The sequence below is a fragment of the Lycium barbarum genome, chromosome 2 (assembly GCF_019175385.1).
Source record: "Lycium barbarum isolate Lr01 chromosome 2, ASM1917538v2, whole genome shotgun sequence".
Taxonomy (NCBI): domain Eukaryota; kingdom Viridiplantae; phylum Streptophyta; class Magnoliopsida; order Solanales; family Solanaceae; genus Lycium; species Lycium barbarum.
The window spans coordinates 152,337,209-152,479,369 of record NC_083338.1 but is presented as its reverse complement, the minus strand read 5'-3'; the positions used below and the strand labels follow the sequence as shown (position 1 = coordinate 152,479,369).

Here is a 142,161-nt window from a genome sequence, read left to right as displayed (position 1 = left end):
TGTCTATAAAGTAAATAAACCAATGTAAAAGACTATTAAGTTTATTGTGAGTTTAGATTAGCTTTGAAGAGAAACTGTTGCAGTAAAGAACTTTATTGCTCCTACAACAACTATGAGGGCTAATTGAATCTTCAATATTAATTTTGCTTCATTAAGATCCATTTTGTTTCAGTACCCAATAGTGTCGCCTCAAGTGCTTCTAAGGGGATTTCAAAAAAGTGTCCATTTCTCCTATTTTATTCGTGTTCACAATTTGCTTACAAACAGTCTCTAATTCATTGTTTCATGTCGGACTTATGATAATAAATAAAAGTCAATCTTTTAGGAATCATGTATAATCTGTTTAGTGTATATTCTTTAGCAGTCGGACCAATTGTTTCGTTTTAGTGGTTGCGTACACTGGAAGGTGGTCAAAGATGATATTACCCAACGTTCATAACCAATCTTGATGTGAATGAGCTAAAAATGATGTTATGGGGCTTTTCATAACCAGTTTTGAAGTGATTGAACTAAATTTGATGTTATGGGGCTTTTCATAATGAGCCTGTTTGGATTGGCTTATAAGTTGCTTATAAGCTGTTTTCAGTTTTTTTGAGTGTTTGGCTGGCCAGCTTAAAATCATTTTGTGCTTAAAATAAGTTCAAAAAAATAATTGGGTCTATTTGACTTAGCTTATCTAAAGCAGCTTATAAGCTGTTTCAGCTTATAAGCCAAAAAAAATAAGTTAGACTACCCCAACTTTTTTTTTTTGACTTATAAGCTGTTTTCAGCTTATAGGCATAAGCCCATCCAAACAGGCTCAATGAGTTTTGAAGCGAATTACTTAGAAAGAATGAAGGATTACACGACTCTTTTTTGAATGATATCTTAAACAGATTTTATCACGATTGAAGTTTTGATAAGAGTACCATTTACAGATTTACTACCACTTATTAGACCCAGTGCAAATGTGCATTCTAATAAGTACTTGAATAAATATTCAGAGAACAAAAGGAATAAGAACATTGAACTAACCGACTTTGATCAGTGAACTGTGAATTGCCCACGAACTACATGAGATTTGGTCCAACAAAATTTTAAGATAGATGCAAGGTTAGTAAAGTTAGTAATCGTGAAAAAAAAAATCTAGTTGATAGGAGATTATAGATTTAAAGAAAGTATCTAGTCGCATATCTCAAATCTGGTGAAAATGGAGAATTTAGTTGATAGAGACTTCAGATATAGAAAATTGCAATATTATAATATTACATAATATACTGACAGTGGAATCATCATATTGACAAATTTTATGTTGGCTGTTAATCTACTGTAATTCTGATCTTTTTTCTGAGTTTTAGATTAGTACTGTAAAAACTCACGCACGTTAAATAATGGCATGGAAGTTAAATGCAACTAGTATTATAGAATCATGTGGAGTACATTGGAAACCAATGTTTAATTTTAATGACAATCGCATGATGACATGAAAAAACAATAAACCATAAGTGAAGGTAGAACATTAAAAAACTAGATCATGGTTCAAAATATAAAGGTTAATTAAGTCTTGATGTTATGAGTAGTTTACTACAGCTCATATCCAACACTTCATATATATAAACAGAAGACTAGACAGCTATAGTACAATAATTATATTTAATTCAACAAATGGAAATTGAACTGCTCAAACAGATACATATTAGAGAAAATAAAGATAATAAAGTTGACAAAGATTGAAAATTGTGGCGTATATGATCTATAAATTTAAAAGCCAGCAGCTAGACTGTAATATTGCAATTTATCCCCCAAAAAAGGAAAAAATATTACTGCAGTAATTTGCTTCTTAACGTTGACGATTTCTTCTTCAACATGTCTCTCTCGAACTAGTAGTCCAAAATGTAAAAAGGTCTTCTTAGAATATGAAAATAAATTGTATTTCATTATTGTTATTTGTCATCCGGTGTCCAGTAATCTCATTGGGACCTAAAAAGTTTCACATTGGGAGGGGTAAAGGTAGGGGTGTACAAAGAAAACCGACAAGCCGCACCAAACCAAAAATCCGAATCAAACCGAGAAAAAAACCGAGAAAAAAACCCGACTAGTGGTTTGGTTTGACTTGGTTTGGTTTTAGAAAGAAAACCTCGACCGCCATTGGTTTGGTTTGAATTTAATTAAAAAAAAGTCAAACCAACCTGACATTACATATATAAAATTTTAAAAATATTTTATATAGAAAAAAGTTTATTTATAAATATTTCTTAAACTTTTCATTGTTTTTTATCTTTTAGTATATTATTTTAAGTTTGGATTTAGAATTCTGAATAGTCCAATAAGATTTATAGCCCATAGATGTTAGTAACTCAAAAAAAAAAAAAAAATCAAATTCATACTAATGCTAAAATAAAAATGCTAGGAATGAAACTAATGCTAACAAAACAAATCAATTCTAAAATAGTAAAAATCCATAACTTTATGTTATTTTTTTCTTTAATATCTAGTCATGTAATTAATATGTATTAGCCTTACTTATTTTAGCATGACTTAATACTTTTAAATTATAATCATTTTCTATATGCCTTATAAATTAGCCGTATTTATTATAGCATGACTTAGTACTTTTAGATTATATATATGATCATTTTATTTTATGCGATTTTCTCGTTACCTTTTTGTTGTTGAATATAGTACAATGTCATCTCTCATCTCACATTGTGTTATTTCTTAAATAATATTTTAATTAGATAGTCGTATCTTAATGGGACTAAAGAAATATTTGAAATACAAGCTATATGTTTTGATGAAGACTTTGCCGAAAAAAACCCCGAAAAACTCGAGCAACCCGAAAAAACCGAGAAAACCCGACTTTTGTTGGTTTGGTTTATAGATTTAAAAACCCGATGCAATTGGTTTGATTTGGTATTTAAAAACCCAAACCAACCCGGTTCATGTACACCCCTAGGTAAAGGTGACTCCATAATCAAGGTTCGAACTCGAGACTTCTGATTTAGGATGAAAGAGTAAAATAAATTGTATATTAGCTATTCTTTGTATGTTGTTGCTTTTAAAAAAAAAAAAAATCAAAAAACTTGTAATACTAATCAATTCTTTTTCCAGCAGAAGAGGCAAACAACAACAACAACAACAACAACCCAGTGAAATCCCACATCGTGGGGTCTGGGGAAGGTACAGTGTACGCAGACCTTACTCCTACCAAGGTAGGACGGCTGTTTCCGAAAGACCCTCGACTCAAGAAAAGCATAAAAGCATAAAAAAAGTCAGATAAGGCTAAAAAATTCAAAGCGACATGGAAAAGCAATAATATAAAATAAAATAATGCAATCGACACAGATGCCACAGGATAATCAAAGCACAAGAAATAGCAGATAATAGCACAAATCGGAGCACAAGAAATTATATTGCAATACTGCGACTACTAATAAGAACGGATAACGATACTATCTACTAGCCTTCTACCCTAATTTGGGTCCTCCAAACCCTCCTATCTAAGGTCATGTCCTCGGTAAGCTGTAATTGTGCCATGTCGTGTCTAATTACCTTTCCCCAATACTTCTTCGGCCTACCCCTACCTCGTCTGAAACCATCCATAGCCAACCTCTCACACCTCCGCACTGGGGCATCTTTGTCTCTCCTCTTCACATGCCCAAACCATCTCAATCTCGCTTCTCGCATCTTGTCTTCCACCGAGGCCACCCCCACCTTATCCCGAATATCCTCATTCCTAATCCTGTCGCTCCTGGTGTGGCCACACATCCATCTCAACATTCTCATCTCGGCTACTTTCATCTTTTGAACGTGAGAGATCTTAACTGGCCAGCACTCCGCCCCATACAACATAGTCGGTCTAACCACCGCTTTATAGAACTTGCCCTAAATAGATCAAATTTTTCTATAGGTCAACGTGTTGTTTTTAGTTGTTAAACTTTCCAATTTAGCAACGAGCGTTTAAGGGTTAGTCAAGTTTGAATTTGCTATAAGTTCAAATTTGCTATGATTTTTATATCCGAATCGCATTTTAATCTTGATAAACTAAACCTCAAGTTAGGTAAAATTAATATCGATTCTGTTTATTAACCAAAAGGGATAATGGCACTTGTAACATATTAACTACTCCATCAGTAAATCATAACTTTGGTCCTTGTAATGTTTCACTAGATGAGTTTAATCGTTGATCAATCAAGGTATTTGCTTTTATTTCTTTTACGTAGGAAATACACAAAAATTAGCAGAACATATGCGTTATTAATTGGTGTACAGTTAATAGTTCATTAAATTTACAAAGATTAATAAGCAAAAGAATAAAAACCAAAATGCGCTAATTACAACTCCAATGATTAAAATCAGAATTTTGTCAATATTTTAAGAACTAAAAGTGCAAATTTCCCTAACCAAAACTACAGGAACTTTTCTGGAAGTCTTCAGCAAACCCTTTAAGTTAATTAATTATTAGCGTGCATACATACAGATATTCAGGAATTCAAAAGGATGGGTTTACTATTGCTTTTAAGATAAGATATAGAATTTTATAGCGATATTAACTTGGCGAGCAAAAGATAAGTAAGTAGTTTTATATGCATAATTAAATGTTGTTTTAGAATTTTTATATTTTTTAAATGCAACCGTGCAACAAATAGGTTTCCATCCCTCAACCTTGAGGAATTAAACCTTAATTGTCCATGGGTTCCTTAAGTTAATATTAGATATATTTCAAGAATTATACACATAATATATCGAATTTAATCGAAGGACTATATGTTTACGTGACCTATTTTTTCAACAAAAATTTGCCCCTGCATACATACATAACGTACATGCATGCAGAAGCAGAGCCAAAAGTCGTACTTTATGAGTTTCAAAATCTAGGATAGCGCCGACACGGGATGTTAGTACGTAATTGAGTTCTGCATTTAGTTTTGCGTATATATATGTGTTACACATATGGAGATTGGAAAAGGGCCAAAATTACCCCTGAACTTTGGAAAATAGTTTATCCATACCCTTCGTTATACTTTAGGGCCAATTATACCTTTACCATTATACTATGGGGTCAATTATACCCTTATGTCTAACAGCTGCCACGTGGCATCATCCCAGCCCTTCAAAATTATTTTCACCTCAAATAATTTTTTACCCACTAAAATAACCCAACCCGACTAGATTTTTTTTCCCAGCCAAACTGATACGGACCCAACACAATACCCCTTGGCTGGAAAGAAAAACAAATCGGGTCGGGTTGGGTTATTTTAGTAGGTAAAAAATTATTTGAGGGGAAAATAATTTTGAAGGGCTGGGATGATGCCACGTGACAGCTATTAGACATAAGGATATAATTGACCCCATAGTATAACGATAAGGGTATAATTGATCCTAAAGTATAACGAAGGGTATGAATGAACTATTTTCCAAAGATCAGGGGTAATTTTAGCCCTTTTGGTATGGAGATTGAGTGTGTGTTTGTTGTATCCTTCGGTATTTCATTATTACTTTCAAAATATGTTGTGCCCCATAGTTTGGGTAAGCGACAACATAAGCCATAAATAAATGGAAGATTGGACTTTGTGCTTCATGTGTAGGTCCATGATAGTACCCATTGGAATGGAGAGTAAGTCCCAAATAGACTTAAAATAAAGATCCAATAGACTCAGTCTGATAAACCAATTCTCATCTTTATACTATCTCTTTCATTAGCCATATATTGCTTGGTTTACACAATATAAATTAGAGTATTCAATTGTGGTGTTGACCCTATTTTTTTTTTCCAATCAAGAACAAGTTCTCATTGTGGAAAATAAAATAAACATAAGTTATTTCTTGAAAGAGAAAATAAAATTTAATACTATAAAAGAGTCAAACGGTACAGTAATTTACCAAGAATTCAAATTGAGGTGGTTCGTGGGGAAAAAACTTAATCAACCATTGATTTATTCAAGGACATGAAAATATTTCCAAATTGAGCAATTTCGGCTGGAAATTTTTACAGTTGTATTTTTTTTTTTTTTTTGGAGAATTTCAAAAATATGTAAAATGCATACTCGAAGTGCAATTTAAATTTATTTTATATTAACAAAGGTAATTGATTGCCTGGGAAATGACTTATTAGAAATTAAATTTATAAATCCCATTACAGAAAATTTATAAATCATGTTTCAGAAGTGCGATTTGTAACTCGGATAATTGTTTTAAACAGTATAATCAATGAAAATTACAAATAACCGCCATAAAAAGTGAATTAATAATCCGAAATAAAGATAGATTAATTGCCCAATAGAACTAGTTAAATTTTTACAACATGAATTCTTTACCATTAGTTTATAAGTTAAATCTGTTAAATCTTAAATGTAACGGGATATATTGAGAATTTGAGATGAAAATTTATGAAGTTTAACATTGCGAGATTAAGTCGGTTTAAAGAATATATATACACACACAAGTGAATTTCTAATATAATCATTGATAATTAACTAGCTATGCTATTATAGGTTAAAATTCATTGATGGTGTAAAAAAAAATTACGCTCAAAATTTATATTCGCCTCTTCAATGTTAGAAGTAAATATATGGTAAATGGTAAATGGCCGTCACTTGTCAGAATGTGGAATAAGGGCAATTCGCCGGATTGCCCTTCTTTGGGATGGTCTTTAGTTTTTGCCCCTCAAAATGTTGGCCTTTATTTTTTTGCCTTTTGCGTTGTAATTCTAAGCTTCGTGTAGAAATTATGGGGTTCTGGGTTTGAACCCCACCTCAGGCGTAAATTTTTTTTAAAAAAATCACAAAACAAAGCTTGGGTCGCGTGTATGCCGGACCCGGCATACACTTCTTAAGGAATAACTAAAGTTATGCCGGACCCGTCATAGCTATAAGTTCCGCCTTATAAGGCAAAGTTTGTGCCTTAAGGAAAAGTTCCGTCTTAGGGGCATACTTTTAGAGTTTTAGTTATGCGTTAACTAAAAGTCTGCCCGTTAAGACATAACTAAACGTATGCCCCATAAGGCGGAACTTTTCCTTAAGACATAACTAAAAGTTTGCCTTATAAGACAAAGTCTATGTCTTAAGGAAAAGTTATGTCTTATGGGGCATACTTTTAGTCATGCCTTAACTAAAATCTGCCCCATAAGGCATAACTAAACTATGTCTTAAGGAAAAGTTTTGCCTGATGGGCAGACTTTTAGTTAAGGCTTAACTAAAAGTTTGCCCATAAGACATAAGTATGTCGGGTCTGGCATAACTTTGGTTATTTCTTAACAAGTGTATGCCGGATCCGGCATACACGTGACCCAAGCCTTGCCTTGCGTTTTTCTTTTTTAATTTATGCCTGAGCTGGGGTTTGAACCTAAAACCTTAAGTATAAGACCATTTTTCAAGCGACGGGCAAAATTTAAAGATCACAAATATGAGGGGCAATATTTAAAGACCATCCCAAAAGCAGGGCAATCTGTGCAATATTTTGGTGGAATAAATGAATGTGCTTTCCGGATTTAATGGGAGTTTAAAGTTCAAGAATATCTTTTAAATTTCAAAGGATCATTGTTATATTTATAACTTCTGACGAATTCAATCAATTTTAGAAGGCACACGAAGATTTGCTTATAGTACATATATTTTTGACGTGTGTGACGCGGTGTAGTTGACTCCTTTTTTTAATTACACGCACCTTTTTTAAGAAAAGAAAAAAAACTCCTAAATTCAGGTACCTTGTCTTTTTTAAGATACCGTCTGTAATATAAAAACCAACATTTTCATGTTTGAGAGCATATATTATATTCCATACAATTAATAATTTGTTCCCATTGCAGTTTGCATGTGTGTTTTCAGAGCAACTTTGGTTTTTTATATATGTTGAAGTGTGTGATCATATCATCAAAAAGTTTAAGCTGTTAGAGAGAGCTCACTTTTATTATTTCATTATATTCTCAACACGTTCCTTCACGCGGGCCTGATTCTTTTTCATTGGTCAAGCACGTGGAATTTTCTTTTTATAATGAGTGGACGTGAGATTCGATCTTAGGACTTCTGCCTCCTCTGATATCATGTTGAAGTGTGACCATTTTATTTAAAACTTAAGCTGTTAGAGAGACCACACAAAATTAATTGTAAAATACATAATACAAGATGACTATAGTATAAGGTTCTTAGGAATCGACAATTTCATCTGAATTGTCGTGAAAAGGCTAATAAATTAACAAACTGAAATTAAAATGAAAGCAAATAGCTAAAGGAGATAATATTAACTAGAACAAAAAGAAAATTAAATGCTAAACAACTAGAGTTAATGAACCTCAATAAAATTCATAAGAGTATACATCAAGCCAGCGTACTACCACTTCACACGACTGCTATGCATTTTCAACTTTAATTTGTACTGACTTATAAACTAATTACTATTTTAAATTTCCACAAATCCCCTTTTGAGAATTAAAAACACAGCAGAGGATAGATATCAGGAAAAATAAATTAATGTTCCTAAGAATATGTTTGGTATGGCGAAGAATATAGTTTCAATATGTCCAAACAACATTCTCTACTATTATTTAATATATTATATAAAATTAACATTGGGATATGATCTAGAAGAAAGTTTTTTCAAAGTAAAGCAACTAAATGAATCAGTAACCAACTTTCGCATGTCAAAATTAAACGTAAATGAATCGTCTCTTAGATTAAATATGATAAATTTAGATTATAATATTAATATTGTAGTCCTACTAATTCATATGGCTGAAAAAATGTCAAACTTTTATCTTTATCAGATCCGAAGAAGACATCCTAGTCTTGTCAGCTAGAACCGGTCAAAACTATAATGGGATGGATGGAACTCGTCCACGCTTACATAAAAGTATCGGTTCAATTTTTTGGAATGAAGAAAATCCTAATAAAGAGGGTTTTCTTCTTAATGAGGTAGAAACAGTGCACATGTAGGTACTTTTTTGATCCTGTCTTTGAAAAATCCACTTTTATAGAGTTTCAAATTCTGCAAGTTTTACAAATTGTGGAGTTTCATCTTTAAAATTTAAAACTACTGTATATGATATTAGCTGTTTTCTATTATAGAAGCTAAAAATCGGTTATTTATAAATTTTACACTGTAAGAATTAACTTATGCAATTTGATCTGAATTAGTCGAGATCCCAAAAAAATATCAAACATATGGTGGAAAACTTTTTTTTTTTTTTTAAGGAAAAAGTAGTTAGAGAAACTTATTGGGCAACGGAAGAGGAGTTGGTTGCAAAGGAAACAATTGAATAAGCCCATAAAACTACAAAAGTAGTAATAATTTTTAAAAAATACAATAAAGTACGTACACTTTTGAGCCGAGGGTCTTTCGGAAATAACCTCTCTACTTTCCCAAGGTAGGGATAAGGTCTGAGTACACTCTACACTTCCTAGACCCCACTTGTGAGACTACAATGCGTGTGTTGTTGTTGTAATAATGTGCGTGAAATAGAACAATAGAACAAAGGTAAAGTTGTCTTCTTGAGATGTCTAGATCACAAGTTTGAGTCGTGAAAACAACCAGATAGACTGTTTACATCACACCCCTTAGGGTGTGACCCTTACTCGGACCCTTTTAACGAGGAATACTTTGTGCATCGGACTATCTTTTTTTTCATAATATAGTGTCTCTATAATAAATTTTGGGCGGCTTAATTCAAATTAATCGAAATCTCAAATTAAATATCAAAACACCGAATGAAAATCAAAGAAAATATCGTCAGGAAAACATATTTTATTGGCCAACATAAGAGGGCAGCGTAGGGAGGATACAATTGAATAACTCCATAAAACCAAAAAGTAGTACTCTCAATAATTTAAAAAATACAACAAAGTGTGTATGTATAGTCTTTTGTTTTTTGTATGCAGTGCGAATATAAAAGACGTCTCTCAGTTTTCATTTGGCCAACTATCTTTCCTCCTTCCTTCCTTCTCTCCTTCAAAGAAATTAATCCACACCACAACCTCAAGAAAACTACAAGCTATTCACCATAAAGATTATTACTATTAATTAGTAGCAGCACCGCAACTTGTTCTCCCGAAAATATTACAGAAAGAGCAAAGGAAAACCTGAAGAAAAAATGGGAAATTGTTGGCCAAAACCTGTAGATGTTCTTCCTCCCACTTCCAAGTTTTCTAGCCCTCCTTCAGGTATTTACTACATACTCCCTCTATACATCAGTTCATTATTGTTAGTATGTCGCAGAAAGAAAGCCTTTAGTTTCTATATTTGAGAACTCTCATATTGTTGTTATAGCTACAAAAATGGAATAAATAATATATACATATGTATAGCAAAAGTTTTCATCCATTCTTAAACTTCGTACCTGATCAAAGTACTATCTAAAAGTAAATGGAGGTCAGAAGCAGTCTGAAGCAAGGGGCCGGTCTGGTGCAATCCGAACGCCCTTTGCTGTAAAATTACACTTCATATATATAGTCAAAAAAAATAAATTATTATGTATATAGTATGTATGTTGATATTTCTTCAATTTTTCATGCGTTTACTTCTCTATATTTTGAATTTACTTAGTGAAAATTCTGAGGTTCGCTAATTTGATTGTACCAAAGAAAAAGTTTCATACTCTAATTCATATGTTTATGCTTTTTGATCCTTTGCTAGTGATCAAGAAACATGTCAGTACTCCTTCGGCAAGTAACACAAGGACGGTGGAGGCGCAGCCTAGCAGTGATGGCGGTGATGCGGCGAAAGTGGAAGTTCCGGCGAGTGGGAAAATAATTACTCCAAATTTAAAAATGTTTACTTTAGCAGAATTGAAGAGTGCAACGAAGAATTTTCGACCCGATACAGTGTTAGGCGAAGGAGGATTTGGTACCGTATTTAAAGGATGGGTTGATGATAAAACATTTGCTCCTTCAAAAGTTGGAGTTGGTATGCCAGTTGCTGTTAAAAAATCAAATCCTGAGAGTGAACAAGGTCTCAAGGAATGGCAGGTTTGTTATTCGTATATATCTTCGTTGGCTTCCCATGCATTATTATTTTTTTGGTATAATATCTGAAATTTATTGGCCCACTAATTCATATATAGTCGACAGCCTCTTTATCTCTTAATTGAGGTAGGGATAAGGTCTGTGTACGCTCTACCTCCCTATTCACCTGTGAAATTACACTGAATATGTTATTATTTTTATTGTTATTGTTGTTGTTGCTTGATGAATTCAAAGTCAGCTGAGTAAGCTGACTAAATGAGAAAAACATTGTTTAAAGGTGATAATGGTAGTGGAGGAGAAGGAACAGATAGTGGCGGGAAAAACAAGTGGCGGGGAGGGAGTAAAATGAGCTAGGACTAAGGTGACATGTCATGTGAGCTCCACCTTGGACAATTCTAAAGGAAGAGGATACATCTGAACTATTTAAGTAAAAGCGAAAGTATTTTGTACGAATAGTATAACGGAGAGTAAAATTGATCCTTTTTCGCATAGCAAAATAGTAAATTTGACCCTTTTTCCTTGATTATACGCACCAGATGATATTTTTTAGAGCACCTTTTTTAATCTCTTCCAGTGGGCTAAATATCACATTTAAAATAGTTGAATGAATGTTTTTTTCTGTTGACAAATTTAGCCTACTAAGCTAACGGGAGACATGATTTTAAAGATGGTCTCGAAAAAGGTCATTTGTGCTAATACACCTTCATTAGTTGCATTCAAAACTCAAGACCTCTAGTTATTAAATACATTTTTAAAGGCTAAATTCTATCTTTAAAAGTGCCCTTTACGAATTTAGTCTACTATGTTGACAGAATATATAATTCAAAATTTGATCTTAGAAAAGGTCATTTATGCTAATGCACCTTCATATTTTGCGCTCAAACTCGAGACATCTAGTGGAAGCTAAAGATATTTAGACCATCGCACTACATCCTTAGAGGTCCACGCAATTCTTCATCTTATTCATAAAGCAGTATTGATCAGAATAATTCCTTCTATTTTATTTTCGTCCATAGTTTACGTTCATGAAAGCTAAGGATATAATCCATCACGTTCGACCAATGGGAAATTTACACCTGTATAAAAAAACCTAACACTAGAGATATTAAATTCTAAACCAATAAAATAGAGCATTCAAAGTCAAAGTTGTGATTGGTTTGAGAATTCAGTTACTTTTATTATAGTATATGAAATAGAGTTTTCTTGACATTATGATCTCGGATAGTCTTGTCACTTCTGTATACATCTCTTGATTATTTATTATATTATAACTTTTTTCACATTATTAAAATGTGGTTTTTTTCTTTACATCCCTATGTCCCAATTTGGAATTTTTCATTTTTCGAGATTCAAATTACATAGACTTTAATTAATATTTTAAGATGTATTTTTTCACCAAATTGATATGAGAAAAGTTAGAAATTATAGTATTTTTCATGTAGTTTTCAAATATAAAAAATTTAATTTTAAAATATTAAGTTAATCCAATCCAATTTAGCTTTAAAACTTAGTCAAATTGATTCTAAAAAAACGAAGAGTGGTACATAAATTGGGACGAATGAAATAGCTAATATTTGACCGGTCACTTCTATGAGAAAAGGAAAGGAAATAAATAAAGGGGACCAGTCCAAAATTAAAAGACTAAAATGCTGAAGAGTTTTTTTTTTCCACCTGAAGAAAATATAGCTTGACTAGTTCAAAGTATCCACATGGTTCTCGATACTATCAATTAACTTGTAGAAAATATGCTCATCAAATTTAAGTCACGAAGAAGAAATATCACCACTCGCGCTCAAATATCAAAATTATAAGGAATGAAATGAGTACTTGGTGGGAGTGGCACCTTATCCAAGATAAGGTGGGAGTGGCATCTGTGGAGGACAAGATGCGGGAAGCGAGATTGAGATGGTTTGGGCATGTGAGGAGGAGAGACACAGATGCCCCAGTGCGAGAGATTAGCTATGGATGGTTTTAGAACAGGTAGAGCTAGGCCGAAGAAGTATTGGAGAGAGGTGCTTGGACAGGACATGACGTAGTTCCAGTTTACCTAGGACATGACCTTAGATAGGAGGTTATCGAGGACTCAGATTAAGGTAGAAGGCTAGTAGGTAGTCGCAGTTTTGTTGTATAGTCTATTGTCCTTTGATTCTTGCTACTATATGTTATTTCTTGTATTTCGATTATCTTATTTATCTGTGGTAGCTACTACTTCCTTTTCCAGACTGCTCTATCATGACTTTTTTGTTTTCTTTAGTTTCATTTTCATTTTGCTTTGAACTGCTTGTGCTTATCTGACCTTTTCTTGTTGTGTTTTCTCTTGAGCCGAGGGTCTTCCGGAAACAGCCTCTCTATCTTTCGATATAGGGATAAGGTCTGCATACATTTTACCCTCCCCAGACTCACATTGTGGGATTTCACTGGGTATGTTGTTGTTGCTGAAATGAGTACTCAGAATTAAATTGATACGTTTACCTGCCTCTCTACCTCACAATGGTAGGAATAAGGTCTGTACTGTCAATATGGAAAATATGCTCATCAAATTTAAGTCACGAAGAAGAAATATCACCACTTCAACATAAGTATCAAAATTATACGGAATGAAATTGATACTTTTTCTTGCCTCTCCGGCTCGCAATGGTAGGGTAAGGTTTACATATATTCTACCTCTCTAGACATTCGTCGCAATTAAATATGAAAATCAGGAAAAAAAAATATTTTATATCCAAACTTATATACAATGTACAATTCAACATGTTATGACCATTGTTTTAAAAGGCAGTGTTAGGACTCGCCCCGAGGCTCGTCTCGGGGCAGGGCAATGGCAAAATGCCCTGGGGCTAACGTGCGGGGCTTAGTTCCTTTGAAGCTTACGCCCTAAGCGCCCAACCGTACGCCCTAAACACGCCTAACGCCCAACGCCCAGGGCTCGCCTAACAGTTCTTACACAAATTATATTTTAAATTCCTTAATTAAAATCATTCACCCTCATAATTGTTTAACAAAATAATGATACTTAATAGTTTTTCATCTATACAAATAGAATATTGGGTGTAACTCATATAACAAGTCGTAGTATTGGATATTTACTATTTGAGAACGTCGTGAGGGTGAATATCACTTAATTTAAAAAAAAAAAACACATAGCAGAATTGTACATTTTCACTTGTCATTGGTCATAAGTCCTATATATCAGAATTATCATATAATTTTATTTTTTGTTCATGAAGAAGTTATGTTTTAATTGTAATATTGATAAATTTTATTGATTATTTGTTTATAGGGAGATAAAATGAATAGTATGATAATAATAGTGTTTTAAGAAACTATGTTTTTTTCCGTGTTTGAAAGTTAAAATGTTAGAATTGATTTGCATTTCATAATAGCTTTTATTTCATTGTATTGTTTATACTTGTAAAATTATGTTATATAGAATTACAAGTTATAAGCGGTGTATAATGGATTGCTTTGATCATTTTTTTGTGAGGATCAACGCGCGCGCGCGCACACACAAATATATATATATATATAGTTTTCTTTTATTTTTTATGTAATTTTACCTATTTTAAAATATTTATTGTAATTATATTATTTTAAGAAATACTAAAAATTAAATACTCATGGGGCTTACGCCCCGTGCCTCGAGGCGTATGTAAAACGCCCCACCTTTTAAAACACTAGTTATGACAACTTGTCTGTCTTATTTTTGAAAACCAGAAAAAAATTATCTTATGTACAAACTTAAATACACGGTACAATTCAACATATTGTGACAACTTGTCTGTCTTACTTTTAAGATAGCTAATCTCATGACTTATTTTGAATAGTTACCTATAGTTATTTTTAAGTTAAAAAAAAGTTAAACTATTGACTCGAAAGGAGATTTGAAAAAGGGTAAACTTATTAAGTCAAACACAAGAAAAAAGCCCTGATTTGAAATCCAGAAGCCAACGTTATGAGTCAACTTTCTAATTTGAAACGGTAAAATTGTCATTTTTTTCTTCGTCTTTTTGTTTCCTATTTATTACGTCACTTTTAATCGATTACTCAACGATTCAACAGTTTGATTACTAAATTATTAGATTAAGCATAAATCATTACATCATTAAAATAGCGATGGCTATAAGAAAATATCTATTGTAATCTATGGATAATTGATTATTTAATATTTGTTTTTGCAGGCTGAAGTAAAGTTTCTGGGAAAATTTAGTCATGCGAATCTAGTTAAACTAATTGGATATTGCTGGGAAGAAAAAACGTTCCTTCTTGTGTATGAACACATGCAGAAAGGAAGCTTAGAAAGTCATCTTTTCAGAAGTAAGCCCTTATTATTTTACTAATCCTTATAACTTTGTCAACCTGGTTGATTTAATTTATACACATCAACAATTTATATAAAATATGTTCACATATAATTAAAGGTTACTTGCCTTATTTCCTCATATTACAAGTTCTCTTATTATAAAGAATTACTTGTAGTTATCTTTTAAGTGATCTGATAGGTATATGGAGGTTGAACTCTTAGTTTATAATTCAAAATGTAATAACACTATTTTTGGATATTCTATATATTAGAAGAAGGTGCAGAAACATTGTCGTGGGATACAAGGTTGAATATAGCGATAGGAGCAGCAAGAGGACTTGCTTTTTTACACACCACAGAGAAGCAAGTTATTTACCGTGATTTCAAAGCTGACAACATTTTACTGGACGCGGTAATTTTCTTTTCTTCTCTATCATTCTAGTTTTTTTTTTCTTTTTTAAATAGTTTTTTACAATTACTTATGAATGATTGGTTTGAAATATTATTCTCGTGACAGGACTATAATGCAAAGCTTTCTGATTTTGGACTAGCTAAGATGGGTCCAGTAAATGGTGACTCACATGTGACCACTAGAATTGTTGGCACTTATGGCTAAGGGTGGTAACCGGTTTGGTCTTACCGGTTTTAACCGGTAACCGGACCGGTTAAACCGGAACCGGAACCGGAACCGGTAGCACCGGTTAACCGGTTCCGGTTAACCGTTTAATGGTTTACCGGTCCGGTTCCAATATTTTGGAAGAATGTAAGGGTATCAAGATGAGAACGCGAGAAAAGAAAACCGCTCGGGAACATCGAAATCACAACAATTCTGGGCATCGGTCGCCTCTACACGTTAAGAAAACGGGTAGTGGTAATTACATTGGCAATCAAGCACATCATGCTCCTATCAACCGCAGCTACTGAAACTCGAAAGGGAGATCCAAATGAGTTTATCGGTTAAATGGCCCGTTACAAATGTTCTTGTAGTTATATGATCGATTTCACAAAAGAACTTTATGTGACCGCCACAAATGTCCTTTTTTGATTTGTGGGCTCGTGTGCACTATAGGCCCAGTCCAACTTTTATCTAAACAAGGCCCATTTAAGGGGCCCACTATGAACTGTTGGTACTTTGAAATGGTCTTAGGTAATCAATTTTTTGCGCGGAGTGCCCTTCTTTGGGCTGGTCTTTATATTTTGCCCCTCATTTATGTTTTCTTTAAATTTTGCCCTTGCCGCCTGTTTAATGAAAGTTTTTTGACAAAATTACCCTTACCCCATTAAAATCCTTTTTATTTCGTCATTTGCCCTTTTCTTTTCTTTTTTTGCTTCTTCTTTCCTCCTCTGTTTTGTGTTTGTCTCATCTGTTCTAAAACTTAGGTACGAATTTGGATCTTTTGCTCGTTTCAATATTTGTTTTTATGTTAAATTGTTATTTGTTGAATTGATATCCTTGTCTTCATCGTTTTTTATATTTAATTGATCCTTTTTTATTTGAAATTATAGTATTTTGTTATAGTGTCTGTATGATTTTTTGAACTTTAGTTTCATTCCCCATGTATATATTTTGGTTTTTTGAATGTCGTATTATGAATGTCGTAATATGTTTTAGTTGATTTTGATGTGCGTTTTGGTTTTCTCTTTGTTGAATCGTTGAAGTTTTGCCTGTGAACGGTTGTTTTATGTTGTTGCTGCTGTTTTTATTTAATAATCTGGTTTTTGTGAAGAATGTGTTTGTCTGAGGCAACATATGTCGGGTCCGGCAGAGTTCATGGTTTTTGAAACTGAAGTTATGCCGGTTCCGGCATAAAGTTATGCTTGTTCCGGCATAACTTCATGAATTAAGTTAATTTATGTGTGCTTGGTTTTTTGGTGTTGTCTTGTTAATAATTTTGGTTTTTATGCAATCTTATGTGTTTTTGGTGTTTTGTTAATAATGTTTTGTTTTGGTTATGAAAAATGAAAGTTTGCCTCTCATGGCATACTTTGTAATTTTGTAAACTGAAGTTATGCCGGTTCCGGCATAAAGTTATGCTTGTTCCGGCATAACTTCATGAATTAAGTTAATTTATGTGTGCTTGATTTTTTGGTGTTGTCTTGTTAATAATTTCGATTTTTATGCAATCTTATGTGTTTTTGGTGTTGTTTTGTTAATAATGTTTTTGTTTTGCTTATGAAAATGAAAGTTGTCTCTAACAGCATACTTTATTCTTTGTAAAGTGAACTTCTGCCTCCTCCGGCATACTTTTCTAGTTCTTAACACTTGCGTAAATTTTTGTTTTGCTCATGAAAATAAAAGTTTGCCACTAACAGCATACTCTGTTCTTTTGTAACGTGAACTTCTGCCCCCTCCGGCAGACTTGTCTAATTCTTAACACTTGTGTACTTTTTTATTTTGCTTATGAAAATGAAAGTTGCCTCTAATAGCATACTTTGTTCTTTTGTAAAGTAAACTTCTGCCTCATCCGGCATACTTTTCTAGTTCTTAACACTTGTATACTTGATGTTTTGCTTATGAAAATGAAAGTTTGCCTCTAACAGCATAATTTGTTCTTTTGTAAAGTGAACTTCTGCCTCCTCCGGCAGACTTGTCTAATTCTTAACACGTGTGTACTTTTTTATTTTGCTTATGAAAATGAAAGTTGTCTCTAACAGCATACTTTGTTCTTTTGTAAAGTAAACTTCTGCCTCCTCCGGCATACTTTTCTAGTTCTTAACACTTGCGTAAATTTTTGTTTTGCTCATGAAAATAAAAGTTGCCTCTAATAGCATACTTTGTTCTTTTATAAAGTAAACTTCTGCCTCCTCCGGCATACTTTTCTAGTTCTTAACACTTGTATACTTGATGTTTGCTTATGAAAATGAAAGTTTGACTCTAGCGGCATACTTTGTTCTTTTGCAAGGTGAACTTCTGCCTCCTCCGGCATACTTGTTCAGAACTTTGCCTGATTATTTTTTGTCAACTGAAGTTACTATAATTTCAAGTCTAAGTCATTGAGCATTGTATACTAATCAAATGGAACGTATAAACTAATCAAAATCAGAACAAAGCAATAAATTTGATCAATTCTATGTTGTTGAGTAAAATTATGATTCGCAATGTTGAATCTCAACTGAATATCAGTTGTTTAGTTCATAGAAGATGATTTGTTGTTATTTTCAAATATTAACAAATCTAAACTTAATAAAGCATCAAATTGAGTTGAATTACGTTCAATTGAAACGCTATATATTATGTATTTATCTTTTCTGATGTTGTAGCAGCAAAATCAATGGAGATTTTTCCAGTGAAATGTTGGAACGATGGAACGATTGAAATGTTTGCTGTTGAAATGATGGATAGGTTTAATTGGATGTTTGGGGTTCGTTACAAACTTTCAGGTTTTTATATGTGATGGGTAGGGGTAGTAACGTCTTTTCTTATTATTTTTTAGCTTAGAAGGGCAAATATTAAAGACCACGCATTACGGGGGCAAAAATTAAAGACCAACGCATTTGAAGGGCCTTCGCGCGAATTGCCCTTAGGTAATCATGAGAAAGCTGGTATATGTCTGTATTCAGACTGAAGATAGTCAACGTCAACAAAAAGGGACAATTCCACTCATCACTGTAATGTTTACCTTTTCTTTAGGCCCATTTAACTTCCTTTTCTTCTGAATAGATCCTTAGAAATGTTATAATTCCTGCTTTGTTTATCTGAGTTTTGTTCTTCTTCCATTTGAACTTCGAAGATGTTGAATCACAAATCTTGATCCTCATGTCTAAATGACATTTAAAAGATTGGTCATATTTTCAACCGAATTCCAGTACTATTAGGGTCTGTTTGGTTCGAAGACAAGTTATGATGGGTTAGTAATGTTGAGATTAGTTATGCTGGAATCAGTTCTTATTGACTGTCTGGTTTGTTGTATGAAAAATAACATGTATTGCATAACTTCTAAATAATAATGAATAGGGTGTATATAATAATAGTACTGCTATTTTTAATGCCATGGTTTACTCTATATAAGAATAATATTGACTAGGGTATACAAAAATAGTATGCATAAGAATAGTATGGACAGGGCGAAAGGCTTATGATAGCTCTAAAATGCATTCTTGTTTGGGCGAGTTTATATTATCGAATGTCCCTACACATTAATTTTTGTCTACTTACTCGTCCAGCTTAAAAATTCTGCACCATGTTTTTCAGATTTTGTAATCTCTATACATAGATAATATTAACTGTTTTTTCGGAAAAGGTTGGTATGCCTTTAAAGTATTCGAAATTGAGCAGATATGCCCTTTGTCAGTAGTTTGGCTCAAATATGCTGTTACCGTTCAGTAGTTGGTCCAAATATGCTCTTACCGTTCAGTAGTTAGTCCAAATATGCTCTTAATTTAACGGAAGCTGATTCAAATATGCCCTTAATTTAATAGAAGCCCCAATTAACCTAATTAGCTGATTGATAAACAAAAGTGTCAAATATGCCCTTAAAGTATGCAAAATTGAGCAGATAGCCTTATTAATAGTTTAACATTTGCGGACCAAAAAGTAAAAGATGTTATTATCTTTATGTGTTCCATCTAGGATTCTTGATCTGAGAAATTGTTTGCCAGATTGCAGTCTCTTCCTTTCCTGACCGAAATAAGTTTGCTCAAATGGTTGATCCTTTGTCGAATGGTCAGCTCTCTGTTCGGTCTTTGCGGCAGGCAATTGCAATCACTGCAATGTGTATTCAGGAACATGCCAAAGTTCGCCCGAACATCAGTGATATTGTTGTCGCACTTGACTACCTTGTCTCACAAGTTGAAATGTCTGATTCGCAAGGAAATCAAACAAATCAACACAGGGGAGAATTAAACGTCACTTCAAGAAAATGAACTTTTGGAATTAAATCTGCTCCGTGTTAAAGTTAAGAAAATACTGTTGGCTTTTGAGGAGTATGAGGCAAGAAGAAATTTCACATCCAATGCGCTTCCGCTGATATGATGAGTTAGTAAAGAATATGCACAGAATGTGAACTAAATATTGTAGTTGGGATTTTGTTCCAAGTGAAAGTTAGTTAAATATATTTCTGACCATTTCAGCGTGTTGGATTCGATAAAGGTAGGTTGATGCAGATATATTTTTAGAAACATTCTTTTACGCTTCTCTGGTCTACATTTTTTCTTTTTCTCCTGTTTGGTTGGTGTGTAGCTTGAGGAAGTTTTCATTTCTTCTAATCTTTGTTTATTACTATAAGACTATGATGTTTGAACAGGTATATATATACGCGAAACTGCCTTTTAGGATGATCAGATCAATATGTAATTTATATGCCTTGAAATACAAATTTGATTGTGGACCGGCAATCTGTAATATAAAGACTACTATTATCCTCCTGCAGACATCATTTTTTTTTTAATTTTATAACCGTGATGTTCGGGCCAGCTTGGTCACACCTTAACTAATTCGACGAGGTACCTGCTACATATTGCTCTAGTGCCTCTTACCGTTTAAATATTTGCAATCCCCTTGTTGCAAATCTGTTGACGTCAGATTTATAAAGTTGAAGATGAGACAAATTTGCTAATTTTTTGACTTGTATGAACAGATGCAAGCTGTGGTCGGTGGAGATATAGTGGCTATTTCATTTCTCACTTGACCTCCCTCCAGACGTGTTCCAATTTTGTTCTTCTATTAGCATATAGGATTTGTTAAAGTAGTACAAACCTTTTTGGTGTTTCAGATGATGTTTCCTTCGAGTTAGCAATAAAAATGTACAGTGCTTTGTCTCATGTATTTATTTTTACCGTAACACAGGTAAAGCATGAGTCTTGTTTCACATTATTTGGATATTCTAAAACACAAGTTTATGGTCAGGGCTGCTTATTTATTTGTCTATAAAGTAAATAAACCAATGTAAAAGACTATTAAGTTTATTGTGAGTTTAGATTAGCTTTGAAGAGAAACTGTTGCAGTAAAGAACTTTATTGCTCCTACAACAACTATGAGGTCTAATTGAATCTTCAATATTAATTTTGCTTCATTAAGATACATTTTGTTTCAGTACCCAATAGTGTCACCTCAAGTGCTTCTAAGGGGATTTCAAAAAAGTGTCCATTTCTCCTATTTTATTAGTGTTCACAATTTGCTTACAAACAGTCTCTAATTCATTGTTTCATGTCGGACTTATGATAATAAATAAAAGTCAATCTTTTAGGAATCATATATAATCAGTTGTTTAGTGTATATTCTTTAGCAGTCGGACCAATTGTTTCGTTTTAGTGGTTGCGTACACTGGAAGGTGGTCAAAGATGATGTTACCCAAGGTTCATAACCAATCTTGATGTGAATGAGCTAAAAATGATGTTATGGGACTTTTCATAATCAGTTTTGAAGTGAATGAGCTAAATTTGATGTTACGGGGCTTTTCATAATGAGTTTTGAAGTGAATTACTTAGAAAGAATGAAGGATTTACACGACTCTTTTTTGAACGATACTTTAAACAAATTTTATCACGATTGAAGTTTTGATTAGAGTACCATTTATAGATTTACTACCACTTAATAGACCCAGTGCAAATGTGCATTCTAATAAGTACTTGAATAAATATTCAGAGAACAAAAGGAATAAGAACATTGAACAAACAGACTTTGATCAGTGAACAGTGAATTGACCATGAACTACATGACATTTGGTCCAACAAAATTTTAAGATAGATGCAAGGCTAGTAAAGTTAGTAATCGTGAAAAAAAAAAAAAATCTAGTTGATAGGAGATTATAGATCTAAAGGAAGTATCTAGTCGCATATCTCAAATTTTTCATTAGATATAATTCAATAATAGATTTCGAGCTAGTATTCGATGAAAAAGGAGAATCTAGTTGATAGAGACTTTAGATATGGTGGAAGTATCTGGTCACATATCTCAAAATCTCTCCTATCCAAAAGTTAAGCAAAGACTACGACCCTGTTTGGATGGGCTTATGCCTATAAGCTGTTTGCAGCTTATAAGCTAAAAAAAATAAGTTGGGGTAGTCTAACTTTTTTTTTTTTTTTTTTGCTTATAAGCTGTTTTCAGCTTATAAGCTGTTTTAGATAAGTTAAGTCAAATGGGCCCAATTATTTTTTGGAGCTTATTTTAAACACAAAATGACTTTAAGCTGGTCAGCCAAACACTCAAAAAAGCCGAAAACAGCTTATAAGCAACTTTTAAGCAACTTATGAGTCAATCCAAACGGGCTCTACATTATGTTTCTTCGGTAGCTCTTTTAGTTTTCCAATGATATATCTAAAACTTGTTAGAATTGCACTAGTGGTATGGAAAATTACAATATTATAATATTACATGATATACTGACAATCCAATCATCATATTGACAAATTTTATATTGGCTGTTAACCTATCCTAATTTTGATCTTTTATCCGAGTTTTAAATTGGTAATGTAAAAACTCACACAAGTTAAATAATGGTATGGAAGTTAAATGCAACTAGTATTATAGAATCATGTGGAGTACATTGGAAACCAATGATTAATTTTAATGACAAACGTATGATGACCTGAAATAACAATAAACCATAAGTGAAGGTAGAACATTAAAAAACTAGATCATGGTTCACAATAGAGAAAAGACATGTTTTAACTCCTGAACTTGGCACGAAAACTCATTTTAGCAATTAAATTTAATTTCTATTTATTTACCCCCCTTAACAACTTACGTTTCAATTGTTTTCCACCCCAAATGCTGACGTGGCAAAAAAAAACCAAAAAAATAATAATTAAGAGAGTGAAAAACAAAAAAAATGGACCCGCTCATATATATATATATTATAAATTAAAAAATAAAATAAAGGTTATACAATTAAAAAATAAAATAAACATTATACAATTAAAAAATAAAATAAAAATAAAAACCATCACCATCTTCTTCACAATCCCCCTCTCACTCCACAGCCCCCCCCCCCCCCCCCTCCAACTGCTTCTTCTTTTCATTTTCACCATTTTTGGTTTCTTGATTTTGATTTTGATTTTCTTTCAAAAATAAAGTTATGGAAAAAATGGGTTTGCTAATAATGGTGGTGGAAGAAATGAGTTTGCTAGAAATGGTGGTGGTTGTGGATGTGGGTATTTTGATTTTCTTTCAAAAATAAAGTTATGGAAGAAATGAGTTTGCTAATAATGGTGGTGGAAGAAATGGGTTTGCTAGAAATGGTGGTGGTTGTGGATGTGGGTTAAAGATGGTGGTTGCGATTTTTTTTTCTTTTAAGGAATTTGATGAAATTTGGTGGGGAGATGATGGTGGTGGTGGTGGGTGTGGGTTAAAGATGATGGTGATGATTTTTTTTTAAGGGCAGTTCGTCTAATTTTTTACGGCGAAGGCGGCGGCAGCGGCGGCGGCATGGTGGTTGATAAAAGTAGGGTGAGGATGAGGAGAAAGAAGAAGAAAGAGAAAGAAAAAAAATAATAAAAGAAAAACAAAAAAATGATGTTTTGGTAATTTTGACATGACAATGATGTGGCAACGATGTGGCAATGATGTGGCATTGATGTGACAATGACGTGACGCGAGTGTAATACACCTCCCATTGTGAAAGTGGTATTATTTTTTTAGGGTGGAAAATAATTGAAACGTAAGTTGTTAAGGGGGGTAAATAAATAGAAATTAAGTTTAGTTGCTAAAGTGAATTTTCGTGCCAAGTTCAGGGGTTAAAACATATCTTTTCTCTTCAAAATATAAAGGTCAATTTAGTCTTGATGTTATGAGTAGTCATATCCAAGATTAAAAAGTGATACATCTCATTTAGTCCATAGTTTTACAAATCAACCTATTCACATTTCTCTTTTTCTAAGAAAGTTCCTCTAGCTGCCGGCTTTTAAATTTATAGATCATATATGCCACAATTTTCAATCTTTCTCAATTTTATTGTCTTTATTTTCTCTAATATTTATCTGTTTGAGCGGTTCAATTTCCATTTGTTGAATTAAATATAATTATTGTACTATAGCTGTCTAATCTTCTATTTATATATATGAAGTGTTTCACGTTTTCTTTTGGCATATATAAAAAATGTTTTAGTGTGAAGTACGTATCAGATCAAGTTGTCTGATTTATTTTGCATTCCTTTAACCATAAAGTCAAAATGTTGGAAAAATAATCCTTTCGTGAGACATGTCTGTCTGAGAAGATGTATATATATAAAAAAAAAAAAAAAAAAAAAAAAACAGAAAAAAGGCAAACTTTGTTAAACTAATGATTTAGGAGTAACCTTCTTGTTTCCATTCATTTTCTTGTCTTTTTTGTTTAATAATATGAAAACTATCAAATGATTGCGTCATGGATCACACATGAAATTTGAGAGACTGTGAAATTGCAATTTATCCCCCAAAAAGGAAAAAATATTAGTTATTTCTTTCTTAACGTTGACAACTTCTTCTTCAACATGTCTCTCTCTAACTAGTAGTCCAATATGTGAAAAGGTCTTCAAAGAATATGAAAATAAATTGTATTTCATTATTGTTATTTGTCATCCGGTGTCTAGTAATTTCATTGGGACCCGGCTAAATTCAGATTCATGCAGAAAAGTTTCACATTGGGAGGGATAAAGGTGAACCCATACCCAAGGTTCGAACTCGAGACTTCAGATTTAGGATGAAAGAGTAAAATAAATTGTATATTAGCTATTCTTCGTATATTGTTGCTTTTAAAAAAAAAATCAAAAACTTGTAATAGTAATCAATTCTTTTTCCAGCAGAAGAGGCAAACAATGGTTGACTAAATAGATTAAATTTTTCTATAAGTCAACGTGTTGTTTTTAGTTGTTACACTTTCCAATTTAGCAAAGAGAGTTTAAGGGTTAGTCAAGTTCGAATTTGCTATGATTTTTATATCCACATCGCATTTTAATCTTGACAAAGTAAGCCTAAAGTCGGGTAAAATTAATATCGATTCTGTTTATTAACCAAAGGGGATAATGGCACTTGTGACATCTTAACTGCTCCATCAGTAAATCATAACTTTGGTCCTTGTAATGTTTCACTAGATAAGTTTAATCGTTGATCAATCAAGATGTTTGCTTTTGTTTCTTTTACGTAGGAAATACACAAAAATTAGCATAACATATGCGTTATTAATTGGTGTAATAGTTAATAGTTCATTAAATTTATAAAGATTAATAAGCAAAAGAATAAAAACCAAAATGCGCTTAATTAGAACTCCAATGATTAAAATCAGAATTTTGTCAATATTTTAAGAACTAAAAGTGCAAATTTCCCTAACCAAAACAAAAGGAACTTTTTTCAAAGTCTTCAGCAAACCTTTTAAGTTAATTAATTATTAGCATGCATAAAGGTGAATTCACGATTTTAATAGGATGAGTTTACTATTGCTTTTAAGATACGATATAGAATTTTATAGCGATATCAACTTGGCGAGCAAAAGATAAGTAAATATTTTTATATGCATAATTAAAGGTCGTTTTATAATTTATTTATTTTTAAATGCAATCGTGCAGCAAATAGGTTTCCATCCCTCAACCACCTAGCATAGCACTTACCAGTGCTCCACTAGGTCTCAATTATCCATGGGTTCCTTCAGTTAATATTAGATATATTTCAAGAATTATATACATAATATACCGAATTTAATCGAAGGACCATGTGTTCACGTGACCCATTTTTTCAATATAAATTCGACCCTGCATACATACATAATGTACATGCATGCAGAAGCAGAGCTAGGAGTCTTACTTTATAAATTTCAAATTCTAGGATAGTGCTGACATCGGATGTTAGTAATTGAATTCTCCATTTAGTTTTGCTTACATATATGTGTTACACGTATGGAGATTGTGTGTTTGTTGTATCCTTCGAGATTTCATTATTATTTTCAAAATATCTTGTGCCCCATATTTTGGGTAAGGGACAACATAAACCATACATAAATGGAAGAGTAGACTTTGTGCTTCATGTGTTGGTCCAAGATACAGTACCCATTGGAAATGGAAAGTAAGTCCCAAATAGACTTAAAATAAAGATCCAATAGATTCAGTCTGATAAAGAGGTAGTAACCTCTTTCATTAGCCATATATTGCTTGGTTTACACAACATTAGAGTATTTAATTATGGTGTTGACCCTATTTTTTTTCCAATCAAAAACAAGTTCGCATTGTGGAAAATAAAATAAACATAAATTAATTCTTGAAAGAGAAAATAAAATTTAATACTATAAAAGAGTCAAACAGTACAGTAATTTACCAAGAATTCAAATTGAGGTGGTTCGTGGGGGAAAAACTTAATCAACCATTGATTTATTCAAGGATATGAAAATATTTCCAAATTGAGCAATTTCGGCTGGAAATTTTTACAGTTGTGTGTGTGTGTGTTTTTTTTTTTTTTTTTTTTTTTTGTGAATTTCAAAAATATGTAAAATGCATACTCAAGTGCGATTTACATTTGTTTTATATTAACAGATGTAATTGATTGCCTGGGAAATGACTTATTAGAAATTAAATTTATAAATCGCATTACAGAAAATTTATAAATCACATTTCAGAAGTGCGATTTGTAACTCGGATAATTGTTTTAAACAGTATAATCAAATGAAAATTACAAATAACCGCCATAAAAAGTGAATTAATAATCCTAAATAAAGATAGATTAATTACCCAATAGGATTAGTGTTACATCCCGTATTTTCGTGCGTTGGGAAGCGTGCGAGTTAAATGACATTAGTAACGGAAGCACGGTTATCCCTCAAGCTCATAGGTGGTTAGAGTGATGGTACAGATGTATAGAAAGGATTAGAAGTCAAGTGAATTGGATAAAATAATTTTCATTAAGGTTCAACGTTTATTTGAGTGAAATACGGTCCAAGCTATAATACCCCGTATTTTTAGACTAAGAAATTGAACCGCCAAAAATGAGCAAATTTATTCGAGCCCGGAGGATTTGGTCATTTCAAGCATGAAAATCAAAGAACTTGGTGTATACATGGGGTGAATTCTCAAAATTATTTAAGACAAAAATGTGACGACAATGATTGAAAATAATATTTTATGTATGGCAAATGAGGTTATGGACTAGTGTTATATTACACGGTTATGGTAATGAGTATATAAAGTATGTTAAAAATAATCACCATTTAAGTGAATTGAGATCAAAAAATTAATTATGTGGGTAATTGATTAAATAATAGAATAAAGTGGAAGAGTACGGATTAATTGTTGCATTAATTAAGGCTGTTGGATGTATATTGCATGGACAGCAATTGTTTTCCACTTAAATGAGTTTGCCACGTATTGAACTAAAGGACAACAACTAGAATGAGTCATGGCATATGAAGTGCTAACATGACACATGTAAAGTAAATATCATGACAAATTGTATACTTACAAATCTGTTAGCACATTTAAAGTAAAGACTATGGCAAATTGTATACGTACAAATAGAATAGCTTTTAAGAATTCAAATAGCGTTGAATTGGATGAAATTGATACCAAGACTAAGATGTGAATAATCAATGCACTACATGTATACGTACATGATCAGCTCTTTCTTACAAGGAGGAATATCAACAGGCAGTAACGTGAAGTTCTAACTTACGGGTTTTGTTCTCCGCTTTCATCTCGTTGTTTCGTTTATCGTGTTATTGGATCCGGACTTTCTTCGAAGTGAAGTAAGGTGGAAGGAGATTATTTCTTGGCATATGAGGTAAGAATTCTCCTCTACTAGATATATTTAAATTCGTCCAGGTCATAGTTAAATTGTGAGACGAGAACTACGAAATTAATTGCGGGAAATCGGATAAATGGTTATTGTTATCATATGGACTGTTTGTTGGTTATTATAAATTATTTAGTGAGCTGGAATATCGTGAAATTTGCTGTAGCTATTGTTATCCTGCTTGTTGTTATACTATGTATATACGAAAATAAAGAAGTGTATACAAGTATCGATATAGGAATTGATGAAATAAACGGGAACTTACGAATAGAATTGTCAATTGATATAGTTGGAGTTGTGGGCTGTTTTTCTTGTTGTAAATATATGATATAAAGCCGAGATTTGTGGTAAATGATGCCCTTATCATATTGAGAATATTTTTAAGGTTAAGAAGAAAACATACGAAAAGGTGCCATGGAGTATATGGATTGTAATTCGAGCTTGTCGCTCGTTATAGAGTATTATGAAGTTGTTATGGACATGCATGCTGTGTTTTTGGGATTTATTTGTTGTTGGGATGATATACCAAGTTGGGAGATGCTAATGATATAGAGGAGATGCTACCCGTTTCGTTTTAGAATTAAGTCATCAATTAATATATATGATATACGAAAGCCTTCTTAAGTCACGTGCGTATTCTTACGATTATAGGTTTATCATATTAATTATGGAAGTTCTTGGATGGGAGCTCTTGAACGACGTGAGGTATGTAAAGCTGTCCCTTCTTTCTTTTGGCATGTCCTAGACGTAAGTGATGAATGACATGAGCTTTGGGGTAATTCCATTCATAAGTTCCGAATATGATTCATGATTCTTATTCACTTCTTGATATTAGAGCTTTTAAAGTAGTTAAGCCACTGCCCTCGAGCTTTCTATATGTTGTATAGTATAATCGTATGTATAAGTCTCTATTCCTAAAGGCTCTATAATGACTAATGTCCTTAACTTTCATAAGCTCTCTCGTATTGATTTGATACCTGTCTATGATCCCTGAGACGTTATTTAATATAGTTCATAATGATATTCAAAGAGCCACTAGGATGGCTAATGTTCTTGATTTCCAGAAACTATTTTATTATGTCTTGATACGTGTATATAATTCTTGAGGTTCTATTTTTATATAATCCACAGCGACATTCGAAAAGTATTTGATATGACTATTGTCTTGGTTTTCAAATGATGATTCGTTTTGATTATTCTATTGAGTCTCAGATATGATTTAATTTGCATATGGTTTCTCACTACTCTGCTCGTGCATGCCTCAATACATCTTTCACTGAGTCCCGAGCCAGGACATGTTTTCGTGCACAGATCCACTGCATTATTCACCGAGTCCCTCTCTAGAGGGCCGGGACACGTTATATATATGTATATGATGATATGATGACATGATGATATGATGATATGGAGATGGCAGCCAGGATGGCACATGATGATCTTATTCACCGAGTCCCTCACTAGAGGGCCGGGACACGTTATATATATATATATATATATATATATATATATATATATATATATATATATATATATATATATATATATATATATATATATACATGATGATGATATGATTTTATTTACCGAGTCCCTCACTAGAGGGCCGGGACACGTTATACATATGCATATGAACAGGATGATTCTCTAATGGTGACATTAAGTTTCATAACGAGTTAAGTCTGATATTGACACCATGATTTATGATTCAAAGGTAAGTCTTGTGGTTTTCTGGTTATTGTACTGGTTTTCTGTACTCCTCACTTCAGTATGATCCTGTTTATTGTATTTATGCTTTACATGCTCAGTACATATTCCGTACTGACCCCCTTTCTTCGGGGGGGCTGCGTTCATGCCCGCAGGTACAGATGCTCACGTTGGTAACCCGCCAGGTTAGGAGTCCTATTCAGCTATCTTGGAGAGCTCTCTTGTGGTGTATATGTATTTTATCCAGGGGTACGGCGGGGCCCTGTCCCGTCATATGATACTGTTGTTACTCTTAGAGGTCTGTAGACATATGTGTGGGTTGTGTATCGATGTTGTTCAGTTGTGTCTATATAGCTTATGTTTTGGGACGTTCCCATTCGTAGTGGCAGCCTTGTCGGCTTGCGTAGATATATATATATATATATATATATATATATATATATATGTGTGTGTTTTGAGAAGTAATGTGTTATGATAGCCTTGTCGGCTCGTTTATAGCGGGGATGTTCCCTTATATATTATGAAAGCCTTGTCGGCTTATGTACTATAATGTCTGTTGAAAGTTGTACCTCCCAAGGAGACGGGTTGTTGTGATACGTCTAAATAATGCGACAGTTTTGAGACGACGTCTTGCCTTGGTATTGATAAGTTTGTATTATGCTAGTTGTGGATGATTATAGTTAACAGGTACATATGAGTGTCCAGCTCGAGCACTAGTCACGGCCTACGGGGTTGGGTCGTGACAACTAGTTAATTTTTCACAACATAAGTTCTTTACCATTAGTTTATATAAGTTAAATCGTAAATGTAACGGGATCTATTGAGAATTTGAGATGAAAATTTATGAAGTTTAACATCACAAGTTTAAGTCGGTTTAAAGAATATATACACACACAATCATGTCACGTATGAAGTCACGCAAGTGAATTTCTAATATAAACATTGATAATTAACTAGCTATGCTATTATAGGTTAAAACTCATTGATAGTGTAAAAAAAAAAATTACACTCAAAATTTATATTTGCTTCTTCAATGTTAGAAGTAAATATATGGTAAATGGCCCTTGCAATTTATCACTTGTCAGAATGTGGAATAAATGAATTTACTTTCCGGATTTAATGGGAGTTTAAAGTTCAAGAATTTCTTTTAAATTTCGAAGGATCAGTGTTATATTTATAACTCCTGACGCATTTAATCAATTTTAGAAGGTACACGAAGATTTGTTTATGGTACATATGTTCGACGTGTGTGACACGGTATAGTTGACTTCCTTTTTTAATTATACGCACCATTTTTAAGAAAAGAAAAAGAAAACTCCTAATTTCAGGTATCTTGTCTTATTAAGGCACCGTTCTTACTATAAGAATCAATATTTTCTTGTTTGAGTGCATATATTATATTATATATATATACAATTAATAATTTGTTTCCATTGCAGTTTGCATGTGTGTTTTTAGAGAAACTTTGGTTGTTTATTTTATTCAAAGAAGAATTAACAGTACTCGAAATAACTTGTAAAATACATAATACAAGATGACTGTAGTATAAGGTTCTTAGGAATCGACAATTTCATCTGAATTGTCGTGAAAAGGCTAATAAATTAACAAAATTAAATTAAAATAAAAGCAAATAGCTAAAGGAGATAATATTTTAATTAGAACAAAAAGAAAATTAAATGCTAAACCACTATAGTTAATGAACCTCAATAAAATTCACAGAGTATATATCAAGTCTGCGTACTACCACTTCAGACGACTACTATGCATTTTCAACTTTAATTTGTACTGACTTATAAACTAATTACTACTTTAAATTTCCACAAATCCCCTTTTTAGAATTAAAAACAGAGCAGAGGATAGATATCAGGAAAAATAAATTAATGTTCCTAAGAATATGTTAATATGTTTGGTATGGCGAAGAATATATTTGCAATATGTCCAAACAACATTTTCTACTATTATTTAACAGTCTATAAAATTAACATTGGGATATGATCTAGAAGAAATTTTTTCCAAAGTAAAGCAAGTAAATGAATCAGTTACTAACTTTCACATGTCAAAATTAAACGTAAATGCATCATCTCTTAGATTAAATATGATAAATTTAGATTACAATATTAATACTGTAGTCCTACTAATTTATATAGCTGAAAAGTTGACACTCATGTCTACTGTTATCTTTATTAGATCCGAAGAAGACGCCCAAGTCTTGTTAGCTAGAACGGGTCCACGCTTAAATAAAAATTTCGGTTCAATTTTTTGGAATGAAGAAAATCCTAATAAAGAACGTTTTCTTTTTAATGAGGTAGAAACAGTGCACATGTAGTCGCTTTTTTGATCCTGTCTTTGAAAAATAGCCATTTTTATAGAGTTTTAAATTCTGCAAGTAAAACTTCATGATCATATTGTGGAATTTCATCTCTGAAATTTGAAACTACATGATACTGGCTGTTTTCTATTATAGGAGCTAAAAATCGGCTATCTGTAAATTTTACTTTGTAAGAATTATCTTAATTATGCAGTGTGTTCTGAATTAGTCGAAATTCCAAAAAAATATCAAACATAAACATAAGGTGGGAATTTTTTTTTTTTTTTAAAAAAAAAAAAGTAGTTAGAGGAACTTATTGGGCAACAGAAGAGGAGTTGGTTGCAAAGGAAACAATTGAATAAGCCCATAAAACTACAAAAGTAGTATAATTTTAAAAAATAAAATAAAGTGCGTACACTCTTGCGCCGAGAGTCTTTCGGAAACAACCTCTCTACCTCCCAAGGTAAGGGTAAGGTCTGCATTCATTCTACCCTTCCCAAACTCCACTTGTGGGACTACAATGGGTGTGTTGTTGTTGTAATAATGTGCGTGAAAGGGAGCAACACAACAACGGTAAAGTTGTCTTTTTGAGATGTATCGATCACAAGTTTGAGCTGTGGAAGCAGCCAGTGAGGCTGTTTACATCACACCCCTCAGGGTGTGACCTTTCCTCGGACCCTTCTAACGCGGAATGCTTTGTGCAACAGACTATCCTTTTTTTCACAATAAAGTGTCTCTATAATAAATTTTATGCGGCGTAAATTTAAATTAATCGATATAAATATCAAAAATCGAACAAAATATTGTTAGGAAAATTTATTGGCCAAGATATAAGAGGGATGGGTATGGAGGATACAATTGAATAACTCCATAAAACCAAAAAGTAGTACTCTCAATAATTTAAAAAATACATCGAAGTGTGTATGAATAGTCTTTGTTTTTTGTATGCAGTGCGAATATAAAAGACGTCTCTCAGTTTTCATTTGGCCAACTATCTTTCCTCCTTCCTTCCTTCTCTCCTTCTAAGAAATTAATCCACACCACAACCTCAAGAAAACTACAAGCTATTCACCATAAAGATTGTTACTATTAATTAGTAGCAGAACCGCAACTTGTTCTCCCAAAAATATTAGAGAAAGAACAAAGGAAAACCTGAAGAAAAAATGGGAAATTGTTGGCCAAAACCTGTAGATGTTCTTCCTCCCACTTCCAAGTTTTCTAGCCCTCCTTCAGGTATTTACTCTATACTCTCTTTATATATCAGTTCGTCATTGTTAGTATGTCGCAGAAAGAACGCCTTCAGTTTCTATAATTGAAAACTCATATTGTTGTTATTAGCTACAAAAATGGGATAGTATATATATGTATACCAAATGTTTTCGTTCATTCTTAAACTTCGTACCTGGTCAAAGTATTGTCTAAAAGTAAATGGAGGTCTGAAGCAAGGGGCCGGTCTGGCGCAATCCGAACCCCTTTGCCGTAAAATTACACTTTATATATATAAGGTAAAAAATAAATAAAAAATATATATATGTTGATATTTCTTGAATTTTTCGTGCGTTTATTTCTTTATATTTTAAATTTTCTTACTGAAAATTTTGACGTCACCACCACTGTTCGAGAGTACCCTTTTTGTTTCCTAATTTGATTGTACCAAAGAAAAAGTTTCATACTCTAATTATATGTTTATGCTTTTTGATCCTTTGTTAGTGATCAAGAAACATGTTAGTACTCCTTCGGCAAGTAAGACAAGGACGGTGGAGGCGCAGCCTAGCGGTGATGGCGGTGATACGGCGAAAGTGGAAGTTCCGGCAAGTGGGAAAATAATTACTCCAAATTTAAAAATGTTTACTTTAGCAGAATTGAAGAGTGCAACGAGGAATTTTCGACCCGATACAGTGTTAGGAGAAGGAGGATTTGGTACAGTATATAAAGGATGGGTTGATGATAAAACATTTGTTCCTTCAAAAGTTGGAGTTGGTATGCCAGTTGCTGTTAAAAAATCAAATCCTGAGAGTGTACAAGGTCTCAAGGAATGGCAGGTTTGTTACTCGTATATATCTTCGTTGGTTTCCCATGCAATTTTTTTTTTTTGGTATAATATCTGAAATTTATTGGCTCCACTAATTCACAGTCGACAGCCTCTCTATCTCTTAATTGAGGTAGGAATAAGGTCTACGTACATTCTTCCCTCCCATTCACATGTGAAATTACGCTGAATATATTATTGTTGTTGTGCTGCTGCTGCTGCTTGACTAATTCAAAGTCAGTTGAGTAAGCTGACTAAATGAGTAGAACAATGTTTAAAGATGATAATGGCAGTGGAAGAGAAGGAACAGATAGTGGTGGGAAGAACAAGTGGTGGGGAGAGATTAAAATCAGCTTAGATTGAGGTGACATGCCACCTAAGCTCCACCTTGGACAACCCTAAAGGAGGAGGGTATATGTGAATCATTTAAGTAAGGGCAAAAGTATTTTCTATTAATAGTAATGGAGGGTAAAATCGATTATTTTCACATAGCAAAATAGTAAATTTGACCCTTTTTCCTATATTATATGCACCACATGATATTTTTTTGGAGCACCTTTTTTAATTCTATCTTCCAGTGGGCTAAATATCACATTTAAAATAGTTGAATGAATTTTTTTTCTGTAGACAAATTTAGGCTACTAAGCTAACGGGAGACATGATTTTACAGATGGTCTCGAAAAAAGTCATTTATGCTAATACACCCTCATTCGTTGCATTCAAAACTCAAGACCTCGATTTTTTTGCAAAATACACTTTTAAAGGCTAAATTCTGTCTTTGAAAGTTCTCTTTACGAATTTAGTCCACTATGTTGACGGAATACATAATTTAAAATTTAATCTTAGAAAAGGTCATTTATGCTAATGCACCTTCATATTTTGCGCTCAAAATCGAGATCTCTAGTGGAAGCTAAAGTTATTTTGAACATCGCACTACACCCTTGGTGGTCTATGCATTTCTTATTCATAAAGCAATATTGATCAGCATAATTCCTTCTATTTTATTTTCTCCCATATTTTACGTTCATGAAAACTAAGGATATACATGCCATGACGTTCGACCAATGGGAAATTTACAACTGTGTAAAAAATAACCTAACACTAGAGATATTAAATTCTAAACCAATAAAATAGAGCAGTCAAAGTCAAACTTGTGATTGGTTTGAGAATTCAATTACTTTTATTATATTATAGAATTATTATAGTATATTGTATGTGCTCTATAGCTTGACTTGTTTAAAGTATCCACGTGGTTCTCCGTACTATCAATGTGGAAAATATGGCCATCAAATTTAAGTCACGAAGAAGAAATATCACCGCTTCAACACAAATATCAAAATTATACGAGAATGAAATTGATACTTTTTCTTGCCTCTCCGGCTCACAATGGTAGGGTAAGTTCTACATATATTCTACCTTTCTAGACAGTCATTGCCGTTACATATGAAAATCAGAATTTTTTTATCTTATATCCAAACTTATATACACTGTACAATTCAACATGTTATGATAACTTGTCTGTCTTATTTTTGAATACCAGAAAAAAAATTTATCTTATGTCCAAAATTATATACACGGTACAATTCAACATATTATGACAACTTGTCTGTTTTATTTTTAAGATAGCTAATCTCATGACTTATTTTGAATAGTTACCTATAGTTATTTTTAGGTTAAAAAAAAAGTTAAATTATTGACTCGAAAGGAGATTTGAAAAAGGGTAAACTTATTAAGTCAAACACAAGAAACAAGCCCTGATTTGAAATCCAGAAGTCAACGTTATGAGTCAACTTTCTAATTTGAAACGGTAAAATTGTCATTTTTTTCTTCGTCTTTCTGTTTCCTATTTATTATGTCACTTTTAATCGATTACTCAACGATTCAACAGTTTGATTACTAAATTATTAGATTAAGCATAAATCATTACATCATTAAAATAGCGATGGCTATAAGAAAATATCTATTGTAATCTATGGATAATTGATTATTTAATATTTGTTTTTGCAGGCTGAAGTAAAGTTTCTGGGAAAATTTAGTCATGCGAATCTAGTTAAACTAATTGGATATTGCTGGGAAGAAAAAACGTTCCTTCTTGTGTATGAACACATGCAGAAAGGAAGCTTAGAAAGTCATCTTTTCAGAAGTAAGCCCTTATTATTTTACTAATCCTTATAACTTTGTCAACCTGGTTGATTTAATTTATACACATCAACAATTTATATAAAATATGTTGTAAAGGTTACTTGCCTTATTTTCTCATATTACAAGTTCCTCTTAAGAGCCGTTTGGATATGATTTCATCTCATGAGACGAAATCATGAAATGAAATATAAGCTTGTTTGAATATGCAATTTGGATTTCTTAAGTTGCAGTTTTTTTTATAAACATAAAAACCCCACAAATTGCGAAAACCATAAAAAAAAAAATCTTATACAATCTAACTAAATGAGTAAATCATAGTTCATAATAAAATGAATACGCTACTAGAAGTCCTTTCTAAAAAATACAACATCAATTGATCAAACTTTAGTTCAATAAAAAGAAAAATTTAACATAAATGTAATGTAACTAGTCTTTAATATAATCCTCCCACATGGTACGAACAATATATCTACCAACTTAAGGGTTTTTTTTTTACAAAATATAAACGTCTGGATCAAATTTTACATTTATATTTTTTTAAATCAAAATTTCAAATCCCAAATCATGCCTTTTTGGATAATTTGGAATTTCATCTAATGAGATGAAATTGCATGTCCAAATGCTGATTTCATATCATGATATGACATCGCATGTCCAAACCTACTTATTATAGACAATTATCTGTAGTTATCTTTTAAGTGATCTGATAGGTGTATAGTGGTTGAACTCTTATTTTTTTAATTCAGGATGTAATAACACTATTTTTGGATATTGTATATATTAGAAGAAGGTGCAGAAGCATTGTCGTGGGATACAAGGTTGAACATAGCAATAGGAGCAGCAAGAGGACTTGCTTTTTTACACACCACAGAGAAGCAAGTTATTTACCGTGATTTCAAAGCTGCCAACATTTTACTGGACGCGGTAATTTTCTTTACTTCTCTACCATTCTAGCTTTCTTTTTTTCTTTTTTTTTAAATTAAAAAAAAATACAGTTCGTACAATTACTAATGAATGTTTGGTTTGAAATATGATTCTTGTGACAGGACTATAATGCAAAGCTTTCTGATTTTGGACTAGCTAAGATGGGTCCAGAAAATGGTGACTCACATGTGACCACTGGAATTGTTGGCACTTATGGCTATGCTGCCCCTGAGTACATGGCTACCGGTAATTTGAGCAAATTTATGCACACCTCGATTATAAATTAGACCATCTGCTTATTGGGAGAATCACAGCTTACGTTTGACTTCTTAAAATTATATTATTTCCCCAGACTTTTCTATGTTCACACATTTGCAGATTTGACCTAGTCATTAGTGAAAAAATCAACCTGTATGAAATAAATGTGAACTCCTTAGTATCCAAACACTAAATTCCAAGAACACATATACCTAACTAATTTATTAATATTGGCCGGAAAATCTGGCATATTATTTTCAACAACTATTTTGGTCTTTAATCCTGATTTAATTTTTTTTAAATCTTGATTATTATACCTTTTTATTCATTATTGAAAAAGTCTTATGGAACCTCATATTTTGTCAGGCCATTTGTACGTGAGGAGTGACGTATATGGGTTTGGAGTAGTCTTACTAGAATTACTTACGGGCCGGAGAGTACTGGATCTTAACAGGCCCACTGGGGAGCATGATTTAGTGGCTTGGGCCAGGCCCATGTTATCTGAGAAAAAGAAGCTAAGGAAAATAATGGACCCAAGGCTAGAAGGACAGTACCCATCAAAGGCTGCATATCAAATAGCAGAAATCACACTACAATGCCTTGAGCCTGATCCTAAAACTAGACCTTCCATGGAAGAAATTTTGGAGTGTTTGGAAGAATGTAAGGGTATCAAGATGAGAACGCGAGAAAAGAAAACCGCTCGGGAACATCGAAATCACAACAATTCTGGGCATCGGTCGCCTCTACACGTTAAGAAAACGGGTAGTGGTAATTACATTGGCAATCAAGCACATCATGCTCCTATCAACCGCAGCTACTGAAACTCGAAAGGGAGATACAAATGAGTTTATCGGTTAAATGGCCTGTTACAAATGTTCGTTTAGTTATATGGTCCATTTCACAAAAGATCTTTATGTGTCCGTCACAAATGTTCTTTGTTTTTTAATTTGTGGGCTTGTGTACACTATAGGCCCAGTCCAACTTTTATCCAAACAAGGCCCATTTAAGGGGCCCACTGAGACCTGTTGGTACTTTGGAATGGTCTTAGGTAATCATGAGATAGCTGGCATGTGTCTGTTTTCAGACTGAAGATAGTCAACGTCAACAAAAAAGGGCAATTCCACTTATCACTGTAATGTTTACCTTTTTATTTTAGGCCCATTTAACTTGCCTTTTCTTCTGAATAGATATGATTGTATTGCTTTTGTCTGTATATTTTAAATTTTTGGATCCATTTCTAGGGTGATCATGTATCATATTTTTCAACATTGATTTGCCTTTATTACTTTCTTGTCTTTATCCCTTGGGTCACTCTCTCCTAAGAAAGGGCAAGTAGATTTTTTTTTTTTCAGTAAGGGCCAAGTAGATTGATTGTAGGGGTATGTACAAAAAAAAAAAAAAAAATTAAGGGCCTGTTTGGAAAGCCACCTTTTAATTGGAATTGGTGTAATTACTAGGGTAGTAATTATACAGTAGTGTTATTACAAAAAAGAAACAAACTAAAAAGTAACTCTGTAATTACACCCAATTCTCAACCCCCCCCCCCCCCCCCGCGAGAATTGGAGAGTGTAATTACACCCAATTCACATCTAACTGTGTAATTACTTGATTAAACAAACAGGCCAAACTGTGTAATTACACTCAATTACATCTAATTCCAATTACCTGGGTGGCTTTCCGAACAGAACAGGCCCTAAATATTCTTGTAGTTCAAAGTATGTATGAAGCATATCGGGGAGATTGCTACTTGATCGTAATAGATACTATTAATAAGTCGAATTTTGTGTCTCCCAAAAAAATGGAGATAATTTTCTACGATGACGAGAAGCATGTTTTGATAGCTCTTACATAATATTTAAGCATAAATGTGATCTCCAACCTCATCTCGACCGACTTTTTGAAATGTCAAAAGCAGAATCTATGAGGTTATATTAAAGTTAGAGTTTTGATCTTCATATAGTTTTTGAAGATATTTCATTGAGAGTTCGTTAGATTCCGGCTTTTGTAGTAGTACTGCGGCAAATCAAAACCCTTGGCAGTTTTAATTCTCTAGCGGTTAAAAAAAGAAAAAAGTTTCCTTTGTGCATATGATTTGCAGCAAGCCGTTTTTACTTTCCATCTTTTATTTTTAAAGTTTAGTTAATTGTTTTTGTTTAAAATATAGGTTATGACAGCGTGGATTTTTTAATTAAAAAATTCACATGACATCTACACCGTGGCAAAATGATGGGCGGCAATGATATGTCATTTTCTAATGCCAGAAATTTGAATTTTCGTTAATTTGTATTATTTGGACAACTAACAGATAGTTAATGACACTAATTAAATCATAAACTCAAACTAGTGATTAGACTAAGCTATATAAATTTTCGTTATCTATTTCTCCGAAAAGTATCATCAGCCCAGAATAGGTAGACGAATGGGCTCTAGAGATAGGAGTAAGAGTAATGGGGTCATATACAGTTGCTTGAAAATTACTCAAAAGTGTTATTAATGATTTACATAGCAGTAAGAAATGATTAGAGAGTGCCAATTCTATCATTTTGGGAGGGTAGTTCAACGGTCTTTTCAGCAGTCAATTAATTGCAGGCCTCTAATTATTCCCATGAAACACACTTGCTTTCCTATATAGCACGTCAAAGGGAACCCTACCCAAAAATAATAAGTTCTCAGTTTCATCTGAAAATTTAAAATTTATTTGTTCTTAAATTGGCTTAAATGCATTTTAAGCTACTTTAAAAGATTAAGTTAAAAAGGATCTAAACAAAGAGATTGAGGGATGATGGAAACAGAATTCGGGGAGGAGTTAAAGAGTTCTGTTTTGAGAAGAGCATTTCGGGAATCACAAGAACTATTATTATAACTAAAAAAAATTGGTTAAAATAAATTGAATATCAGCTGAAAAATCATAAGTTAAAAGTAATTAACATACGGCTTATGTCTAATTTTAACTTATTAAAAGAACCTTTAGCGTTTATTAATCGAGTACATAGATAATAAGATACTACCTTTTCGATGACACTGTTTTAGGACACAATACATATGTACATGTTTAATAATTTTATAGTATACGGTGAGGTTAAAAAAAAAAAAAAAAAAAAAAAAAGGAGTTGTGCTCGATTGCACATGCATATGTTGCATTCAAATATACATCCGTTTATTTTTGTCAACTTTAATCCATGTCCGCCGGAAGTATAATGAAGATTATAGCATGATGAATTTAATAATAAACATTCCCTTAACAAAAAGGGAAAGCATATAATATAATAATCATTTTTCAAATCCCAAAGCTAAAGTCTACTAATTGCAGAAACATGCGTCTAAGTGTGTGCAGTCCTTTAAGAATAGAGTTGAATTTGTACTAGTACTGTTCTTGAACTTAAAGTTGAGATTCGACCCAAAAAATTTAAAAAAAAAAAAAAAAAAAAAAAGGAACTGCATGCTTAATCATTTAACTATTGAGCCCATAGATGTAAAGTTGTCTTCTTATAGTACAATGTAAATCTCTGGGGATTAATAACATTAAAACCCATCATGCCTCAGCAATTCAGCATGATCAAAAAGTCCCTATTTAACATGCAATTCTATCTTGTCATTATTATCATTATTGATCAAATTTGTCCCTGTACTAGCTATTTGAAATTGTGCAATTTTTGCTCTTAATTATATGTCGGCTCTAGTATTATCCCGCGTTAATGAAAAAGTCTCATTTTTGTCCTTGAGTTGTAATTAAGCTTTAATTTGACGCCAATTTTAAATCGTAGTCAAAAGTAGGGGGACAAATTTAGATATTTTTTCTCAATGTATTTTTGACATATGGAGTTGGCTTTTGACGTTGGAGCTCTATTTATAAGCTCGTTACGAATACAAAATGATTTATTAATAGCAAACAACGTGATCAGTAGACTCAAGATATAACGGGGATAAAATTAAACAATTTCAAATAGTATACAAGCAAAATCAGGTTAATTTACTGGCCTATTAAAAGAGTAGAGAATTGATCTCTCTGTTTCTATTTTTGTCTCTCCTTTTCTGGTTTGCTTTTCTTGTTTCTCATTGAGATGGCTACTGCGTTTGATTATATGTTATAGATAGATGTGTTGCTATTAGTGTGGACCCTTTATTGATTGATTTAATACGCCAAAAAAGTTATAGTTTTTCTTTGTTCAGATTGAATATTGGTATCACTTGTAGTTAAAGATTTTCTCTTTGTTCATATTGAATATTGGCGTTAGCTTGTCCATTCTACAGTATGATTTTGGGGCTTTTTCACGGGCCTTGTTCTTTTCTCACTTTTACTTAAGAGGAGTATGATTTGCCTAGTGTGTTACATCTTTTGAAGCAAATTTAAGTGATGTACTACTATTATTCTTCACTATTTATTTTGCAACGAAATGTTGAAACTAAATTTGACAGCTTGTGAAATATGAATCCTTACAAAATCATTACGGCTGTGGAATTTTTTGGTTTGTCTCGCCAAAAGCATCAATTCTTAGGATGAAATGTTTGACATATTGCGCAAATTTGCAGTTACACATGATTGGTTTTCCTCAAGGGTCCTATGAAAGTTTTACAAAAAGTTCTTTTTAAAAAAAAAAAAAAAATTGTCCTTGGTTTTGAAACGAGCACAAATATTCAAAAGGAAAGAAAAGGAAAATTTGATTGTCAGGGCTCAAGTCCATGCAGAACATGTGTTGTCTGTTTGGGCGTTTGGCTCAACAGATCTTACGGATTTGTTTTTTAGGCTATACTAACATCAAGTCTAAAAGAGCGGACTATGTGAATTTGTGTTATACCTGACTTATGTAAAGTTTTTCACTTTTCTCTCCATTTTCATAATTGCTTGCCTAAATTGTCATGTAAATCTTTTCTTCAAAAACTTGCCAGCCTAGAAGCCTGTAAGTTCTTTCTTTGGCTTGCCCTTGTCAGTCTGCCCTTCCTCATGGGTGCTACATTGAAGCTTACAACTTTATTCAAGTTACATACATTGATGGTGCGAAGAATCGTAAAACTATTTGTGACTTTTAATCTATGATCGTAAATGATTACATTTTTTAGCAAGTTATCGATTAATGTTTATTATTGATTTTTACATTTAATTACTTTATAAGTAACCTAATTATATAAATATCTGTTATAGAATTTGAAGTCTTTCCCCACAAATACTTCTTCAAGAAACATCTTCAAACAATTGTCATAAATACCTTGCATTATTTCGTTTGCAACTTTGGTCCTAAGTTATAAATTCCATTTGGACATTTATTCGCGACATCATTTCTGAATGAGTAGATGACTGGAAAGGGCTTCGAAGCATGTGATAACTGATATAAACTTCTTCAATGACAATTTGATACATTAGTAATGGTCATCACGGAAAAAAGAAATTAAATGCTCCAACTTTAAAGAGAAAAAAAGAAAGCAGGATGCCACTTTAATTCTCAAGGACCACAAAAACATGACATGCTTAATCTAGCTAGGCAGATTGTGATATGTATTATGTAGTATCTCAATTATGTAGAATCTTCGAAAGCTTTATTAAATGTATGACAATTAACAACAACAACAAAAAAAAAAAAAAAAAAAAAAAAAACGAGATATGTTGGAACCAATTAACCCTACCAAATACATTGCATCGTCAATTATAGCACATATTATTTGGTGCATGTAGCTTTCAAGTTTAATTTCATTAATATCATAAACTACATGATTTACATTCTTTTTTTAAAAAAAAATACTTCATGACAGCAAAGTTCAGATGTGTTGGAAGTTGCTTTGAAAATTGAAAATATTTATTGCACTGATTTCATTTTCAGGGAAGCATTAATTGGAGTTAGGAGGTCCAGTATTTTGCAGAGTTTCTCGGTATAAGCTTCTTCCTGCCCAAATTATACATGGAATCCAGTTTCATTAATAGAGGCATTTAATGCTGGGTTCAAAGCAGTTGTATTAAGCTTGTCTATGGTCATTGGATGTTGATGGGCGGTTGCTCTAGAAAATAAGCTACTATATGCACTCAGCGCTTTATTTTCTAAAGTGAACTTTTCAATGCAAATACCCCATAGAAAATATTGCTATTTTAGGACCTTTTATAGTTATGATCACCGTTCACCATGACTTCAATAGTCGGCTTTTCTGTCCTTAGGTCACTAATTTTCTTGACCTTCTAGCACTAGGCAGGCGTTAGCCTCATATGTGGTCATACGACTTTGTGAAAGCTTGTGATTTTGATAAACAATCGCATTCAAATTAATAGGGAGCAAACGCAAATCAAGGACACTAGATGAGAAATCAAAACAGCAAAAGGCAATAGGAATTTTCCAATTATTAAACCATGAGCCTGCAATTTTAAAGATGAAAATTTTAATATTAAATTTATTAAATTTAAATTCTAAATCTGCCTTTGCTTTCGGATGTGAATGCGAAATAAGTGAGCTCAAAAGCATATACTGAACACCGGATAAGAAATCAAAAGGATCATAAAATCAACTCCTATGTTACCTTTCCTTTATCCAGCATCTCCTATACTATCCATAGGTATATACATACTAAAGGGTTTTTGGTTGAGAAAAAGAATGAAGAGTAGAGAGAAAATCGACCTGGATTTTCACTTTTGACTTTAATACTACTAAACAAAAAAGAAAAGCAACAAAAAAAAATACTAGTACTATCCTTAGGACTTTTCAGGCAAAAAAGTGACAAGTGAATAAGGTAATTTGAGGGTTCAAAACAGTTGACAATTGGCTTTACAAGCAAAGAAACAAAAGAAGAAGAAGAGAGAATCTAATCTAAAGTTAGCAGCGTATGGGTAGCTGCATGATCCGAGGCGTGGGCTATGTATGAGCCAGCAAAAAACAAAAAACATAAACATTATGATTAACCCTCATATGAGTGTCAATCATTACTCTCTTTAGCCTTTCCATCTCTCTTCTTCCTGCTCACACACAAATAATTGAAAATTTGTTTTTGCGGTAAAAGAATTAGGAGTATTACAAAACTCTAGAAAATAGTCATTCTGTATTTATTTTATTTTTTAAATTTATGTAACTATGGAATTTTTGTATTTAAATATTATTCTTGCTGTCCTTACTAAGATCGAGTCCTTCAACAATTAATCAAATCATAAACATTGTATAAGATTTTCATAACCCTAGCGACTAATAGTTTTTCTTAGAGGCGGAGCCAAAAATTTAACTTTATGTGTTCTGAATTTTAGGATGAGATAATAATTGGGTTTCAACTTTAATATTTGTACATATTTAATGAACTTTTAACAAAATACATTATTTAAACAAAAGGTATATGGGGTTCTGTCGAACCCTTATCGGAGCTTCTACCTCTGCTCCTAATGTTTCTGTGGTGATTTTCACGAGCTGAAGTTCGTAAAAAATCTATATATCTATATAATTGCAGGACATAGATCCGGTGGCATGGCGCTCTCACATATCAGAATTATTATTTATCTTTTTTCCTTTTTTTTTTTTGCCTTTTCCCACATATTTCTATTAATTATTACTCCCTCCATTCCATAATAAGTGACTTTTAGGCTTATACGCACCCCTTAAGAAAGTGTTCACTCTTAGAAAATTAGGAGTGTTTTTATTAAATTACCCCTAATTAAATGCCTAGAAAACGAAAAGCTTAATGATTCTTGGTTATGTAAATAAGAGTCATTTTGGAAGTAGAAGATCAATTTCTTCTTGAAATCCTAAAGCATCACTTATTTTGAAACAAAATGAAAAGTCTAAAAAGTCACTTATTATGAAATGGAGGAGTATCAATTGTTTCCTTTAAAAATGTGAAGGCTGAACGGTTGCATCTCTTCAATAAACGCTACAAATGCCTACGAGCAGCAATAGGTTGCGGTTAAAAGCAAAAGTTGTTTTCATTAAAAATTTCCATTACAGTTCACGCTAATCCACTTCTCTTATTAAGATCAACTTTACGTTAGGAAACAACATATCGCCAACAAATCAAAATGTACATCGACAATGGTTTTTAAAAATATTTTTTAGTTTTTATTTTTTATTTTGGAGAAAAACATTTCATCAGTGTTACTTTATTCACTGCGATTTTGCCTGTCATTATCGAATTTATTTACATTCATTATTTCATCCTCATTTACCAAAATACCAAGCAACTTTTAAAAAACACCTTCACTGATTTAGGTACTAAGATTTGTGCTTTTTTGTTGATTTGTTATCTTTTGAATGATTAGATATATCAACAAACTTTTGTTTAGTTTTTGTTTGTATTTAATTATTGTTAAGAAAAAAGATCAAATTTTTCCTATTTCGGTATCTTTTTTCCTATTTCGGTTAAAGTTATGATTTGTTTTGACTTTTTTTTAGTTATTGAAAATTTAAGTTTCGCAAAGTACAATTATGTTAACGTTATAAACTTGTATACTTGCGTTATTTCCTAGGAAAAAAACTTAAAGATATTCTAATTTTTACAAAATTTATTGTTTGGTTATTTTAAGATTAGAGTATTTGAAAAATATCATTTCCTAAATTAAATTTATGAAATTCTTAAAGATGCCTTTTTTATATTCTATCTACTAATGACGGATAATTTTCAACAACCTCCTTCCATGTTTTACTTCATAGCACCAACCTTTCATGTGATTCATAATATTACGCTTACCACTCTTATTTTGATTTCTTTGAAATAATTTATTTATTTATTTCTAACATTAAAAATTTACAATATAACAACTTTACCTTTGCTATTACCACACCTATATTCAGCTAAAAGAACAATTTTTTGTTTGGAAATCAACATGTATACTAGCTAGTCCGTCAAACAATAAAGTGCAAGGACAGGGATGAGTCAGATTGTGCATAGGCATGAGCAAGGAATTGACGATTAATGAAGAACAAGAAGTCCTATTTGACCTTTGAAGGTTAACTAAATGCATCAAGAATATTTTGATTTTACCTCTTACATTATTCTTTTACAAAGTGAAAATAAAATAGAAACTTGAGTTTAAATATAAACTTTTAGTATGAAAAATGTTTACTTGGTGTGTTCATTTTACTAATTAGCCGTTCATGCGTTAATAAAATCATTATCTTCTAAAGAGATTAGGTAAAGAGAGTTTAACTGTTTTATTGGCATAATTTTATTAAACTGATAACAACGTTTCTGAAAAGCATTTAAACGGAAAGGAAGAGCCATAAGACTTATATAACTTTTCTCTCTATGAAATAAGAGTTAGATTCCCTTCCCAATAGGATTTTATTTTTTTTGGATTTGTTATTTTATTTTATTTTTTGCATTTCGATCTTATCCTTATACTTTTAACTTTTCATCTAGTTAATATTTGTCTAAGATTATATATTTATTTTTTGTATTATAAATTTTTTCATATCTTTTCTACATCAATTAAGTTACACAATGAAATGTTTAACCGCGCGAAGCGCGGGTCAATTAACTAGTTATATAATATGTATAAACTTAATTTTTCTTATGTATGTACAATAAATATTGAACTACTTAGTGAGATTTCTGCCTGGATCATTTCTAAATAGTCAAACTTACTAGTAATTAACTGAAAAAGCGCTAAAAATGGTGTTCGAGTTTCTACAACAAATAAAGATAGGTTTTAACTAACGTAGATTAAAAAAGAACAATTCACACCTTTCCCGATCAATTGATTTTTCATTATTGTTTAAGAAAGATGGCAAATCATACGATCCCACTCTAACTCATTGCTGAAATCCCATGAATGTGCAAATCTTCTTCAATTTCATCAAATACTGACTACGGAAAAGAAAAAAATAAGCTTTTCGTCCAAACTTCCATTCTAACATCATTTAGAAGTGCATATAAAATACTAGTGCTGTATATGGTCTGCTTTATTCTTAATCATCAACCTAATTTTAACATTTCAACTTTGAAGAAGCAAACTCCAGCTGGATCCATAAGGTAATGGCTAATCCAAATAAATAAAAGAAGCATCGCTTACTTTCTAATTACATGACTTTACATCACATTAATGCTTATTTAGTATCGATCAGTTAGGCCTCTTTGACTTTATTCCAATTTAATTAATTTTAACAAGAAGTAGTCATGCAATTTTTAATTTTGTTCCTTTTCTGATTTATGAAGGCTCCAAACATGAGTTAAACAATTATATATAACGGACATTTGTCGATTTAAAGTAAATCTTATCAATTGACGTGCTAAAAATATATCCAAAGCCTGAAGACTTCTAAAAGGACAATTGAAGTACCGTATCTAGATGCAATTTAGATACAATTGTTCTCTAGGAAACTTTAACATCGACGGATGTGAAGAAAAAAGTGAAATTTTTCCATTCTTAATTATAAGATTTCGTGTTTGAGCTCTAAAAATGATAAAATTCTTAATAGGAAGTTGTTGCGGAGCCACACTACATAGGCTCGAACATGTCAATTGAATACTTTTAACTAAATTTTTGGCTTCACTACCGACTGAGAGCGCTTTTCTTAATAGGCACTACGTGGGGTACATTTTGAATAATCAAATTCGTGGATAGTGAAGATCATATAGTTATACACATACATGTTCAAAACGATAGGAGAAAGTTTTAAAAGAAAAGTGGAAATCTAATTGGAATATAAGGTCATGTAGCTCAGAGTCAAAAAATTGCATCTATCATAATTGAGTTCAGATCCTAAAGGGCACAAAAATACACAATATAAACCAAAAGGGGGGTTGCCTTCCACTATATACCAAAAAGGGATAACGTGGAGGGTGTCACGCCCCGAACCATGGCCTGGGCGTAACACGGCACTCGGTGCCTGACTGCATGTGACCGAGCGAACCACGTGGCTTGCTGAACCATCATGAGGCATACATGAGCGGAAATATAACGTGACGTACATGATGAGCTTTTATAAAATATAGTAAGTCATAATATTAAACCTAAATACTTGATTAAGTCATGAATGCGAACAATATCATAAATGAGCCAAACCGGCTACCATATGTGGAAGTCTAACATGACACTTGTCTTGCCTATGAAACCTCTAACATGAGTCTGAAAAACACGTAACATACTTGGTGGGACAAGGCCCCCAGCATACCTTTAGATGCAAAACTAGATAAAGAAAGATAATGCCTAAACCCCGAATGAGATGGGGCTCACCAAAAAGCTGGTACGTACAAATCCTAATGAGCAGAAGTGTCGTCCTGTAAATCCGTACCTGCATCGTGAAATGCAGGCCCCCGGGGCAATAAAAGGGGACGTCAGCACATTGAATGTACTGGTATATAAAGCAACTGAAAGAAACAACATGGGACATGGAATAACATGATAAGAACTGAAATTGAAAACCTAGACATGAACATGAGCATGAGTATATATATATATATATATAACATAAGTAAAACATGATAAGTAGGGAGAGCATTTCATAAACCGACACATGATATCACCACGTGGATACGTGGAGTCTGGTACCTCGCCGGACCAGCAGAGCCCCTATACCTTGCCAGGGTATAAGGTGGTAACGTGCCTGATGGATCCATTCAGTGTAAAATTAAGGTATCGTCCTAACTGGGCGGAGCGATCCTTGTCCTACGGTGGCTACGTAGTTTCAGGCTATCTGAGCCTTCTCGGTAATTCGTGCAACTCCCAAAAACATGAACATAGTATAATTGGCTAAGAAGCCCATGATTTTCGTGAATTAACTTGTACTTGTCTTGTAATCATGATTTCACGAAATAACTTGTAAACATTGTTTTATGAAATAACTTGTAAACATGGTTTCATGAAATAACGTGTAAGCATGGTTTCATGAAATAACTTGTAAATATGGTTTCATGAAATAACTTGTATTTAGTATGTATGTATCTTGTATCATAGCATGAAAGTAATTATATAATACAGTTGCATGAAAACTTGTAGACATGTAGGATATTCATGAAACAATCATTCTTAGTCAAAAACATGCATGCAAGAACCCATGGAATGCAAGATATGAGTTTTCATAGATTACGGACGGATTCTCAATAATCATAAAGAAATATTAAGAACTCAATGATGGAATTATAACAATTCATACATAATATAATCATGGACATGGACCTAGGGTTATCATGAACATGGTATTAAAACCCTAGTTTTAGTAGAGAATCATAATTTTATGGATTATGAGGCGTGGGGAAGAACAATGATGTTCCCACACGTAGATAGTAACTCTACATACCTTAGTCGCTCCAAAATTTGAATTAAAGACTTGAGCTTTTAAGAAGATTTCCAAAATCTTGAATTCTTGAACCTTGAGATGGGTTTTCTTGAAAACCCTAGTTTTAGAATGATAATTTCTTGTTTAGATTACAAGGATAGGTGTTAGAATTGAGTTGGAATAATTAGAGTAGGCTTACCGTGGTGTTCTTGATGACGGAAGAGGGTAGGAAGTCGTTCTAGGGCTTGAAGGAATGAAAAATAATGATTTGAACTGATATGGACGAATATATACTGTTCTGGAAAAATTAATTTTTTGGCCTAGTTAAATGCGGGCCGCATTTTGAAATACTGGCCGTATTTTGAAATACGGACAGCACTGCCTCTCTTCAGTAAAATGACAATAACTCTTTGCACAGATGTCCATTTGACCCCCCATAATATACCGTTGGAAAGGTATTTCAAAGCTCTACAACTTTCATGAAGGAAGTTTTTCCAAATTCCAAATATGTTTTGAAATACGGTCCGTATTTAACCATTTGACATCCAATTGCCAAATTCCAGAATGCTCAGAAATCCTTGGTTTCAACTAACGACTTGAATTACGGACCGTAAACTGAAATACAGTCACTGTTCATGGGCGTAAACTCCCATCCTACAACGGAATAGGGAAATTCCAATTCTCACATTCTTTATCTGATTTCTAAGTCTAGGATCATGGTCAAAGCTTACGTTAAAGGTACGAGGTGTCACAGAGGGGCCAACGTTATACCCCAATTTTTTTTTTCAATTGTCAGACCAAAACCAAAAAAAAAAAAAAAAATAACAGTATAACGTGGACTGATCCACGTTATAAAAATAATTTTGTATAACGTGGATCATTCCACATTATACAACATCTTACATTCATCTGTTACACTGAAATTCAGTCCACCCCTAATTATTGCATGAGCGGACATTAAGAGACAATTTGAAGCGCATTATGGAAGGTCTCTTGAGTAAGCTGCTGTCTCGCCCCAATTGAATAATAATTTAATATTATGATGATCTATCCAAAGATACACTCAAGTTTCCTTAAGTTCTTCAACTTTTAGAAGTCTCTTAATGGCCGCTCAAGCAACTAAATTTTTTAACTCTAGAAACTTCCTATGCATTTGTCCAAAGGATATCTCAAAAATATTTTAACGCACGCAACAGATGAATTTCAGTGTAAGATGTTGTATAACGTGGACTGATCCACGCTATACAAATAATTTTGTATAACGTGGATCAGTCCACGTTATACTATTAATTTTTTATTTATTTTTGGTCTGACAATTGGAATTTTTTTTGAGGTATAACGTTGGCCCCTCCACGTTATACCCCTTTTGGTATATAGTGGAAGGCAGCCCCCTTTTGGTTTATATCGTGTATTTTTGTGCCCTTTAGATTCCGGACTCTATCATAATTAATCCCACTAACAATCTTCCCAACTGGCACCACCAATTTTGCCCGAAAATGCCACTTTATATTATTTATGTTTCTCACTATATCTAATCGTAGTGCTGCATTTGAAATTCCCTTTGTCCACGTATAGCAGAAACCCATAATCCACAGGATTAAGGTTACATATTTCTTGATCCAACATAAAAATACGAATAAATAAGCTCCAGCTATATGTTAAGAAACCGGGGGAAAAAACTAATTAGGGTGTACTTGGAAAGAGGAAAGTCATTTTCAAGAAAAATGTTTTTCACGAAAAAATATTTTTTAGTATTTGGCTGATAGAAAATGTTATCCTTGGGGAAAAAAAATCCATCAAAAGGGGAGAATGATTCCCCATATTTACAGGCAGAAGTCATTTTCCACGAAAAATATTTTTTTCATGAAGAGTTATTTTAGTCAAGCCAAACACACTCTTATGTAAGCCAGAAATTAAATTCCCACAGAGTGAGTGTGGTGGTTGAGCAGCCATAAATGACCTTATAAAATGACTAACTTGCTTAAGTGTTGAAGTGCATTGGTGATTCTAGAATTGACAATGCACTCACGTAGATGTCTTTATCTCTCAGTTGTTGGCTTCAAGACGTTAACAAGTTTGTTATTCCATCCGTCTCAAAATATTTGTCGCATTTTTCATTTATACGCTCATTAAGAAAGTATTTATAAGGATAACATTTTGACTATTTTATTCTCTTAACATATTTCATCATGTTTTCTCTCCTCAATAAATATTTACTCCATTAGATGAAACCTCTTAAATGTTGGTATGTCAACTCATAAAATCAGCCCATTGATGTAATTAATACAAGAGTCAAATGGGAAAAAGCCACTTAAGTTTTTCTTGGGTAAATAAAGCGACAAATATTTTGAGACAAATATTTTTAGTAAGGACGATAAATATTTTGAGACGGAGGGAGTAATTTTTTGGGTTGGTTTCTCATTTGGTGTTCGATATTCGTTTTTAAATCGTAATTAATCAGTATTATTAAAGGGGAAACACTCTTTATCGAGACTTTTTTTCATTTCAAAATAAAAACTCAGAACAAGAGGCACCTAATTAAAGGTGAAGAATAAATTCTGTTCATACCAATATAACCTTCATAGATAAAATACGCTTGGTTGTTGAAACAAAGTGGGGAATTAAACACGCACAGGGACATTTGGACTTGGCCTGGACCTAGAATTCTTAGTGCTCTTCGCAATTTTGTCGACGCCAACAGATAACTACTGCTATTATGGTCGACAAAGAAAAAAAAATCAAAATCTACCACATTCAGTAAACCATTCATTACCCCAATTACGCTAACCAGATTAATTTTGGCCCTATCGAATTCTTGTTCAAAAATCATAAATAAATTCAGGATAAGAGTTCAAAATACTCTCTCTGTCCCAACTATTTGAGGAGTCAAACAACTCTTTCTTTGACTACGATTTGCTCCAACTCTTTTCATATGTTGTGAATTATTAATTATGCAGACTCATAGTACTTTTTATGTAGTTTTTAAATCTGTAAATTTTATTATTAAATATTTAAAGAATCTATGTTTGAAATTGACTCAAAAAAAGAGTTGTTTAACTCTCCTAATACGTTAACATTCATATAAATTGGGACGGAGGGAGTGCCATTACAATAATTTTAAATAGATGAAGATATCATTTAATTGTATAGAAAAAATATTTTAAAAAATCAACAGTTTGTAAGTCTGAATAGAGGAGCGGGCACCTTGTAGATGCAACATAAATGACAATAAGTTTTAAGTCGGAGAATGCGACATACCACCGCACCGATTACGTCTTTTGTGACAATTGATTTTATTAAACGGAAAAGGCTCAAAATATGTCATCGAACTATTGGAAATGACTCATATATGCCACTCGTTAATAGTTTGGCTCATTTATGTCATCACCGTTACCAAAATGGCTCATTCATGTCATTTTTCATTAATTTGGGTCATTTTTTTAAAAATTAATTTGGGATTTAAAATTGGGCTGGTTTAATTAAACGACGAGAACCTCTAATTAGAAGCCACGTGTCATATCCAGTATTGAAAAGCTAGTGTTAATGAAAAATGGCATGAATGAGCCATTTTGGTAACGACAATGGCATGAATGAGCCATTTCGATAACGGCGATGACATAAATGGGCCAAACTATTGACGAGTGGCATAGATGAGCCATTTCCGATAGTTCATGGCATATTTGAGCCTTTTCCGTTTATTGAATTATTTATATAGGTGTAGAATTTCAATATCACTAAAGATGCTGATATAAATGTAAGATGTATTGATCTAGCGGAATAAGAAAAAAAAAATCAGAATTGTATGATAATAAACTTTCTTTCCAAAAAGAAAAAAGAAGAAAAAAAACGAGAGAAAAGGATAGGAAACTGAATTCTTTTCCTAGAGTTTCAACAATTATTACTATGTTCTACTGGAATTAAATGACCGGGAAAAAAATATTAAATAATTGCCCATTTCCTATTTTCCCACATATTCTATTTTAATTAATAACTCTTCCATAAAAGCTGGCAGAAATTTTAATTATAGTCACATTAAAAACTCTAGTGCCTTACAGCAAAAATCAATTATCCTTAATTGATTAAAGAAAAGCACTCCTAGTATTCCTCATGATGGTCTCTTAACTGTTAATCTCATATGAGCCAATCCATGATTTGGTGGCAATTTAGTACTAAATCCGCTTTTATATCAGGCAATATACTGTACAATTAAAAATATATTTTTTATAATTGTGGTACTGGACCAGTTTACGTATGACTCGACTAATTCTAAAAAATATTTTATTGATCCATAGTAAATATACCGGGTAACTCTATCATATTACTTTTTCTGTCCCATAATAAGTGTCACCTTAGCCAAAAACACGCATATTAAGAAACCAATAATGCAATGTGAAGTTTATTTAATTACCTCTGTATAATAAAAATAAATTACGTTTTCATTTTTTAGAGCATGCACAAGTAGTAAACCTTTTAACATTGGTAATCCAACAATACTAAGTTACTATGTGGCTTTTCCAATCATTATTTAGATATATTTTTCTCTTGTCACTTTTTGTTTAAGGGTAGAATTGAAAAAAAACTAGTTAATTTATGTCTTGATTTCCTAATGTAACACTTTTTTTTTTTGCTAAGGTGACACTTATTATGAAACGGAGGGAGTAATAAACTATCTTGGAGACATCTTCAGTGGCTTTAAATGAAAATAAAAGGAAAACCTGTAATATTTGAACATGATGTAATTTATCTGTTTAATCTATAGATTTTTTTATAGACCGTCTACCGCAAATAATCTAGAATTATGAATTTTAAAATTCACGAATCATATGATATATTAAAAATCTCTTACGATAATAATCCACGCTTAAAACATATTTTAGTTCATTCAATTATGGATCAAGTTGTGATTGTCTTTTTTGATTATACTATACAATATATCAGGTTAGTTGAAGATACAACTTATAAAGAAGCAGATATTCGGTGATCTGTAAATATGTGTGTATACTTGAGATGTATATTATACTAAAATAATTACGTATTTTGAATACAACATATAAAGTAGTAGATATTCAGGGATTTGTACGTATGTCAAGACATAAAGAATAAAAATTATATATTTTTATCATCTATATTTATAAAAAAGGAGAAGTCGAATATGAAATAGCCGTTTAGCTTACGTCAAAACACGTGTGACCAGTCTCTTAAATATTCAGGAGCTGCAAACAAACATAAATTACTCCAACATTTGATTAATTTATTAAGAGTATATCCAACATATTGATACTCTTGATATAAAAATGTAACACGCAAATCTAGGAGAATTAAATTGAAGGTCGTCATAAATATAGATGTCCTTGTAAGTTTATTCTTTTGCTAATATTGATCGAGCAACAAAGTATTAAAGTCACTGTCACAAAGTTATTTTCGCGGGAAATATTAGAAATATAGTACGAAAGTTAATGGGAATCTTATCGTTAATTAGTTGCTTCAAAGTGTCAAATTCACTTTTAAATTCAATTTTTAGGATTTCTTAACCAATGTTTGATGTCTCGTGTTCACATAGTTACCTAGGTATTTTCAAATTCTTTTTGTTTTGATTCTTTTATCTTAACTTTATTGTCCTCCTTTATTATACATATTCAATATTCGAAACTCAGATACCGATTATTTTTTATTTGCACACTTAAGATCTATTGACACCCTATCAAGCTTTAATGAAGTAAAAATATATTATTAAATAATAATTATATATATCTAAATACATATCATACAATTATTTATTAAACATAAATGGCCGGCGCGAATAAGATTTTACCTAAAATTTGATGAATTAACTCTGGCTAAGAAGACCATCCTTTCGTTCACTTTTACTTGTGTATACGATAAACACCGGTGTAAAGTGCCATAAGAGGTCAGAGTAAAATATGAATGCCACAGATGTGGCGTTGGATTGAGTTCGGTGGTTCAGATAAATTAATATCCGAGGAGTCGTTTTCCCATTAAACCGAAGAGACACCAGAAGCCGAAGTGACACCAGAGGCTGAAGAGACGCCAGTCAACACATGCGAGAAATCCGTTACAGGCCAGATTTCTCGCTGCCCGTTACGCGGACAGCTATGGAGGCGCCGTCATTAGTATTAGGGTTTTTATCAGGCTTTTATGGTTAAGGAGAGGCCTATCCTTGTAACTATAAAAGGGGTGAAACCCTCTTGTTTCTGTTCTCTGATTTTTTACTCTTACTCTTGCTATATAACATCTCTCAAAGCATAAGCTCTCTTTTAATTTGGATCGGGTTCACAGTTCTACACTCTGAACCGGACCAATTTTCCACTGGAGTTATACACGATACAGACTATCATTCTCTTTATTTGCTATATTCATTTGATTGTTATTTCTTGTTTCATTACGTTAGCAATTAATCAAACCACGTATCCTTTAAACCGCGTATAAATTCAATTGTTATCTTTTTAGGGGTAAACAACTTGTTCAGTTTGAACTTTGAGCATCATTTAAAAAATAATAGTTACCACAATATTCATATTAATTGATTTTTAGTCGTATATCTTGGTAAATAATTTGAAAATAAGTAATTAATGTTAGCGATAAAACATGAAAAAATACGTATGTTTTTCTTATGATATGCTAAAAATGAAAATATACTTTCAGTATAGTGAATAAGTAAAAGTGAACGGAGAGAATAATAAACTTAACTAATGGGGTATATTTGGCACTTTTGGGGGGAGTGATCATAAATTCCTGATTATAGAAACAAAATGACTTTAAATCACCCTCACACGGCACACTAGTTGGTTGATCAAAATCGAATAAGCGGTAAAAATTGTCATGCGCTTTTAATGATGATTACTCAAATAGAAAAAAAGAAGGAATGATACGCTTTCAATTACGCGAGCCTGGAAGGAAACATAATTAAAAACGCAACCCCGACAATACGAACCGAAAGCAAGGGTACTTCCGTAAAACCACTTAATTACTAGTAATTTTTATTTTGTAGTACGTAGTACACAAACAAGTGTTTAACCCAGGCCGGGTTCCCTTAAACTCGTGAAGTTCCAGACTGGAACGATTAGAATTTAATATAGCACTGTTAATGGAATAGACCTGTGCTTTATCAACACCTTGTTTGGATGATTGTTAAATATGTTTCATAACGTATCATTGTGTGGTATCGTGCAGTATTGTTTCGTTGAATACAATATTTGCATACACCATATCGTTTTTGGTCATTACATAGTGTCACACATCAACAATTAAAAGAATAAACCTACAAAAGAAGTAGAATACGGAATAGAGATATTATAAAACGGTAATGTAAAAGATAAAATATAATTATTAGATAGTAATAACAAAGACAAAACGAGAAAAAAAAAATCAGATAAAGATGCGATCACGCTAAATTGGTCGTTAGAGACTTTTCATCATTACCCGAAGAGAGATTTAATGATAAGATACAACCAAATTTAAGTACCAATGAAAATAAACAGTGTACTTAAGCTCACAAAACAATACAATATAATACTTCCTCCGACCCAAAATAAATGTTACCTTAGAATTTTTTTTTATCTCAAAACAAGTGTCATTTTAGGAATTCAAGATAGAAATTGATAAATGTTTTTAACTATGCATTAGCATTAAAGAATTAGTCCTCTTTAATAATTCGTAAACCGCAGATTGTATTTAATGAGTGTGATATTTATTAAGGCGACACTTATTTTGAGGCGGAGGGAATATGTAACAAGCATCCAAACAAGGTGTAAGTAAGGTTACGCGCTATAAATTGTACAGGTTTATCCTTTTGAGTCTCTCTCTCTTTCAATATCTTGTCTGTACAGAAAAAAGACGGACTATTGGACTATAAGGTAGTACAACTAGTTTGCCAAGAGGAACCAAAACTAGTTTGTGAAGAGGAACCAAAATCCTCTCAAAGTTTTTGCGGCACTAATGGAGGAGTTTTCTTCTTCTTCATCTTCAATAGGAACAACAATGCTTCATTTTCGAAGAATTTGGTTGACAATTTCCTTGTTTCAGGTTTGACTCATCAGCTTCGCCGTTAACTGAATTCGCAGCACATTGTGTTAAATGAATGAATACTCGCCAGTCACAAGTTGCAGAATAACGCTTTTTGCCTGTTCGGTTTACAATTGTAGATTTGTCGACTTCGTTTTCTAATTGAAACAAACGTATTTCAGGTTTTATTTAATTTCCTCCATTCTTCAAAAATGTTCATGACTCAGAAGGTCTCTGTTTCTGACTTCGTTTTCTTTTTGATTTCCGGTTTTCCATTGAAAATTCTGAATTGTCTCGTGGAAATCTGATGTTTTGCCTGGTTTCTTTGTGGAGTTGCTTTATACTGCAACATTCAAGGGAAAGTTACGGATATGCACAGTTCGGCCATCTAATTTACCAAACATGGCCGTAATAGTATACACTACCTGTACACTTCGGCTGTATAGATATTATATATATTATATGTATAGGTAGGTATGTTATATGTATATTTAGTACAATCTATACACTACCTAAACAGTGTCATACATATTTTGTAAACTAGGTGGTCCAATGGTATTTGACGGTAATTTTCCCAAAATTCAAATTTTTATTTTTGCTGCATGAGATTCATCTAACAAATTTCTCTCTTTTTGTGTTTTCTTGAAAACTGGTAATGTTTATTTTTCCTGTATGTTGAGATTTTCTTTTGCAAGTCCCCCTTTCAGGGCTGAAGTTACTCAAGCAGCAATAAATGAAAATAATTTCTATGATTTCAATAGTTTTGAAAATCTTTTTTGAACCGAGCTGAGTTACAAGAAAATTATCTGTGCAGGTCTTGTTTATTGGTTATACAGTGACTGCACAAACATCAAATTCCTCTGCAATGTAAGTTTCATGCATTTCTATCTTTAAAGTGAATTGTAATACTAAAAGAGAATCTATGTACATTTGAATCCCAAGGTAATCAGCTGATTTATTTTTATTTTACAGAATAAACCTAAACTAAAACCAGACTGAACTAAATGTCGCTAAGTTTACTGAGATAGAGTACTTGTGCTATAAAGAAAAGAAGAAGGGAATATTTTTATTAGTTATTTAATATTTTATTGAATTTTATTTTATGAAATAAACCTAAACTAAGACTAAATTGGACTTCGTGAAGCGAGGTTTACTGAAATAGTGTACTTGTTCTAGAAAGAAAACAAGATGAAGTGCAACTCTTGAATTTAGTCTGTCTCATTTTTCATGAATTATATGAAGTGCAAACCATTATAATTTGAACTCTGCAATTTGTTCACTTTCTTAGACAAAGGCATGCTGAAGGATATTGTGCTATGTATGACATTTGTGGAGCACGCAGTGACACGAAAGTTCTGAACTGTCCCTTTGGTTCCCCTTCCGTGAAGGTAAATATTGTTGGATACTATCGATAAACCATTGTCGGTACCTTTTATTTGCCTCATCATAGTAATAGAGGTATGGTGGCTATCCTGAGCTAGCCATTCATAATTGTTGGCCTCTACAAGATCTGGCCCCCCTCACTCCTATCATCTGTCTTGCTGACGCGACTTCTCTCCAAATCACCTATGCTCAGATACTTATATGCGGTTCTTTTGATTGAATTACTCTAAAACTGTTTGGATAGCCAATTATGTTCACCTGATATTTTAATGTTACCATGTACAATATCTTGTGCTTTGCAGCCAAGTGAGCTACTTTCATCAAAAGTTCAAAGTTTGTGCCCAACGATAACTGGAAATGTCTGTTGTACGGAGACTCAATTTGACACCTTGCGATCACAAGTCCAGCAAGTAAGATTTTTCCATATTATCGATTTTATTTTGGGTCTTGTTTGCTTTCAGCAGCTCCTAGTGTTGAGAATGCTTATCTGAAAATTGAGTGGTTTTAACAGTAAAGATAATCCGGACTATAATTTTGATAGCTCTGAGGATCTTTGTAGGCAAGTGATTCTAAATAAATTAAAGGTTGTATGGCAGAGCGTCTTTTTCCTTTGGCATGGGGCTCTGTAGGAGGCTTAAGGATTGGTGCTTTAGTGATCAGCTATCACATTTGATGGTTGTGCAGTAACAGGGTCCTGTTTTTTTGTGGGACAGGTGCTGAGTTGGAGATGACTCTAGCCTTCTCATCTGAGGAAAGTTCTTGATTTTTGTCACGATTGAGATCTTGTAGAATATCTACTGATTCATTCATCAATTTTGTTTTAAATCCTCTACTTACCACAAATTGTCTGATTAATATTAGTAAGGTACGGGGGGGCACACTGTGCGTAATTTAAATTGTCAGAAGTCAATCACGAATAGACACAAGTTGAGAGAAAATAATAGCATAGGATAGTAGGGATAGAAGGTGGAAGAAAGGAATTACAGGGAATGTGAATATAATGGCTCTTCAATCACTTCTTTTTTCTGGTTGGTAGGGTGGTTATAAGAGTATAATGCGTAGAAAAATTGCTATAGGTTTCAGAGTAATTTTACACATAAGCATCTCGTTCCTCTTACATGTGTGTGTAAATAGAATCTATCTATTTCTTTTTTGGGAGGGGCTGGGTGGTTGAGACCTTTTCCATTTTGACTTATGTGTAAATAGTGACAATTCTCTTCTAATTCTTTGTCATTAAGAAATCCTCTTTATCCAATTACTTCTTTTGTAGGCGATTCCCTTTCTCGTGGGCTGTCCAGCATGCTTGAGAAATTTTTTGAATTTGTTTTGTGAACTTACATGCTCTCCGAACCAGAGCCAGTTTATCAACGTCACATCTATTTCCAAGGTAAGTGCTACCTACGTGGCCATTTTGTTATTTTAATTTCGTCCACACTGTTTACCAATTGTCCTAAGCACTTTAGTGAAAGATGATTTAATCTAAAATATCATGTTTTGTAACCGTGGCACCAATTGTCATAAATTTCTTTGAAAAGGCAATTCATGATTTTCTTGTTTTCAGGTAAAAAAGAATTCTACTGTCAATGGAATTGATTTTTTCATAACAGACACTTTTGGTGAGGAGTTGTACGAATCCTGCAAGGATGTAAAATTTGGTTCAATGAATACCAGAGCCATAGATTTCATTGGCGCAGGTGCTAAAAATTTCAGAGGTAAATTTTCTATTCCTGGTTCCTGACCTTGAATATATTTACACATGTTTTTTTTTTTTGTATAAGGGAATATATACAAACATGTAGAAAAGTGTGCATTTCTTCATATTGCCATGCCTCAGTAAGTAATGTTATTGGCTTTCTGTAATCATCATCAGGAGGGCCTGTTGCATTGGGTTGAAGAGGTTATACACACACACATGCCACACACACATTATAACTGGCAGTTGCTCTTTGCTTTTGTTACGAGAGAGAGATAGATAGAGAGAGAGAGAGAGAGAGAGAGAGAGATTTGGGGTGATGGTGGATAAAGATATGATATCTTTTATCTAGTCTATTATCTGCATGCTATGCTGACACTTAATTTGGCAGAGTGGTATGCATTTATTGGAAGACGAGCACCACCGGGAGTCCCCGGATCTCCATATGCAATTAATTTTAGACCAGCTGCTCCTGAGTCATCTGGAGTGAAACCTATGAATGTGTCTACGTATTCATGCGGTGATACATCACTAGGCTGTTCATGTGGTGATTGCCCTTCAGCTTCTGATTGCTCAAGTTCAGCTCCTCCTCCTGCTCAGACAGAAGGTTCTTGTTCAGTGAGAATTGGGTCTCTCAAGGTGAAAAGAGGCCCATTTTATTGGGTCACATGATATATTTGCTTCTATAACTTATGCACATGGTAGCTCAGATTGAATTTCAGCTTTAAGCATAACTTGTAAAATCTATCTTTGTTGCATTGGTAGAACAGTAAGAAAAAGAAAGTTTTATGAAGTTCCAACTCCTGATTGGTGCAGGTGAAGTGTATTGAAGTTGCTGTCACAATTCTATATGTTGTACTAGTCTCTGCTTTTCTTGGATGGGGCTTTCTCCATAAAAAAAGAGAAGAGACTCCGGTTTCGAGAACAAAGCCATTGATCAGTGCCACTGGAAATGGTGTCATCCGCCAAAGCAGCAGGCAAAAGGATGAGAATATTCCGATGCAGGTGAATGCCAATTTGTAATCTCTCAGTGATTTGTTTGCTTGGCTGAGATATCTCCTTTCTTTCATATTAGTGCTACTTGCCTTTACCCTAGTTCCTCTCATCTGTCAAAATGTGAGTTTGGCGAATCAAATATTTCCATAAAAGTGTCTTTCCTTTTGATTTCCCAGCTTAAATACTTATCCAGTTACATGAAGTAAAGAGTCTGCTGACCAACACCATTGAGCATAGGCCAAAACTTCTTGTTTAAATACTGTAAAAGGTGGCTGGGTTCTTCTATAAGCTTCTTTCCTCAAAAATAAAAAAGTTGATGTTCTATTTGTTGTAATAGTTTATTAGTTGACTTTTGGGTCATAGCTGGCTCGATAATCAGGTTTTCACAACAAGATATCTCAATTTCATCTCATGTTTATAACTCATTTGAAAACTTCAGATGCTCGAAGACGTCCCTCAAATTTCAAGTGGTGTTCAGCTCTCAATTGTACAAGGATATATGTCAAAGTTCTACAGGTGATTCACTATGCTTTTAATCAGTTATGACCAGTGATTGGTTGAGTATTGTTCTTCCAGAACTAAAATGTTTGTGTAAACAACCCCCCTTTTCCAGGAGATATGGAACATGGGTGGCTAGAAATCCAGTCCTTGTATTGTGTTCATCGTTGTTCTTCGTCCTGGTGCTCTGCTTAGGCCTTTTCCGTTTTAAAGTTGAGACAAGGCCTGAGAAGGTATGATGTGAGCTTAGCTGTCTCAATTTTCTATTATATCATTTCATCCACTTGTATTTGCTTGTATTTACCATTGTTTTAATCTTTTTAATTTGTTGCATTACACATGTCCTGAAATTCCACATTGATACTTTCAGTTATGGGTCGGCCATGGGAGTAGAGCTGCAGAGGAGAAACTATTTTTTGACAGCCACCTCGCACCATTTTATAGAATTGAGCAGGTTCTGCTTCATATTGCTTTTTGCTAGCTACTTTTGTCATTGCCTCTGTAAGGGTTTAGGATAGCTAAGTTGCTCAGCGATTCTGGTCATGTTACAGTTCGGCTATACTTTAAACTATGTTTCTCTTGTCTGCCCTTTTTTACTAAATTAGTATCCTTAAAACTCAAGTAGCTGAATCCCACCTTTCCCATTTATCTGGGTAAAGGGGGTTTCGTGTCTCTCCTTTTCTTTCCCTTTTTTGAGGTAGGGGTGGACTGGATGACCTTTAATTCTCATGGAAATTACTACCCTTATAAAATTTGCAGCTCATAATTGGTACAATCTCAGACGCAGATGATGGAAAGTCACCTCCTATTGTTACTGAAGACAACATGAAGTTACTCTTTGACATACAAAAAAAGGTAATTCATCTTCTTGAACTTTTCTTAGACTTGGAGGAATCATGCTAACATGATTTAAGCAATTGAAAAGTATATTCTTAATATTTCTTCTTTTCCTGGAAACTAAGTTTTCTCCATGTTGAATAGATAGATGCAATCAAAGCGAACTATTCTGGCTCAATGGTATCTCTGCCTGATATTTGTATGAAGCCACTTGGCACAGAATGCGCTACTCAAAGTATTCTTCAGGTACAACACTATAGAAATTATTTATTCTGCGGTTTTCCATAATATATCTCGTAGTAAAGCAAACATTAACTGAACTTTCTTATCGGTATTAATATTTTGAGACAAGTTCTCAAGTTTGTCGCTGATCTCTTATTGAAGAATGTCATGATCTGAAGATAGTGTCAAATATCGAGTACTTATGGGAGAAAAATAAGTAAAGTTCCTTGGGCTGTGAATGATCTTGTGTTTTTCTCTCTGCTCTATGATTGAGTGTAATGACTCTTTGACATGCCATTACTTAGATGTGGTCTGCTGCATGATTTTCCATTAATTTCCTGTTCCTTCCTTCATTGTCCAAATGTTTGCTGTTTATCTAATCTCTAGTGACTCAGCTGCTTCTGTTAATTGTCCATGATGGCGTCTATTAAAGATTTCTGTTAAAGACATCTCTTGAGTTTTCCCTTAAATGTACTTGCAACTGATTGCCACGTTATGTGATGTGCAGTATTTCAAAATGGATAGCAGTAACTTTGATAGTTACGGAGGTATTGAACATGTTGAGTACTGTTTTCAGGTATGTTCTGAGCTAACTTTGTGATGCAGTACTGATTTACTTTTACTTACCTTTTCCTTTTGTCTCTGGTCACTGTTATAATATTCTTCTTCCTTTATAATTTACTGGTTTATCTGTAACTTGCTTTTCTGGTCCACATTGTTGTTTGCCGCATGCATTCAACTATGTCAAAGCAGACTAGCATTAAAAGTTGCTACTACTGTCTGGAGTTAGATTTGTGTTGTTTAAGCATGGATAAAGGTAGAGCGTATTCCTCTAGCATGCACACATCAAGTTGAGATATCCATGCCCAAATTAATTGACTGCAGACATTCTGGGATTTGAACATGTGACATAGTTTGGATAAAAACAAACTAGATCAAATCGACAGTCATTTCTGTTTAAATCAGTAGATGATACCCATGGACCAACCTGATATGCTCAACTCTAAACAAAGCATATCCAAATCTTCATGTTATCCTGAGTATCCTGATGAACTAACTCAGTGCCACAGAATCTGTGATGCCCTTGTTTTGTTTTCCCATCCATCCTTGGCTCAGGAGAGGAGTAAGTTGCTCCAAATTGTTGGATGAGCAAACAAATAGAGATCTTTCGGTTTGTGTCTACTCAGGGTTCTTACGATATCTCTCCACCAAGGAACTAGATATTCTAACAGCTTAAGTTTGTAAAATCAGTCAATTCTTTTTGTGTTCAGAAGCTTTCATTTAATACTTCTTCACAACCTAAAGCAACAAAGTTAAAGCTCATCATCAATCTTCTTTTGCTGTTTCCTTTAGCATTATACTTCAGCAGAGAGCTGTTTGAGTGCTTTTAAAGCTCCACTTGATCCAAGTACTGCTCTTGGTGGTTTCTCTGGTAACAATTACTCTGAGGTACCTCTTTTTGCCCTTTGTGCATAAATTCCTTGATTCAAAGAACTGATTACAATGTTGGTGTAAATTGTATACTGATGATATAAATGTTTCTGAGACAGGCTTCTGCTTTCATTGTGACATACCCTGTGAATAATGCAATTGATAAAGAAGGCAACTATTCTAAGAAATCAGTGGCCTGGGAGAAGGCTTTCATTCAGTTAGTGAAGGTTTGCATGTCATACTATGTTCCTTTCACTAATAGCTCATGCCACTATGTGTCTCCTGAGGACTCTAAAAGCTTGACAACATTTCATTTGATAAGATAAAGTACAAAAAAAGCTTGACGACAGAGGAGTCACTGAGAGATCCTAATGAAAATTTGAGCATCCTTTTCCAATCTTAAATCATCTTTGACTATGTTGTCTGATCAGTTCTGATTTTATGTGCAGGATGAGATATTGCCAATGGTGCAAGCAAAGAATTTGACCCTTGCCTTCTCATCAGAAAGTTCTGTTGAGGACGAGTTAAAAAGGGAGAGCACAGCAGATGCTATTACCATCTTGGTAAGGGAGTGAACCCCCTAGAGTTTCATATTTACTTTGGAATGTTTTCCTGACTCACCTTAATGAGTATTATATCATGCACTTCCTCTGTTGTTTCTGCTCATCTGTTTCTTTTTGTACTTGCTCTGTTCCAGATAAGCTATCTTGTGATGTTTGCCTATATATCCTTGACGCTGGGCGATACTCCCCGATTCTCCTCTTGTTACATTTCCTCTAAGGTACAGTGCTGTTGGCCCTGCATGCCAGCAGCCATAAGTAGTAAAGACTCATGACTGTTGCAACTTTACTATTCAGTTAACACAGTTTAGATTTTTGTATATAACACGCAATAAGAATCAACATCGACATACTTGATGGTTTCTTTGACTTTTTCATTCTCACTAAAAAGGTGGTGTTACCCAGTTTGCTTTTTTGACATTTGTTCTGAATTTGATGGATTGTTGTGTTCCAGGTCTTGCTTGGTCTTTCAGGAGTTATACTTGTTATGCTCTCAGTTCTTGGATCGGTTGGTTTCTTCAGTGCAGTAGGTGTAAAATCTACCCTCATTATTATGGAAGTCATCCCTTTCCTTGTCTTGGCTGTAAGTTGAATTTCGATACTCTCCTTTTCTTTGACTTTGTCTTTCTTTACGTGTTGTTCCTTTTTTCTTTCACTTACAACCCTTTCTTTTGCTTTGATGATCATTGTCAATCACCATATTTTCTCAGGTTGGGGTAGATAACATGTGCATTCTGGTGAATGCTGTTAAGCGACAGCCAATGGAACTGCCTTTAGAGGGACGAGTTAGCAATGCTCTTGTAGAAGTGGGACCATCAATTACACTAGCTAGTCTTTCAGAGGTTTTAGCATTTGCAGTTGGAAGTTTCATTCCGATGCCAGCATGCCGCATTTTTTCCATGTTCGCAGGTCAGGAACAGCCTGATTCTAGGTTTAGAGAGTTGCTAATATTATATGAATTCTAACATCCCTGTGCCTGGAGCTTCTGTTCTTTATCCCTTTTCTGTGTTTTGCCATGCAGCATTGGCCGTTTTGTTGGACTTCCTCCTGCAAGTTACTGCATTTGTTGCCTTGATTTGTTTTGATTTTTTGAGAGCCGAAGATAACAGGATTGATTGTTTCCCATGTATTAAAGTGTTTGGTTCAAATGCTGATCCTGAAAAAGGTAAATCTGGGAGCTTTTTACCAAGGCTGTTAACTTTCTTCCAATCGAATGAAGCCCTTATATCGAATGATATTGTAGGTAATCAACAGAGAAAACCTGGGTTGCTGGTACGGTATATGAAGGTAATGGATTGTCTTAAATGTTTCTAAATCTCATCCTTTGTTCTCTCTGAACATCAGCTTATGATCTCTGAAATGCTTTTTGGTGTTTGTTTTCTTTTTCTAGTACAAGGTTTTTCTAAAATCTAAATGAAAAGGTTACACTGTCGTATACTTATATACCATCACGTCTTAGTACTATCGATCAACAATAACATCTAAGATTGTTTTACTTTACTATTATAATAGATGTTTGATCCTGCTATTCTTCTAGTTTTACTTTCAAAGTCATAAGCTTCTAGGTATGACTAAGCAAAATCTAAACATATAACTATCAGGATAACTCTGAAGATGTTGCTCATACTGCAGCTATTATTTTAAAGATCTTTATGAAGTACTTATTTACATATAAGCCATATGACATCTTGAAGGACTGGATATTGTTTATGATTTTCATTGATTCTTTTTTTATGTCTTCTTTTTGATGAGTGAGTAAAATGTCGTGAAAAAGGAGAAATCTGGAATCCTAATTAAGAAGAGTTCCATTCTACCAGATCTGTGTTATCATCTGCCCATGGCTGAGTATTGTAAGGGCACCAAAAATATAAATGAAAATATTGCTATCATCTGCATCAGATACAGATATATGCTCCTTGTCCTCGAAAGGCCTGTGGTTTCTTTGTCTCAACTTTAGTAGTTACTTCCCAAGCCATATTTCTCCTCCCTCCAGCACCCAAGTAATGCCTCCCATGATCATAATCGATTATTTAACTCGTGTTTCACCATTTGGACCTTGTGATGGTAGAGATCTTGGTAACTTTATGGGAGTTCTATACATCTTGGTAGCTTTATTCTGCTCATGAGTGTAGAGTTCTGAGTTCTCTACATGTTATATTTTGATCTACTTGGTGATCTTGATAACTAGAGCTGTTTATTTCGTATTTGTTAACCGTTTTGATTTATTTCATTTTTTCACTTTTAGGATATTCATGCCCCCATCTTGAGTCTCTGGGGAGTAAAACTTGTCGTCATATGTGTCTTTGCTGCTTTTGCATTGGCGAGCATTGTAAGTTGCATCACCTTTTTACTATGTAATCTTCATCTCTTTCTGCTGGTTTTATTATATTGAGCAACCTGGTGGGGAAGTTTGATCTCCTTATGCTTATATCCTTCAAGGCATTATGTACAAGGATTGAACCTGGTTTGGAACAACAAATTGTTCTTCCTCGTGACTCATACCTTCAGGTTTAGTACCCTAATTAATGTGCATTTACGAATCTGGTTTTCAGAAAGTTGCTAAGTATGATATATGTTTGCTGTATTTTGTGCAGGGTTACTTCAATAATATCTCAGAATATCTCAGAATTGGACCACCTCTGTACTTTGTTGTCAAGAACTATAACTTTAGGTATTATGGATAATATACTCCTCTTGTTTAGCAACATGCTTCTCAATATGCTCACTTGTTTTCTGTTATTACCTTCCCTTAAATAAGAGAAAATTGTTCTTCGAATGATTTTGCATTAACTTTGACAAAACTCTTGCTTACCCTGTTCAAACTAGGAACGACTTGCTTGGTTAACAAGCATGAATTAAATGTCAGAACTTTGAGCTATTATTGGTGGCAGATGTGAATGTTGAACTCAATAATCCTAATGATTGAGAATGTCATTTTACTTTCTCAGTTCTGAATCAAGACAAACGAACCAGCTTTGTTCTATCAGCCAATGTGACTCCGATTCTCTATTGAATGAGGTAAAACTCTTGTTCCTTTTGAAGAATCAGGTGATTAACATGCTCTTGAGTCTTGTGAAGCGGAGTCTTCCTGTAATTTTGCTACATGTAGAATTGTCTCTCTTCATCTGGATGGTATAGTTTTCGGTCTTGGCCTATGTTTTTTGGCTGCTGGGTTTGGGAAAGGGATCGCATTTGGTTTATAGCTGACCCATAACTACTTAGCGCATCTCACTTAGAGATCATGTGCCTTCTAAAGTTTATTGCATATGTTCTTCATTGATGCCAGGTTATGGTTTATGTATCTTTTTTGATTGAGGAGATATTTTCCTCATCTTGTTCTGCTTTACTTTAGCTTTACTTTGTATTCTGCAGATTGCCAGAGCATCTTTAATACCAGAATCAAGTTACATTGCTAAACCAGCTGCTTCATGGCTTGATGATTTTCTTGTTTGGACATCTCCAGAAGCATTTGGGTGCTGTAGAAAATTTACAAATAGTAGTTTTTGTCCCCCTGATGATCAGGTTTGGTTACTTTCTTCCTAAAGAAGCATATTCAAATAATTTACAAATAGTAGTTTTCTTAATATAATACTATTAAATAAAATAATTACTTGTTAATCTTTAAAATAATTGTATTAAGTTTCTCACTATAAGTATGTGTCTTCTTTCAGCCTCCTTGTTGTTCACCCAGTAGTGGTGGCTCCTGTAGCCCAAATGGCGTATGCAAGGATTGTACAACGGTAATCCAGATAATCATATCTGATATAATTTGTTATGTGTGCTTTATATTGCAGTGTGCCAATAAGCAAAATGTGTTCTTCAGTTTCAAATATCTTTTTTACTTTGGCTTTTGAGAGATTCTCCTTGGACATTATCCACGTCAAGCTAGAATCGTTTGGTGAATACCTCAGTTTCATGAAAATCATTAAGCCAACAGAAAACTGTTGAATTGATTAATTAACTAACATTTGGTATCCTTCAGTGTTTCCGTCATTCAGATTTAGCAAATGGTCGCCCTACAACTGAACAATTTCGAGAGAAGCTTCCATGGTTCCTGAATGCATTACCTTCCAGTGATTGCGCTAAAGGTGGCAATGGGGCTTACACCACTAATGTGGAGCTTGAAGGTTGATCAATTATATGCATATTTGGTTGTTTCCCTTGAACATGATATAGATCCTTGCAGTCAGTAGCAGTTGTTCCTCTGAATCAGCTCCCGTTAATTATATATTTTCTCTTTTTGTTTTGTTCATCAGGCTACGAGGATGGTATTATTAAAGCATCAGCCTTTCGTACATATCACACGCCTCTTAACAAACAAGTATATAATCATTCGCAACCGTTTACCTTATAGTTCACTAGACTTTGTCTAGGGGTCCATGCCTTCAATCTTAACCCGTCTTCTTCAGGTTGACTATGTCAATTCCATGAGGGCTGCACGAGACTTCAGCTCAAGGCTTTCTGATTCCCTAGAGGTAATTTCTGAATGCAACATAATTTATAGAGAGTACTCTTACTTTCGTTTTGCCAATAATTACCAGAACAGAAGGAAAGATAATCTGGAGTACTGATTATCTGATCCAAAAACCTATAGGCATGATAGTTGTAGTATGAGAGTTCTAGTAAGTTTAGTAAAAAAAATTCATTTTGGAACTTTCGAGAGATTCTGGAGGTTAGATATTTGTATCATCGTGTTATGCAGATTTTATATAACTAGAATATAATTATCTGCACTTACAAGAGTCTAGGTAAAAAGGAAGAACAAATTAACATTGTGGCATAAAAGGAAATTGTGCCAAGTGAAAGGTTCTTACACCCTGCACTTAAACCCCATAATAAGCTGCTACATTCGTCCCATTATCTTCTTCCCGGCAATCGCACACTTGGCACGCATTTCCATTAAAAAATCTCTGTATTAGCCATGACTTATCTCTTTGTCTCGCAGATGGAGATCTTCCCGTATGCAGTGTTTTATATGTTCTTTGAGCAATATCTAAGCATATGGAGGACGGCCCTAATTAACTTAGCTATTGCTATTGGTCAGTGTCATCTCTCTGTACTTTAATGCACCTTTCAGCTGATGCATGATATAACTTTGACGTTATTGATACTTTGAAATCTTTATTCTCTTTATATATGCTGGTTATCATTCTCAATTAGGAAACATTGGGTAGTTTTAAAATGACTAAACCCATTGAGAGACATTAATTATTCATTTTTTTTTTTCATTTTCTACAGGTGCTGTATTTACTGTATGCTTGGTTATCACATGTAGGTTAGTAGATTATCTCTTGGAATGCCGTCCCATTCCTATCCTTTCTTGCTTTCTTGAACAAAACACCTTTATTTTTTGTGTCTGTGATATTAACTCTGTTTCTTTTCACCTTTCGCTACATCTAGTTTTTGGACTTCAGCTATTATCTTGCTTGTGCTGACCATGATTGTTCTGGATCTAATGGTATATTTCCTTCTTTGAACAATTGTTTGAGTTCATATCATTGCACCTGGTATTTTTCTCTCTAGCCGTGACATTTTACATCGTTTTGCAGGGAGTAATGGCAATTCTAAAAATCCAGCTCAATGCTGTATCTGTTGTTAACCTTGTGATGGCCGTTGGTATTGCTGTTGAATTCTGTGTCCATATAACACATGCCTTCTTGGTTAGTCTTCTATCAGAGTATCTATCTGGTCTACTTTTCTTGTTTAAAATAATGGGGGAATGAAGATCAACTTGAGTAGGTTAAGTAAGAGAATTACTGTATATTAAATAAATGTAATTGTCTCCAAAGGATTGAGAAGGGAATCTGTGTCTGAGTGAGTAGAACGAATGACTAATAGATTCAAGTAAAACTTTAGGCCTCTGAAGTAAACTGTTTGAATGATATCTTAGATATTAGCAATGAACCTCCTGCAGCGAATTGTACATGGGCCTCAAACCTTAGCTTGGGCTGTCAATTATGACCCCACTCATGTAATAGGAAGTCAAAACATGATCCTAAAGTTATCTCTTTAACATTCTCTGCACTTTATGCAGGTTAGCAGTGGAGATAGAAACCAACGCATGAAGGAGGCCCTGACTACTATGGGCGCTTCTGTATTCAGGTCTGGCATTCTCTTAAACTATTGGAGAAGTTAATGTCGATTATCTCTCCTTATGTTAGAGCGCGTAGAAAGTACATTTTATTTTACTGTTCCTTTTTATCTTTTAAGTGAAACTATCTTCAATTGTCAAGTCTAACTTTTGACTCTTATCAATAGGATTAACAATAGTGAGTCAGCGTGTTTATAAACAGATATAACTACGAGTCCTTTCTAGAGCAATGATTAAGGGCTAGAAGGATATTAGCATGATATGAGTACATGTCCATGAATGTTCGAATTTTAGAACATAGCTATATTATATGAAATGAGGAGCTGTCAGGAATAGCTAGTCATGTCAAAACAAATATGAAAAATAGGAATTAAATTGACCTGTAATGAGCTGCGTAACAAACTAGAAAGGATCTGATTCCTTTCAACCTATGCTTATTGGCACAGAGAATAGCTAATGGACCTAAAGAGCATGATGCATTTGAAGATTTAATGCAACAAAGAAACACAATGAATGTGTTAGACATTGAAGAAAATATACATCTGACAAAGAATTCTCACTTTTTTTGTTTACTATTCCCACCTTTTGCAGTGGTATCACGCTTACAAAGCTGGTCGGTGTCATTGTTCTTTGTTTCTCAAGGACAGAAGTTTTTGTGGTATGTCTACTTGCATGGAAAGTCATAAATGGAGTGAGCCACTTTTTCTGGTTGTCTTCATCTTAACCTACATTTGCAGGTTTACTACTTCCAAATGTACCTGGCTTTGGTTCTTCTTGGTTTTCTACATGGACTCGTATTTTTACCTGTAAGTGACCTGAAGTAATAGCATCCTCTTTTCTTCCATTGACTAAATTCTCTCTTTCACAACCTTCTAAACTAATTATCCAGGCTATTGTTATCAAAATCTTTAATCTTAAACTGAATATATGATAAGAATCTTTGTGGTGAGTTTCGACTTTGCACAATCTTTTTTCTAATCTTTATTTTTTACTCTTGTGATTAGAACTAAAAAGTTCCATCACTTTCTTTAAACAGCGAAAGGAAAGTTCAATGAAAAAATTGTGCTAAATAGTTTTACTGCACAATAAATAGAATGATATTCATCCTACTAAATAACCATATCGTATAATTGAATTATTTCCTAACATAGAATATCTCTGTTTTGAACTGAATGACCATCTTCCTTTCCAGTCCAGATAAAAATTGTTTTACTTCTCTTAAAAAGATTCTTTATGCATGCTCTTTCCCATTCCTAGTTTATATTAGTTAAGTACATGTGGGATTTTATGCCACTTCTCAATTGTATAAGCAATTCATACTATAACCATATGAGTACAATCACTTTAGCTAGTGAACTTAATTTTACTTAAATATCTTAGATTTCCTTAAGTGGCGATTATGTTGGTAGCCATACCAGAATCCTGTGAGATGTAAAACTGTGTCGGAAATAATTCATGGAGATCTTGAAGTATGAAGCAAACTTGGCTAAGCCTTTTAAGTTGTCCACTTGCTCCTCCGTTGCAGGTACTATTAAGCATTTTTGGTCCGCCATCAAGATGTGTGCTTGTAGAGAAGCAGGAGGATCGGCCATCTACATCTTCCCAATTCTAATCTAATCAGAGTCTCCTCTTTAGGAAATATATTCTTTTGTTCAGAAGCCATGACTTGATGTTTGATCCACCAGATAGCAAGCAGGATAACCGGTGATCTACCTACAGCACAAATCTGATACAAGCTAATGCATTAAAAGAGCTGCCTTTTGTAGGATACATAATCTTTTCTTTTTCTGTTTCTCTTTTTCTCTAGCTTTTGGGTTTTTGGGTTGGGGGAGGGGGTTAGGAGGGAGAGCTTTTGAAAGTACATGGCTGCATGTATAACCTTCTGGAGAACACATCAGAATAGTTCTGTTAATTGTAAATTAATACAATTATATTCTCTGTAAAAGAAGTAAAAATGAAAGGTATACATATCTTTGGTTTCAGAGTCAATTTTGTGTATACACAGGCAATTGTGGCTTTTAGTATCTTTACTTTCTGCAGCCTGGTTATCTCTGGAACATAGTATAGTTTTTTCTTATTTTTATATTAAGCCATCACCATTAGATTGTGAACGTATGTTGTGGGGGGTTTGGCTTGACCCCTACCATGTATTATATAAGTAAAGATAATTTACAATGACTAGAGGGGGACATGGAACGTTGCCTCTAGTCTACAAAAGAGATTGTAAAAACAATCTAAAAGGGAGGAGACAGCCAAATGAACAGAATCCTCCCTAGCTATCAAGATATTCTAGCTTACAAAGAAGTTACATTTTTCAAATCTTCTTCTAAAAGTAGGAAGTTGTTGCTTATCAAGTTGAATTAGCCCCTTGATTTCTCTTGGTAAATTCCTTTGAGAAAGATATAAGGTCCTCCTTCTACTTGTTGAAGCCATTCTAGCAAGGAAATCAGCCACCATGTTAGCCTCTCTGTAATAGTGAGAAATTTGCACAGTTGCATCTTTAAGAAAGCCATCTGTGTTGTTGATTGTCTGTATCTTTGTTGAGCAGCATCATGATTATGATTTGGGAGTCTAGCTCAATTTGCACATTATCAAAGCCATGATTCATGCACCATCCAATGCCATGCTCATGATTTGGGAGTCTAGCTCAATTTGCACATTATCAAAGCCATGATTCATGCACCATCCAATGCCATGCTCAGCAGCCAATGCTTCTGCAATATTGTGACTCTCACAGTCCAAAGAGATAGAAAAAGCCATTATTGGATCCCCTTCCTCATTTCTTAGAATGCCACCTATTTAGCACTGTTAGTAATATCCACAAAACTGCCATCAGTGTTAAGTTTAAACCATCCCATCTCTAGTTTTCTCTAACATACAGGGATGCATTTTACCACAGGGCTAAGTTTTTCAATCATATCACCATTGTTACACCAGTAGCCTTCTACATTGGAGTCCGGAACCTAAATGACCCCAAAAAAGAAGAAATGAACCAAAATACCCCAAGAAAAAAAAGTGATAACAAAATACCTTTAACGCATTTTTTTTATGCGTTATATAAAAGTGAGTTAACGTCTCCCGTTAAAATCCGTCACCCGAATTTTCTTTAAAAAAAAAAAACTAAATGAAATAACGCACTATTTTAGTGCGCTATCCAAGCTAAGCCTACCTTAGGCTGGGCGAATTAACTGTATCCATTTCAAAAACTATGCAAAAGTTCCCATCTTTTAAAATATTTATAATACTCCTCCGTTCACTTTTACTTATTTAGTATTCTAAAAATATATTTTCACTTTTACTTGTATTTTAGTATATTAAGAGAAGATATTTTTTTTTCCATGTTTTACCCATAGTAGTAATTACTCATTTCAAATCATTTTCAAGCCATTAAAAATTTACATCAATTAATATGAATATCGTGATAAATTTATGTATTTTATTTATTATTTCTTAAGGAATGTGCAAAGTTCTAGACAAGTAAAAGTGAATGGAGGGAGTATTATTTTATCTTCTAATATTATAAGAATATTTTCTAACAAATTGTTACCAAAGTATGTATTCTCTTATCTTTTGATATTTATGAAAAACATTTATTCTTATAGAAAGTATTTATTCTCTTACTTTGTAATAATTATCTTTTAACAAATTATTTATCCTCTTGTTCATTGGCTTGTTGGTTTTTTCTTAATTAATGTTTGTTTAGCTAATTCTAAAAACAATCGACTCTAAGATCTGTTTGCCAAAGTAAATAATTTTTATATAAGTGAGGATTAATTACACTAAATACTAATGTAAATAAGAATTAATTCAAGGTACATACCTTGTATTTTAAAATCAAACATTTACACCACTTATACTGTGAAATTCCTACCTTTGATTTTAAAATGCAAGGGTGTATCTCAAATTAGTTCTTATTATATGAGTATTTAATGGAAAGATAACTAGAATTTTAACGTATTTGGCAAAAATAATTTTCTAAAAAATCTTAATTATAGTGATGTATTCCCAATTTTTCAAACAAAAAAATTAACTTCTTAAGAAATATTACGCAAATGAAATTGTACCAAAATAAATAATTTTCAAATAATTTTGAAGCGGAAGAATAAATAAAGAAAATAAAGATGAGGAATTCTTATACAATAAAATATTATAATTCAATATAACTAAAATAACTTGTTGCCTAACGTGCAAGAAAGTTAATAACAATAGTTGACACGTTTTATTAAGTAATTTGTGTTATTTATAATTTTAATTTATCTTTTAATAAATACATTTAGTTACGGCATACCCCATAGAGAGTCACTATTCTCATAGTATAAGTGGGGTAAATGTTCGATTTAAAAAAAAAAAAAAAAAGAGGTGTATCTCGAATTAATTTTTATTACATGAGTATTTAAAATAATTAAACTTCAATTATAATAAAAAATTATTGTGGTAAATAGATCATACACTCATTGTTTTTAGAGTTAGCTAAACAAACACTAACTAAGAAAAGGGAGCAAGAAGTCAATGAACTAGAGGTTAAAAAATTTGTTAAAAAATATGATTATAAAATAAAACAAGAGAATTAATAATTTTTCATAAATATCAAAGATAAGAGAATAATTTTTTTTTAAAAGGTTCTTATGGTATGAGAACATTAAATTAATATTATAAATATTTTAGAAAAAAATTAATTATAAATATTTTAGGAAGTTTGATTTGCTATCAAAAAAATATATATTTTAGAAATGGAAACTTTTGCATAGTAATGAAATGGGTACGCTAATTGTAAGTATATATGACATGGTTACATAGCGCACTAAAATAGTGCGTTACTTCTTTTTTTATTTTATTTTTTAAAGAAAATTCGGGTAACGGATTTTAACGGGTGACGTTAACTCACTTTTAGATAACGCATAAAAAATTGTGTTAAAGGTATTTTGGTATTACTTTTTTTTCTTGGGGTATTTTGGTTCATTTCTTCTTTTTTAGGCTCATTTAGGTTCCGGACTCTCTACATTTTTTTTTTTTTTTTTAAATCCCTTAAACTAATAAGAAAGTGGGAGGTAATCCTTTTTCTTTCTTAATCTCATTTTATCAATTATATATGAGGACGGAAAGCGGTTGAGAAGTTGAAGGCACCAATACACAATACTATATGAAGGGTTCAATGTTTTCCTTGCGCCTTAATGCACAGTAGTAATTGCAGTAACATATCTTGTTTTCTGTAATGTAATTTGCAAGCTATTTCTGAATGGCTAGTGATGCCCAGGGTGGTTCTCTTCATTTGCAGAAAGATTCACAACATAAAGAAAGTAAAAGTACTCACCATGTTTACTAGAAGGCCACTGAACCAATTTCTGGCTGAAGGAAGGAATAGGAAACTGCAATCACAGGGCTCTATCATACATCTTTTTTTTTTCTTTGAATATTTAAAAACTAGGCATTTACAGACATGAAATAATGCAATTAAGATTCGAGATTAACATAAAAACCCTAATTTTCACGTATTGCATACGATCAAGTCTCCAATCAGAACACAAGACTATGGCTCTAATACCAACGAAGTATTTTGAAGCGTAAATACTAGTTCGAAAACTTTCAGGTTTCTCCATAGCGGAAACAGATATGCAGCAACCACGACTCGTGTCACTGATCGTTAGGAATCCTCACAAAGCGGATGAACTCCCTTTGTCCACAACCTAGATATTCCTCTAACGGATTATGCATAGATTATATCCTAACCCTAGTCGTTTTCTATTGTGAAAAATCATCCTTTTTTCCTACACCCATAATGGTATATTTATATGATAGTAATAGGGTTTAGGAGGAGGAGGACTAGCTAAAGGGTTAACGAGCTAGTTAGCACTCCTTATGGGTGGACCCGACCCAATAGCAATTTTCCAACACCAGCTGTTTTTTGCAAATTGATGATAAATTCAGTTGTAAGTGACAAGCTATGTAGGTATTGCTAGCAATTAATACTTTGCCATCTTTCTAATTGGTTACTGAATCAACTGAGTGTAATTAAAAGAGCCATATTTTCCATCGAGCTAGCTTCTTAATTCAAGCATTTAAGATATATAGATGTCGTGTTTAATGTGGACACGAAAGTGATCGAAGAACAATTATGTGTTTAATGTGGATATGAAAGTGATCGAAGAACAATGATGCATGCTCCTTACGAGTATTGTTAGGACCAAATATTTTAAACCTTTCCGATCCAAGTTGGCAAGTTACATGTGATTGTGGTGCCTATAATTAACAGTTAAAAACTTAACATAAATTATTTTTATATAATATTTTGAAAATAGTTGAAACTTTTAAAAATTACTTTTTAAAATTGTGTTATTTCCTCTAAAATTAATTAACTTGGGTTGGCTCATAGATGTAGTAAGTTGGACCCCATCTGTAAACCATCTCCTGTTTAAGTAATTGGTAACAATTGTGTAAAATTAATTGCTTCAACATATCCAAATAATTGATTTGCTTGTCATGAATTTAGCGTCGTAGAACTCAAAAAAAAAAAAAGGTAAGAATTTTTTATACAAGAAAAAGGTTTGTTTAGGGTTGAATTCATCTACAAATTGGTAAGATGAAGATACAACATGTTATTCTGATTGTAAAAAGTTATGTTCACACCCATTTTCTTTTTTAATCAAAGCATCCCTATTCTCGAGCTATAAATGCAATTTTACTGCACTTTAGTCATTTACTGCAATATTGGAACGATATTCCTATGAAAATAAGAGGGGAAATAAGAATGCTCCTCTTGTTTGTATGGACAAATTTCTTGGACCATTTTTGTATGATGGGCCTAGTTAGAAGTGTCAAGTGTGTATGAACTATTTGTTGGACTATCGTTTTAGTATATGAGCCCAAATGATGATCTTCTTTAGCAAAAATACAAAGGGGCGTCGTCATGGTTATCATGAAATTTATGAATAGTGTAATCTTAAGCATATCATAACATGTTTTACAAAATGTTTGGGTTTATTATATCTCAAAATGTGAAGATATCACCTCATTTTATGCTAACTCTGCTATAACTCAGGTCTGGAAAATAATTGAATAGAAGAGATTTTACAAAATTTGCCATCCCTTGTCAGGTGCTTTACCACTGCCATACAGTATAAAATTCACTCTGTATATATTCGTTCAATCAAACAGGTCGTGTGGTAAGCTGTAAACTCACGCTGACATAACTATGAAGCATTTGTTCAGACTACTGAAACTTAGATGAATTATTATTTATTCCACACTTGAATGACTGAAAAAGAAACGAATTATATTGCAAAAGATTAGAAAACAAAATTTCGTAAAACCAGTAAACTAAGTTGGAAGTTTTGTGAGTGGAAAAAGATTTTTCTCTTGAAAAACTAGTCAAACTAGTTTGAAAAACTCATCTTGAAAACTAACCGAAAAATTAGTCCAATGTATAACCAAACAATGATTGGGAAAAGGGAAAAAAATTCTATGGCTAAATGACTCCTAATAACCTTACTGGATGTCCAATCTTTGGGAAAGCAGTTCTAATATGTATAAAAGGAGAAAAAAGCTTTAAACACCTTTCATTTTGTCCATTTCTCGCTTAAGGAGCAAAAATAAAGCAAGACAAACACAGGAGGAACTATAAACTTGTTAGTTTTTACCACATCCTCAACAAAATTAGATACTTAAATTAACATGTCGCGTACTTGTGTTTCCCAAGACAAGCAGTGAGGAATACAAGCACCACCCACTTTTACCATTCCCGTCTATATGTGTCCGAAGACAATTGACAAATAAAACTTTGGAAATATGAATGTATGAAAAGAGAAAATTGCACTATCATACACATAAGAAACCAAGCTGAACTCTTGCCTTCGCTCTGAGGAAAGGAGTAGGTATCCAGATATACTTTAGACCTGATCATGACAGCTCCGTTATCACCCTTTCACATTTTTCTTCCAAAATCTTTACAGCTTCAGTAAACAGCACCTCAGGTGGCAATGCTCCAGTTGACTCTATGGTAACTAGAAAAATTCACAAGAAATAACACAAGTTTATCCGAAGATCAAGCCCCAAGGAATGGTAAATCATTTATCACCAAGAAGCACATAATTGCGTTAATCCAGCAACTGAAAAATATGCATGACTTTTTCTCATGTTACAATCAACCTGAAGCATAAGAATCTATTTCATTCTGCAACTTCAAAATATGCACCAAATTCTAACATATTACACTTAACCTAACGCTTCAACATGCAGAATTTCGATGTGATGAGTAAATTCAGGTTAACCTCTTAATACCCTAAAGTCTCTAAGCACATCACGGACTGAAATAAAATTAATCAGTTATAATCAATTAAAAAATGCTAATATATTACTACCAGTATTTTCTTGGACAAAGTAATATATTATTATCATTATCTCATCAGAGTTACCTCAATAATCCAAACAGAAATTGAAACTCAATAAACTGAGTCAATGTGTTAAAAACCCCTTAAACTATCATTATTTTGCGAATTTCATACCTAAACCATTGGGTGTTCCTATTACCCCCTGGACTATAACTGCCTTTAGATTAAAAACCGCCGGTTGAATATATGGCAAAATGTTTGGGTTAACCTGCTGAGGGTGTGGGGGGATGAAATAAGTCTTAAAATGAGTCAACCTGACACATTGAGTTTATGGGGGTTTTGTGAACACCCAATAGTTTAGCTACGAAACTCGCAAAACAGTGATAGTTTGGAGGGGTTTTAACTTTTAACCTATTCTCTCAATGTTTATTCATATGTACTGCCACTTGGAACTCTTTGGAGAAGCTTTTGGAGCTTGATGTTTACGTAGCATGTCATTTTCCTCCGGGGTATATTTTTGGTTCTATGAACACCCAATAGTTTAGATATGAAACTCGCAAAATAATGATAGTTTTGGGTTTTTTTAACCTATTCACTCCAAAAATTTTGAATTTAAGCTCACAAGAAACCAGATACTAAGGGAACAAAGATACAGATATTATTCTATTTAAAGGATATGCCAAGAGGTTTTGGAGGTCTCTGCAACTTACAGATGAAATGGTCATTTACACGTCTCAATGCTACATTCTTGTCCCACCCTTCCTCTCTGATGCATTCCCTACAAAGTGTGCAAGCCCTTGGTCGTGCAACAGTTGCCCTCTTTTTACCTATACATTAATGCTTGTTAGAAACAGTGGAAAGATCAATATTGCTTCAGCTTTTCCGCTTCGAACACTGCAATTGGTGACCTAATTAAATCAAGGACTGACATATATGTCGCTATACCTTTACCCACATCTTCGATGTCAAACACCTTAACCGGACACTTCTTCACAAGTGCTTCTGCTTCATCATCTTCAATATCTCGCAATAATACAACCTTCAGCACGCAAACAAAAAGATCAAAACCCAGCATTTACCAAAAAATATGCTAGAGTTCAAATTTAAGAAGTGAAATCTGAAAGCTAATAGTCAGAAGGTATTCTATATACATCAAATTGAATATTGTGAAAAAATCCCTAGTCACCTCAGGAAGCATTCTGTACCAAGCGGTAGCCATAGGAGACCACTTTGCATGTGTCTTACCCATGCCTTTAACAGCATGAGCTTCTAGCTCGATTTCCTACAAAGGAGGCATAAAAATACCCCAGAAGTAAATTAAACACCTTAATTCTAAAAAAAATTACCACTAAACATTTTGTAAAGGTAAAATTTCTGTTTAACAGAGACAAATATGTATTAGCATTTAAGTTCAAACCAGAAAGCACTAACAAAATTTTGTGGAATGAGTGAGTGCACTACATACAAAGAGTCAAAAGTTGTTGGTACAATTTTGTGAATCTTAGTTAAACGGTGATATAGGTATTTTAGATCTTCAAAACTTCTGTATCAAATGGTTGTCTAGCAGTATCATCACTTAGTAATATGCAAAGCGGGAAAAGGATACAAAAGCACTAGCAAAAGTGCACCTATAAAGAGTTTGTGAAATAATAAAAGAGCATAGAGCTGATGATCAAATAGCAATACTACAATGCTTGACAATTCAAACATTTGCTCTAATAGTTTTCTTCCTCTGTTTTCTTTTTCAACAGAAAGAAGCAAAGAAGAACATACAAGGCACAAAGTCTACCTGACCACGTCTGAGTTTGGCTACAATGATATCTGCATCTTTGGGGGCAATTGGGTCATTCGAGAATTCTGGTCAAGTATCTTGACTACAGTTGAATGAAGTGTAAGTTTTTGGTTTTGCACTCGAATTTGATGCTTGACTTTCTGTTGCTAGTATCAATTCACTTCCATTGGGTAACCACTTCAGCTCACTGGACAAGACTGCAATTTTTTACACAGAAAGGAAGAAAAATTGATTAGCCCGCATGACTAGTGGCAATCAAATGGAGAACCACACACATGAATGAACAGATAATGCAAAAATAAATGATGAGAAAATTTTCATGATATAAGCATATAATAGTACCTCTTAGTCGTTCACTGCCTTTTTTACAACGAGCATGGCGTTTGAAAACAACTGTATTCTTTTCGTTAGGGACATCATTTTCTGGAAGGGAAAAAAACAAGGTAATTAGCCATCATAATTCCCATCAAAAGCAAACCATTTATTTGAGAAAAGTGGGGAGGGGGATTAAAAGGAAACTCAATAGTATAACTACACATACGATACTACAAGAAGATCTAATACCTGACATATACTGGAAAAGCCTAGGATCGACCTTAATTGGGATGAGACCAAGTCTATGAGCGAGCACTTCATCTTGGATAATGGACGTATTGTTTGCAATAAGAACTTTTTCAATAGCTATGGTCGGGACCTGCATGACAACCAAGGGAAATAAATGAACTTAATCAACATCTCAAATGCCCGACACAATTCAAGCAAGAGTTCAAGTAGAGGAACAAAACAAGCCAGCATCTATTATGAGGAATAAAAATACATATGTCCCAATCATTGAGTTCATCATGTTGATAGATAAGCAGGAAATAACCTCAAACTAGCGTCAAACTAGAAATTTTTGAGACAAAATGGAAAATGTAATTAGTCTTAATTTTCTTTGCATTTCTACGCTTTCTTTCTGGAGCAATATGACAGATGTACATGAAACACAGGATGTAGAGTCCTTGCTCGATTTTATTAGTTCTCTTCCCAGTCAGTAAGGCTCTTTTTTGTAATAGCTTCTAATCACCAGCATTCACTTGATGCAGGTTTTCATCTATTTACCTTACTTATCACCAGCACACACTCTACCCTCCCAAACCCCACATGTGGGATTACACAGGGTATGTTGTTGTTGTATTATCAAAAAAAAAAAAAAAAAAAACAATTAGTAATAAAATTTTACCATGTAGCCCCACTAAGTCAATGAATAGCTTCATAAATTTATCTAAAAGCACGAAACAAACAATAAAACAAAACCTAACCACGGCACAAATTCAATTCAGAAACCTTGAAGAAAAGTGGGGATAAAAAACACGAAAAGGGGTGAGCACCTCTGCAATGAGGATTCTACGAAATGCGTTGGCAAGAGAAGGATCGATACCAATCATGTCAAACTCCAATTCGTCCTCATCAAGTCTCACAACTTCCACTTTGAAGTTATTGCGGAATTGCTCAAAGCGCACGCTATTATCAACACCCATAGATGCATAGGCGCCTGAGTATTGTACCTTCTCTGTCTTCACTCCCCAAAAGAAAACAAATAAAACAAAACAAATATAAGAACAGTAAAGGAAACCTCAAATTCTTAATAGTTAATGGTCAAAAACACACCTGAATTATCACTTTTTCGCGAGTTTGACACCCCAACTATCAGTTGTTTCTTTTTCCTACTTAAACTATCACTATATATGTATTAAAACACATCTCGAAGCTGATTAGGACAACTATAAGTTGTTCCCTTTTCCTACCTGAGCTATCACCATCTATGTACTAAAACACACCTCAAAACTGACTAGGCCAACTATCAGTTGTTCCCTTTTCGTACCTGAACTATCACCATCTACTCAACTAGGTGTGTTTTAATACACAGATGGTGATAGCTCAGGTTGAAAAAGGTAACAGTTGATAGTTTGGGTGTGAAACTCGCAAAAAATGATACTATGACACTCTTTCCTTTTTAGTATGTTTAAAAAAGAATGACACTTTTCTATATCTAGCAATAATTTACCTCTAAAATTCCCATTTTACCCTTAATGAGATGAATTAAGGCCACACAGATATCTATGATTTGTTTTAGGCCACAAGTTTCAAAAGTGTTCCTTTCTTTGTTAAACTCGGCGTCTAGTCAAACTATATCACATAAATTGGGGGGGGGGGGGGGGGGGGACGGAGTAGTTCATCTGTGTTTTTTAATCATTATCTCCATTCAGAACTAGCAAAGTGAAAAAGCACACCACAATAACTTTCATCAAGAAAACGGAGAAAAAAAATAAAAACAAGATGAGAGATTTACATTAGTGGGAGCTAAAGAAGCACAGAGAAGTCGAGTTCTTTGGAGCTCAAGGGGAGGGGGCAACTTGCCCTTTGGCACAACCCGCCTCCGTTGCATAAAAAATTATATAAAAGAGAAATTATTATTACATACATGTTAGAGGGGTGAAACTCAGGGAAAAAAATTATCTAAATTCTGAAGTAGAAAAGTGAAAAACACAATACAACAACAATCATCAAGAAGGGAGGTTTTTACATACATTAGTGGGAACACGAGTCCTTGGGAGTTGAAGGTGAGGTGGCAATTTCCCCTTTGGACATCCCAAACTGAAAGCTTTTCTAACTTTGGGCTGCTATCACTATCCGAAGCACTGCCCATGGCGAATTTTGTGAAGCTGTGTGTGCGAGCCAAGGGTTTTAAGGAATATAACAAGTTCCGTTTTTTCTTTACTGAATGTTTTGTGAGGGATTGGCGGCTAACCAGTAAACAATAGAGTAGTAGTAAACAATAATTATCTTTAATCTATAAATTTATTTGGACAAAAATACCCTCAATTCGGAAAAGGGCTGAGACGCGGGTGAGTTTTAGAACCGTTTGCATTCGCAAAAGTTCCCATTTTTTAATACTCCTCCGTTCACTTTTACTTATTCAATATTCTAAAAATATATTTTCACTTTTACTTGTCTTTTAGTATATTAAGAGAAGATAATTTTTTTTTCATGTTTTACCCATAGTAATAATTACTCATTTCAAATCATTTTCAAGCCATTAAAAATTTACATCAATTAATATGAATATCGTGATAAATTTATGCATTTTATTTATTATTTCTTACGAAATGTGCAAAGTTCTAGACAAGTAAAAGTGAATGGAGGGAGTATTATTTTATCTTCTAATATTATAAGAATATTTTTTAACAAATTGTTACCAAAGTATGTATTTGATATTTATGAAAAACATTTATTCTTATAGAAAGTATTTATTCTCTTACTTTGTAATAATTATCTTTTAACAAATTATTTATCCTCTTGTTCATTGGCTTGTTGGTTTTTTCTTAATTAATGTTTGTTTAGCTAATTCTAAAAACAATCGACTCTAAGATCTGTTTACCAAAGTAAATAATTTTTATATAAGTGAGGATTAATTACACTAAATACTAATGTAAATAAGAATTAATTCGAGGTACATACCTTATATTTTAAAATCGGACATTTACACCACTTATACTGTGAAAATCCTACCTTTGATTTTAAAATACAAGGGTATATCTCAAATTAGTTCTTATTATATGAGTATTTAATGGAAAGATAACTAGAATTTTAACGTATTTGGCAAAAACAATTTTCTAAAAAATCTTAATTATAGTGATGTATTCCCAATTTTTCAAACAAAAAAATAAACTTCCTAAGAAATATTACGCAAATGAAATTGTATCAGAATAAATAATTTTCAAATAATTTTGAAGCGGAATAATAAATAAAGAAAATAAAGATGAGGAATTCTTATATAATAAAATATTATAATTCAATATAACTAAAATAACTTGCTGCCTAACGTGCAAGAAAGTTAATAACAATAGTTGACATTTTTTATTAAGTAATTTGTGTTATTTATAATTTTAATTTATATTTTAATAAATACATTTAGTTACGATAATAAATACATTTAGTTACGGCATACCCCATAGAGAGTCACTATTCTCATAGTATAAGTGGGGTAAATGTTTGATTTTTTTTTTTTTAAAAAAAAGAGGTGTATCTCGAATTAATTTTTATTACATGAGTATTTAAAATAATTAAACTTCAATTATAATAAAATATTATTTACTTTTGTTTGTGGTAAATAGATCTTACACTCGTTGTTTTTAGAGTTAGCTAAACAAACACTAACTAAGAAAAGGGAGCAAGAAGTCAATGAACTAGAGGTTAAAAAATTTGTTAAAAAAATATGATTATAAAAAGCTTAACAGCAAGAGTCCGGAACCAAAATGCCCCCAAAAAAACATTTTGAACCAAAATACCCCCAACAAAAAAAAAAGTTACAAAAATACCCATAGCGCAGTAAAATACTGCGCTATAGCACTAACGGAGACGGAGCCGTTAAGTGCTATAGCGCAGTATTTTACTGCGTTATAGAAAATATTTTTTTTTTTTTTTGGTACTTCTATAACGCAGTAAAATACTGCGTTATAGAAGTACCAAAAAAAAAAAATCTTTCTATAACGCAGTAAATTACTGCGTTATTGAAGTACCATTTTTTTTTTTTGTATAACGCAGTATTTTACTGCGTTATATAAACAGTACAAAAAAAAAATTGGCCAACTTTATTTTTTGCAACACTTAGTGTTATTTTCCATACTTTGACCAATAATTAGTCGTGTGTCAAGATTCCGAAACGACAATATTTTATATAGAACCTGATATTTTTTTCTGCGTACAATAATGTAGGCTCAATACATCAAGGATACGTAGACGTTCAGATCGTCATTTTAGGGGTTGAAAAGGTGCCCGAAGTAAGTTTTGTTTGAAAAAACTTAGTGTTTTTTCCATACTTTGATCAATGATTAGTCGTGTGTCAAGACTCCGAAACGTCAATATTTTATATAGAACCTGATATTTTTTTTCTGCGTACAATAATGTAGGCCCAATACATCAAGGATTCGTAGACGTTCGGATCGTCATTTTAGGGGTTGAAAAGGTGTCCGAAGTAAGTTTTGTTTGAAAAAACTTAGTGTTTTTTCCATACTTTGACCAATGATTAGTCGTGTGTCAAGACTCCGAAACGTCAATATTTTATATAGAACCTGATATTTTTTTTCTGCGTACAATAATGTAGGCCCAATACATCAAGGATTCGTAGATGTTCGGATCGTCATTTTAGGGGTTGAAAAGGTGCCCGAAGTAAGTTTTGTTTGAAAAAACTTAGTGTTTTTTCCATACATTGACCAATGATTAGTCGTGTGTCAAGACTCCGAAACGTCAATATTTTATATAGAACCTGATATTTTTTTCTGCGTACAATAATGTAGGCTCAATACATCAAGGATACGTAGACGTTCGGATAGTCATTTTAGGGGTTGAAAAGGTACCCGAAGTAAGTTTTGTTTGGAAACTTTAGGGTGTTTTATTTTTTAAGATTTTGATTTAAGCGTGTTATTTTTTAATCAAGACATAACTTTATTTTGAATATAAATATAATTCTAAAAAATATAGGGATAAAAACTAGTTGTAAAGTCGTCAAACTTTAGATGGTCATAACTTTGCGCTCGGACGTCCGTTTTACGCGTTTTTTGTTTTGAACTTGCGTATTTTTTCGAGATCTATGCGAGAAATCTGCCATAAGGTGGTTTGGCCGAGCCGATTTAAAAAAAAAAACGCCTTTTATCGCATTCAATTTCGATTTTCCCCCAAATTGGCATGAAATTTTCAGTTTTATTTACTTATAAGATGGTGATACGCAATAAATTTCAACGTAAAAATCCTGGGGTAATGTAGCTGTGAATGTCAGTTTCACTTCTACGGTTTCAATTTTTGAAAATAAAGCTGACTAATTTTCTCGACACATAAAGTTGACTAAACTAACCTTACAGTCAAACACTAAATTTTATCAAACAAAACTTACTTCGGGCATCTTTTCAACCCCTAAAATGACGATCCGAACGTCTACGTATCCTTGATGTATTGAGCCTACATTATTGTACTCAGAAAAAAATATCAGGTTCTATATAAAATATTGACGTTTCGGAGTCTTGACACACGACTAATCATTGGTCAAAGTATGGAAAAAACACTAAGTTTTTTCAAACAAAACTTACTTCGGGCACCTTTTCAACCCCTAAAATGACGATCCGAACGTCTACGAATCCTTGATGTATTGGGCCTACATTATTGTACACAGAAAAAAAATATCAGGTTCTATATAAAATATTGACGTTTCGGAGTCTTGACACACGACTAATCATTGGTCAAAGTATGGAAAAAACACTAAGTGTTGCAAAAAATAAAGTTGACCAATTTGTTTTTGTCCTGTTTATATAACGCAGTATTTTACTGCGTTATACAAAAAAAAAAAAAATTGGTACTTCTATAACACAGTATTTTACTGCGTTATAGAAGTACCAAAAAAAATATTTTTTTTCTACAACGCAGTAAAATACTGCGCTATAGCACTTAACGGCTCCGTCTCCATTAGTGCTATAGCGCAGTATTTTACTGCGCTACGGGTACTTTGGTAACTTTTTTTTTTATTGCGGTATTTTGGTTCAAAATGTTTTTTTTGGGGCATTTTGGTTCCGGACCCTATGAGATATCCATCATATTCCTGATGCCAATACCAGATTCATCTTTGGGGAAACAAAGCTTATCCCAATCACACCAGTGGTACTTGTTTTTACCATTACCAGTCCCCCAAAAAAAGTTACACATATGTTTTTCAATAAGTTCCAAATTGAGATGTTTATGTGAAGAAAAAGATTTCAGCAATGTGGCAATTTCATTTCCGCACAAGTTCTTTTTTGCATACTTCTTTTCAAATCTCCCACTTGAAATCATGGGCAGAGCTAGAGGAGCGGAAGGGGCTCATCCGAATCCCCTTCGATGAAAAATGTAATTTAGTAGATGTTGAACCTCTTGGCGAAAATCCTGCATCCACCAATACTTGAAATGGATGGAAATATGCGACAGGAGGTTCACTTAACAAAGCATGGGTATATATCTGGCATTCTTTAGACTTAATGGGAAATTAGAGAATGCTACAAATAATCATCTTCCATTGGAAATTAATTGGAAGCTGGAAAATCTCAGACTTGCAGGCAAGTCCGACACTAGGCCAAAGCAGAAGTCAAATAGACACATTGTCCAGTATATTCAGGTTGTTGGTCCTAAATTATGCTCAGATCACTATTTTTGACAATTGTAGCTTCTAACAGAAGTTCCAAATATGGTACAAAATGTGCAATATAGAATCAGAATCAGCAAGAGAGTAGGGGAAAAATCTCTCTGCAGAGGCGCATGCAGCCTTTGGGCAACATGTTCATTTGAATACCAGTAATTTTGCCACATAACATAGATATATAAGGGGAAAATCACTAAAATTTCAACAAATTATTAATTTTGAATTATAATAAGCTGAGTACTAAAAACCTAAAAATGCTGAATCCGTCAAGTTTACATCATGGATCCGCCTCTAGATGAAACAATAACAGCCTTACGGCTCAATACTACTTTGTAATATTCAAAAGGATTGACTTACATGAAAACTCAAATAGCATGAATTTACAATTAAGCAATCAATATTTCTTCCAGTCTCGTACCAAATCTAATCCTAAAAGCAAACTATATCCATTTTGGAAACTACTTGCAACAAAAGCTTATACCAGTTCTCTACTGTACTAATATAGGACTGCTGCTACCGAAAGAGCTTCCAACAAGATGCTGTGAATCGCGAACTAAGATGAGCTTGATCATTTGGTTTTGGGAAGACATGCAAACATCGATACATTCTTCCAAATCTGCATCACATGTTAATAGAACCCACTCGGAGTCATCATCCAAGTACTTGAGTTGAAGTCCACTATGATCATCTATCCCAAAGCGCCTTGTAATTTCTCTCAAAAGATCGCTGTATTTCCAACTGTTTTGCATGCGGAACCTAATCTTCTCTTCTCCGTGTGTTACTTTTACTCGTGGAGCTTCTTCTTGAGATATCCGTGGACCCTTTATAAGGTTTTCTGATTTAGGATTCTCAGCAACACATGCGTGGCTTTGAGATCTTGGTATGGTTTTCAGTGCTTCACTTGATAAATGAAGCTCTGGCTCGCTTTTAACCCTTTTCACTGCATTATCAACTGACTCTTCCTGGACAATCGGATCTTCATCACCAGCAATATTCAAAGGGTGAGATTGTGGCTTTGTTCCAGATGAACAACATTGACTTGAACTTGAACTTCGACTGCAGGAAGAGGAGGGTGACTTAGATGCATCGGCATTCGGTTGTGTGTTCAAGGCTGTTGGATGTTCGTTCGACTTTGAATCTGCAAAAGGGCTCAATCTTGATGCATTTGGAGATTGCAGCTCTGGGAAGTTTGAATAGAAGGATTCAATTTGTAAAGTGCCAGAGGCACCCTGAACTGAATCAATAACACGTTGGATCTTTTGTAAGGAGTGACCAACCTTCTTGATCTTTCGAGAAGGCCAGCGTTTAATTCCATGCTGCCTGCATATCCTCTTCAGAGTGGTAGGACAAACTGTATTTCAAGAGGGCATAGGCAAGAAGAAACAGCAAAAAAACAAAGTTAAAATCCTTGTACGTTAATAGTCCTGGAGGATAAATGCAACCAATTGGATCAGCATAAAAATTATAAACCAAATTGAGAAAGAAGAGTTATAAGGGATCGTATAGTTGTTGGTTAGGAAGTGAATTATTTATGTATTTAAAGCACCATAACTATTACAGTACCATGCTTGGTAGCATTTTAGTTGTTGTGTATAGAATTCGGCATACCAAGTACGGTGTTTGGTTACCAGTTTGCAATCTCGCATAACTAATACATGTGTAAGTTACGAGGGAAACTATGTATTATTTATGAAGGTAGAAGATTGAATAACTAATATACATGAATAACTGAACTATGCATAACTAATCACTGCATAACTCTAACCAGCAGCCAAACGACCCCTAAGTGCATGGAATGAAATTTGGATCTTATCCATGAAAGTTATTAAAGTATGCTTACCACCAATGCTCTTTGCAGCATCTTTTAGGCTACCAGCAAAATACTGCTGAAGAATTTGCAAGGTAATAGTCTTCTCAGCTTTTGCACGTCTCCTGTCTCCCGTTCTACTCGGATTACGAGAGACACCTTCCACATAAGCAGAATCATTACGGTGCCTAAACTCCACCAAATCTTTCCTCAGCATTTCATCTGGTTTTTCATCTTGGAATGCAGAAATAACAGAACTCTCCTGGAACTCTGCGTCACAAGAATTCCACGATGTCCTTTCTTGAGAGGTTTCAGTTTGCTCTTTATGTTGCTCAACTGCGGGGTTTGCTATTTCGCCTATAGAAACAGTTTCTTCCTGCAATTCTTTGTCTGTCACAACCCTCAAAGTCCGGCATACATTTTGTATGATGATGGATAACGAAGTAAGCATTTTTCTATGTTCTTCAGGATTTCTGCAGTCTGAGGGTAGAAAGAACTCCAAAACAAAATCAGACGAACCAGTTGAGATACTACGCAGACGTATAGCTACTGCAGCTTGCAGTCCAAACATTTTCGCGTAATGAGAAAGTGGATACTCCGACTTGCTATAAGAGGTAAGATCAGCCGAAAAGCACGGTTGATTAGTCATGAATGCTCTCCCAACAACACCTTTCCCTTTGAGCAAATGGTGCTCAGAGCAAGCTTCATGAAAACCCTGAACACGGGGATCAGCTACATAGCAAGCAGAATCCTCTGTAGAAACACAATGAATAAGGTTTTCCTCAGAATGGCGGCAACCCCCTTTGCCTTGTTGAACGCACGGAACCCATGCCTGAGCTAATGGCAATCCATGTGTCTCGCACGCAGATTTCAGAACTTCTAGAACTTCATGTAATGCTGCTTGGTAGCTCAAATCACAAACCTGATAAAAATATCTCATATTATCATGGTGAAAAAAACTTGATAGTCTTAAAAAACGTGTTCTTCTGCAAGTTCAGTCCAATTACCTTTGCATCCTGAGTGGTTGAAACTTCAGAAGTCCGGAGATCAACTGCCTATTGGGAAGTAAGAAGTTTGGAAGAATTTCAGAAAATTGGAATTTCACTATATTACAAAAGCAAGACTGCACACTAAAAACAAACACCAAAAGATTCGTGATAAATATAATGCGGCTTAGAGACAATCTGACCCCTAGCCAAGAGCAATAATGAGGGTTATATAATGGACACAAACATCAAATGATTAGAGAAATTAGCGAAGTGAAGATATAGGCAACGAGTTATAACAGAACACATGCTATATCAGATCCTCCTGCATTGCAAACTTTACTATGATCATCTCAATCTCTGTAACTTCATCAAATATTCATCCGTTTGGGGATTGATGTTCCAGGTTGAATCTTTGTGAACTATATTTTTAACAAAAAGGCACATAAATATATAACAGTCTTGGAAGCATATATGCACAAATTATTATACTTAACACTCAATAAACACCTCTATATATAGTTCCACTACTTAGCTAAGTAAGTTAAAGACTTCAAACCCCATGAGCAATGTCCCAAAACAACCAAGATATTATCAGTGATGCTACTTTATCGAAAACAATTTGAAGGTGGTGCTCTCACGCCAAACAGTAATAGATTTCTTTCTGGTAAGCTTTATATTGTTGAGGCTTATTTGAAATATAAGCTCTAAGCTACCTAACAAAAATTGTTTAGAGGAAATGAGGGAATTGATAGATTCTGAAAGATAAAAGAAGATAAACCTCAAGAGCTTTGCACACACTTTCAAGCTCCGGGCGGTACTTGATCTTCCGTGTGGTCATGACAACTTCAATAACACCCAAGCAGTTACGACTCCCTTGTTCGAATACAGGAACAGCCAGGGTCCCGCGTACATCATACTGCTGTGCATGTTCAACCCGCGGATATTCTTCACTTTTGAAGAATCTAACATCAGGCGTCCACTCAGGAACTTTATCCGCAAACACTCGCCCTGGCAATCCAACAATCTCCTTGGAATCTTCATTAGCAGGAAACTGATAGTTCACGGAGACTTCACGGTAGTTGGCAAGCCTAGGGCAATTAAGGTCCAGTAAGAAAGGTTGATTAGTTGTGCTGAGCACACGCTTGCCATCCCTGTTTATAGGTACCCATAGTTGAAGAAGGATATCCTTATCCCTTGAGCAATCTCTTATGTGCCCGAGCGCCCAAATCAATCTATCCATAACAGAAGATGAAGATTTTGGTCCAAACCACCACCTTCTGTTCAACTCAGGAGCTTCAACTAAATGATTTTCAGATAGACTTGAAGTGCACATGGCATTGTTCACATTCTCACCAAAAGACTGAACTGTAGCATAATTTAGCTCTTGGCAATGGTTTATTGACAAATTTTCTTGTTGGGCATCCTTTGATGGGATCCCATTAAATTCTACATTGTTGGTATCTATAGTATTAGGCCACATAAAAGAAGAGTCGAATGGCGCATTAAAGGTGGCTGGGCTATGTTGCAAGAATTCATTACCATCAGTAGTTTCCAACCAACATCCTTCTAACAATAGTCCATCCATATAATCCAAATCCATGAGATAATCACATGGGGTTGTCAACAATGGATTCGAATGAATAACGCTTTCATCCATCGCATCAAATCTGTCTTCAAATTCCTAAGATCAGTACTGTACTTGATCCAAATTTATGGCAACCTAAAAAAGCTCCAATCTTGGAAAAATCAAATCTGTCAAATTTATGTTCTAACTGAGAATCCGCAGTAAAGGGAAAAGGGATAGAGGAACCAAAGAATATAAAACAACAATAAAAAGAGGAACTTTGATATATTATTTAGCTCCAAGAATCAAATATATGAAGAAATCAACATATTCCACCAAGTTGGGTTTTGTAATCTTGGTATACATATCTTATTCCAAAGTCAATAAAGTGGAAGAAATGACCAGCTACCACCAAAATATAGATCTATAAAACAGTGCCTTAAACAAAAGAAAGTTGCAAGAAATGAAACCAAAAAGAGGAAAATGAATACCGCATATCACTAGATTCTCCTCAACAAGGTTAGAATACTATAAACCTGTATAGGCTTCATTAATTCAAGATAAACTAGTTATATGTATGAGACATAAAAATAGAGATAAAAACAAGTGTTTGCAGCCATAGGAAAGTGTGTACAAGATGACTTGAAAACACAGACAAAAGAGAAAAATGAAAGAAGAGAAGAGGAGGAACTCACGATGAAAAAAGATTCTTGGATATTCCAATTTGCAAAGGTCAAAACTTTCGTGTTTTCTTTTATGCTGTAAAAATGTAAAGTTTGATGAGAAAATTTTCTTGTGGCTGTCTAAGAAGCAACAGCATTAGCAACAAACAAAAAACATATGTAGGGACTAAATGTCTCTCTTATATCTTCCCCCTCCAAACAACCCACAATCACAAATCCCTTTATTCTCTCACTCTTATCTCTTATATTATTATCTGTCATTAGCTCTTTGATGATTCTCTTCAAGCCTACAAGAGAAGATTCCACTTACCAAGCACTGACCCCACCACCAACCCCACCCCACCCTCAAATACCTCTTGGGATTCCCATTATAAAGTCAACCACAAATCAAGAATTTATTTATTTATTTATTTGCTAAAAACAATTCAAGAAATTAAACAACCCCATCTAATCCAAAACTCAAAAAAAGCAGTAAAAACATTTGTTAAGTGAAAAAGATTTGATTTTTAGACTCTTTATTAGCTCAAGAAAACTCAAATTGGTAAAAGTTCATGCACTTCTTTATGGGGTTGTTGTTTTCTATTTTTCTTCTTTATTTGGTGGCTTTGTGCGGTGTTTGTAAGTAGAGAATTGTGTGTTTGCCACTTTCCTATTTTTACGCATTACTATATTTAGATGCTCTATGACGTCTTTCAAGAAAATGTTAAAATAACATTCAACTTGCAACTATATATTTATACACGTCCACAAAAGGAAAACAACTTTTTCCTCACGAGCTGGAAATCGCGCGTGTTTCAGCTAGAGAAAAGTGACGTAAGAACCAAATAGGAGAATGTGATTGAGGCGTGTTTGTAAATGATAGTTAGAGCGCGTGAGAGATTGGTAGGGGGTTATTAATAGTATATAGTGTCTTAACATTATGGGTAGTCAGATTTGTGTATTTTTAGGTAGTGTTAATGTTAATACAAATCTCAACTCCACAAACAATACATTTGGGACCACATTTTACAAAACTAGTTCCAAGTTGGAATTGTTTTTTTATGGGAAAATATCATTTTTGATCCTTTAGTTATTGGTAAATTTTAATTTTGATCCTTGGGATATATGACTCAATGCATTTAACCTTCAATTTATTAAAATGTGTGAATTTGGTCCATTTACGTAAGAAATATGTTATGCTTGGACTATTTTTAGAAATATATTACCCACAAATATTGAGCAACAATACAAGTTTAACATAACCCATTGATATTTAGAAATTGCAACAACTAATAATTCTGAAAATTTATGAATATTAATAAGCAAATGGACTAAAAAATGCACATAACAAGTAAGGGAAAATACATAAACCCCCAACGTATACTGGATTAATTATGACAAACCTAACCTTTGCGGGCGACCTATTACCCCTGGCCTTATTTTTTCTGTATTTTTGTACCCTTTTTTTTACTGACGTAGCAAAAAAAAATTGAAGCCCAATTGCACAGTGGAGAGTGTTGCACACTCTCCGCCACATTGGTGTCACGCTGCTGCCACGTCACTGTCACTTTTCTTTTTTTCATTTAATTTTTCTTTTATTAATTATATTTAATAAATCAAGAAAATCAAGATTCTTCCTGATTCATTTCCCTAGGTGCGAAAAAAACTGTTTCGCGAAATTCAGCCACAGAGAAGCACAATTTAAGATTCAAGATCAGACCCAACTACATATTGAATGTGAAGTCATACACAATTATCATAAGAATGACTAGCCCCAATGGAGTAAAATAAAGATTCAAGCCACTGTATACATATAATAGACGTAAAACAAACCCATCACTTGGAGATTTTTCCTAATTCAAGAAAACCCAAGATTCCAAGAATTCAGAAACTGGGGTTTTCTCGAACATTACACAAAAAAGAGGCAATAGCCAGGGGAAATTGTGGGGACCTGAAGTTGCTCAACAGGGAAAGGACCATGGTGGAGATCTTCATTCTGTTCTTTGTGTTGAAAGAGTGGAGGCAAATTGGGGGGAAGAAAGGAAATATTTCAAAAGGCGTGCTGAACCGCCAAATTATACTAAAAGGCTGAAGCTGTGCTGTGTGAGTGGGATGAAACCTCATTTGCCCTTCTATACTACAAGATTTTACCCCGCCTACCCTCCTATCTCTAAATAAATACTCTAAGTAAATAAATTTGTTTGTCTCGTGGCGGCGTGGTGGTGGCGGCGGCGGCAGCGGTGGGAGTGGTTGAGGAGAAAGAAGAAGAAAGAGAAAAAGGAGAAAAAAGAAGAAAGAGAAAAAAATGGGTTTTTTTAAAAAAATAATAATTTTTATTAAAATATAAAAACTATTTTTACTGTTTTCACTCGCTATTTTTTTTTTTTGCCACGTCAGCCAAAAACGTATAAAAATACAGAAAAAATAAGGTCAGAGGGTAATAGGTCGCCCGCAAAGGTTGAGTGCGTTATAATTAATCCGAGTATACGTTGAGGGAGTTTTTACCAATAATTGAGCGACCAGAAATGCTAGTAACCCAAATTTTATACCATCATATTATTTAAAAAAGAACTGCTTGTAACTACTCGCAATTAATAATCTGGAAAATAAAGCAGACGATCTTGCATAAATTTAAATGAATAGCGTAGAGCTAATCTGAAAAATAAGATAAATAGCCTACTATAACATGCAAATTTACACAGATAGGATGTAAGTTAAAATTGCAATGAATGGACTATATTACAACAACATACCCAGTGTAATCCCACAAGTGGAGTCTGGGAGGATAGAGTGTACGCAGACCTTACCTCTTACCTTGCGAGGTAGAAAGACGGTTTCCGAAAGACACGCAAGGTAGAAAGACGGTTTTCGAAAGACCCTTGGCTCAAGAGATTATATATATATATATATATATATATATATATATATATATATATTGATCTAGATTAAGAATTAAAATGTAATTAATTGATACTTTCGCTTTACAATTTTTCATCAGGAGGGATGGCATGAATTGTCAGAAAAGAATTATAGTATAAATTTTATCAAGAAAAAAAAGAAGATAAAAACCACTCAAAAAGAGATATAGAAAAATATAGAAGCATGTGAAACTCCATTGAAATGGTAACCCATCTTCTCCATGTCGATTTTCCAACCTATTTTTATTTTACAGACTTAAGAATGAATTTTTTAACGAATTACCATTATTATTCTGCTTTTAGTTTTCTTCTTTCATGTTACTTTTGATTACAAATTATAAATCCTTCCTTTCTTTGACTACAATTATTGTTGCTCTTCTTGATTATTGTAATATTATGTAAAATATTCTAAAATTAATTGTGTTTAACCAAAAAGAGACTCCACTTGCGTATTATTTATGCGTGTAAAAGAAATGGAACCAAAGAATTTGATAAAGAAATAGCAAGTAGCTCCACCATGCTCACTTTGGAATCATCACTCTCCAAATTATAGGGGGCCCTTCACCTGCTAATCCTCCAATTAACAAAGATTAAGTTTTCTTCAAAACATAATTAACAAAGAAATAGAAAACGTTTAACAATAGCACTAATTTCGAACTTGTGAGTTGACACTACAGTTTGAATTGAGTTGTACCTAATAAGTCATATTAAAAAAGTAACGAGTAAAACAACAAACTAGTGCTTACTTGCTTATTTTAGCTTTTTGTAATAAGTAATTCCTCATATTTGTCATATTAATAATTTCACTTTGAACGATTGTACCTATAATTATCTTCTATATAAACTGCTAGCATAAGAAATATTTATATAGTGTAAAAGTTATTCATAAGAATGGTGTATTTTTAAACTCTATTTTTCATACATACATATATATATAATATTGTTTTTGTTAAAGGGTATTCCTACTCTTGCCGATAATGGAATTCCATCCACACAAACATTTTTATAAAAAGTTCGCTCTCTTTTTGCCTTCAAGTCAACATGATGACCACTATCATTTAATTAGCTGTTTAATGCAATTTGGGATCAGACGTAATCAATATATGACCTAAACAATGAATTAAAAACCATGGATTTTATAAAATAAAATAAAAACTTATGACGCTCAACTGTCAAGCCATTAAAAAAAAAAAAAATTATAAAGTGCATAAATCTGAAATTGTCCATATATAATAAGGCTGTCAAGTTAAGCAATTAATTCCATAATGCTTGATTACGCAAGCGACCAAATCTGGCATGTCCGAATCGGACAAACACATAATGGCCGCTAACGTCATATCTTGTACTTCCCATGTTATTCGTTCTGTTCTAATTTATTTGTCTTACTTTTATTTTTAATCTGTTTAATAAAATATCACTTTTTATATTTAATTATTTTTTAATTCTGACATCCTACATAATATATTTAATATCAGAAGATTCAATTATTTTTTTTAAACTCTGTATCTTAAACTCTTTCAGAATTAAGACACATAAAATGAGAGTGGTCGAGTATATGACGATGTTAGACAAGATACAAAATAAAAGCAACAACATACCTAGTGTAGTCCCACAAGTAGGATCTAGAGAGGATAAGATGTACACAGATCTTACCCCTACCTTTGTAGGGTAGAGAGGTTGTTTCTGATAGACCCAAATGTAACAAGAATTTTTGGCATGTACTAAAAAGTACTCTTAGATTGATGCTTCCTTTTTAATTGGGCATATACAATGCAAATCTAGATCAGTCGGATCAATGAACTCTAGATTGGGATGGCTTATCTCGGATACCAAATGATTAAAACAAAAGGCTTAATGCATATGCAGCCCCTGAACTTGTCCCTTTTTTCCATTTTGGCACCTCAACTAAGTGTTGTTCCTATTGAACCCCTGAACTCGTCCTCAATTGTGTCTATCAAACACAATCTAACTTACATAGTATTCTATTTTCAATGTCACAACATGCTAATATATATTCTAATTTAATTATTCCATTTTTTAGCTAAGATTAGTAGCAATTGAGAGGGGAAAAAAGAGTAAGTTCTTAATTAAGCTGCCATTGAAAGAGCATAACTAGCAGAAACCAACACATTCATGACCTAAAGAATAGCTTACCACACGTCTAAAATATTACTTTACCTTCATTACCACAATTTATTTTTTGCTTCTAATAAAAATTAGATTTAGAGGGTTTAATAGACACATTTGAGGACGAGTTCAGGGGTTCAATAGGAACAACACTTGAGGTGCCAAAAAGGAAAAAAGGGACAAGTTTAGGGGGCTGCATATGCATTAAGCCAAAACAAAATATTCTTCGAACTCGAACTTATCATATCACCATGACATGATGTTTTATGGTCATATGAGCATGTCGTTAAAGATAAAGTGTAAAATTTGAAATTAAATAATTTTTAAATATCATTTTTGTAAAATAAATTAAAAATGAGAGAATATCATATATGTATCTCCCTTCGACCAAGTTATATTAATATTCTATTCTTTCTGAAACGTCACAAACAAAAATAAATGGACTTAAATTAAGAGGGATGGATTGAAAAAATATCATGTACTCGATGGCAACTTGTAGTTGATTGATATTGAACATCACACAATTTAATCAGCAATACTCATTTAGTTTCAAAACCTTCAATTTATATTACTTTTTTTTGGTTGAAAGACCCAAATTGTATGACATAAGTCTATTGAAGATGTTATTTTATATTGCTTCAAATTACTCTAATAGTTATTCTAAGTTTATTTTTTGGTTGTCAAACTTGTGAAGTTCAACTATCAAATTAATCACTCTTAACGTATGACGTATCAAGCCTACTGGATCTGAAAATTAAATTTGATTGTCGTCTAATTATTGACCATGATTTTTTTTCATTTGATATTTCCTTTGTAACTAATTTTTTAACTACTGTCTTAATATTCCCTTCACGCAATTATATATTATCCATATTGTATACAAGACAAATTAATATCTTACACTAGATACCAGTCGATATGTAACATAAAATGATGAGTATTATCTTCTATGATTTTACAAATTTCAAGAATTTAAATGTACTTTACCAATTAAAATTTGACTTGGCTACGACGTTTTATTTAACCAACTTATGGCAATTCTTCTAGTTTTTTATCGAATACAAGAGACAAATAATTTGGATTCACGTTGGGAAGTCCTACCTAGTGAAATAAAGCACTTTCTAGCAAAAGTGACCCCGTAACATGACTTAAACCGGAACCTCTAGCAAAAAATAAGAAGTATTAACCACTCTAATACAACTTTTGGTGGCGATGATCTTTTTCTTAATAAGTATGTCTAAATCTTAAACGATATCTAAGATGGACCAAAAGTAGTAGATACTTAGTAATTACTCCATAATGTGGGAGTTACGACTCGTACATGGATTTAGTTGTGCTCTAATGCAGATAATTGATACGGGTGGGAAACAAGAAAAGATATTTAGTATATTAAGTTTGCATTGCACTCTTCAGCTCCCACGTAGGTTGAGGAGTTGACAATGTTGTACTTCTTGTGCTATCGTGATTACCTATGCTGTTAGCCCCAGCCAATAATGTTTATCGCTTGTGTTTTTCAACGCTTATCTTCTTGTTTTTTGACTAATATCTTATCATATTTATGTATACCTAATTTTATAAGTTAATTTAATGATTAACTACAAGGAAAAGTGGACAAGTTGCATCTTATAAATGGTCAAAGAGGATTCTGCTAAAGATACCAAAGCAAATTTCTGATTCTGCTTTTATTATGATGAATATATCGATTCAAATTTTAGTTTTCAACGACAAATAATTTAACCCACTAAGCATAGGTATCGTGACAACAATAAACATATACAGGTTGATGTGGCCATGACTAGTTCCTCCCCACTACATTCCTTTTTTGTTCCACTCGATGTTTGGTGCACACATTGAGGCACTAAATTTGAATTCGCGCCAGAAAATTTCACATTGGGGGTGTAAGGCGCACCCTCCGCAATACATTTGTGTACACAAAATTTTATGCGAGAGGCGTTAAAGGTCATTGTATATATAACTATCACGATTCGACAGATAAGTGAGTGATAGAGTCTATTATTTAAATAGATATCACTAATTTTTAGCAAAAAAATTTTTAGACACATACTATATAGTGATTTGCAAAGTGGTGCCAAATGACACTAGACTGAAAGGAAAGCAACTAGACTGGACTGTTGATCTTCTAGAGTAGCCCGACCCTGGTAGAAAAAACATGATATGCCGGGTGACAGAAATCCTATGAGGTTTCTAAGTGGAAGGGTGTCTTTATCATTTGTTTGATGTTTCAAAATCCCATGAGGTTTCTAAGGTTTCCTTGATGTTGGTTATACGAAAATCATTGGAGATATACTGTTCTTGATGGCTGGAACTTGAAGGGAAGAATCTAGAATCTAGAGCCAGTGAGTTCATGATAACAATAATCTTACTATACGTATACATTTTAAATTATTTTACATAGTTATACGTAGTCCAAATAAAAAACAAGAATTTAACTGAGCAAAATCCGCCTCAAATCCATCTTTTGGAACTGGTGCATAACAACAATAACAACCCAGTGAAATCCCACAACGTGGGGTCTGGGGAGGGTATAGTGTACGCAGACCTTACTCCTATCAAGGCAGGACGGTTGTTTCCGAAAGACCCTCGGCTCAATAAAAAAAGCATAAAAAGAGGTCAGATAAGACTAAGAGATTCAAAGCGATATGGAAATGAAATAGCGCAAGCGACACAAATAACATAGGATAATCAAAGCACAGGAAATAACAGATAATAGCAGAAATCAGAGCACAAGAAATTATACTGTGATAATGCGACTACTAATAAGACAGGATAACGAGACTATCTACTAACCTTCTACCCTAATCTGGGTCCTCCAAACCCTCCTATCTAAGGTCATGTCCTCGGTAAGCTGTAACTGCGTCATGTCGTGTCTAATTACCTCTCCCCAATACTTCTTCGGCCTACCCCTACCTCGTCTGAAACCATCCATGGCCAACCTCTCACACCTCCGCACTGGGGCATCTGTGTTTCTCCTCTTCACATGCCCAAACCATCTAAATCTCGCTTCTCGCATCTTGTCTTCCACCGAGGCCACTCCCACCTTGTCCCGAATATCCTCATTCCTAATCCTGTCACTCCTGGTGTGGCCACACATCCATCTCAACATTCTCATCTCGGCAACTTTCATCTTTTGAACGTGAGAGATCTTAACTGGCCAACACTCCGCCCCATACAACATAGTCGGTCTAACCATCGCTTTGTAGAACTTGCCCTTAAGTTGTGGTGGCACCTTCTTGTCACATAGCACTCCGGAAGCAAGCCTCCATTTCATCCACCCTGCCCCAATACGATGTGTGACATCATCGTCAATCTCCCCGCTGCTTTGCATAATAGACCCAAAATACTTGAAACTACTTTTTTTCTGGATGGCCTGGGTACCAAGCCTCACTTCCAAGCCAGCCTCCTGAGGTGCTTCACTAAACTTACACTCCAAGTACTCTGTCTTGGTCCTACTCAGCTTAAACCCTTTAGACTCCAGAGTATGTCTCCAACCCTCCAGCTTAGCGTTAACTCCGCTACGAGTCTCGTCGATCAGGACTATGTCATCCGCGAAAAGCATACACCATGGCACCTCACCTTGAATTTGCCGCGTCAATCCATCCATCACCAAGGCAAATAAAAACGGACTAAGAGCTGATCCTTGATGCTAACCCCATCACAACTGGAAAGTGCTCTGAGTCTCCTCCTACTGTCCTTACCCTGGTTTTGGCTCCCTCATACATGTCCTTGATCACCCTAATGTACGCCACAGGTACACCTTTAGCCTCCAAGCATCTCCATAGGATCTCTCTTGGAACTTTATCGTAAGCCTTTTCTAGGTCAATGAATACCATGTGTAAGTCCCTCTTCCTCTCCCTATACTGCTCCACCAGTCTCCTCACAAGATGGATGGCTTCTGTAGTTGAGTGTCCCAGCATGAATCCGAACTGGTTCTCTGAAATAGACACGCCTCTCCTCACCCTCATCTCCACCACCATTTCCCACACTTTCATAGTATGGCTTAGCAGCTTGATACCTCTATAGTTGTTGCAACTCTGGATATCTACCTTGTTCTTGTATAGAGGGATCATTACACTCGACCTCCATTCTTCGGGCATCATTGTCGTCTTAAAGATGACATTAAACAACCTAGTCAGCCACTCCAAACCTGTCGGGCCCGCACTCTTCCAAAATTCCCCAGGAATCTCATCAGGTCCAGTCGCTCTTCCCCTGCGCATCCTATGAACAACACCCTTAACCTCCTCAACCTTAATACTCCTGCAATACCCAAAATCGTGACGCCTTCCTGTATGTTCTAAATCTCCCAACACAATGTCTCTGTCCCCTTCGTCATTCAAGAGTTTGTAGAAGTATGATTGCCATCTCCGTCTAATGAGAGTCTTATCTACCAATACTTTGTCATGTCCTTGATGCACTTCACTTGATCCACATCATGTGCCTTTCTCTCCCTCGCCTTGGCTAGCCTGAACAATTTCTGATCCCCTCCTTTCTCTTCTAGTTCAGCATAAAGGCGTTCAAAAGCTGCCGTTTTTGCTGTCGAAACCGCTAACTTCGCCTCCTTCCTCACCATCTTATAAAGTTCCCTATTCATCCACTTCTCCACCTCATCCTCACTTTCTATTAACTTCGCATACGCCACCTTCTTTGCTTCCACCTTCCCTTGAACTTCTCCATTCCAGCACCAGTCCCCTCGATGCTGACCACGACTACCTGTCGAGACCCCCAACACTTCCCTTGCTACCACCATAATGCAACTAGCCGTCCTATCCCACATACTGGTCACATCCCCACTACTATCCCAGGCCCCCATAACCTTCAATTTCTCTTCTATCTCCAGGGCACTATTCATGGTCAAACTCCCCCATCTGATCCTAGGTCGATCATCCACGACCCTCTTCTTCCTCATCATCTTGATCCCTAAATCCATCACCAAGAGCTTATGTCCGGTTGTAAGATAGTCGCTCGGAATGACCTTACAGTCTTTGCACAGACCTTTATCGTCCTTCCTAAGGAGTAAAAAGTCTATTTGAGTCTTAGCCACTGAACTACGGAAGGTTACCAAGTGCTCCTCCTTTGGGAAACTCGAGTTGGCTATCACCAACCCAAAAGTTCTTGCAAAATCCAAAGACCTGAAAGGGAGAAGAGAATAATTCTAATGTCCAATCATTTATGAAGTGGAACAGCTGTTACCACCAATTTTTGCTCATTTCTAACTGTCTCAATTTTTGCTCATTTGTAACCGTCTCAAATTTTCTCTCTATTTTTTTCAATAAGGTATATGGTGAAGATCAGGGTGAAACAAGGTAGAATTAGAATAGAAAGAAATGATCAAATATTACTTGAACATACAACTTTGACTTAATTCAGAATTAATACAAGAATTTTCTTTTTTTGGGTACAACATACAACCCAATCACCAAAACAGTATACTCTACCAAAAGAAACATTGTTTTCTTGGATTACTCCTTACAGCACACAGCAACATAAATGAATATACTGTTATCGTCTTCACATTGTGGCCCTTACGTTGAGATGAGATGCGATTTTCGGACCAAGAGACTTGTCAGCCAGCAGCATATTTCATGCAAAACATTATTATATTTCTCTCAGGATCTATATGGGACACGACTAAAAAAACATCGTAGTGAAAGAACTCAGACCTGTGACCAGAATGAAATCCAAATACTGCGTATTTCATGACTGACTTGAGGATCGGCCGATAGAGCATCAACCCAACTGCAGATAGATCTTTCTTTCTTGCCTGCAAGCCAGCAAACAGACGAGGTACTAAGCTACCTCTCCGATGCACAAGATCTGTATCTCTTTCCTGTCAGCTTGAAGTTGATCTATTTCTTTTGACGATGCACTGGATATCTGAAGTTCAAAGTGAAAACTCAGCCGAAACATCAGTTCCAAGGACCAGCAAGCCAAACTTGCCAAACACCGATAACCATTTTCTTCCATGTATTAGGGTACAGATGCATGAAGACAAACTGACTAGGCAGCAAATAAAATAGTAGAGATGCTACAAGGCCCCACATACATAAAAGAAAAGAGAAAGAAAAAGAATACAAAGACAAAAGCAGAAAAAAAAATGCAGGTGGACTCCAATAGGGAACGCCATGAAACAGACATGTAGATCAGTCTCATTAACTACATTTTCACACGTGAAGAGAATTAACGTAACTTCCAAGTGAAGCTTGTTGATCATTCATCATTCAAGCTCTTCAAATTAGCCGAGTTACCACTAGCGTAACAACAAAATGGCAAAGCGTCAACTGCACGCTCTTCGATCAAGACACAAGGAGGAAGAGTGGAGAATATCTATATTCTACAGCGGACAAGATAAGGTCAAAAATTGGTTGGTCACACCTGATTCATGAAGGATGACTTCACACGAAAAAATCATGATTTCCAACGTGAATAATAAAGTAAAGAGTGCTAACCTTCTCGTGTTTCGCTGTCAAGACACAAGGAGGAACTGTTTGATTCTCCGCATAACGACAAGGACTAAACCTTGACAGGAAATAGTGCAGCATCCAGTTAAAATATCAAAAGAGTTGGAACAATCCACACATGCACCATTAAAGTAGTGTGGGAACCATAGTTTATCCTTTCCTCGCAACATGGCGTCATATTCAGATCGAAGTACGTACTCCTCCCTTTCTAAGTTCACAGATACATACATAACACAAAGATTAGTGTAATAACACGCTTGAAACCCTTTTTTCTCTCTGAAATAGATAAACACTTCCATTTTTGCAGTTCACTAAAAAATATTACTGCACCAACAACTTCCAGGGGAAGGGTGAACTGTACCTCTTCATCACGATGCATGTAATTCATGAAACCTTCTTGGTGATTATAGCGATGAGCACACTTCGGAGCATTACCTCGGACTGCAGATAGTTTGACCCGAGATGGAGCCTCTTGGTATCACAATATGAGAACATCCTAGTCTGAAAAATCTTCATCATCCGAATAGTAAAAACCAAGGCAACAATGTCAGAGCAAAAAGCAAGCTGCTCGTTGGACAAGTTGCATGTAAATAGTCAAAGAAGATTCTGCTAAGATACCAAACTATTTCTTTTCTGAGAAAGGTAACAGTATACTAATGATCAGCACAAAGGCTGTATTGGACCCATATTTACAATTACAAACGAAAGCAAAAGTGTTGCCTTGTTCTTTTTACAAGGATTCTAAGAATTCTAATAAGAGTTTCAGCTTCCTCTACATAGTTTTTTTTACACAAAAGTTAAAATAACAAAATACAATTCATTTTCAATTCGTTTTCATTCTCTGGATGGAGCTGCTTCAATCTTCAAGACACCTGGCATTCCTTTCCTTCCACACAATCCACCATATGCATGCTGGATGTTCTCCATGTCTACTGCCTAACATCCTCCCACATTATTCCAGCACTCAAAGTACTCTATATAGAAAATTTCCCTAAAGTGGTTAACACTTATTGCTGCATTGAAGTTCTCGTGAACAAGTTGTTCATAGTCCATTTCTGAATCTGATTAATTCCATTGTATCGCATATGAATATTCTGATTCACTTTATCTCAATCCAACTTCTTTGTTTGAGAAAGTCAATTCAAAAGTTTAAGTCTCAATGATGAAAACCTACATACTACCAATACGAGGAGTTATACAGATTTGCCACAAAGTTCATGCTTCACCAATAGCAAGCATAAGCGTCATGGCAATAAGCATAGGTATTATGATGAGTGCCTCCGGTTGGACATTTCAAGCCCAAAGTACCAAAATTGAGTTGTTGGGAAGTAGCTGATTACTAAGGCGGTGATTATTCAGAAACCATCGGAGATACCTACTATTTGAACCGACAGAGGTAAATATAGAATCTAGAGTTTGTGGGTTCAAAACGAGTGTGATCTTATATGTATACATTTTAAATTTGTTTTGCATATATATCTCGTATCAAATAGCTCACATGGGAAATGTAGGTCGCATGGGAAGTTAATCCGGTTGCTAAATACAATTACGAAATGGAAAGACCTGCTGCTATCCTTCTGCTCATTTCTTGAAGTCTCAGATTTGAGATGCTTCATGGAAAAGTAACTTTTTGGAACGGTTATTAAATGACGCCTGAAACTCTCGTCGTCAGTTGATAAGAAGTTTAAGCTACTACTAGTATTTATCTTACAAGTAGCAAATTCTAAGCCCTTCATGTTGAAGTATTAATAGTTCAGTAGAAAACATCCTCCCGGGAACATCAAAACACATGATTTGATCAGTCCAATTGCTGTTTTCCAAAACCAGAATACAAACTACAGAAGTTGCAGACCAACCACAATAATGCAGACAAACTGAATACATGGTCAAACAAAAAAAAACTGAATACATGGACAACGTGAGCTCCAGTTACTTCTACGATAATCAAGCTCTAGGCGCAGGAGATAGCAAAAGCTATTCAGCTCTAACTACTGTCAGTAATAAGCCTCTTTTTCTTTTTGGGAAATAAAATACCAAATAAAGATAAAATTTACTTGGAGAAGAATGTTGCTAGTAATACTTGGGCAGCCAGCATACACTAATTCACACCCTTAGAATCTGAAGCTTGTTGGAGAAGGCAATGGCAACCCAATCAGGCTGAGATGAAGACCATTGAAGCTGCTCGATTTCCGCACCAGCAGTATAAGCCAGAATTGGATCCAATCCACCTTCTATTGGCTGACCCATTGAAGAAAGATCCCAGATAAGTGCCTGTGAATCGTCACCAGCAGTGCAAATGTGGCAAGAGCTATGAGGAGCCCAAGCGATGGCGTTAACGCTCGCCTGGTGCCTCTGTAGTTCCACCACGGGAAGCGTAGGGAAACGGATATCCAAAACCACAACTTTAGCACTGTCCATTATAATGGTAGCCATGTACCTATATATGCATAACATACCAAAATGATCATTAAAATCTTATGATCTTCTATATATCCCATCTTTATAGGAACATGTTACTATTAAAAGTAAAATAAGAGTGCCATTGGAGTGCTAAGTATGAATCATTATTACAAAAAAATTAGTGAAAGTAATAATAGTCGGATATCCAAAACCACAACTTTAGCACTGTCCATTACAATTGTAGACATGCGTACCTAGGACAAAAAGTTGTCATGTGTGTGTGAGCAATAAGCATGAAGAGAAGCAATTTTTTCGTTTTACATTTATCCTTTTTGAAGGAACATTACTCTTTCAAACAAGGAAATTAATGAAAGAAATATAGAATATGTAGTTAACAAACAATCTCCTAACCAATTTCCTCAAATTAAACAAGCTTTAATTTATTTTTAATAAGGAAGATTAATTACTTCATCTAACATAGAAAAAAGTATTCACATGTTTTGACAGCTGGTTAATGTTTTGAAAATTTGTTTTTTAAGGAAATGAATTACATAAGAATCAAAGTCAAAATAATTGAAACAACTAAGGAATCAAATCTGCAACTTATCCATTTAGTTTGAGTGAATATAAATGAATAAATAAAATTATAGGCATGGTTGAATATCCATTATAATGGTAGCCATGTACCTAGGATCCTGTTTGTTCCATCCGAGTCGTACAAGTGGCGTATCGGGCTCAGAACTCTCGTAGATTATCGTCGAATGCTCCTTATCGCGAAGATCAAAAACCCTAACTGATCCATCAGCTGAAACAGAAGCAAAAACACCAACTCCACCCCAAGCAATGTCGTAAACCTCCTTATCATGTGCAATAAGCTGAGTATCCACAGTTTCCCTCTCAATATCCCATATAGTGCAAGTTGTATCGATACTCGACGTACCAATACGCCTTGGTTCAGCTTCATTCCAGTCAAACGAGGTCAAAGGACCGGAAAACTCACTGTTCCGGTTGTTATTCAACAGGCTTTTCATTTCAACCCGGCTGTTGTCGTTGTTGACCCGCCAAATCCTGATAATCAGAGGTGGCAAAATTAGCCCATGAAAGCATAAACCGCCCAACCCATCTAAGTTTGGGCCGAGTATTGACCCTCCCATTTCAGCTCATAAATAATTGGGCTGATATATAGCCCAAATTGACTTACGATAAATCATGTCAAACAACAACATACCCAGTGTAATCCCACAAGTGGGGTTTGGGGAGGGTAGCGTGTATGCAGACCTTACCCCTACCTTGGATATCCATAATAAAGGGAAAAAATATTTTCTTTATTTGATATGTTATATATATATCTATAATAAAGAAAAAAAAAATACTATTATTAGGTACTAAAAATTTATAAAAGAACAAACAAAGCAATTAAAACTTAATAAGAATTGGTGGGGTTATGACCCACTTTTTAGCCCATTTCAGCCCAACCAATTTCAGCGCAAGTAACTTGGGGTATTTTAAAAAATATACAGCTTTGAAAATATTTACGCCACGTAGCCCAATATACAATATTATATAACCCTATACAATATTATAGGGCATTATACCAGGGGAAAAGCATTATAGATAATGTATCAACCTTGTATAAAGTGTATAAAATGCGTTTATACACAAATATGAGCTAAATCGGGTAACAAGCTCAAAGTATGGGCTATGCCGCTTAAATATTTTCAAAAATAGACATAGAGCAAATTTTCCCAAAAGAACAAACAAAACAATTAAAATTTAGGAAGAATTGGGCGGGTTGAGTTATGACCCGCTGCTTAGCCCAACCAATTTCAGCTCAAGTAACTATTAACCCGCCCAAATTCAACCCAACCGGCCCATTTACCGTCTCTACCTGAGATAATCGCTGGACGTTGCAATAAGGTCGGGTTTCTGGCACTCTTTATCGGGTATCCAGATGACTTTAGTAGGCGGGTACGGGTGTTCGAATGAGAGTTTCGGGTCAGACCGAATCTCGCCATTAGAATCATCAAGCTGCACAATCTCAACTCGGTTCGGGTACTGCTCCATCAAACTAGCAATTGCGAGACGATACTTTTTGTCTTTGCGAACTGACCAGTTCATAGCGTAGATATGCCATGGTGCTTCGTAAGTGTAGATCTCGGATCGTCTTTGTTGTTCGTCTGACCCGTCTTGCTGGGTCGGGTCACTGCTTGCTCCCATTTTCGGGTTTGTTTTTGACCGAACTAGGGCTTGAAAGGAAATGAAGATTGGGAATTTAATAATTGATTGGGGAGAAGGAGGTGAAGTCAAAGATTTAGTCCAGAAAAATTGCACTTTACTCCTTTTAGTTTTACTATTCCCTTCGCTCCACTTTACTTGTCATACACTACTATATTTTTTCTCGCCCCGAAAACATTAACTAAAAAGGTACTCCTAATTTAATTTAATTAATTAATTAATTATGCTTATTTATTCATTGATCTCACTTTAATAGTACTATTCTTTTTTTTTCTTTCACTGTATTAATATCTCTCTATATTTATTAGGTAAGGGTAAAGGTGAAAATTATTTTGAATCATCAATTTTTAGTAAAAGTGAACCAGAGGGAATAAGTGTTTATGTACGTAGGGGACAAAAACGTTTGCCCTAAATGTCTTTTTTTTTTTTTTTTTGTTTCCCACTCCGCGTCTGGTATTCATTTTTGGAGCTCGTCTAATTCGGAGTAGCGTAGGAAAGTTTCATTTTGGGAGTACTCATTGGGGCTCAATCCGAAATATTAAGTACCCCACCACAACTTTTGATGGTCAATTCTTATCAATCCAAGGGTTATTTAGTCTAAATTATTACTACAAAATTACTACTATTAAGAAGCACCGGTTGGGGCTTCTTTTTTGTCGTCCGTTGTGAGCCCCCCATAAAAAAAAAAATTGGGCCCCATATTAAACAGGCCCATAAAAAAAAATTGTATTCGTAGCAAACATTAATATAATAAAATTACAGACCTTGTATTCTTAACAAATACTACTATAATAAAGTTTTAAATACGGAGCACAAATTACATTGTTATATCAATCGTGTTTTGAATATAGTGTGTATATATATATATATATATATATTATATGCATAAAAATAGTGCAAACTAATAATGTCCAAAAGGGTGGGCCCCATACTAAACAACACCAAGCAATATAAAAAATAAAAAAAAATAAAAAGAAGAAATTATATAAAGCATGGGTTTAGACCCATGCTTCATCGTCCGTTGTCCCTTAAAAAAAAGGGTGAGCCCCATACTAAATAACACCGAGCAATAAAAAAAAGTGAAACTCACCACATCCAAACTCACGAGAAAAAAAAAATAGACCCCATATTAACAGAATCAAGCAATTTTTTTTTTTTAAAAAAAGTGAATTCCATATTAATAAAACAAACAATGTTAAAAAACAAATGCTTAGAAAATCAAACAATTAAATCAATAATGATGGACTCATTGCCACATGCGTATCAACCCATTAGTGGGAGCAAATGAAATTATTGTACAGCAACATACTTAAAATACTTATATATTAAAATAAGATAGAATTTAATTACTTTTTCATTTTTTCCTTACTCTAATAAATGTGAAAAAAAATGTGGGCCCCATATTAATCACCATGCGTATTCGTAGTAAACACTAATATAATAAAGTTTTAAATACGGAGCACAAACTACAATGTTATATTAATCGTGTTTTGAACATAGTATCCCAGATTAAAAAAATAAACAATGTCAAAAAAAAATAATGCACACTTTGTATTCTTAGCAAACACTAATATAATAAAGTTTTAGATACGGAGCACAAATTACAATGTTATATCAATCGTGTTTTGAACATAGTATATATATATATATATATATATATATTATATACATAAAAATAGTGCAAACTAATAATGTCCAAAAGGGTGGGCCCCATACTAAACAACACCAAACAATATAAAAAATTAAAAAAAATAAAAAGAAGAAATTATATAAAGCATGAGTTTAGACCCATGCTTCATCGTCCGTTGTCCCTTAAAAAAAAGGGTGGGCCCCATACTAAATAACACCGAGCAATAAAAAAAAAAGGAAGAAAAAAAAGTGGAACTCACCACATCCAAACTCACGAGAGAAAAAAAGTGGACCCCATATTAACAGAATCAAGCAATTTTTTTTTTTAAAAAAAAAGTGAATTCCATATTAATAAAACAAACAATGTTAAAAAACAAATGCTTAGAAAATCAAACAATTAAATCAATAATGATGGACTCATTGCCACATGCGTATCAACCCATTAGTGGGAGCAAATGAAATTATTGTACAGCAACATACTTAAAATACTTATATATTAAAATAAGATAAAATTTAATTACTTTTTCATTTTTTCCTTACTCTAATAAATGTGAAAAGAGATTAATGTCATAAAATAAAAAATAATATTAAATAGAGAAATTAATAAGCTAAATTAGTGAAATTATAATTCTAATTGACGTTTACTTAAAAAACCGTGTAAAATACAACATGACAAGTAAAACGAGATAAACAAAAAATATTTACTAAAAATTAAAAAATAGAAGTTCTTCATGGCCCCATATTAAACACCAACCAGTATTAAAAAAAAAAAAAAAAAAAAAAAGTGGAACCCACTACATCCAAACTCACGGGAAAAAAAAAGTGGACCCCATATTAATAAAATCAAGAAATATTAAAAAAAAAATGAATCGCATATTAAAAAAACAAACAATGTTAAAAAAAAGTGCTTAGAAAATCAAATAATTAAATCAATAATGATGGATTCATTGCCACATGCGTATCAACCCATTAGTGGGAGCAAATGAAATTATTGTACAGCAACATACTTAAAATGCTTATATATTAAAATAAGATAGAATTTAATTACTTTTTCATTTTTTCCTTACTCTAATAAATGTAAAAAGAGATTACTGTCATAAAAGAAAAAATAATATTAAATGGAGATCAAATAATTAATAAGGTAAATTAGTGAAATTCTAATTCTAATTGACGTTTCCTTAAAGTGTAAAAAACAACATGACAAGTAAAATGAGTTAAACAAAAAATATTTACTAAAAATTAAAAAATAGAAGTTCTTCATTTAAATAGAAAATCAAATTTGTACTTTGTTTCATCTTAAACATGTAAAATTAATATAATAATTTGAATTAGAATTATCCAAATCAAAATTTGATAAAAAAATTATATGTATTACTTTACTATTACTACTATATAGAAGAGCCAGTTTATAGAGGCAAGATCGTCGTCCGTGTTCGGTCCTACTTTTTTATTTAAGAGTAAAAAAATCCTTTGTGGTCCCACTCACTTTTTTATTTAAGAGCAAAAAAATGACGTTTTATACTTTATATTACCAACTCTTCTAAAAAGTAGATAGAAATACTTTAATATATTTCTATTTTTCTACTATATAGAAGCATCGATTTACCCATGCTTCGTCGACAGTCACTCTTAAAAAAAAAAAAAGCTGGACCCACCCTCCCCAAACTCATGAAAAAAAAAGTGGACCCCACCCTCTCCAAACTCATGAAAAAAAATGGACCCCATATTTAAAAAAAAAAAAAAAGGCAACGTCAAAAAAAAAAAAAAACGTGCACCCCATATACTAAAAAATCAAACAATATTCATGTAATTCCCAAAGTATCCCATCAAGTCAATAATAGTGGATTCATTGCCACATGCATATTAATCCATTAGTAAGAGCAAATGAAATTATTGCACAGCAAAACACATGGACCTCATATTATTACTTTTCTTTAAAATATTTAATTGCTGTATTTGCTATTCCGCCATGTCATTTATTTATTATGTTTACTAAAATAAATATACTTAATATATATATATATTTAAAAAATAAGATACAATTTAATTACTTTTTTATTTTTATTCTTACTCTAATAAATGTGAAAAGAGATTAATATCAAATGAAGATCAAATAATGAATAAGGTAAATTAGTCAAATTATAATTATAATTCACATTTCCTTAAAAAACCATGCAAAAGACAACATGACAAATAAAATGAGTTAAACCGAGAATATTTACCAAAAATTTAAAAATAGCATTTCTTCGTTTAAATAGAAAATTAATTTCTACTTTGTTTCGTTTCAAACATGTAAAATTAATTTAAAAATTTGAATTAGAATTATCCAAATCAAAATTTGATATCAAATGAAATTATTGTACAACAAAAAACGTGGACCTCATATTATTGCTTTTCTTCAAAAGATTAAGTAGTCAAACCATACAATTTCCTTTCTTTTTTTATATTAGCCTGAGATCTAATCTAGATATTAACTGTTGTATTTGGTATCCGCCATGTCATTTATTTGTTATGTTTACTAAAATAAATATACTTAAAATATTTATATTTTATTTTTTATTCTTACTCTAATAAATGTGAAAAGAGATTAATGTCGTAAAAGAAAAAATAATATTAAATGGAGATCAAATAATAAATAAGTTAAATTAGTCAAATTCTAATTCTAATTGACATTTCCTTAAAAAAAAAATGCAAAAGACAACATGATAAGTAAAATAAGCTAAACAAAAAATATTCACCAAAAAAAAAAAATAGTAATTCTTCGTTTAAATATTGCTATTGTTTTATCTCAAAGAGAGGAAAATAGTTTCCTTTTAAACAAGTCTTCTCTTTTAAAAAATATTAATAAATTTGCTGATTTTGTATTCGTAGCAAACATTAATATAATAAAATTTTAGATACGGAGCACAAACTACAATGTTATATTAATCGTGTTTTGAACATAATATATATATAATCACTATTCAAAGACAACTACATACACATAGATGCATTATAATCTAAAGTGTTGGGCCCGTGCGCAGCACGGGCATAGGCCATCTAGTAAAATAAGATAAAACTAGTGGAAGATACATGCTACATTTGCTTTCCAAAGAATGCAATCATCTAGCAGTTATAAATAAGCATAGACTAACTTTGAAATATAGAGGCAAATTCACGATTGAGAATATTGTAAAAAAGATAAGGATTGTTCTTTTCTTTGCATGAAATTAGATAAATTTGTCTTAAATTGTGTTTATATAATTAAAATAAAAAAGAATATTTGTAACGATCTTAACATAAATAAAAGAGGAAATTATTTTTTCAAGAAGTCACTTAAACTTATTTTGACGATTTCAACGGAAGATATCTGACTTGGAGTTACTCATCTTGATCGGTAGTAAATTAAAATACAAGAAAAGGAAAGAAAGTGACAAACAAGAGGACGAAATCAAATGTTAAATAATATCGCATAAGCACTTCGTCTAACTTTTCTATAGTCTAGGTGCGCGATTATTGTTTTTGTTTCTTCTCCTTTACGTAGGAGTGCAACTTATATTCAAAGTTGGTTAATTATTCCACGTACCCATAAGTTTTGATACTTATATTCAAAGTTGGTTAATTATTCCACGTACCCATAAGTTTTGATTCTTATACGAGTTTAAAGGAGGATTGAAACGACGTGCAACTTATATTCAAAGTTGGTTAATTATTCCACGTACCCATAAGTTTTGATACTTATATTCAAAGTTGGTTAATTATTCCACGTACCCATAAGTTTTGATTCTTATACGAGTTTAAAGGAGGATTGAAACGACGTATACGAGCGACCAAAAGATTAGAAAATATTCCATTTCAATAAAAAGTTGAGCTTCAACTAAAAGTTTTAAAATTTGCTTAGAATTTTACTTTAGTATCCTTATATTTACTTATTTAGCTGTCTTCACTACTCCAAAATCCCTAACTAAAATCTCATCCCTTTCCGGTGAAAGAAACACACTTTCATCTCCTTTTTCTTGCTTAACTCACGATATGTAATTCATCATTTGTGTGCTCAATGTCACAATTATGGTCAACGGTTTAAGAGGTCAGAACAGAAATACACTCTTCTTCCAAAGATAAACACGCTTTCACACCTTCTTAATCTGAAATGGTTGTATAGAGAAATATGGTTATTCTAATTGAATGTCAACCCGCATATTCTAATTCACTTTTGCCCAATAAAGGGCTAGGCAAAACAGGCATTGCAGCTTCCGCCTCTCTTTTTGTCGAGTGACAAGTTTAAGGTGTTCAAACTTCAAAGTACTAGTTATAGCAAGGATAGTTAAAGGAACAAAGGTCCCTAGGATGTAAACTAAAAAAGGTAGAATAGAATGAACATGATCAAGATATTTGTACTAAAACTTTTTTAACTTATTCAAGTGACAACAACGTCAGAACTAATACAAGAAAGTTTGTTTGGTACAACATAGAACCCAATCACCAAACAGTATACTCTACTACCAAAACAAACATTGTTTTCTTGGAATACTTCTTCAGCACAGCAACACATTCGGATATACCGTTATCATCTTCACATTGTAGGCCTTACATTGAGACGAGACGCGAGCTTCTGACCAAGAGACTTGTCAGCCTGCAGCATATTCATGCAAAACATTGTTATCGATAATCTCCTTCAGCATATATATGTGGGACTAAAGAAACATGCAAGGGAAAGAACTCAGACCTGTGACCAGTATGAAATCCAAATACTGCGTATTTCATGAGTGACTCGAGGATCGGATAAAGCATCAACCCATCTGCAGATAAACCTTTCTTGCCTGCAATCACAAGGCCGCGGATAAGTACTTGATAGGGGTGGAGAGTTGGTGAATGAAAATAACAAAGGAACTAAATTACCTGTCCGGTGCCCAGGATCTGTATCTCTCTCCTGGCTGCTTGAAGTTGTTCTCTTTCTCAATGATGCACTGCAATAAGATCATCATACAATCAAGACACAAGGAGGAAAACAAGACTAGGTAAAATGGAGAATATCTATATTCTACAATGGAATAGATAAGGTCAAAAATTGGTCGGTCAAAGCTGATTTATGAAAATCAACTTCGCTCCAAAAAATCAAGATTCTCGATGTGAACAATAAACTAAACTGAGCGTCACCTTTTCACGTTTTCCTGTCAACATACGAGGAGGAATTGGGTACTGCTCCGCATGACGACAAGGATCAAGCCTTGAGGGGAAATAGTTGACCTGAAAAGGCATACAATATCCAGTTAAAACATCAAAAGAGTTAGAACTATCCACACATGCACCCTTAAAGCAGTGTGGGAACCAAAATTCACAACATAGCTTCATAATCAGAACAAAGTACCAACTCCTGCCGTCCTAAGTTCACATAGACAACTGAACTAGTCTAATAACATGATTAACAACCCATTTTCTTTCCTTGTGAAGTGGATAAACATTTCTACTTCAAAACAATCCACTAAAAAAATTAATGCGCCGAAAACCTGCATAGCAAGGGTGCACTATACCTACCTCTTCATCACGGTGCATGAAATTCATGAAACCTTCATGGTGATTATTGTGATGAGCACACTTGGGCGCGTTAACTGGGAGCTGCAAATAGTTTGGCCCAAGACGATGTCTCTGGGTATCAGCATATGAGAATATCCTAGTCTGGAGAAGCTTATCTTCGGAATAGTAAACACCAGGGACAACAATGGCAGGGCAAAAAGCAAGCTGCTCATTCTCTCCAAAGAAGTTATCGATGTTCCTATTCAATACCAAGCGACCAACTGGTTGTAATGGCAAGATGTCCTCAGGCCAGGTCTTGGTTACATCTAGGGGGTCAAAGTCAAATCTGTCTTCATGATCAGGATCGATAGTCTGAATGAACAGTTTCCACTCTGGATAGTTTCCAGCAGCAATTGAATCATACAGATCCTTGGTGGCATGACTATGATTCGCTCCTCCTACCTTAATAGCTTCATCGTCCAACAAGCACTTGACTCCACAAGTTGGCTTCCAATGGAACTTCACATAATGTGCTTTCCCAGCTTTGTTGATCAACATATAGGTATTAACACCGGAACCTTCCATGTGCCTGTAATCTTGTGGAATACCCAGATCATCAAACAGGAAACTGAACATATGAAGACTTTCTGGATGGTGAGAGAAGAAATCAAGGATCCTCCAGTTCTCCTGAATGTGGGACTTTGGATTTGGTTTCAGTGCATGAACCATGTCAGGGAACTTCATTCCATCGCGGACAAAGAAGACAGGAAAGTTATTCCCAACCAGATCAAAGTTACCCTGAAGTACAAAAACGAGCACAGATGCAGAAGTACAGAGGTATCAGTACAAATTTTAGTATCGGCAAAAAAGGAAAAAAAAAAAAAGAAGGATTCAACCAAAACAATCCATGAAAGCAGCATGTTCATGTTCAGCAAACACAAAAGAAGCGCAGTGCCTTCATTGTTTCAGGAAACAGAAAATAGCCCTCAAGTAATTGGTTATTTCCATCAGAGAAAAATCATGACAACAAGAACCAGCGAGGAGAGGAAACTTGATACTTCATCTTTGAACATTCTCTTTGACAAGTGAATACTCCCCTCAACATCGTATTTGTTCAGAATCCATGACTGACCAAAACCATCACAATACAGCACCACATAAATGAATTTATGATCTATGCATGGTGTTTGGGCTTATAAACTTGCAGTTGGATTTCATCAAGTTCGAGATTTAGATTATTAATCTGAACAAATTCATATGAACACAAAGTGTTGCTGTCTAAAATTACTCAAAAGGACCAAACAAATGAAAACCATGCAAATTAAGCATCACTAGAGGCTAAAACCAAGCATTTCCTCACATAGAATACTTAACCTTTCAATTCGAAGTTTTCCAAATGGTCAGTTGCTTCAACCTTTTTTATAAATCAATTGATGATTGCAGAGTCATCGAGAAATGAAATATAAGATTGGCTTTCATCAATGCTCTCTTACCAGCTTGATAGGCATACAACATTCAAGGGTACTAATGAATAACAATTTGACAATGAAGACATTACAAGAAAAACCTAGCATCCGATCGAATATTACCTCTCTGGTGTAAAATTTTACAGCGAAACCTCTGGGGTCCCTGAGGGTTTCAGGGCTTCCACGCTCGTGGATAACAGTAGAGAATCTCACAATAACAGGTGTCTGGACCCCAGGAGCTCGAAGAAAATCAGCACATGAAAGATGGGAAATATCATGTGTGACCTCAAAAAAACCCTTGGCACTGGCACCTCTGGCATGAACAACGCGCTCTGGGATACGCTCACGGTCAAAATTGGCAAGCTTCTCCACCAGATGATAATCCTCAAGAAGAACCGGCCCTGACAAAAAAACAAAAAAACGAGTTTCAATATTCTTATCCATGGTGCAAGATCCACTAAAACTGGAAAATGGTGGAAACGTTAATATGATATCTCTAAAACAGCAAACTACAGAATTTGATTTGTACTGATCTCATGAAAAGCATCTTTAGTACAAAGGACAAATTGCATGATTTGAAATATGCAAAGAGTTCTTTGGCACTTTAATCAAGTTCCACCAAATCTTGCCTGATTCAAATTGTTCAAATGACATAGAAATAGAGAAAATTAATGATCTTGAAGCTCCCATCATGAATTGTTTCCATCTTTCAACCATCTACATTTTCCTATCTTATTACACTATTTCTGCTGACCATTATGGACGATGTTACTCATACTATGTTAAATTGGCTCAACTTCTATCATCTTAACCATTAAAGTAGCTCACCAAATGCATGTCCCTCATTAAAGGGAACCCCGTCAAATCTAAATTAGCAACAGATAACATACTGGACTTTGGCACTTTACAAAAGACAAGTTAGACGGGATAACTGTTCTTATCAATCAACTACGCCTTATCACAACCCTCTGCCTGTACTAGTCAGGAATATGTTCTTATACCAAAAAATTAGAATAAAAAAGAAAACTTTACAACCCAGGAAAAAAGTGGGGGAAAAAAATACCTCTAGGTCCAACAGTCATGGAAGAGTTGTTGTTATATACAGGAGCACCGGAATTAGTTGTCATGAAAGCGGAATTGGCAGCACTTGAAGGACGATACTGCATCAAATCTCACAGTCATTAATCATGAACCTCATGTTCACATATAATAAAAAGCATCCAAAAATCCACTGGAAACGCTAATAATTCTAGCTCTATCAATTTCCAAAAAAAGTTACATCAACAAAAATAAAAATGAAAACTAAACTATTTTCAGGATACTGCATCAAATTTCAGTCATTATATAATCATGAACCTCATGTTCACTGGCAGTGGCGGAGCTACAGGGGCGGAAAGGGGGTAATCTTGGAAAAATCACAATGTATTTTTTCTTATTTATCTGTGGTAGCCTATGTTACTCGGACTCTCCTAAAATGTCGTCGGGTGCGTGTCGGATCCTTGAAAAGTAGTGTATTTTTGGAGGATCCGACACGGGTGCGGCAACACTTTCGAAGAGTCCGAGTAACTTAGGTGGTAGCTACTGCTCTTTTCTTTCAAACTGCTTTATCATGGCTCTTTTTTCGCTTTCGTTTATCTGACCTTTTTTTTTCCGTCATGTTTTCTCTTGAGCCGAGGGTCTTTCGGAAAGAGTCTCCCTACCTCGAAGGTAGGAGTAAGGTCTGTGTACACTTTACCCTCCCCAGACCCCACATTGTGGGATTTAACTGGGTATGTTGTTGTTGATGTGGTCGTTGTATTTTTGCTTATATATTTATATATAGTAGATGATGAACCCCTCAGTGAAAGCCATGCCTCCGCCGCTGTTACATAAAATATAAAACAACCAAATCCATAGGAAACACTAACAATTCTAGCTCTATCAATTTCCAAAAGGCTACATCAACAAAAATAGAATAATAAAAACTAAAAACTATTTTCACGTGTACCCTTACCAAACCATAACAAATACGAAAACAGGGATAAAAAATGAACTTTGCAAGATAAAAATAATCAAACACACACAAACACAAACTCCTTTTAAATCAAAACAAGAAGAATTCAAAATAGCAACAATCACGAGCCATAAAACAATGATAACATGAGCTTCAAACACCAAATTAAACCAAAAAAAAATAAAAAAAAATCGGAATCTCTATTACTCCGCCTTACATCCTTAACATACCATAACGAAAACGTACCCAAAAAAAGGGACAAAATATAGGTTACACATGATAGATATAACAATCTACAAAAACAAATTAAACAAACAGATCAAATTGAAATAAAAAAAAAAATCTTCAAATAAAAATACCTTGTAGGGATCCATGGTGAAAGAAGAGAAGAAAATTTCGACCGAAACCAGAAAACTAATATGTCGTGTGGCAAATTGTTTTTGTTTTGGGAGTGTCTAAAATATGAAGCCTAACTTTAATATTTATTTATATATAGAGAGATGTGGGGTCATTTTCAACCGCCTAATTCTCCTTTTCTGGCTCGCGTTTCTATTTTTTTCATAAGTGAGTATTTGAAAATAATATCCATTGCTTATCCACTTTTTATAAAAATACCACTCCTATTATGAGCAAGTCATTCATTTTTTTTTTTCTTTTTTCTGAGGTGACATGGGAAAAGAATTATCCTAAGAAATCGGTGTAAGCTGTGGATATTTGAATAATCCACCCTAGTTTTGACATTCATATATGTATAAGTTGTTATTGTCTTATTTTAGATGTAAATAGATAATTGATTTAAATTTCGGACTCGAAGATGTAAATTTATATTAAAAATAATAATTACGCCTTAAATCAAGCAAGTTGTGGTAGGTTCTTAGTCCAGATAAAATAGAAAAGTTGTAGCAGATTGATAATCGGGGTAAAATTAGAGAATTTCAGGATGAAAATCATATTGTTGGATCTATAAAATTAGATAAATAAAATATGTTATCTGTAAATTTTATTGTATTTAGTACATGAAGTCTCAACAGTCAAATTATCAATTCATAAAAGTTTGAATTATACTATCAAAATTATAAAGTTTAAATTCCCAAAAAATATGATTTTGTTAAGTTATTGTCCGACTACGAGCCTGTTTGGATGGACTTAAAAAAAACAGCTTATAAGTTGTTTTAAATAAGGTAAGTCAAACTAACCCAATTAATTTTTTGGGCTTATTTTAAGCACAAAATGACTTTAAGCTGACCAGTCAAACACTCAAAAAAGCTAAAAACAGCTTATAAACAACTTATAAGTCAATCCAAGCGGGTTTTATATCTGTCCACCAAAGTGTGGATTGCACATAATAAGGGGAAAAAAAACGTCTCTGAAGAAAATAGGAAACGAAATTAAAGAAGAGGGTCCACAAATCAACATCTTGGTGCTTTGTCCAATGATTTCTCTCGATTTTTGTGGGGCTGATTACGATTTATATTATGTACTAGGTTTCAAGAATTGTATAAATATAATTTTTGAAAAATTATTCATTCAAATAAAGTTAGATTCGGATTTAATATTTACTCAGATATTACTCTATTTTATAAATAAAGTATTAAACTGTCATCTAATATTTATGAGAACTTACACAATTTAAGAGTTTTAATTTACTCAAAAAAAAATAAAAATTGGTGAATAACATCAAGATCTTTTTTGCATCTAAAAATAACTTAGATATAAAATTGCGGTAATAATTATCTTCCACAAGTCACAGCGAAAAAAATGAGTTGATTAAGGACGTAAGACATTGATGTTTCTTATCCAAGTTTGGAGTTTATCCCAAAGCTAATTCACAGCCACCAAAGTGAGCGTTTTGATGATGACACGTGTCATGGAAGGACCTAGAAGTGTGTGCAACGGCCCAGAAATATTCCAAATGGGCTTGAGAAAGCTATTTTGGACTTTCTTAATGCAGTGTGAACGCAACAGAATTAATGAAGATTCTGTTCTGTGGGCAAGGCATGGGGATTAGTACAGTATGGGCCGTTCTGCTACACAATAACTTTCTGGGCCCACCAACAATATTTCTAATATGTCCTTGTAATTTGAATTTTTATGATTAGTTGTTTTATTTTTAGCGGTTGGAACCAAATCAGAGTTTTGAGTATGTTAGGTGCAACAAATTTATTCGAGAAGAATCAATCATTGGTAAAGGATGTAAAATGGGCAACTTTTGTTTTAAAATATCATTTTAATTGTCAATTTATAATTTTTAGATTTTGCAGTGATTAATATATGCTTTTTATTGAGAAAAGAAGATAATTATGGTGAAATTAGCGCATCTTTCATTTAACTGATGGAGCGTAAGATTGAAATTACTAATCTACAATTGTTAATCTTTTCATATTCACATGTAAGCCTGAGTAATATAGCTGAGTTGATACTGATTATAGAAGATTTTTGTCAATTATTTTTGTGATTAGCAAGCATTCATCGAACACGAAATTGCTTATAGTTCTAATCTACTCTTAATAGATTGTTATGATCAGATTATAGACTATAAATTCACTTTTTATTACTTTATATTACGAGATGACGCATTCCACGCCATATGTATGCGACCAAGTTGCACTTAATCACAAAGTTCTAAATTTTGATAAACTAAAATATAATAAAATAAGCTAAATACATATTTTAGTATATATACTTAATTAGCTTGGAAGATACAACTAAGCATCTTCAAAAAAAAAAAAAAACTTTGCTTTCAGCAATCTTGCTAGAGTGCTTTGTCCTAATTCAACAAGTTACCAACTTATGCTAGTGTTGACATTTACCAGCATTTAACTTCACTTTATCACGTAAATATTTTCTACACTGTCAGTCAATATAACTTCACTTTATATTACTCGACCGAGAATAGAAGGAAAAATAAGGAGTGAGTGGGGGAAGTCTACTTATTATGCAAAAATCTTGGAAGAATAGGTCAAAAAGCAAGGAAAACAGAGAAAACAAGTGGAAGCAAAACTTCAATATGTAGATGGAAAAATGTACAGATAGTAGAACTGCTCATACCCAAAAGAATACCAAAGTTCAGTTCCTGATGACTTCTTGATCTCTAAGGGGCCAGCTAATCCACGGAAAAACTCGCTATCACAATAAAAAGGAAAAAACTTAAAAGACTATTAATGCTCAAAGATGCCAACAGCCTCTGCTCGAGATCTTGTACCCCGCGATGTACACATCAGTGCAACGCGAACTATTGTCATTAGCCTCGTGCTCATCATTTCTTGGTTGGGACTAATGGAACTGTCTGAGTTAAGTTAGTAAACAGGGTGGATTTTCCCAAAACATTTAGCGTCTTCACTCGTTGCATCTCCTTTCCTACATTGAACAGAGAAAAGGGAAGCTTAACAACAGTACCAACAACGGATGGATACCCGTTAATGTGAATAAAGAACTCGCAAGGGATTATGTAAGCTTTGAAACCATTAATGCAGCTGGACTTCCTCATAGTGCTACACATAAGATGGCTAAGTACTTACATCTAGACTATCGGTCTGCGTGTTTCAATTAAAACACCTCCTAAGGCAAGGGAATATTGACCTCTATTATTAGCATGAGAAGTAAAACATATACTCTTCCTGATGGAATTTGCATTTATAAATAATATGTCATGATAAATGCCATGCACTGGAGAGTGTTGGGAGCTTGATTCAAACTGAGACAAGGGTGGACTTATCGTAACACAGTAGCTTTGGACCTTGTATATGTGTTAATAAATCCACTAAATAAATACAAATAATAGATTTCAAACACAGTATATCACCTGGTAGAACTTCGAACTTCAAACTCTGAGCTCATTAGGTCCAAATCTTGGATCCGTGTCTCAACTAAGAGATGACATTCTTCTACTTTAAACTTAAAGGATAGAACTTCTTGTAATTGAGAATACATGTATCTTAGCTAGAGAAAGAGACCTTGAAGATCTAAAATGATTTTTGGTCAATTTGAAACCAGTACTCAGCCACAATGTCTTAACACATGTATTTATCAAGCATACTCCAAGCTGCTAAATAACCCCAAAACATATCTAGGAGTCACTTTATTGCAGAATAAGTCTGGAATACATGGATTAAGCTCAACACTTGATTTTTAGAAGTTCAACATCAAGTTATGTTAACCAAAATGAAAGAGGAGATTCAACTAGAACAAACAATGTAACAGCATCTACCAACACTTTCAATTGTTCCAGCAATACCTATGGTGGAAATATTTAAAGCACCAACGATGCCTCTGTTTTGTAGGGAGCCCTCCTAGCACTAATAGATGACAGTTTGAAACCTAACAATAATTCTGTAGGCAGCATTTGCTATCAAAATTGCAGAAAAGAAAAGCTTTTCCGTTTTAAAACAAACTCTAAAGTCCAATCTCTTTCTGAAAGGTTAACCACTTACTAAGCTTAGAAATTATGGCTGCTCACTCCCCCCATTTTAGTGGAATTGTCTGGCTGATTTTCTTGACCAACACTCTAACTACTTTAGACCAAGAATTTACTCTTGAATCTTTTGCTTTATCAATGCATGCTCATGTACAGACAATATACTTGTAGCAGATATAGTAACCTTGAATAAACCCACTGGACTGATAATCATAAATACATATATACATAGACCTATCATAACTCAGCTTACCTTCTTCTATTGTCAATTGGATAGCCCTTTTCTCCAAATCAACAGCGTGTCTGCTAAGCTCAGCTGGTGACAAACGTAGAAGCACTGACAGAAAGAAAAATTAAACAAACAGCATAAATAAGCAGCCAAAATGAAATTAATCAACTGCTGATAAGCTATTTAGCAAGACTCTAAGACTCACTCTGAATGTAATCTGTTTGGTTCGCTTTTTCATCACACTGTTTCAGGAACTTCTGCAGACGAATGAAATGTTCCGTCAATTTCTGATCATCCACCTTAACATCCAAAGTACGCACTGGCTCGGGAGAAAACTTAGAGGAATCCATTTGAGCAGCATGAAAGTTGTGGGCGGCCTTGCCAAGAGAATTAGGAAGTGACGGCCCACCATGCGAAAATGTCATCATAGGTGTCAAATGGTTTGACATTGCTACAGGAGGATGACCATTACTACCTTCCCTCTGTTGATTTTGTTTTTGAGGAATTACCCTTTGCAACTGACACAGGTTCTTTGAGTGAGTAGCCTCCAAAAATTTGTCCACGTTGTTCTGGACTCTTCCTGTACCTAGTTCTAGCTCAAATCTTCTTCGAGCATTTAGTATATGTTCATTTGTACCATTTGAAGGGCGCTCAGGTGTAAGCCTCTTAGTTCCACACACCCTAGTTGGATCTGCAATGGATCTTGCCCCTAAAAAATGTGAATTCTCTTGATGGTTACTCATCAAGCTGCTTTTTTGATTCTGCACATCTCTCAAAGCTGTCTTTCTTGTTACACCTGGCAGCTGCTTATCGAATGTTGGCACACTGGCCCCACTAGTAGTCGCGCCACTATGAAGGGGTTCAGAGTTGATCATTTTGATATAATTCTCGATATCCTTCGGAAGCAGAAGATTATCAGAATGAAGCCTGATCAGAAAGCAAAGATGAAAAATATATCATACTCCACTACATTAGTGTTATGAAGACCCAAAGAAGAAGATGGTAAAAAACAGAATTGAAAAAGAGGTGTTGCTATCTCTAACAGATTTTACCTATGTGAAAAAGACTTAATTTATACATGCACGGCAGCCTGGGAAGAGGACTTCATTTTTACAACAATATAATATTAACTGATATCTCCAGGGGATATAGACAAGTGTTTTACAGCTGCACCAAAAACTACCAGAAAAATTCAATTCCTTTAACTATATTTTGGGTGCTAGCAAATAAGATAACAAGAGATATTCCGAAAGAGTAAAAAACAGTGCATCAGCTGAAATATAATTGCTTATACTTTTTTATTTGTATGGTCCAGAAAGTGATACGAATCAAATACTCCCTAACAGATTCTATTCCTTTAACTAAATTTTGTTATGCAACTCCTGGATGCATTTGTTAATGAAATTTCTTTTAACTTTTTCCCAGGGGAAAAAGAACAAAATCAGACAATTAGTACATATGGGAGCATGGAGAAATGGGTCCTATAGTAGGAGAAAGGCCCAATGATGAATTGTCTTGGCACTTGAAGATAAAGAAGCCAATATACCAGCTCTTTATTTGTAACAAGTTATCATCTGTAGTCTTTTATCAACCAAAAAAAAAAAAAAAGCAAATTACTATGTAGCATTTTAACTATTTCAAGAACATTGATTGAAAACCAATTTCATGAGTAAAAAAAGTATATAATTACTATAAAGCTAAAGCCAAAAATGTATGGCTAGGCAAATATAGATCTAAATAAAAAAAAATTAACTAGACCCCTTAACAGAAATTGAACACTTAAAAAGAAACAAGACACATTCAGATTTCATTTCACTGGAAACCCACATTTTTTACATCTAAGGCAAGGAACAGACATACATTTCCTGTTACATAACTCAACTAAGTACTTACAACTATGAACAAAACAGGAAATAGATAAAACATTTCTCGACAAACAAAAATAGCCAAACATGCACAAACTCTTCAATAAGCTGATGAAAAAACAAACAAAATTTTGAAAAAAAAAATAATTAAAACTTAAAATCAGCTTAGATCAATTTTTTTACTTATACTCATAAGGCGAATTACAAAGCACGTAGCTTTTACACAAGAAAAATTAAAGCAGTCAACCACTACCAAAATAAAACCCATGAATTTTTCCGTACACAAAAGAATCTAAACCCATGAATTTGCAAAAAAAAAAAAAAAAAAAAAAAAAAAAAAAAGAAAGAAAGGATAATCCACTAACGAAATCCACCTCAAAAAATTTCAATTTTAACCCATAACTATGAATGTCAAATTAAAGAACACATTTTTCAAGTTTTTTTCATATAATTTAGCAACCCACCAAGGCTAATCCACTAAATCTTCGTTTAAAAACAAAACCCACATCACAAAATTCTCAACTTTTTCCATAACCATGAATGCCAAATTAAAGAACACATTTTTCAATTTTATTCAAATTATTCACATTTTTAAAAAAAAAATCAAATTTCAAAACTAAAAAAAAAAACTTAAAAATTTATGGCAAGAAAGATCGAAAGATTCTTGAAGATATTTCGTAAAAACAAGTGAAATTATTCAAATAAATACTTACTGTAAAAAGATGTTATTAGAAAAATTGTGAGTAAAGATGGAGAGACGGCGCCAGTGAGAGGGGTTTCAAAAGAGGCAACTTTGGCTCCAAATATTTATATTCTTACTCTCTAAGAAATAATAATAATAATAATAAGTCGTCGAATGTTATTTCATTTTAATTTAAAACCATCATAAATATCTACTGACTTTATTACTTTATATCCTGAAATACCCCTTAAAGTGGTTAATTTACTTGACTTGACATGATCATTGACCCGATTTTCATCAATTCACGAGACTTTAGTGACTTATTTGTTTTTTTTTTTTTCCGTTTACAAAAATGGAAAGCACGAGAAACGTTCTTTAAACGAAGGTTTAGGGGTTGTTTGATTTGCGGATTAAATTATTTCGGGCGGATTAAATAATCTCAAGCTTGATAGAATAAGTTGGAATATTCATGATTAAGTTTGGAACTAAATTTATACTATGTTGGGTTAACGGTATAAATTTATCTATTTATCCCAGGATAAATTTATACTGTCAACCAAACACAATATAAATATAGATATCCCACCTTATCTCGCGTACCAAACAATCCCTTAATACATGGACAACGTCTTAAACTTGCCAATAAATTTCATTTAGACGCTCAAACTATGACTTGTTCTAATTGAGTACTTGAACACATGATAAAGTGTTCCTATTAGGCCCTTCCAGTTCGAATTTTGATTTATTTTTTTCGCGTATTCTTAAGTGTCCATTAAGTAAATAAGTTAATCACTTAAAATATGTCACATCCTTTAATTATAGGGGTTCTTACCCCTAATACTGTCCAAACAAACAGTTTACAATGAGCATAGCCCAATAAATGTTTACATCTAAAATAGCCAAGATATGTTTACGTTGAATTTTATGAAGCCAAATCTATGTTGATGTTATTTTTTATTTTTTACCTTCTTTCCTGAGCTACCATAGAACCCTCTTTATGTTTCTAATTTTCGTTTTTAGGATCTGTATAACATGATGCATGTACACTTTTATACGCTATTATACATTACGTATATATTACATATACATCCTTATACACTCTTATACATAACATATACACTATATAGATAATTTTTAAATAATGTATAATCCTTATAAACTATTACACATACATATATAATGTATATATAACGTATATGCTTTATATAACCATGTATAACTATGTATAACAATATATCTTCATTATTTTTACAAGTTTTGGATCAAGAGTTGGATGCATTTGAAATAGATTTGCACATAATGAAACAATTCATCCAAGAAAAAGTTACAAAATGAATAGCTCATGCGCTACATTTTTCTTGCCGTTCCTTTCTAGTTAATGTCTTAACATGCCTCAAATTAAAACCATAATCTAAATGAAGATAGTTCATATTCTTCCTACAGATTACAAAATTCACCTTTTTTCATCGCAATATAAGAGGAGAGCAAAAACCGAAAAATCGAACAACGGCGACTCACCGGAAAAATAGATTAACGGAGTTTGTATTGAAGCTGATGTCAAATGATAGATCAATTCAAGATCTATCCATTTATGTAGGTTTTGTGTGGTGAAGATGAGCGTAACTTCACGAATTTGAGAAGCAAGAAACTAGGGATTTCAAGTTTTCTGAAATTCGTGGAGATGGAGTGAGTTTGAGGGTTTTGGGTTATGAATTTTAGTAGAGGAGAAGGAGGCGAATCGATTGATATAATTCGAAGGTAATAGAGATTAACGGCGATCTCCGACCAGCAGGGATAAGGCAGCAAACAATTGTGAGTGGTGTTGGTTCGTAGCAGCCCAAGTATATCCAGGAGTTCCTTTTACACGCTACGCTATCCTCGGCGACGATATCGTCATCGGAGATGAGCGGGTGGCTGAGAATGGAAAAGGAAGGAAAGAAGAAAATAGGGCTTTAGGATTAGTGTTTTACAAAAAATGTGATTAAATGGTAATAAGGGAGTAATAGGGTCATATCTAGTAAACTAGATTGACAAAGGGACATGGGGCTTAAATTTTCCTTAATTATACGCATTAACCTCAATAAGTTGTAAAACCTCAAGTCTGTTCCAATTGAGATTAACGTGTATAATTAAAGGAGATAACATATTTTATGTGGTTAACTTAACTAGCTAATGGATGCTTGAAAACATGCACGAAAGTTTTTTTCCAAAATTTGAACTGAAAGTATTTAATATGAACACTTTATTAATGCGTCAGATGCTCAATTGGAACAAGCGGTAGTTCCAGCATCTAAATAAAATTTATTGCCAAATTTAAGAAGATGTCAATGTATGAAGTCTTAAATGAAACTCTTTCTAAACTATGTTAAAAATTTCTATTTCAGTACTATTGATGAAAACTAACTATAGGGTCACAAGAATGCATAATTCTAAAATACGATAACATAAATATGTGAAGTATTAATTAAGCATTTAATTTGTTGTGCTAAAAGATAAAGTACGAACGCGAATACTTTATTTGAGACTGGTTTTCAACTAATTACAATATTTTCCTTGTCGGAGTTGAATTAACCAAACTGTAAGCAAAAGATTTTATAAGTCATTTGGTAACAATACTCATATTAGTGATAATAACGTAATGTTATAGAATTGAAGTTGATGTATTGTCATTTGTCAATCTTCAATATATTCAACAGACAATATTAAGGCGGATTTAGAACAGGTTTAGCGAGTACCACATGTTTGATAGCTAAATTAGATAATCTAATAAAGCCTCCAAACTATATACCAAGCTGCCTAATAGCTTTTCCTTTTTTGTTAACTTTTCAAAAGTTTGTATGCGCTATTGCTTAGGTTAGAAATGCATCTAGATTACCCTCTATATTAGGAAACCTAATATTAACTTGGAGCCGCAGCTTTAGAACATGTTTGGCAAGTTCAACTGAATCCACTATTTCCGGCTCGAATTACTTATAGCCAATTAAAATAATTCAGAAGGTATAAGTATAATATATTGTATTCATTTAACCCGTTAATTTTGAATTCTGAATTTGCATCCGCTAGCATCCTTTTTAGAATAGCTGAAAAGGTATCTCACGTTCCTTGGGTGCATGTTTTGCAATGTCATAGTTCAATATATATTCTTAATATAAAATAATATCATATTGAGACTTGATTTGGTGTTAATAAAACCTTGAATACCAAAAATAACAAGTACCTACAACACATTTTGATGTTGGAATTATTTGTACTTGTAACTCTACTTTCATCAAAATGAGAAATGAAGATGGAGGAAGACAAGTCAACAGAGCATCTTTGACTGTTCTAAGAACCACAAACAATCATTTCAGTTGTCAAATTAGGCGGCTCTCATACGCTCAAATTACACCTATTAATGGTATAACGCGGACGTTATCAAATATAATAATTCAACAAGGTTGGGATCGAATCTCACAGAGAACAATATGTAGGCAATTTAAGCAGATTAGGAATTATCATTAACAATAGCTAGACCGAACACATCAATGGTGGTTTTTTTTATAAGGTTTTGATAAAATACGAAAATATAAATTCTAATCTAGAAAGCAAGTAAATTGATCAATGGCCATAAGTAAGGAATGAAGGAATCTATCTCTCAAGAAACGATTCAATCTATTGCACGAATTATAAATAATAGCAAGTTTATGTTATGTAGCCTCGGATAATGACTCTAAATTAACTTCTCCCGAAGATTAACTAGACTACCTAATTGAAGATCCCTCAAACAATTAGGAGCATTAAGAACACCCGAATATGACTACAAGTGGTATCGCCTATTCCTAGGTCAATTTCCATTAGATGAGGGTTAGCACCCCAAATTCATGCTAATTATTCTATCCCAACCCCGTTCTTCCTCTTCCGAGTTTCAAACAAAGTAAATGGGCAAGTCCTAGGGTTAGCTACTCCCTTGAGAAACGTTGAAGAATAAGAATAATTAAAATAACAAGAACTTACTTGTTTAAAAATAATGTCGATGAATAAATAATTAAAACAAGAGTATCAATCTCAATTGTCACAAAGAAATTTTCATAAACAATGTTCAAATAAAAGAAAGAATATTTACGTCGAAATCCTAGCCTCCAAACTTGAGTTTTATGCCAAAGATGTCTAAGAATTGTGGCTAATGAAATATTTATAGGTGTAGGAAAAGTTCAAACAAAATAACTGAGTCCAAAATAAATTGGGAAAATTTCTGGTCTGAAATAATTTAGACTCGTCGCACTGTGTAAAAAATCAAAGTTGGACGCTACAGGAAACGCGTCGCTGCTCTCAATCAAATTACGCATTTTTCCTTGTTTTGCTGGCTTTGACCAAAAATCCTTCCTTGCAAATTTTAATACTCCTATATCCACTCGATCATTACCAAATCAGCAGGTCCACACTTTTACTTATTGAGATGCCGCAAAGACAAACTTGTTTCCTATTCCATTTTCATGTCTTCAATGATCAGCCATTTGTTTATTTAAACCCATTTTTCCTTCCATTTTTTATTTAATTTTACTCCAAATTTCTTCATTTTCACATCGCTTTATTTCTACATAGTAAAAATATAATATTAGTCCAAACCACTATAAATAATACTCAAAAGACGATTAAAAGTACTAAAATGTGAGGCAACAATGACTAAATATATGCAATTTTGGCCGAACATCACTGTCCAACTCATTAACCTTCTTATTCTTGAAGAAGATAATGATTTGTTTCCATATTTGCTGCAAAACCAGTAGAAGCTATGATGATAGGCTATTAAGACGGGCTTTTAGCTATATATTGAAATGCCAAAGGGATTGAAGCAAGCAACTGAATGGAAAGTTAGGCAAAAGGCACTACCATAACACAATCGAAAGTCAACAATTCAAGAAGGAAAAGGGAAGTGGTTCGTACCTGGCACCAATCAAAATGGAGGAATTACAAATTTGCAAGTGAAGACAAAGCAAAAGGTGGGATTGAAATTAAATTCATCTGGCAGCGTGCAAAAGTGTTCCCTGGAAAAATTCCCAGGCGCGACGCCCAGCCGCGACTAGTCATTTTTTGGTCAAGTATTTTATTGAGATAAGAGTCAAAAACACATTTCAACTATCACTTTTTTTTAGTTTCATACCTAAATTATAGAAGGTTGAAAAAACTACTTAAACTATAACTATCTAGTTTGCAAAACATCCCTCAAATTATTATTGAATGACATGTGATCTACACTCTCTATTTTATATAAAAATTTTGCCAATTGTTATCCACATGGATAAATAATGTTACAATGACACCTACATGAAAATTAAAAAAAAAAACTATTTTTTTAAAAACAAACTGAAAAATAATATTTTTTGTAAAAAAATATCAAAAATTATAGAAAATAAAAAAATAGTTCAAAAAATGGAAAAGTTATTTTAAAAAAAATATATAAGAAAACTGATTATTTAGTTTTCACATTTTAAAAAAAAAAATCAACTTTTCCATTTCTTAAATCATTTTTTTTTTCTGATTTTCTAATTTTTTTTTTACAAAAATTCATATTTAAAAAAAAAATATACAATTTTTTTAATAAAAAAAAATCTTATTTTTTAATTTCCATATAGGTGCCACCATAACATTACTTATGCCATGTGGACAATTTTCTTGAGAAAAGTTCAGCTTCACTTGCCTTTTGGAGAGTGAGTTCACACATTTAGTTCAGGTGTATTTTGCAAACTAGATAATGATAGTTTAGGTAGTTTTTTCAATCTTATAATAGTTTAGGTATGAAACTAAAAAAAAAAATGATTGTTAGGGTGTGTTTTTTTTACCCTTATCTCTATTTTATTTCGTTATTTTAAGGGTAGTTCGGTCCAAGTTCATTTGTACACGGTATAAATACATTATAAACTCGTTTTTGAGAGAGGAGGGAATATCTTTTGACCCAAGAAGCATTGGAGGAGCATAGAAGAGGATTTGACAGCCGAATTCATTAATTTTCATCACGATTCGATTCAATACGGGAGTTTGAATCAATCGTCAGTTGTAATGCTTTCTAATTCTATTTCTTCTATGTTCTTTTATTCTATTATGGAGTAGTTTCTTATAAGGTTTTGACAGACATGATGTATTGATTGACGTTTTTAGATTCAATTCTTGTTTTATTGCTTGAATTCGTTAATAGGGTTTTGAATTGAATTGAATTGCAGAGTTATCTATTATTTTATTTAATCGAAAGAGGAATAGTTTGGTGAATATCTTTGCATTATTTTGTTTGGTTTTAATTGGTGATTCTTCTAAGTAATCGAAAGAGCTTCTTGAATTATTGGTTGAACCAAGAGAGGAAAATATTCGAGAGACGTTTGCCTTTAGACTAAACCCTTAATGTTTTCTTGCATATGTTCACAGGCTTTTCATCAGTCTTGAACTCATGGATAGTAGTTTTATTTGATTATTGAGATATTTTTTTGATGATTTAATCGGAAGAGAAAGTGTTTTATGAATTACTTAATATAAATCTGATTTAGCTCATGATTGAATGAATTTATTGAGTAATCGGAAGAGACTCTTGAATAATTTATCTTGGGTTATAAATGACGATATTCATGAGAAGTCGTCTGAAGATCTATTTCTATCCGTAATTTTTGAACATTCTCAGGGGTTGCATTAGTTTAATTTGTGAAATCTGTATAATTAATCGGAAGATGTTTTGTTAGATTCCAGAGTAAACTAATTACTTATTGAATTCGAGAGACTCAATAAAATTTAGAGGAGAATGATAAAACTGATCGAAGCTAATTGCTAAAATCTTGCATCTGTCTTGTCTACTACCCTTACTTCTCATATTAATAGTAACCTTTGGTTTCGTCATCAATTGTCTTCAATTACATTATAGTCGATAATCGTGATTTATAACCACAACAAACTCAAGTTTTTATTTCATGAATAATATTGAGCAAGATTCCGTTTGAGTAATTATTTGTACCAATCCCTGTGGAGACGACCTTAAACTATACTATCTTTGACTAGCGAAGCGCTTAATTTATACTGTGTTTTGCACTTGTCAAGCTAAAAAAATTACACACACTAAATATAAATGAGCTTTTATAACAAATTATTATGGGATTTGATTTTGCCTTAATAATTTACAAGGTTTCAGCAAGAAAAGAAAACAATGTACAAGGAGAACTAAACAATATACACAATCTCAAGTTTTTGATTTACCAGAAAAATAAAAATAAAAAGATTGAAATTTGAAGGGAAAATCAAGAACACGCAGTTCCCCGAGATTCTCCATTGATTTGTTTCAGTAGTCATAGAACATGCTTATTAACATGGATTGTAATGAGAGTTCATAATCTGTGATCGTACCTGAATTACAGGGAGAAAGACTCCTGCAAAGTTGCTTCTAACTTTGCCTTGAATCCTTGCAGAGACTCTTTCACAGAGAAACGTTTCTTTCGTTCTTGGATCTGTACTGAAAGAAACTTACACTAAGAAGACCAGAAGCTCCTAGCATTAGGACTTCTTTATCTTTTGTTTTCTAAAGAGACAACTCTTCAAGGAGTTTTCTTAACGCTCGTGTGTTTTCTCTCTTTTTCTTATATTGTAATAATAACATATAACAAATATATATATTCGTTAATTTGGCATGGATCCGAATTGACCTACATGGGTGAGCCGAATCCAACTCCTTCAATGTTTTACAGGGATTTACAATTCCAGCCATAGCAGTAGTACATTTGGACTTGCATTGTCAGTATGGAATTTGCTCAGTTTTGCTCATAAGCTGTAGTATTGATTTTGCTTTCCTTTGGCCGCGGTCAGTTCCCTCCTTACTTATCTCTACTAAATGCTCATACACACCATACTGAAGGGCAGCAAGCATAAGATTTGAATTATAGGTACTCAACTCAAGAAGCACCGCCACTGAACATTCCTTGTTCTTGGGAGTGCCATCCTTCATCAAATTTACAAGAATTTCAATGAACGAAAGCTTTCCAATTTCCTGTCTGCCTTCTGGATGTGTCGCGAGAATTAACAATATCGACAGGGTCTCATCAACCATGTCTAACTGTTTTTCCGATAGTAGTTGAAGTAATGGTGCTACAATCCCAGCTTGGATCGCGATGCTTTTGTTTGTGTGGTTGAAACATAGATTGAAGAGTGCAGTAATAGCGTCCTTCCTCCCTCTGATTGTTCCGTTTTTTAACAGATCAATCAATGGTGGGATGCCATTTAATGAACCTATAGCTACTTTGTTTTCGTCAAGCATTGATAAGCTAAATAATGCTGCTGCAGAGTTCTCTTTAGCCCCAATACTTCCATTCTGCAATATCTCAATTATCTCCGGAATGGCTTGTTCTCTTGATATAAGTTTCTTGTATGATTCATCGATTGACAAGTTTAAAAGAGCCGTCACAGCATGCTCCTGGATTTTGGAATCAGGATAGGACAATAATTGCACGAGTGGTGGAATTCCTCCATAGTTAGCTATCAAAGTTCTTTTCTCCGGATTTTCTTTTGAAAGCATCCTGATCTTTGTCACAGCCTTTCTCTGCACTTCCAAATGACTAGAAGATAGGTCTTTTATCAACGACAATAATTTTTCGTCACTTCCAGCTGAAGGACTTTCAGGTGTAGGAGCCTCCTTTTTTGGAAGCTGAAAGTTGTTCTTCAAACACCACTCCCCAATTAAATTCTTTAGAGCAAAGTTTGGTGCCAATGACGAATGCGTCAAGGGTTCCCCCGTTTTCGGACATGTATGGTGATTTGAATCCAACCATTGTTGTATACTTTCTCTTTCATATGTCTGCAATAGATAACAAGTGAAAAAGAAAAAAGAAAGTTATTTACACTTCACTTATTCAAATGCTATACATTTTATAACTCGATGAACTGTCATGGATCGGTTCATTAAGTGGTTTACTCACCTGTCCAGTTGAGATGATTACCGGATCTGTCATAATCTGTAACGTGATTGGACAAAGAAATTCGTTTGGGATTGCTATAGAAGTGGATTTCTCGAGAGGTTTAGGCATAACAGGTTCATCGGAAGTACCAGTTTCTTCCATCCCTGCTAACTTTTTCAATTTATTTAGAAGATCTACGATTCGTTGTGTGCTCTCAGCATTGTGTGCTCGTCTTTCTTTGATCACTTCTCTTACTGCTACCATTTCAGCCTTTAGGTCCTCAACAGTATGCAATTCAAGCTTTTTCGCTAGCCTTTCGATGCTGGCACTATCTGCATTCCGGTCATTCTCCGTGGACAATGATACCATTAAATCCATTGCAAGTTCCATATCTTGAGTATCAATTCGCTTCTTAGATCTTTTAAATTGAACGATCATCAAATCCACCTGAAAAGTATCAATAATGAATATATTATCCAAGCTGTAAGCTACATCAGTTCAACAAAAAACTATCTACATCAGTTCAACAAAAAACTATCTTCGATAGCAACAAAGTAGGTATATTGTTCTAGTCAAGAAAAAGACATTAAAATTGGAGCAATCTTACAAAATAGTTCCTAAACAATGAACTCCATCATAAGATGGCACGTACCATTGCACTTGAAAACACTGCAAATTGCGCCTTTAACAACAAGAACAACAATATACTCAATGTTATCCCACAAGTGGGGTTTGGGAAGGGTAGGATGTACGCAGACCTTACCTCTCTACCTTTGTGGGGTAGACGGATTGTTTCCGATAGACCCTCAGCTCAAAAGAAGTGTAATCAAAGCAGAATTGAAAGGAAAATAACGGCAGCAAAATGGCAAGATACACAAAGCAACAGAAGCAACATGTAATAATAAGAATTGAAGAATAAGCTAAAAGGCTAAGAATGCACCATTGCACTTGAAAACTCATTGAACCGATTAAAACTTACTTATGACTATTATAAATTGGTAGGCTATTTAATTATCATGTTCCTAATTTATAGTAATATTTTGAGTGCCTTAGGAAGAACTGACCTGTTCTTTCTCTTCATCTGAAATACCGAGCTCTTCATAAGGCATGCCATCCAAAGTCTGGCTTAATTTTTCATATACGGAATGAAATCTCCCTATAACAGCCTCGCTTTCCAATGCCTACATAGCATTTTACAAAAATGAAAAACAAAAAATAAATCTCAGCAACATTTAACGCTGAGACATAATACAATCACGTATTGTCTTTCTATATAACTAACTCATTGCTCCCCAAATAACTTTCACGTTCTTTAAGTTAGTAATGATGAAAAACTTATTGGTATCTGTAACAACTTAACCTTTTAGATTGGACGGTAACAAGACAAACATATATAACCTCCTACCAAAAGCAAACATGATGACGATAAATAATATGAATAAGAAAGAATTATGGATAAAATTACCAGGTAAAGTTTGCTACCACAATGGCAAGTTTTTAACAATTTCTTGGCACAATGAAATGCCTTCTTCATTTTTACCAAGCATTCGATACCCGATTCAGGAATTTGTCCTTCAAAATCTCGAATTTCTTCCAAAAGAGGTAATAAAAGTTTCATTCTACGTACAAGATTACGACTTTCCTTTCTTTGAGTCCTCCTATATTCACCATAAGAACTTATAGTTTGAATTATACCCATAAGTTCATAAACCAAATCTCTTTTATCTATAGGACTTGTTTGGTTTGATTGATCATTTTGATCTTCCTCCATTTTAAACCCTTGTTCAATATCTTTTTCCCCAGCTGACACCATTTTTTGATACCTCCAAAAAACAAAACCAATATTAAAGATGTGAATTTTTTTCTTCAATAAATTAATTAAAGGTTGTTTGTCGGAGGAGAGAAAAATCAAAACCCTAATCAATTTCGAAGATATTTTCAGGCTTTGATTTTCTCCTTTCGGCCAATGTTCTGTCTCTGCAAATTCGTCGTGTTACATACGGGTCTAAATCAGAGGAGAAGAAAAGATAGGAAGAAAATTTGCGGCTTTGAACACGCCATAATTTTGAAAGTTCGTTATTTTAGTTCTTATAATAGAAAATCTATAGTAGTAACAAATAGTAAAGAGATAAAGATTCCACGTAATATCATCCGCAACTCTTTTTATGAACGAATCATCCCTTTGAATGAACATACTATATTAAGCTATAGATAACACGTCAGTATTTACAACTTAACTTGAAATATATTATCCCAAGAGATTCTATACAACTACTAAATATAAGATGTATTAGATAAATTATGTTCACAAGGTGGATTCAGTAATTAAATTTGATGGGTGCAATATATATTTTCGAATTACCGATTCATTTAACTACTTTTGCAACTTATTAGTAAGATATTAGTGATTTTCACACACACACGTGCAACTTTTCTTGTATAATTCATATGTTTTTTTTTTATAACATTTAAGCAACATATGTTGAACATTTCCTTTTCTGGTTCAAGAACTCCAAATGACACAAGCATCATACATATATATATATTGTAACATCCTAGAAATATTCGATCAAGGTCTAAATATGAATGGAATTTTGACTTACGTATCTAGCCAACAAAAGAAGACGTAAGCTTTGATCTTACATGTATAGACGGTGGATTGCTTTCAATTAATAGCTCTTTAAAATTTAATTTAATTCACATGTTGATTGGGAATTGAATGATTTTATCAAAGTAAGAAAGGGTAATGATTGGTAATTGGTATAATATATTTTTTATTTTACCAATTCATTTTACTACTTTTGCAACTTATTAGTAAAATATGAGTGATTTTCTCACATACGCATAGATTTTTCAAGTTTGTAAAAAGAAAATTTATATATTTAGAAACTACATTAAAAGTACTACAAGTTATGATAATTTATTATTACAATAATTTAGAAAAAATGTAAGGAAAACGTGATCGAAGAACCGCCTCGTAGACTCCCCAAACAGTAAATGATTCACATAAATTGAAACAGAGGGAGTATGTTTTTTAAGCATTTATGCAACATATGTTCAACATTTCCTTTTCCGGTTCAAGAACTCTAAATGCTACAAGCATCATATATATAGATGTTGTAACATCCTAGAAAATATTCGATGAAGGTCTAAGTATGAATTGAATTTTAACTTACGTATCTAGCCAATAAAAGCAGACGTAAGCTTTGATTTTACATGTATACATGGTCGATTGCTTTCAATGAATGGCTCTTTAAAAGTTTATTCACATGTTGATTGGGAATTGAAATGATTTTATCAAAGTAAGAAAGGGTAATGGTAGGGACTACGGAGCGCCTGCCACTAAAATGGCATGGGAAATTATACTTTCTATTGAGATTTCGTTGAACCTTTTAAATTATTTTTCATTATACAGTTTGTAGTTCATATTATTTTCATTCAATTTACATATAAATTCATGTCACATATGCATTGAGAAATTTTTGCAGTTTGGTACGGCAGTCCCAACATTTTCGACGATGTAATTTTAGCTTATTCCATTGAAGACCGCAATCAAAGTCATAATAATTCAAAAAGATTATTTAGGAATAAAGTGCAGCTCTTAATAAACTCATTTATTCAGTAGTACTTTAATTTTCTGTTGGATTCTTTGGATTTATGTCCAAATCCTGAAGCAACTTTAAATATAGTCGTCTTGAACGTCACGGATTCGAGATTCTAGGACAACGCTAGTAATTCGGTTCAAAATTTAGTATTTATAAATTCACTAAATTTTTAATACATATATATAAATTCACTAAATTACTAGGTACGCTGCACTCTACATCTGCCCCTAAGTATAGTAAACTGTATAGTTTAATTCCCTCAATAAATATTTAATAGCTTATGGTCCAAGTTTCTGACTAGGACTGTCCAACGAATATAAATTACTTCCCCTGAAACCTGATGTTTATCCATTTCAAATAGTTCATTTGAGATTTTATTCCGATTAATTAACTAACACTACTAAAAAAACAGGTTTTACCGACCTCAGTTGAGGTCGGAAAAAAACCGACCTCATGAGGTCGGTAAAGTCGTAATATTTATTTTTTAATTTTTTTAAAAATAAACCGACCTCATGAGGTCGGTAATATTGTACCAAAATTTGAAAAAATAATGTACCGACCTCACTAGGTCGGAAATTTATTTGATGATAAATATTATAACTTTATTTTTAATTTAAAAGAATACCGACCTCACGAGGTCGGTATTATTTTAAATAAAAAATAAAATTATTAAATATACCGACCTCATGAGGTCGGTATGTTTTGTCAAAAAATAATTATTTAAATTACCGACCTCACGAGGTCGATAAATATAATTAAAAAAAATAAAAATCTGATCACTTAATTTATTAATTAACCCTTCGTTCCTTTACCCATTTTTACTTTTCACTCAAAATATAAAACCCCCACGCCCCCTTCCCCGCCCACTCCTAGAGCTCTCTCCTCCTTTCACCACCACCGTATCCTCACCCACATCGCCGATAGCCAGCTCCGCCGCCAGCCAGTCAGATCCGGCTTTGTCGCCACCACCATCTATTCCAGGTATGTCTTTTTAATTGCTTGGGTTCTAGTTTAGGGTTCTTCAAGACACATTTAGTTTTTTGCTTCTTTGGTAAGTTTCTCACTGATTTGGTTTTATGGGTTAGTGTATTTGGTTGATTATAGCTGGTAAGTTCCTTGTGCTTCCAATTTCAGGTATCTGTACTCCTAATTTTTGGTATGTTTCCTGTGTTTCTTTACTCCTTCCTCCGTCTTTTGCATCTTTTTTTTTCTTCTTCCAATTCATGATTTTTTTGGGGAGAATATAGTAATAGGAAGATTATGGATGTAAAAGTTTTCTCTTTAACAGTGGAAACTTTTAAAGAAGATGGAGATTCTGTCTTTTGCTCAAACTTCAGGAAACCTGTGTCATCTTAATTAAGGTATTTATCAATTTTTTTTTGTTTGCTCTGTTTAAAGATAGATACTTAGCTAATTAGCTTCAAGCTTCTCATTAATAGTCGTCCAGTTTTTTGGTGTTCTAGGGATTCGTATATAGATTCTACTAAATTTTTCTAACTAAAGTTGTTAAAATGAAGCTTCCTTCACATTTCCTATAGATGTTTACTGTTATTTCATTAGTTGAGGAAGGTAAGGCCTTAGTTACTAGTGAGTACGATATAAACAGATTTGTGTTATGGGTTTCTCCACTTAATTTCTATCTGAAATGTGGGGATTTACCTTTCGCATGCAACATGTTTGATTTACTTCCTGAGTTAGCTAATTGCTATCCCGTTGACTTAGAATACCCACTAAACAGCGAATCCATATGTTGTTCTTATTTTGCTCCTTTGGTGAAACAGGACTCTTAAAGAAAGAAGAAATCAAAAGAGAATCAGCACCTGGAACAATAGAAAGAAGGTAAACACCGCTATTCGAAATAATTATTCTTAATAAATTTCTGAACTGTGTTTGACTATCAAGTTTTTGCAGTCGTGCTTCTTAAATTTCTTTCCTTCGAGAAAAGGGAAGTGGATTGTTTGACATGCTGAAGTGTAAGGTATATGCAGTTGGTCATTTTAATTTTACATATTTACCAACTTAAAATTATTGGCTAGCAACCTGAATAATTTGGGATTGACACATACCTGGAGACCCATAGTGGATTTCTATGTTATATAACCAATATTGGTTATTTTCAAGAATAGTTGATATTATAGTACAAATGAAATCTCATTTAATGCCAAAAATTGCTTTTACTCTACACGAATAACATT

At 33.6% G+C, this 142,161-nt stretch overlaps 9 protein-coding genes, 1 long non-coding RNA gene and 1 pseudogene across 35 annotated transcripts in view; 5 read left to right on the top strand and 6 right to left on the bottom strand.

The window, feature by feature from the left end:
- Positions 1-9,862: 9,862 nt before the first annotated feature.
- LOC132628218 (probable serine/threonine-protein kinase PIX13) lies at positions 9,863-16,246 on the top strand. 2 transcript variants are annotated; one of them, XM_060343978.1, is made up of 5 exons: positions 9,863-10,133; positions 10,606-10,937; positions 15,113-15,248; positions 15,510-15,646; positions 15,752-16,246. In XM_060343978.1, the coding sequence occupies exons 1-5, from the start codon at positions 10,064-10,066 to the stop codon at positions 15,848-15,850; spliced, it is 774 nt and encodes a 257-aa protein (XP_060199961.1). In that variant the 5' UTR covers positions 9,863-10,063; the 3' UTR covers positions 15,851-16,246. The 2 variants fall into 2 exon arrangements, with proteins under 2 accessions (XP_060199961.1, XP_060199960.1); XM_060343977.1 differs by having other exon boundaries at positions 9,866-10,133; positions 15,507-15,646.
- An 11,375-nt stretch (positions 16,247-27,621) lies between these two features.
- LOC132628217 (uncharacterized) lies at positions 27,622-30,251 on the top strand. Its single transcript, XR_009578070.1, has 3 exons — positions 27,622-27,909; positions 28,573-28,626; positions 29,781-30,251. It is a non-coding gene; the product is annotated as an uncharacterized LOC132628217 (long non-coding RNA).
- Positions 30,252-32,913: 2,662 nt separating this feature from the next.
- On the top strand, positions 32,914-38,554 carry LOC132628215 (probable serine/threonine-protein kinase PIX13). Of its 2 annotated transcripts, none has more exons than XM_060343976.1 (6): positions 32,914-33,166; positions 33,644-33,975; positions 35,970-36,105; positions 36,892-37,028; positions 37,151-37,274; positions 37,653-38,554. In XM_060343976.1, exons 1-6 carry the CDS (start codon positions 33,097-33,099, stop codon positions 38,105-38,107), a joined length of 1,254 nt encoding a protein of 417 aa, XP_060199959.1. In that variant the 5' UTR covers positions 32,914-33,096; the 3' UTR covers positions 38,108-38,554. The 2 variants fall into 2 exon arrangements, with proteins under 2 accessions (XP_060199959.1, XP_060199958.1); XM_060343975.1 differs by having other exon boundaries at positions 32,915-33,166; positions 36,889-37,028.
- Positions 38,555-57,279: 18,725 nt separating this feature from the next.
- LOC132628214 (uncharacterized) lies at positions 57,280-73,181 on the top strand. 2 transcript variants are annotated; one of them, XM_060343973.1, is made up of 39 exons: positions 57,280-57,502; positions 58,296-58,348; positions 58,770-58,869; positions 59,167-59,274; positions 60,135-60,251; positions 60,426-60,576; positions 60,949-61,196; positions 61,374-61,562; positions 61,993-62,069; positions 62,167-62,284; positions 62,422-62,505; positions 62,811-62,906; positions 63,033-63,134; positions 63,619-63,687; positions 64,464-64,559; positions 64,661-64,768; positions 64,991-65,104; positions 65,239-65,322; positions 65,556-65,684; positions 65,812-66,010; positions 66,123-66,266; positions 66,345-66,388; positions 67,347-67,430; positions 67,541-67,609; positions 67,696-67,772; positions 68,050-68,119; positions 68,474-68,623; positions 68,773-68,841; positions 69,084-69,228; positions 69,358-69,422; positions 69,511-69,576; positions 70,047-70,140; positions 70,340-70,376; positions 70,502-70,559; positions 70,651-70,761; positions 71,136-71,203; positions 71,784-71,850; positions 71,930-71,998; positions 72,718-73,181. In XM_060343973.1, exons 1-39 carry the CDS (start codon positions 57,416-57,418, stop codon positions 72,802-72,804), a joined length of 3,903 nt encoding a protein of 1,300 aa, XP_060199956.1. In that variant the 5' UTR covers positions 57,280-57,415; the 3' UTR covers positions 72,805-73,181. The 2 variants fall into 2 exon arrangements, with proteins under 2 accessions (XP_060199956.1, XP_060199957.1); XM_060343974.1 differs by lacking the exons at positions 57,280-57,502; positions 58,296-58,348 and having other exon boundaries at positions 58,851-58,869; positions 59,578-60,251.
- A 5,621-nt stretch (positions 73,182-78,802) lies between these two features.
- On the bottom strand, positions 78,803-84,081 carry LOC132628213 (uncharacterized; annotated as a pseudogene).
- A 4,630-nt stretch (positions 84,082-88,711) lies between these two features.
- Positions 88,712-94,120, bottom strand: LOC132628212 (protein NLP4-like). 4 transcript variants are annotated; one of them, XM_060343970.1, is made up of 5 exons: positions 93,568-94,120; positions 92,087-93,060; positions 91,327-91,374; positions 90,353-91,241; positions 88,712-89,863 (listed from the first exon to the last, which is right to left on the bottom strand). In XM_060343970.1, the coding sequence occupies exons 2-5, from the start codon at positions 92,963-92,965 to the stop codon at positions 89,001-89,003; spliced, it is 2,679 nt and encodes an 892-aa protein (XP_060199953.1). In that variant the 5' UTR covers positions 92,966-93,060; positions 93,568-94,120; the 3' UTR covers positions 88,712-89,000. The 4 variants fall into 4 exon arrangements, with proteins under 4 accessions (XP_060199953.1, XP_060199955.1, XP_060199952.1 ...); XM_060343972.1 differs by having other exon boundaries at positions 92,087-92,975; XM_060343969.1 differs by having other exon boundaries at positions 92,087-93,044; positions 93,568-94,119.
- Positions 94,121-106,829: 12,709 nt separating this feature from the next.
- Positions 106,830-109,815, bottom strand: LOC132628211 (WD repeat-containing protein LWD1). The gene is made up of 3 exons (XM_060343967.1): positions 109,344-109,815; positions 108,143-108,523; positions 106,830-107,492 (listed from the first exon to the last, which is right to left on the bottom strand). The coding sequence occupies exons 1-3, from the start codon at positions 109,670-109,672 to the stop codon at positions 107,159-107,161; spliced, it is 1,044 nt and encodes a 347-aa protein (XP_060199950.1). The 5' UTR covers positions 109,673-109,815; the 3' UTR covers positions 106,830-107,158.
- Positions 109,816-115,689: 5,874 nt separating this feature from the next.
- On the bottom strand, positions 115,690-120,791 carry LOC132628210 (catalase isozyme 3). Its single transcript, XM_060343966.1, has 8 exons — positions 120,631-120,791; positions 119,342-119,438; positions 118,402-118,679; positions 116,834-117,610; positions 116,456-116,545; positions 116,198-116,265; positions 116,025-116,118; positions 115,690-115,931 (listed from the first exon to the last, which is right to left on the bottom strand). Exons 1-8 carry the CDS (start codon positions 120,643-120,645, stop codon positions 115,872-115,874), a joined length of 1,479 nt encoding a protein of 492 aa, XP_060199949.1. The 5' UTR covers positions 120,646-120,791; the 3' UTR covers positions 115,690-115,871.
- Positions 120,792-123,260: 2,469 nt separating this feature from the next.
- On the bottom strand, positions 123,261-127,648 carry LOC132628209 (uncharacterized). 2 transcript variants are annotated; one of them, XM_060343964.1, is made up of 4 exons: positions 127,493-127,648; positions 125,120-125,841; positions 124,939-125,022; positions 123,261-123,628 (listed from the first exon to the last, which is right to left on the bottom strand). In XM_060343964.1, the coding sequence occupies exons 2-4, from the start codon at positions 125,787-125,789 to the stop codon at positions 123,528-123,530; spliced, it is 855 nt and encodes a 284-aa protein (XP_060199947.1). In that variant the 5' UTR covers positions 125,790-125,841; positions 127,493-127,648; the 3' UTR covers positions 123,261-123,527. The 2 variants fall into 2 exon arrangements, with proteins under 2 accessions (XP_060199947.1, XP_060199948.1); XM_060343965.1 differs by lacking the exon at positions 127,493-127,648 and adding an exon at positions 125,967-126,093.
- A 6,903-nt stretch (positions 127,649-134,551) lies between these two features.
- LOC132628207 (U-box domain-containing protein 15) lies at positions 134,552-138,416 on the bottom strand. Of its 2 annotated transcripts, XM_060343962.1 has the most exons (4): positions 137,827-138,416; positions 137,426-137,542; positions 136,383-136,808; positions 134,552-136,261 (listed from the first exon to the last, which is right to left on the bottom strand). In XM_060343962.1, exons 1-4 carry the CDS (start codon positions 138,172-138,174, stop codon positions 135,206-135,208), a joined length of 1,947 nt encoding a protein of 648 aa, XP_060199945.1. In that variant the 5' UTR covers positions 138,175-138,416; the 3' UTR covers positions 134,552-135,205. The 2 variants fall into 2 exon arrangements, with proteins under 2 accessions (XP_060199945.1, XP_060199946.1); XM_060343963.1 differs by lacking the exon at positions 137,426-137,542.
- A 2,375-nt stretch (positions 138,417-140,791) lies between these two features.
- Positions 140,792-142,161, top strand: part of LOC132628206 (GCN5-related N-acetyltransferase 10, chloroplastic-like) — a 4,058-nt gene continuing 2,688 nt past the window's right edge. For 2 of the 18 annotated variants that reach the window (XR_009578069.1, XR_009578067.1), the window contains exons 1-3: positions 140,808-141,327; positions 141,748-141,805; positions 141,878-141,944. The gene's annotated coding sequence lies outside the window, so the exon portion shown is untranslated. Of the gene's footprint in view, positions 141,328-141,747; positions 141,806-141,877; positions 141,945-142,161 lie in introns of all 18 variants that reach the window. The other 16 variants (XR_009578064.1, XR_009578066.1, XR_009578055.1 and 13 more) reach the window with 15 other exon arrangements.

Bases quoted from the DNA above. Each gene is read 5' to 3' on its own strand.
- LOC132628218 (XM_060343977.1), top strand. From the start codon at position 10,064: ATGGGAAATTGTTGGCCAAAACCTGTAGATGTTCTTCCTCCCACTTCC. The intron at 10,134-10,605 runs GTATTTACTACA...ATCCTTTGCTAG, and splicing joins GTTTTCTAGCCCTCCTTCAG to TGATCAAGAAACATGTCAGT. The intron at 10,938-15,112 runs GTTTGTTATTCG...TTGTTTTTGCAG, and splicing joins AAGGTCTCAAGGAATGGCAG to GCTGAAGTAAAGTTTCTGGG.
- LOC132628215 (XM_060343975.1), top strand. From the start codon at position 33,097: ATGGGAAATTGTTGGCCAAAACCTGTAGATGTTCTTCCTCCCACTTCC. The intron at 33,167-33,643 runs GTATTTACTCTA...ATCCTTTGTTAG, and splicing joins GTTTTCTAGCCCTCCTTCAG to TGATCAAGAAACATGTTAGT. The intron at 33,976-35,969 runs GTTTGTTACTCG...TTGTTTTTGCAG, and splicing joins AAGGTCTCAAGGAATGGCAG to GCTGAAGTAAAGTTTCTGGG.
- LOC132628214 (XM_060343973.1), top strand. From the start codon at position 57,416: ATGGAGGAGTTTTCTTCTTCTTCATCTTCAATAGGAACAACAATGCTT. The intron at 59,275-60,134 runs GTAAGATTTTTC...CTTCTTTTGTAG, and splicing joins TGCGATCACAAGTCCAGCAA to GCGATTCCCTTTCTCGTGGG. The intron at 68,842-69,083 runs GTAATCCAGATA...GGTATCCTTCAG, and splicing joins TATGCAAGGATTGTACAACG to TGTTTCCGTCATTCAGATTT.
- LOC132628212 (XM_060343970.1), bottom strand. From the start codon at position 92,965: ATGGATGAAAGCGTTATTCATTCGAATCCATTGTTGACAACCCCATGT. The intron at 91,375-92,086 runs GTTTATCTTCTT...ACTTCCCAATAG, and splicing joins GTGTGTGCAAAGCTCTTGAG to GCAGTTGATCTCCGGACTTC. The intron at 91,242-91,326 runs GTAATTGGACTG...TATTTTTATCAG, and splicing joins CAACCACTCAGGATGCAAAG to GTTTGTGATTTGAGCTACCA.
- LOC132628211 (XM_060343967.1), bottom strand. From the start codon at position 109,672: ATGGGAGCAAGCAGTGACCCGACCCAGCAAGACGGGTCAGACGAACAA. The intron at 108,524-109,343 runs GTAGAGACGGTA...TCTGATTATCAG, and splicing joins ACGTCCAGCGATTATCTCAG to GATTTGGCGGGTCAACAACG. The intron at 107,493-108,142 runs GTACATGGCTAC...ATGCATATATAG, and splicing joins TGGAACAAACAGGATCCTAG to GTACATGGCTACCATTATAA.
- LOC132628210 (XM_060343966.1), bottom strand. The intron at 118,680-119,341 runs GTATTTTTTTCC...TTTTTTTGTCAG, and splicing joins CATGACTGTTGGACCTAGAG to GGCCGGTTCTTCTTGAGGAT. The intron at 116,546-116,833 runs GTAGGTATAGTG...ATGCCTTTTCAG, and splicing joins TCATGCACCGTGATGAAGAG to GTCAACTATTTCCCCTCAAG.
- LOC132628209 (XM_060343964.1), bottom strand. From the start codon at position 125,789: ATGATCAACTCTGAACCCCTTCATAGTGGCGCGACTACTAGTGGGGCC. The intron at 125,023-125,119 runs GTGAGTCTTAGA...TCTTTCTGTCAG, and splicing joins CCAAACAGATTACATTCAGA to TGCTTCTACGTTTGTCACCA. The intron at 123,629-124,938 runs GTAAGCTGAGTT...TGTTCAATGTAG, and splicing joins CCAATTGACAATAGAAGAAG to GAAAGGAGATGCAACGAGTG.
- LOC132628207 (XM_060343962.1), bottom strand. From the start codon at position 138,174: ATGGTGTCAGCTGGGGAAAAAGATATTGAACAAGGGTTTAAAATGGAG. The intron at 137,543-137,826 runs GTAATTTTATCC...AATGCTATGTAG, and splicing joins GTGGTAGCAAACTTTACCTG to GCATTGGAAAGCGAGGCTGT. The intron at 136,262-136,382 runs GTGAGTAAACCA...TATCTATTGCAG, and splicing joins TAATCATCTCAACTGGACAG to ACATATGAAAGAGAAAGTAT.